The following is a 143,785-nucleotide window of genomic DNA, read 5'->3' on the forward strand; positions in this document are numbered from 1 at the left end:
ATTAAAGTCAGTTAAGAAGTAAAAAAAAGCGCCTCAAGTTCCCGTTTTTTCAGTAGCCCTTATCATCTTCCGTAGTTTCCGACTTTTGAGATTTTTAGTCGTAAAATTTCTTCAAGTTTTGCGAGGTTACGTTTTCTTTATGTTTGATTCAATGCCACCTCGGAAAAATTCACGTCTTTGCCATTTTTCACGTATTAATGTGAACGATGACACGAAATACGATGAGTTCAAAGATATTTGTTACATATAAAGTTTTAAACTATAATATTGCTTTTAATCTTTAAATCAGCCTACTGATATTTTCCCACAGTGTGTTATCTTTTACTCGAACTCAAAAAGTGTTGATATTTCAGACGGCCCCTGAATGCGCCATGTTGTGTGACGTTTATGGGGAAAACGAAACTTAATGCGGGTGAATGCTGAATTGAAAGTCTCAGATATGGCAGCAGGGTGGAGATAAACACCGGGAAGATGGATTACTGTTATATGTGATTTTTTAGGTTTTAATTCAGTAAATTTGAGCCGGCGCTTGGGCTGCAGAATTAAAAATGGAAGCTGGAAACTTCGTGGCTAAATTGAATGAGTATGTCCAGAAAACAGGCTCGAAGCTAAGCTATGAAGACGTTGGATCTGTGGGCCCAGATCACATTAAAACGTGAGTGGAAACAACTCAGCTTTCATATCTACGAACTGCAAAGATAGGACATTAATATGACCTTAACAGGACGGGTCGTTTTGTGTGTCAGTTTTTAGATACATGCATCTGCTTTAATTCAGCTGAGATGTTCTGGTTTTCTTCCCTCTATAATAGATAAATAACTACAGACTACATATGTGGAGTCTGTTTCTGATTTAAACACGTGTCACTTTGTAGTTTACATGTAATCAGATGATTGTCCTACAATGCTGATGTGGGTCCTAGGGGGTCAGTGTCCAGCTTACAGGCCCAGCTGTGGGGATGCTGAGGTGCTTTTAGACCAGACATTCAGGCCATGGTTAATCAAAGCTTGATCCAAACAGGGCAGCTGGAGATTGAAGACATTCTTTGTCTTCTGTCAGGCTGTTTCAGTCCCGAAACTGACAGAGCCCAGAGAGAAATATAGCTACAGCAAGTCTTTGTCAATGCTAATAACCTGAATAGTCACCTGAGCTGTTGACCCAGTCACCAATCAGAAACGTTCAGCTCTGCAGCCCCACCCCTTACTTCCTGGTACTGCTCAGCAGGGGCTTTCAAACAGGCAGACTTCTTCTTAACCCAAATGAAGACCCTGGTTCCTGGGCTCGAAAAGCACAGAGTTCCTCAAAAGGTTCCTAGCTTCTGTGGGAAGTTCCTGCTGTTGAAAAGCATTGTAAAGGTGTGTTTCCACCTCAAGTACCAGGAACTTTTTATCCCAGAAACGTTTCCATCAGGTAGCCTCGTTTGATTGAGTAGGGTTTGGTGTGATTTAGTATGCTGAACCCCAAAATAGTTTGCGTTTCCATACACCCATACCCTCACTTGGTGGGTGGACTGTAAAGCAGCCGCATGTGGCTCTTTTGTGAATATTTGTGGCTCTTTTAAGGCTTTATTTGAAATATTATTCCCCCAGAAAACCTTAAAAAGGGAAACTTTGACCTCAGAAAAAAAAACATTGCAAGTCACATTAATCAGTTTGTTTCCCATACTTAGTTGTAATTGTCAACCTTTTTTTGTGTGTATATTTCCATTGGCCTTATTTGCATTATTTCTCATTTCTTTTGGCCACTTTTTGCCCATTCTTGCCACCATTATCTAGTTTTTGCTCCATTTCCCCAGTTTTTCACTCCTGCTCTTTGATATTTTTGCTACTTTTCACCCGTTTTAGCTGCCTTTTGCCATTAAATGCCACTTTTTTCCCCAATTATTGCCACTTTTTGCCCATTCTCCCACCTTTAGCTGCCTTTTGCCCATTTTAGTCACTTTTCACTAATTTTTTGTCATGTTTTTGCCACTTTTTGACAATTTTTGCCACCTGCAACCCATTTCTGTGTCACTTTTCACCCAAATTTTGCAACTTTCTGCCCTTTTTGAAACCTTTTCTTCCCATTTTTTCACTTTTCACCCAGTTTTTGGCATTTTATGCCTACTTTACCCTTTTTCTCCCTTTTTAGATGCTTTTTGACCATTTTGCCTTGTTTGACTTATTTTTATTGCCACTCTAACCCATTCTTGCCACTTGTCACCACTTAGATTGTGGCTCTTGCAAAGGTGTTTTTCAATAATTTGGCTCTATGGTTGTCCAGGGTTGAGTAACGCTGGTTTGAGGTGTAAAATAGTGGGAGGCCTCGGATGTTGGCAATCCCTGAGCAGTTAGGTGGCTCAGGGGTGACTGCACATACACTTGCACTGTTTTTTAGATGCAAACAAAACTTTGGTCAGTCTACTAGGACTGAGAGCATCTGTATTTTTAAATGAATGGTTTTATAGTGTATTTTTAGGACTTGGCTACATGTGCTCTTATTTTAATGGGTTAATTTTGTACTTGTTTGCATTATGTGGCTCAGGAGTTGCTTTGCTGTTTCATTGTTTTAGTGACAGTGACAGTAAGGGATTTATTCAACGTTTGTTTTAAGGACAGAATAAATGGTGCAGACCTTCATCAGTCCATATTTGTTGACATCTTGCCTGTTAAACTGTGTCTTATATTTTTTACCAGGTTTACTGTCAGAGCCGTCCTGAATGGAAAGGCGTATCCTGATGGTGTAGGGAAGAACAAGAGAGAAGCCAAACATAACGCAGCTAAAAACACCTGGAGAGAACTGTTTGTGGATCAGTCTGAAGTTGTAAGATTGTTTTACTCTTTTATATACCACTGCACACATCACATGTCCTTTATTTATAGTTTTTTTTTATTGACAGACTGGAAATACAGTAGAAGCTCCTGCTACACCAGCGCACCAGCCGACTCCAAGAACCACCAACTATATAAGCTGGCTTTATGAATATAGTCAGAGTAAAAGACTGGATATAAAGGCTTTGGAGGCAATAAGACCTGGAGCACATAGTGCTTTTTAGTGAGTATTGTCAGTCTGTGCATCATTTCTAATGTTAATTTAGCATTTGATGTTTGTCCCTAACATTTTATTTATTCTGAAGCTTCGTTGTTGGTGGTAAGACGTATCCAGTGGCAACAGGGAAAACTAAAAAAGACGCTAAAGAGGAAGCAGCCAAGCTGGCATATCATAAAATATGTGGCAGTAAAACTACAGAGGTAAGTTAGCAGTCAGACATTAATAATGGCTACACTGGGAATCACCCACCCTTCTATGTGGGCTGCATTTTGTGTTTTCAGTTTGGCATTTCAGCCATCGCCATGTTAGTTTCCTGTAACAAGAGGTGACCATATTTGGACAGCAGGGTGGCGATATGAGTTTTTCTAATGCACTTAAATCATTTTATTATAATGCTTCTTTTTAAAGACAGGAGATGAGAAAAGCAGCGTTGCATCAAGCCAACAAGAAGAGGACTTGAATCAAAATCTGTCCACCACTGGGTGAGCAGAAACGCTTTAAATGTGTGATTTCTAGTGGTTCTTACCAGTTTTTCCTAGTGTACTCATATTTTTTATGCTGCAGTGACAAGACAAAGAGTTCCAGTGTGATCACAACAGGCAGTGATTTTACAGTAACTAACTTCATCGGGCTCCTCAACACCTACTGCCAGAAAGCAAAGCGCTCCCATGATATTGTCTTGGAGAACAGATCCGGTCCTCCCAATAATCCTCAGTGAGTATGTATGAGTATTTCACTCTCCGTATATATGAGAGAGAATTTTGAGCAGTTAAATGAGTATGTCCTCTGCAGGTTTTATTATAAAGTCGTGATTGACAAAAAGGAATATCCCATCGGTGAAGGAAAGAACGTCAAGGAAGCCAAACAGAATGCCGCTCAGCTGGCATGGTCTGCTCTTCAAGAACAGTCTGATTTTGACAGCAAGGTACTGAATATATTATTTTTTTCAATCTGATAATTCAAGGGTAAGTTGTATATTTACAAAGAAACAAACTCAGAATTTCATATTTTAAAAACCCAAATATTTGGGTTTTTTAGCATCATAAATTTACAGCAGTGTAAAGTCAAAAATCTGCAAAAATCGAAACTGAATAAAACTGAATAAAAAAAAACAACTTTTTTTCTGGTATATTAACTATTCTTCAAACTTTACAATTTAAATTATTTTCTTGAAAATCAACAGATCCTCTTTGTGAATTTGTCTAGGCTGTTTTTGTTCACATATCTTTTGTCAAAAACAAATGTATGGAGGCATATTATGATGGGATGTTCTCAATCCAAACAATTAAAATTGATGTTAATTTTTCCAAGTGGGTCCTTGGGGGCTTAGCTTGGTCAATACAGTAAGGGGGCCCTAAGTAAAAAGGGAAGCACTGTCTTTAAGTAAAGCTGAAAGAAGTGAAAGGACATGGTTAACGCCACACCAGTGTTAAGTGTATGTGTATAAGGATAGTCCTGTCCTTCAGCTGGTGTCATCTGATTATGACAGCTGAGTAATAAACAACCTCCTGTCTTTCCAGTTGTCTCTGGGGTCCGCTGTGTCCGATGATTCTGCACTGGCGAGGCCGTCCACACCCATAAGCGTAGAGTAAGACGCCGCCTGACGACTGTGGTACAAAGTAAAGTTTGACATTCTGTTAACATCTCTGTGTGTTTTCAAAGGGAGTCCTCTGACAATAAATCAAAAAGCGTGCCAACAGCCTCGAGTGATTCCTTCATCGTTTTTACTGATTCTCCGCCTCCTGCCAAAGATCAGGTTTGTTATTTTTCTAGTGTAAACTCTTAGATGTTGTAGCTCATCAGTTTTTAGCTCTGACTTTTCTGGAAGTTTTGGTTTTAGCTGATCTGCCATCTTAAAAACAGAATCACATGCAGAGAGGGGAATTTCTGGTCAGAAACGTCCAGTGGTTATTTCACTTTGTCCAAACCCCTCTTAATCAGATTATTCTGCCAAATTTATCTGAATTCCAGCTCATCTGATCTAAAGCTTGTCCCAGTAGACTTCAGTTATTCATTTGGCCACTTTTTTAAAAGTTTGCATTCTTTTATATTATTTTCTTTTTTTTTTTTATTTAACCTTTATTTAACCAGGAGAACAAAATTCATTGAGATTAAAAATCTCTTTTTCAAGAGTGTACTGGCCAAGATAGCAGCAGCACAGATAAAGTTACAGACAAACAACGAATTAACATTCAAGTAAAATGTCTAACAGCAGCACACTGAAAGAGAAAGCAGCAGCTAATTGTTAAAACCAGCTATGATCAATTACGTCATTAAAAACATCTGCAGACAGATCTGACTGCCTCCAGGTCAACCAACCTCCTCTTAAAATATTATTTTCTAAATTCCCTTTCTTCCTGTTTCAAAGATTCGAAGCCCTGTAGGGAAGTCTAAAATAAGGTAAGATGTTTTTTGATACTTATACTAAATCTACACATTTAATGTCTGTTTTAATTCTGCTGCTGATTTTACTCTTCTTGTGTTTTTAGAATTGCAGCAAATTTTCAGAATGTCTGCAGACGCAGCAAAGAGGTAAAGTAAGGATATATCAATAATACTAGTTATGCTGTAAACATTTCATGATTTATTCTTTTAATTTAGGATATGGTTAACTTCAACGGCAAGAATGAAGAAGATCGTCCGAGTGAGAAACCAGAAAACCAGTCAGTGACCTCCAGGTATGAAACAAAATATGGCTGTAAAATTTAGCACAGCTTTTTGCATTTGGGTTTAGATGTGAACTTTTTATCAGAGCACTTTTTATTATTTCATCTACCCTTATTGTTATTTAACAGCAACTTTCTAAATTTTTTTCACCTTTATTTTACCAGGGCGTCCCTTTCAAATGAAGGAGTTGTTAATATCGTGCATTTACATTTACTTTGGGAGTCAGATTCCAGATATACTGTATGTAGTACAGAGGTTCACACTATCCTCCTGAGACCTGAGCTTATTTTTTGTTATTTATTTATTTTTTTGTTTCTCCCACTTATTTAGGATCATTAGGACCTGATGCATTTAAAAGCTCAGCCTGGTCTTTGAAAAGAAATTAGTTTTGACCACAAGGATTTTCCTTTCAATAATCTCCCAATTCCCTAAAATTTCTGTGAAATTCATATTTTCAAAGTACGCCAGGAAATCTTCCCCCAAAACGTCCTCAGATGTTACCCAAATGTTTCCGTGGAACGTTATCATAAAGCCCAATAAAAAAAAACATCCCCCCAAAAATACATGACAATTCCTGAAATTTTGTAAAGCAAATCCTCCTCAAATTTTCCAGAAATTACAAATACATTCCCCCAAATCGCCATGAAAATGGTTAAAAGAAGTGTCCCAAATTTCATGGAAAACCCTGAAAATTTCAGAGCAAATTCCCCGTAAAATTTGGAGCAACTAATACACTAAAAATCACAAATACATCTTCCAAAACTCAATAAGATATTTTTTAAAAATCACCAAAATTTCCCCCCAAAATTCCATAGTCATCCCTGAAATTTTTAAAGCAAATTCCCCCTAAAATTTTGAATCAGATTGCTCAGAAATTACAAACACATCCTTCAAAACTCCATGTAAATATATATTTTTTAATTACCCAATTTCCCCCCAAAAATTCATGGATATCCCTGAAAATTTTAAAGCAAATTTCAGAGCTGATTTCCCCCTTAAATTTCATATTACATTTCCGCAAAATATACATGCATTCCCCAAAACTCCATGAAAATCAAGCTAATAAACAAAAGAAAACAAATGATCTGAAATTCCCATCAAAATTTCAAAGGACCCCCACCCAAATTACCAGTCAAATTCCATAAATATGATGGAAAAGTTCCAAACAAATTTCCCCCAAATTCCAAACATATGTTCCAATTCCAATTAATATACCAAAAAAATAGAAGCAAATTTTCCTCAAAACTTGTAATGAAACATATCCCCAAAATTTCCAAAGATGATTTCCAAACAAACTCCTAATTATTTTCCATGAAAATCTGAAACAAATTCTCTTTACATTTCATGAAAATTACTGACATTTTAATGAACATTCTGGACAACTATCTCTAAAATTCTTACAGCATAAATAATATCTTTGTTGTAGGAAAGCTAAAATGAATTGTCCTCATATGCACAGTCTATTGAGGCTCTACATCCTTCAGTCTTAAACCTAAAAAGGCCCTGTCTGTTGTTCCTCTTGCTGTTCTTTTTAAAACTTTTCATATAATATTTTGGTGTCACTTTAGTATAAGCCCACTTTTACTTAAAAAACAGCTTTTAAGCAGGTGTCTGAAGCCTTTGTTATCAGCCCTTCTGTTTGGCTCATGTCGTTACAAATAAAGCATAAAGTACTTATGGTCTCCTGATCAGATCAGTTGAGAGAAATTTTGACATCACAGTGTTATTCAGTGCTGGTCGGGGCGACATAGATTGGCCTGGTGACTCAAGCTGTTGCAGCTAACTGCTAATTAGCCTTATATTCTGTTTTGATGAAGATTGGTGTTGCTGCAGTGTTTTACCTTGTTAAGTGCACAACTTGTACAGTTCATGTCTTGCTTCTGACTTTCTGGTGCTGGACAAAACCCTAAATAATCCAGTATCTTTGCTTTTAGTCTTGATCCATGTTACCAGAGTGAGCACTACCTTTGTTTTAGCATCTACTGCAGTCTGTTGGCTTTTATGCTAACCTCACCATGGGGCATGTGTGTTATGAAACTGTCATCACACCATTTATGGTCATATCAATTCTGTAACATCTGTATTGATACACGTACAGTGCTTAACAAATTTACTAGACCACCCTAACCCTAGCCAAAGTAAGGTTAATGCCACAGCTGCCCTAAATTAACAGCATTGGTAATTACCAAAATCCTTTTTTATGTTTCTGCAATGTTAATACACCAATATGTAGAAGCTCTTTAACCCAAACAATATTTTTAAAGCTAAAATATAATTATTATTGTTATCCAGGAATTTTCAAATTTACTGACTTACGAAAAACTGAAAAAATAGTAAAGCACATGAATATTTCTTGATTAATATGTCAAATTATAGCTATTTATCCTGAACAGAAAAAAATGAGTTTAAGTGGTTGAATGTTTTGCTTGATTAATTTCTGACTTCTCAGAGAAGCCCAGTGAGCCGGCTCAGATTTGCTGACTTTAGAGCTGACAGAAAATGAAAGAGTCCGCATTAAAGCATTTCATGATGCTGGATGGTCTTTGAGACAAGTATGACAGGTGGTCTAATAAATTTGTTAAGCACTGTATTTGCAGGACGCATGTGATGTTATATTACTGTATTGATGTTTTGGGCACAGGCCCACCCTCAACGTTTATTTATCATGCCCTTTAAAATCATGTTTATAACAAAAAGAGGAAGAAAGCTGAGTGTATTTTAAAATCCAAGGTAATGAAAGCAATTAAAAAATACCTACTCTGTACTCTCTGTTCTTTTCAGCAAGTTTACATCAGAATTTGACTCCATCATTTGTCTCGGCAAAGGAGGCTTTGGCCACGTTTACAAGGCACGACAGAAACTTCTGGACAAGAACTATGCTGTGAAGATTGTTCGCTGCAAAAAGTAGGTGATAATTTGCAGAACATCAGATCCACAAGACATGCAGACTAAGTTTACTGTGTTTCTGAAATGAGTTGTTCTTGTCTTTGCATCAGAAAAGCTCTGAGAGAGGCGGGGGCGTTATCCGACCTTAATCACTGCAACATTGTGCGATACTACACGTGCTGGCTGGAGGATTCAGGGTACCAAGGGGAGAGTACAGCAGACAGTTGCAGCAGCTCCCAGTCAGTCCCATCCACCTGTTGAGTATTAAATGAATCAAAGACATTTGAGTTTACGGTTCCTCTTTTCTAGGTCGACTGGTAGCTCGGCGATCATGTACCTCTACATTCAGATGGAGCTGTGCGACTCTAAAACGCTGCGCGTGTGGATAGATGAGAAGAACATGCAGAATGCAAAGAAATCTTTGAAAGATTTGAAGAGGAGAGAGGAGAGTCTGACCATCGCTCAGCAGATCATCAATGGCGTCGTGTATTTTCACTCCATGAAGTTCATCCACAGAGACCTGAAGGTAAGAGGACATGAAAACAACAACCTGTCATATAAAATCAGAGCCAAAGCCACATGTTTGATGGTTTATTTCCTGCTTAACAGCCCGCTAATATCATGTTTGGAAAAGACGGGGAAGTAAAGATCGGAGACTTTGGTCTGGTCACTGATGAGAACGATGACGACGCTGAGAACCTGGTGGAGAGAACTGTGTACAAAGGAACGCCACCATACATGGCTCCTGAGCAGGTCAGTCAAGCTTAACTCATGTTAAATGCTGCGTTAGTTTTACTCCTGATGTAACAGGATGTTTTTGTTTGTTTTCCCTTCAGAAGGACAGGAAGACTTATGACAGAAAAGTTGACATCTTTGCTTTGGGGCTGATTTATTTTGAACTCCTTTGGCACCTCTCTACGGCACATGAAAGGAAGGAGGTGAGTTTTTTTAAACTAGAAAACATTTTTGATTTGGCTTGCATGTAAAGTGTCTTAAGCTAATTTCTGCTGTGAGTTTGAAGCTGAAGAGTCATAATTATTATTATCTTTATTTAATTTAACATTTACTAAACCAGGAAAACCTTTTTGAAATTAAGATTAGGTAGCACATAAAGTGTAAATAGAGGCCAAGCACCAGACATTGTCTTTAGTCAACTTAGCACATTGTAAACCTCTGTTTTTAAAGGTGCTATACAAATAAAGTTATTATTAACTCTTGCCTAAACCGAAGCTTTGCCATGACAACACTGGAGTGTTTCAGGACTGCGAAAAGACCAAGATTTTGAGTGGTTAAGTCAAAATCGGCTGCCATGTGAATACTCCGATTTACATGTTTTTGTATCTTTTTTTTTGTCTGTGAATTCCAGATTTGGGAAGATGTGAGAAACCAGAAATTTCCTGACGGATTTTTGAAAAATTTCCATCTTGAGGTACACTCACACTCTTTTACTGAACTAATGAAGTAGTATTTCTCCCAATGTGATGGTTATTTCGTATTGCAGACAGCAGAGCAGCAATAAGGATGTTTAAAGTTTGAAAAAAATGTTTTTATGTTTTTGTAATGTCAATCAAATAAATTGTGTTGTGCAAAATAAGTGACTGCCTAAATATTTACCCCACCTAAGTCAGTATTTAGTAGAGTCACCTTTGGCTGCAATCACACATGGATAGGTCAGTCAGGCTCAAACATCTGGACTCTGCATTGTCTTACTGGAAAAAAAAAAAAAATCATCTCCCAAGCCATAGTTCTCTGTTAGACTGAAAAAGATTGTCTTATATTTTGCTGCATTCATTTTACCCTCTACCTTTACAAGCCTTCTGGGGCCAGCTACTGAGAAGCATCCCCACAGCATGATGCTGCCACCACTGTGCTTCACAGTGGGGATGGTGCATTTGTGGTGATGTCAGTGTTTGGCACCTTGTCTGATGGCCAAAAAGCTCAATTTTGGTCTCATCGGACCAAAGAACTTTCTTCCTCTTGACCATGGAGTCTCCCACATGCCTTTTGGTGAACTCTAGTCCAGATTGAATCTGAGTTTTCTTCAACAGTGTCTTTCTCTTTGCCACTCTCCTATAAAGCTTTGACTGGTGAAGAACCCGGCCAACAGTTGTTGTCTGCAGAGTCTCTCCAATCTCAGCTGCTGAAGCTTTGAACTCCTTCTGAGTAGTCATAGGTGTCTTGGTGGCCTCTCTCACTAGTCTCCTTCTTACACGCCCACTCAGTTTGTGAGGACAGCCTGATCTAGATTCCTTCCATTTGTGGATGATGGATTTAACTGAACTCTGGGAGATGTTCAGAGCCTTGGAATGTTTTTTTTATCCATCCTCTGACATATACTGTTTAATAACCTTTGCTCTGAGTTGCTTGGAGTGTTCTTTTGTCTTTGTGGTGTAATGGTTGCCAGGAATACTGATTAACCAGTGACTGGACCTTCCAGAGACAGGTGTCTCTCTACTGCAATCACTGAGACACATTCACTGAACTCAGGTGATCCTCATGTCTCTAATGGTGAGACTACTAGCACCAGTGGCTGGACCTGAGAGACGGTGAATATTTATGCAGTCACTTATTTTACATTTCATATTTTTTAATTTATATTACTTTGAAGAAATCTGTTTTCACATTGACATTAAAAAGGTGGTGTTTTTTTTTTGTCAAAAAAAGCCAAATTATATTGACCATGATTTATAAAACCAGTTAAAGGGTAAAACATCCAAAGGAGTAAATAATTTATATAAGCACTGTATATGTATATAATAATAATATAATATGACTTAAAGTATATCAGTCATTATTTTACTATTTTGTCAATTTACTAGTTTAGTCTGATATAAGATTAATTTATTTTGTTTTTGTAAACTTGTGCATGGTTCAGAGATGATCTCTGAAGGAGTGTTTTTGCTCAGTATTTATTTTTACTTTTGTTGTAGACCCAGATAATCAAGTCTATGCTGTGTGTGAATCCAGAGGAACGGCTTGAAGCGAGCCAAGTGAAGACGGAGCTGCAGGAGTGCTCTCGTGTACTGACGGCACTTAAAGAATCCCGGCATGACAACAAGACTGTCTGATTACTTTCAAAAGTCCTCAGCAGTTGTCATCAGTGGGCCATCCCAGTTATTACAGGATCTCCAATTTATCAGCTGACTGCAAATATTTCCAACACTATATAGGTGAACATAAGTACTGCATTTTTATCATGTTGTAGCCACTTTAGGTTAATCTAGGGCTTCTTAATGTATCCTGTAATTTTGCACTTTCTTCTTTGTGAAGGCACCTTTAAAAGCTCTTTAAAATGGCAGGCTCATTTCTGCAGCTCATGCAAGTCCATTGGTCGTATTGAAAACTTGGTGTGAAGCATCTTGCCACGTAGAGCAGGTATCTTTTCTGTTTTCCACCTGACGCTGTTGTCAATTTTACGCCAAGTGATGAATGCTTGAGTGCAAACTTGGCGAGCTTTTATCTTACAAGGATGCAGAAAACAACTGCAGTTTAAACCATCTAAAACCTGTAGTAAAGTCTAAAGTATGTGGTGCAGCAATGTTTAGTTGATGCATTGCAAAGGTTTACAACATACGAGGGATACTGTTCTTCTTTAAAGGATTCATACCTCCACAGTTTAATATCTGATAACGGGTAAACAGATAAAGGGATGGAGAGTGGAAGCTTTAATTTCTGCATATCACACCGTGTCCTCACTGTGCCAGCAACAAAATCAGAATATCCTGACAGCATGCTAGCATGACGTGGTGCTATGTTTTGCCCTGCTACCCTGTTTCTCTCTCTCTGTCTCCCTCTTTTCTTGTTTGTTAACGGAGTGGATCCCAAACTTTGTAGCCTGCGAACTGGCAGCATGTCTGTCTCAATTTGCACACCACACCACTGCTCCAGTTGTCCTTGATACCTCCCAGAAGACTGCTTTGGTGTACTGGTTCAAAACTGGTGCCATGAAAAAAATCATGAATATATATATATTTCATTAGAAATCCCCAAAATGTTGGGCCAAGTCATCATCCAGGGACTTCTGCTGCAACCAGAAGTCGGATGTCAGAGCTGTCACACCCTAGCTGAATGTGTCCATTTGCTGTGAGTTTTTGAGAGTAAGTGACAGAGCCAGAAAACAACTAAATTTTGTAGAAACAAGCCCACGAGTAAACGTGTTTGGACATGATACACCTGCTCCACAATCCCCAATCAAAGTTAGCTAATTATTATTGCAGCCAACGGAGACGCTAAGCCATTATGCAGTTATTTGGGGAAAAAACACCCCTTTCCAAGCAAATTGGCCTTATTGCATTAAGCATCCAATGATGAGGACAGTGATAGCAAAGCATAAAGAGAGTACAGATTAGGTTACAGTCTGAGAGAGCTGATGGAAGTGCACTGCAATTTTTATGACAGTGCGGAGATCAGGAAAAATGTTCACCTCGGTGTTACTTTAAAATAATGATATGTGAATAAGGTTGCTAAATATTACTTTGACATTACTACTACTAAGCCATAACCAGGAGCTGCATCAGTCTGAGACTCCAAGCTGTCTTGTGTAGCACCGTTATGCATGATGGTTGCCCAGGGCAGCGTTAGTCGGTCTGCAGAACTCAGCCACTTTTTATACACAGCTACAGTTTTTTGTCTGTAGTAGGACTGGGCAATTCATCACAAATGAGATTAAATTGTAATATGGCCCACTGCAATTTTCTAATAGCAGAAGGTGCAATATTTCTTCAACCTGAAATTTGAGTCAAAATACCGATTTAGAACTTTTCTTGGAGCAGAGATGTTATGCATTACACATCATGCAATCATTCTAGTGTCATATTTTTAGAATAGCATACAAAAAAAGTCCTATTTTCTTCATTCTTGTGTGTTTTTCTTATTAAATATGAGAATTATGTAAAATTATCATTCCGTTTAATACAACAGTTAATAACAAATTTGCAAAATGAGTGAAAATGTCATCACAATTAGATCCATCCATCCATCCATCTTCTGCTATTTTAAAAATTGTTCTGCCCTAGTTTAATTTAATATTTTGGTGGTTATAGTATAGAATGAATTGTTGCTTTTTTGTTGTGAAATGCATAAGATGAGAACCTTAAGAAATAATCTCATATTAAATCACAATCGCAAATTTGGTAAAAAAAAATTGTAATTAGATTATTTTTCCAAATCGTTCAGCCCTAGTCTGTAGGTTGTGTGTAGGGATGAGTATCGAAATCTGGTACTGACATGGTACCAACACATTGGACACCTACCAAACCGAATTACAACACAGGTATTGATACTTGATTTCAATTCCCTGCCATCCTAAATGAAAGGCAAGAAATGCATCATGAAATGTGTGTGATTTATGTGTGAAGTTTAACTGGTTTCCTTTTCTTATCCCAGTATGGATTTAGCACCGGTATAAGAAAAAAAACCAAACAATACCCAGTCATAGTTGTGAGGGCTGATTTTTGATGTTGAGTAAATTAATACTAAGACTTAACGCCCCAAAAGCTAAAATCCAACTGAACCAGTAAGCAGGTAGAGATGGAATATGTCACACAACTAAATACACCTGTACATGCACAGTGCAAGGTGGTAAACAGTGTACCCCCTCCAGTCAGTCCTGTTGTCATTAAAACTCATGTAGGGAAGGAACATGCATAGGCATCCAAAACTAGTGTGAGCTAGCTGGCAAAGAAACATGCCAGTGACTAGACAAAATATTTTTAAAAAACTCAGAATAATGGGAAAGGGAATCAACATGGTAAGATGTTTTTCATTTGAGATTGGTTAATTAAATGAAAATAAGGAAAAACAGTGTATTTCAGCAGGAATCAGTTGAATAAATTATGAATTAACAATGAATCATCACTTGAATTAACACTTGTTTTCAAATGTAAATAGTTTGGAAGTATCAAAAACTTCAGTGATTAAATTATGGGATCATTTCAGTGGCATTGGTGGAAAAGAAAAGACACTCTCTATAATGGCTTTTGTTTTATGTGATTAAATCATCACCTGAAAGTGTTGTATGAGGTTGAAGGAGTTTCTAATGTCCTCAAAGCTTTTAACAGAGTTTTCATGAACTGTTATGACAACATAATGTATTAATAGGAAGGATCATGTGTTTATTTTATGACTTCAAGTAATCATGTCCTGGTTAATTGGATTGTTGACTGGTGATACTTGCACTGGGTTAATGTTTACAGGGATATCACTGCTGCTTTGTAATAAAAGAAGCTGAATTGCACCTCAAAAGTTGGCAGTATTTAGTGTGAAGGTTGCATTTTCATGCCTTGTGCTGGGGATCACCCTGGCTGAAGGCGCTGTGTTTTTCAGGTTGTTCATTTGTATGTACAATTCATTCAGAAACCCCTTCACTTTTTTCTAATTTTGTTGTTGCAGCCTGATGCTAGTCATTTAAATTCATTTTTCTCTCAGCCTGCACTCAGTATCCCAGAATGACAAAGTGAAAACAGAACTGTAGACATTTTTGCAAATTTATGAAAAATAAAAAACAAAAATATTACATTAACATAAAGTATTCAGACACTTTGAAACATTTGAAAATTAGCTCAGGTTCCTCCCATTTCTCTCAATCTTTGCTGATGTTTCTACACCTTGATTTGAGTCCACATGTGGTAAATAAAATTGACTGGACGTGATTTGGAAAGGTACACACCTCTCTGCCTCACAGCTAGCAATGCATATCAGAGCAAAACCAAGCCATGAGGTCAAAGGAACTGCCTGCAGAGCTCAGAGACAGCACTGTAGCAAGGCTCAGATCTGCAGAAGGCTATAAAAATGTCTGCTGCACTGATGGTTCCCAAGTGCACCGTAGCCTCCCTAATTCTCAAGTGGAGTAAGTTTGGCACAATCAGAGAGATGAAGTGACCAAGTCCTTATGGTCACTTTGAACTACAGAGATACTGTGTGGAGATAGGACAAAGTTCCAGAAGAACAAACATCGCTTCAGCCCTACTCAGTCGAAGAGTGTGTGACCATACCTTACATATATATATATATATATATTGCTATAGAAATTAATGTTATTATGTTTAAAGCAGTGATACTTACTGCGTGGCTCTGGATCCACATGTGGCTCTATTGTGATTATTTGTGGGTCTCTTATGTCTTAATTTGAAATATTATTCCCCAGGAAACCTTAAAAAAGGGAAACTTTGACCTCAGAAGTTAATCGTATTAATCAATTTGTTTCCCAGACTTATATAGAAGGCTTTAATTGTCACACATAATTGTCCTATTTTTGCCTCATTTATCCCATTTTTGCCCTTTTTCACCATTTTGTGCCACTTTTCACCCATTTAAGCTACCTTTTGCCATTAAGTACCCCTTTTTTCCATTTTGCCACTTCTTTTTGACATGTTTTTCCAATTTTTGCCACTTTTATCCTATTTTTGCCCTTTTTTCACTACTTTTTGCCCATTTAAGCTATCTTTCGCCATTAAATACCACTTTTTCTCTTTTTTTGCAACTTCTTTCTGCCACTTATATACCATTTTTGCCTCTTCACAATTTTCTGCCCATTTAAGCGACCTTTTGCCATTAAATACCATGTGTTTCCTATTTTTTGCCCTATTTTGCCACCTGTGACTAATTTTTGCCCATTTTAGTCACCTTTTCTCTCATTTTTTTTACCAAGTTTTTGCCACTTTTGGACCATTTTTGCCCACTTTAAGTAATTTTTTGTTGCTACTTTAAGCTGTTTTTGCCACTTTTCACCACTTAGATTGTGGCTGTTGCAAAGGTATTTTTTCAACACTTTGGCTCTTTGGTTGAGCAGGGTTGAGTAACACTGGTCTGAAGCAAAGCAAAAGCTTGTTGATTAATAAAATAAGAAAAACTTTGCTTGCTGCTGAATTGGCTAAGCTGGTTATGATTGGTTGGTTCACTAGTCAATCATTCTGACATGACAAATTTCTGCTGACCACCTCTACAAACTGGAAGTCTGCGACTGTCCTATAAGTCTTAAAGTATAAGTCTTCAGTGTATTATAAATCTGAAAGTATTAATAAAGGTGCTCTTCCTCCCACTTTTAACACAGTCTTACAACCCTCATCCCTAAACCGAAGAAAGACCGGTTACTTATTGATAACTGGCATCCAAATAGTCTCCCCAACAATGACCATAAAATTGTGGCTATAATCTTTGTAAAACATTAGAAACTTGTCCTGGATGATATTATAGATGAAACAGTCAGGATTTATGGGGCGGAGACATGTTTTAAATGATATTAAGCTTATGCTTGACATTTTAGACGACCCTGAGTTTATTAATGATGAAAGCTTTATCTTATTACTAGACTTCTATAAAACCTTTGACAAGAGAGAGCATGAATTCATTCATAAAACTCTTGACAAAGTTTTTGAATAATTCAAATGACAAAGCTCAGTGTCTGATCCTCATGTGTGCTCATATTGTGACCTTTAAGATTCAAATTTTTATTTTAAATCAAATATTGACCTTTTAAACTCCTAATGCTGACTCCTAATCCCATGTTTTCACTTTTTAAACACCTGATCGAGAATTTTATCTCATATTTTGACCTTTTAGAGCCACAATTTTAAATTTCATCTTCTATTTTGACTTTTTAAACTCTTGATTTTGTAATTTATCTCATATATTTACCATTTTAAAACCTTATTTGTGACTTTAAATTTTGTTTTTGGCATTTAGGACTTATAAAATTGTTTTTTTATTTCAGATTTTTAGCCTTTAAACTCATTTATGTATTTTTTTATTTAGCACTTATTTAACATAGACACAGTAACACTGATGCTGTGATATTTAATTATTTTGACTTCATTATTATGTCTTATTTGGCTTTACAGCATTTGATAAAAAAAACTGGAAAAATGAATTTTACACTGTAATCTCTTTATCTTGTTAGCTAGGTTGTATATCCATAAATGCAAGGTTTTGAAAAGCAAACCCTCTTTTGTGCCTTTAAAAAAGAGTCAAACTCTATATTCAGACATTAGCAAACTCCTGTAACAAAAAAGCTGCTAAAACTGTAACCTTGTGCTCCAAATTTAAAATATTAGTTTGAATTCATGTAAAGGTACTGTTTATTTATTTTTTCCCTTATGTTGTAATCTTTATTATTTCTATTATTGTAATTTATTTATTTAGGCTGCGTAGTTTAACTGTCCTTCTGTTTACTTTGCTTTTATCAAACCCCTGGCGCTCTGTCTGCTTCAATAATTGTTTCCTAATTGTTGTAAATGCTGAATTGTTAATAAAGCATTATTTGAAAAAAAAAAAAAAAACTAAAACTTGAGGGACAGCGTTGCATTCGGTAAAATACGGCTGTCACAGTCAAAGGGTAACTTAACTTAACTCAGTCTGGCCTTGACTTTCCGCCAGCTTCACTGAACGGGGCTGTTTCTTTGATTCTTCCGTGCACAAGTCTAAAGAATGCGGGTGTGCAACAGTTAGTAGGCGGGCTCTATACTTTCTCCACGCTTTTTATTGGTTGAATCCACAGACTGTAGGGCGGGCTCAGCCTCATCAGTGTCAGTCCGGCATGTTTTTGCTACTGACCTGACGTTTCCTGCTCAGGATGCAGAGCGCTAGGTGGAAGGAGAAAAATATCATTTCTTTACTTTTCATCATACTGATCATTTTGGTCACAACTACCTGCTATCCCTTCATCATGGCTTGTAATAACTATCTCGACAGGCTGAGCACGTATGCAAGAACTCACGACCTAACGCTTAAATATGAACCATTCATCTCTGAGGGTCCTGACCACGACAAAACGTGAGTTAAACTTGACATTTTTAATGTTGCAATATTGAGGGAGTATTCTTTTGTCGAATATCAGCACTGCTGTGATTTGTTATCGATATTAATATTCTATAATAAGCGCGATACCTTGCTCTCGAGCGCCATATTGCTTTCACGCCGTTATACGTGCAGCTCATGTCATGGTGACTGTGAACAGTAAAGAGAACAGAGTTATTACAGAAGGCGATTTGAGGGGGGACGGCGTCCCCCTTGTTAGCAACATGACCAAAATGCGTCCCCTTTGTTAACCTGCCATCCCCTCTCTGTCAGGGCAGAACAGGGGTGCTTGGTTGAGTGTGTTCTGCCTGACTCATTGATCCTTTACAGGGTTTCCCATTTATGTATTAAACTGCAGCGGATCGCCACTGTTTAATTAGCCCTCCTGTTTTCACGTCGGCATTCCCATCCAGCATAACTTGTACTGTCCCATGGATGCACAGCCTGCTCAGTGCGCTGATGCTGCGCCGTTACTCCGCCTCCCTCCCTCTCCTCCTGGGTGACGTGTACAGGGCAGCTCGGAGTTTGACATTGTAGGCCAGTGATAGCCTACTCAACCCGCGGCTCTCGAGCCGCATGTGGCTTTAGTAACCAATTGCGGCTCTCTTAAAAAATCCTCCCGAAATCCTCTATAAAGGTTAAAACTGTCAGCAGCAAAGACTCATTGCAATAAGTCATATCAATCATATTTTGAAATAATGTAAAGCTGAGTAAAACTTGTCCAAACGTGGGTGTTTTATTTGATCTTAAACGTACTAGTGATAAATACTGTCAAAAGAGCAGAAACAGAAAAATGAAAGCAACAGACTGACAGAACGATTTGTGAGGGGGAGCTGCAGGTGTGAGGCAGGGCCAGTTTTAGCCATTTGGAGGCCCAGGGCAAAGACCAATATGGGACCCTCCCCCTTTAGCTAAAAGCGATAATAATGAGAGGAAAAAAATAGAAAGCATCCCTTTAAGTTAAAGGTACAATGTGTAGAATTTGGCATTTTAGCAACATCTAGCATTCAGATTTTAGAATGAGCTGATTTGTTACCAAAACGTCACATCACTAAGCGACGAGAGCCTATGAAGACCAAAAAGGATCGTGAGCCGGACATCATTAACAGCAGTGACGCTGTGAGGGTTTAATCATTCATTTTTGTAACCATTATTTTTATAGGTTATAGGTCAGTCTTCTTCTCCACCTACCTTCCAGGTAGCTTTCAGGACCGGCGGGCAGGTTCGTATTTAAAAATCATGTTTCGCTCTTTCTGTCCCCAAAACGTTGCCGTAGACAACATGGCGGTTCTTTATGTCAGCCTCCGTGAGGGCGACCCACGGTAATGTAAATTGAAAAAGCTTTTTTCTAATTTTGTAAAAAGAAAACGAAAGTTTAAAGGGGATGATTGTGCACTTATTTTAACATACTTCACATAGATATATAAACATTATATCCCATGTACACCGTTTCTGTTCAGCGAAATGCAGCCAAATTTTACACATTGTGCCTTTAACAGAATCACTGAACTACCGTAAATGTCCAAATATGAAATATAAATACCCAAACAGACACCCATGATTCATCAGTTCTCTTCTCATAGCCCTAAGTCGGCACATTCTGATATTTAAAAAAAAAAAAATTTAGTTCAGGTGGAACTTACATAAATAAAAACTAGGGGTGCAACGATACACAAAATTCACGGTTTGGTTCGGTTCAATACGTTTTTGTCACGGTTCGATACTTTTTCGAAACCAAAATAGAGAAATTTCCATACCCTTTTTTACTTGTTTATTGAAAATTAAATGTATCTGGTGCAGCTACACCGCTACACCTGACACATGCTCTGCTGTGCATACTTAGCACCATATAAAACAAAAACAGCACCATTTAAAAACAAGAATAATATTAAAAAATAAATTTATCTGATGGAGAAATCACCCATCTTATGTGGTGCATTCTTAGCAGCAGAGTATATATTACAAATAAATTGCTCATGGCATGGCATGGGTCAAAGGTGACAGAGGAAAAATCAATCAACTTGGTGTAGGTCATCGAACTATGTCAGATATACTATGCAGTGAAAGAATGCCAAAATGGAGAAATTGGGGAGACAGCTAATTGGGAGCGCCAAACGGAAAATTTAAAAAGACAGGGGCATCAGGCATACCAAAAACTTATGGAATACACTAAAATAGGGAGTTTCTTCAATTTACTTACTAGTTGCCTGGCTCAGGGAGGAGATGACACAGAGGATGGCTCAGTTAGCAAGAGAGCGTCTTCCACCTGTTAGCAAGAGAGCCTTCAGTTATCGGTGAGACAGCTGCCGCTAACACTATTAGCAAATCTGGCAGAGTGAATTCCCAAGCCAAATGCAACAGACCGGCCCCAGCATCTACGGCGCCTGAGTCTCCGCGCCGCACCTCACTGCTAACATTGAGATCCAGACGTTAGCATTCATTCTCGTCCCAGAGCATGCAGGTACATAAAAATGAGCAAAACTGCACTTGAGAAACATGGACATTTACAGATGTTCATGTTACACTTAGAATTCCAAACTAGTCCTGTCTCAGATTGTGAGAATGACAGGCTGTTTATGTTGTGTAAGAAAAAGAGTTATAAATTAATTAAGACACAATTGGGATTTATTCTGATTTTATAATTCCATTTTTTAGTCTGTGAAGACCCATGCACTGAAATTTTTTAAGTAAAAAGTTTTGAGCTGTTTTCAGGATCAGTGCCCCTATTTTTAAGCTTCCTTTATACTGTAAGTTGAGCTGAAGTCAAGATGTATATATTTGAATAAGTATTTAAAGCATTCAGATTAGTTGTTTTATTTGAGTGAAAAAGTAGGTCTTTTTCTATGCAACCTTTACTTATAGGTTGTTTTCAACATTCCCATACGATAGAGTACTGAGGCTGACATGTTTTCATAGTTTGAAACACTGGGTTGCCTTGGCTTGACACAGTGGCGTGCAAGATCTCTTACATTCATCTAAAAAGCCAGATTGCACAGTTAAGCATGAGTTTTTAAATTGACCACTCTTGGATATTTCTAGGTATTTAGACTAGCCTACACCAGACTGTGAGCTACAGTTGTAATATTAATGCTAATTCTGTGGTTTTGGGGGGCAAAAAGTGCTTCAGGATTTAGTAGGCAGCAGAATTTTGGCGGGGGGAGGGGGGGACTTGAAAGACCTTGCCCAGGGGCACCTCGATGTCTTAATCTGGCCCTGCCGATATTGAACTTTTTCACAACATTCTAATTTTCTGAGATACTGAATTTTGGGTTTTTATTAGCTGTAAGCCATAATCATCAAAATGAAAAGAAATAAACACTTGAATTACACCAGTCTGTATGTAATGAATATATATACCTAATATATGAGTTTCACTTTTTGAACTGAATTACTGAAATGTATCAACTCTTTGATGATATTCTAATTAATTGAGATGCACCTGTATTGTATTGTCACGAGGGGGGCTGTTCCTGCACGCTATCTGCTTTTCAGACCCAAGTTGACCATGAGCAAAGGACTGTGTTGACGTGTTTGTCGCCTTGTTTTTGAACATTTGTATGGCTTTTTTTCCACAGATTCATCACTAGGGCAGTTGTTGGTGGTAAACATTTTCCCAAAGGGAATGGGAAGCGAAAGATTGATGCCAAGCGCAGCGCAGCTGCCATTGCCCTGGATCATCTGTTGAAGTCGTCTAATGAAATTCAAAGACCTGTCCGCTCGGTAAGTTGGCTCAAAGTATTACTGGTTCATTTTAAAATAAAAACAACTCTTTTAAGGCTCTTTTTCATAGTACTATTATCATCCATGGACTTTCCTTATCTTATTTTATCTTATTTAATTAGGGCTGTCAAATGGTGGGACATTTTAATCATGATTAATTTTTAAAAAGTCAGTGGTTAATTACTTTTAATCACATCCTTTTTTATCACCTTCCATTTTGTATTAATAACTGTTTTGTTTGATTTTTGATTTTTTTTCTCTTGTCTTAAACTAAGGGTAACTGACTTCCTGTTTGGATACAGACCTGCTTTTATAAGTAGACCTAAGATTTTAACATGAATTTAACCACAAAAACAAAAGGAACTTGTTTTCAATTGAAGAAGGAAACAAGGGCAAAGTAAGAAGGTAAATAGTTGGTATCAAATTTGCAGATGGCTTTTGACTAGTCCACTGTGCTGTCTGTGAATTTTTTCAAAGCGGAATGTGGACTGGATCCCTGTGGCTGCTGGGAAACACCGACGTGGCTTTACAGACCCTCTTTAGCACAGTAGAACACATGCGGCCCTCCTCTAGTTCCTGTGGCATTATCCCTCCAAAGTTTCTGAAATCTATCCCCCCTGTAGTTGGCCTGTCTCTGCTATCAATGATCAACCAGTCACTTGCATCAGGCTCTGTTCCCGATTATTTTAAAACTGCTACTGTTCATCCACTCATCAAAAAACCTTCCTTAAATCCATCACCGTTAGAAAACTACCGTCCTATCTCAAAACTTCTATTTCTTTCAAAAATCACCGAAAAATTGATATCTGAACAACTCCTCAATTTTTGATAAATTTCAGTCCGGTTTCCGAAAAAAACATAGCACAGAGACAGCTTTGCTACAAGTAACCAATAGTATTTTAATGCAGGCAGGCAGACAATGGCCAATATTAAATTTTAATCCTTTTAGATTTAACAGCAGCATTTGACACCATCAATCATGCTATCCTGTTGGACAGGTTAAACAAATGGGTTGGTATCTCTGGCATGGCCTTAAACTGGTTTCATTCCTATTTGAAGAATCGATATTTCAAAGTCTGTATAGATAATAATGTTTCTTCCCCAGCTCCTCTGTTATGTGGAGTTCCCCAGGGTTCGGTCCTTGGACTGATCCTATTCTCCCTCTAAATGTTGCCGTTGGGCGGTCTTTTGAGCCAGTTTGAGGATGTGTCTTATCATTGCTATGCTGATGATACTCAGATTTACCTTTCTGTTAATCCACATTCCCTCAGTCACCTCTCCTCTCTCCATAAGTGCTTGGCTGCTATCAAAAACTGGATGTCCTTAAACTTCCTCCATCTCAACCCCGACAAATAGGAAATACTTGTAATTGGACCCGATCACTTCACTGCATCAGTTGAACAGTCTATTGGCCCGTATCATTCTAACATTAAACCCACAGCAAAAAACCTTGGAATCAGCTTTGACCAACACCTATCATTTGAACACCATATTACGAAACTTGTACAGACCTGTTTTTTCACATTTACATAGACCATTTACATAACATTGCAAAAATCAGACAAATGCTCTCCCCCTCAGACTTGGAACTTCTCATACACACTTTCATTTTCTCCTGCCTTGACTAGGGCTGGACGATTATGGCAAAAATAATAATCACGATTATTTTGATTGATATTGAAATCACAATCAATAAATACGATTATTCATTGATTTCAAAACTTGAGTATTTATTGAACCACAACTTAAAAGAACAATGAAAAATGAATTAGTAACAAGTAAAATAACAATATATTAAATAATAGCAATAAAAAAATTAAATTAAATTAAATACCCAATCTACATGCACTACTGTAAAACTTGCAAAATCTGCAACATGCAAATTGTCCTGCCATGTCCTACCCCTCTTCTCAACCAAAGGCTGCCGTTCTGTCATGATTTTGATCGTTCGCTCCTCGTATTATTGATCCACATACATCACACGCTTGCTGCAGTTGTGCACGCAACACAGGTGCATTCATAGTGCTTTTACAGTGTAGAAACTTGCATACACACCGCCCAGTGCAGCACATTAATCGTTTTTCTTCGATTATAATGTTTTTATGATTGGGAGAAGCCAAAATTGAAATCACGATCAAATTTCAATTAACTGTCCAGCCCTAGCCTTGACTATTGTAATTCTCTATACTCATGCCTGACACAGTCTTCCATAAACCGCCTACAATCAGTTCAAAATGCTGCAGCCAGACTTTTAACCAGATCCAGCCACCGGTCCCACATCACACCCATTCTTGCATCTCTCCATTGGCTTCCAGTAAAATTCCGAATCAACTACAAAATCCTGTTACTCGCATATAAGCACTGCATGGCCTTTCTCCTAGTTAGATTTCTGACCTCCTTGTCCCATACATCCTCACTCACCCGCTCAGATCATCTAACCTCAGCCTTCTTTACATCCCTTCTTCTAATTTCAAAACTAAAGGTGATCGAGCCTCTCTGTGTTAGCTCCCACCCTGTGGAATAAAATCCTGCACTCTGTCAGATCAGCAGAGTCGCTGGAATGTTTCAAGAAACATTTAAAAACTCACCTGTTTAGACTGGCTTTCTTATGGTCTTGTAATTTGAAGCTCCTCCAAATTGTTGTGTTTAATTACTATGTCTTGTTTGATTATGTACGATATGATGTGATTTATTTTTCTCTTTGTGTGGATTATCGTTTTTATTTATTTATTTCCTTTTTGTGAAGCACTTTGTAACTGAATGTTTTAAAATTGCTATATAAATAAAGTTTTACTTACTTACTTACTTACTTACTTAACCAAAGTGTCTGAAAAGGAGCAATAAGAATGTAATTAATCACAATTTAAAAAAATAGTGCACTAATTGTGGATCTTAATCCATTGTGATTAATGTGATTTATCTTGACGGCCCTGATTTCATTTTAATGTCGCTTAGGTAAATGTTTTGAACCCTCATTGTTTACTTTTCAGTCTCTATTTTATCAGATTTATTATGTATCTATTTTTTTATAGGTTTCACTTCACACATTACTCAGTAATTATTAAACCCTGTCCATATTTTTCAACCCCAATTCCAGAAAAATTGGGGCACTGTGTAAAATGTAAATAAAAAACAAAATGCAATGATTTTTAATCCTCATAAAGCCATATTTTATTCTCAATAGAACATAAACAACATATCAGAGACATTTAACCATTTCATGGAAAATATAAGGGCTGCACAGCTGCACAAGGGTTAGCGTTGTTGTATCAAGAAGGTTCCTGGTTCGCTTCCTTGTCAGGGCCTTTCTTTGCAGAGTTTGCATGTTCTCCTCGTGCACACATGGGTTCTCTCCGGGTTCTCCAACTTCCTCCCACCACCAAAGACATGCTCATTAAGTTAATTGGTGACTCTAAATTGGCCATAGGTGTGAATGTGAGTGTGCCTGGTTGTCTGTCTCTGTTTGTCAGCCCTGCAATTGCAATTGCCCTACCTCTCGCCCAATTACAGCATGGATAGACCAGAACAGCACATCCGGGTACTTATCCCAAACGACGCCAGCCCCTCCCCTTTCTGGGGGAAAACATTCCTTAAAAATGAACTGTAGTCATTGGGAAAGATTGGGTCATTATAGATTTAAAAGCTTAAAATATGAAAACTGTACGGTTAAATGTTCATTGGGAACCACAGTCAAATGGCCAGTGAGATAAACATGTAATGTAGGCAAATATGATGAAATATCTGCATCGTAACAATATGAAATGAACAAAATTATAGATGTACATGAGGGTGTGTTCAGGCTCCCTCCATCAAACTGGACAACCAGTCCCATCTTGTGACTGGAGAAGTCATAAACCGACATCACATACCTTATGCGTGTTGGATCTAAACACTAAAATGTGGTTCATAAGTTAGTGAATGTGTGAAAATGCTGTCAACAGACAGGTGGACTACAGCTCCTGCTGTCACAGAGCCTGAAGTCATTAAGAACACAGCACCAGTCCAACATTTGCCCACTCTACTCTCTTTCGTCATTTGAGAACAACAAAACATGCCTTACATTATGACTTTTTAATCATTAAAGGCACAAAACACAACAAAAATAGCTTTCAATCACATTGTTTCAGATATTTTGGACAATGGATGGATGAAAAATATAAGCTCATTTTGAATTTGATGGCAGCAGCACATCCTTAAAAAGTAAGGACAGGGCCATGTTTACCATTATGTAGCATCCCCTCTTACACTGTGAATGTCTGGGAAGTGAGGGGACCAGCTGCTGGAGTTTTGGGAGAGGAATGTTGTCCCATTCTCGTCTGATGTAGGATTTTAGATGCGCAACTGTCCTGGGTCTTCTAGCTGCAATTTTCCTTTTGTGATGCTCAAAATGTTTTCTATTGATGAAAGCTGAAGCTGCTTTCAAAGAGACTTGAGAGCAGTAATTTGTGTAAATTAGTTACATTACACCCCTGTTTTTGTAATGCAGTGGCCCCTGAGGGCCCTGAGTTCACAAGCATCCAATGCTGATCTTCAGCCAAGATGTTCTTCATAAGTACCACCTACTTTCTCAGATTGTTGGTGCCCTGTCCCTAATATTTTGAGCTGTTTTGCTGCCGTCAAATTTAAAATGTGCTAATATTTTTCATAAAATGGTGAAATGTCTCAATTTCAACATCTGATGTGTTGTTTATGTCACAATTGATTTTGGATAGTACTTGTTCTGCCTTTCTGTTTCATTTTCATTGGAGAATTAGCATATTTCAGTGTTGCTTGTAGATATTAAAAAGTGAAATGCCAATTTTATCTCATTAAAGGTAGAAAATGCAGCAGGACCTTCAACTGCACCGCTTTATCAGGGAGGAGACCAAAACATGGAGGTGACTGTGCCGGCCTCACAGCCAACAGGAAATGAAACAAACACTACTCAGTAAGCCTTTCATCTATTTAGTTGTTTAGGCATGAGTTAATGTAGCTGTGTTTTAGTCCCACAAACTAGAATCTATAATTTTGCCCTCAGATAACTTTAAAGACCCTGTAAAGCAGGGGTGTCAAACTCAATCACAGCAGGGTTTGAGTTCTTAATGCGAGATGATGATTTTGAATCTGTTCATATTTTCACCTTTTAAACTCATGATTTCCACGTTTTATCTCATACATTTGCCTTTTAAAAACATTATTTTGACTTTAAATTTCGTGTTTTGATGTTTTGAACTAACAAGACTTTTTAATCTCAGATTTTGAGCCTATGAACTTATCATTTTGACTTTCAAAAAGAATCTCAATCATTTTACCATCCGTGCTAATTTGTTTTTCTTTCTTTTTTTTTTTTTTTAAATCATTACAGGTGAAAATGAAGTTGACAGTTTATAGTTGAATTTTGACCCTGTTAGGTGCTCGGGTTGGATCTAAATTCAGAAACCGACCCCTGCTGTGACTGAGTTTGAATCCCATGTTTTAGATGAACCACGTGTAGAATTTCTGCACTAAAACATGAGAATAAAAATGACTACATCTATGTTGATACTCTGTTTCCATTTAGTGCACCCTAGTAGTGGAATCTCTATACTCTGGTTTTGGTTGAACCTCTACAGTCAAACCCAAAAATGTGTTTTTTCTTTTTTTTTTTTTTTTTTTTTTTTTTTGTCCAGTCTAAACGCTGTATCTGGAGGTGGGCAGAGTTAATTTAACTTTAATTCTATCATTATCCTCTAACAAAGACAATAAAGAGTAACTACACCACAGAGTTTCAGCTGAGATGCAGATAGAGGTGAAACCGTTACCACTGTTAAAAATGACCATAAACCGTCCCCCATGGTTATCATACTGTTTCTATTTCAATTAAAACAGTTAATGAGAACCCTTCTTTAATACCATGGTAATAATGTCCAGACAGCAGCTAGGTGGGCTTGCTCACTGAGGCTGATAAGGAAAAAAATATCCACGGGTCGACAGGACATGAAAAGAAACATGCAGGCAGGAGCTTATGCTGTCTACATCAAATCCCAATATGGCCAGCTGCATCTGTCAACTTGTAAACAGTGCAATGTTGCTTTTACCTAAAATGTTTCAAAATACCAGTGAATTACACAGCAGCAGAGATTTTTTGTTCTACACAGCATGCAAACACTCAAGTGTCTTTTTCAGAATAAATCGCAAAAATCCTACTTTTCTTTGTTTGTATATGTTTTACTTAGTCAGTATAATTACATAAAAATGATAATCCTCTTCAATGTAGTGATTGATATGACATCTGCAATATGAGCCAAAATAATTGCATTAGATATCTTTTTAAAATAGTTAATCTCTAGGTTTATTAAGTTATTAAAGTTATTAAAATTAAGTATAATATTGTGCTGGTGCTGATATAGAGTGAATTATTGTGCATGTTTGTTGAATAATATATAAGATAAGGATCTAAAATATTTTTGCTATTAAATCACCATTGCAATATTGGGGAAGAAACATCGCAATTAGATGATTTTTGAAAAATAAGAGCACAAGCTGGTATCTCCAACTTGTCTAGTTTTAAGTAAAACCATTCTGGAGCCAAACAGATAAGTCCCCTTGGACATATTCGCCCAAAATCACCAAATTTTGACCAAACATGGCTATTATTTCAGTTCCTTTGCATTTAAGAGGATGGCCCCAAGAGGACTTTTTGTTCGTGTAGTCATGATACATATGTGTACCGATTTTCTGGCATGCCGCTCAGACCTATGGGCGGGGCTCCAGGATACTAAGTTTTGGGGCCCCCAGGGGGCCATTTTTGGGCAAGATGAATGGAACAACCAGAATACAATTTTTTTCACCAGGATCTTACAATCTGCCAAATTTTGTGAGTTTTGGAAAATGATAAGGCCACCAAAAAGGCAACAGTTGTGAGTAAAAACTAATAATGATAGTGAAGAATTCCTTCAGATACAATAGGGTCCTTGCCAACCCTAGGTTGTGCTCGGGCGCTAATAAAAGTATTTGAACAATAGTGTTGTACTCAAGACCACACTATCCGAGACCAGGAGACCAAAGCTGAGACTAAGACCATAAAAATCTAGTTAAACAATCATGACAAGGATGAACAGTTAAAGAGAATTCTCTCTTTAGTTTTAGTTTTCTTTTTAATAAATTTGACAGATAAGAACAAGGGGTCTGCAACTCTTTCAAAGCACAACATGCAAAAATCTCAAATCTTAACAGGTTGTTCAGCTAACTTCTTGTAAAAAATAAATCCTAGTATGCATTTAAAGCAACTGACAAGTCCATGATTGTTTTAAATATCTGAAAATGAGATGTTAATCTAGCTTTGTCAGCTGAATGAGGCCTAAAGTAAGTGTTCAGAGGTATTTCTATGATGGACTGATGTCTGAGTTTTTGTAGGTGTAGTTTTTTTGTTGTTTTAGCAAGTGCTTCTCCTTGTTATCACATCAATGAAGTTGATGAATCGCAGCTCAGTGTTGGTCTGGACTGGTCTTGATGGAAAATCCCGAGTCCGGCCAGTCTGAGTCTGAGACAAGACCAAGACATTCAAAATGTGGTCTCAATACCAAGATCGTTCTCTAATACTACAACGCTATTAAAGAATAATATTTTATTCCGACAGTTTTTTTATTTAGTCTATTTAAGGTTCAGCCTCCCCACAGTGTCTGCATAGACATAAGCTGGCCCTTGTAAAAATGTAGTTGATGATGGCCCCTGGTATACACCATCATTTCACACACTAGTTAGCCTGTGATGGTCTACCTTAGCTGGTAATTTGAGGCCTGAAAAAGCAGCATTGTCTAAAGATGGTAGGAAGAATGAGTTAGTGTCTTATCCCTCCTCTCTACCCTGTCCATGACTCTCTAAAGGCGTTTATCTAATTCCAGGGTAGATGCACCTCATCTGAAAGTCTGTGGTTTAGTTGCTCTTTAATAGTACCATTTTACAGTTTTAGAAATGTATTTGTGAGTTTGTCTTGTCTTCATCATATGTAGCCTAATACCTCCTCTTGTAGGTGTAGTAGTGTGTAGTTTACAGTCTTCCCTACTTCTTCTCTACATCCTCACTTACGTTGAACTATCGCCAACTTGCAGACATAGCTCCAACCTCATGCACCTGCTCAGATAATCAGAGGCTAAAATCATACTGTGGGTTGATATTTAGAATAGTATCAGCAATGTTTCTTAAATATTACTACAGCATTGTCAGTATGGGGATAGGGTCCTCTGTCAGTGCCTTTTTTCTTCTAAAGTTCTGACTTTGCTCAATTTGGTTGGTATCAGATCCTGGCAATTCGTGCCCCCAGCTTCCACCAAGAAGTTGAAGGGAAAAACCAAAGCAGCCAGGCTCGATGACGGCATGAAACGTGATGGGGAAGAAGATGAGGTGAGTGATACTCAACAGTTTTTCCTGCATTTGATAAAGGCCTGTGCCTTTGTGTAGTTTTAGCCTCATTCACAAACTTCATAATCAGACATTTTTCTTAAAAACTCTTAAATGCGGGTTTTCTATTTCCAAGAAGATGCTGACCTGTACAAAATTTTATCTGAGATATTTTCTCGGCAAAAAAGAAAACGTAGGACATTCGACAGCACTCTTTCATACTCTGTATGCGCTGTAATCTACACATAAGCTGTGTTTCCATCAGGGGGTCTGGTTTGACTGATTACGGCTCAGTGTTGATTTTGTCAACTAAAACTATGTCTAAAAATGTTTGTTGACAGCCTTTTTTTTCCCATGACAAAAGCTAGACTAAAACTAACAAAAATAGAACTGTGATGACTAAAACTGACAAAAATTAAGTTTAGTTTTTGTCAAAATGACTAAAACAAGACTAAAATGTAATTTTGTTCTTGTCAGACATTTAAAATCCATGATATTTCACCACTGTGGGTAAATCTGTCAAATTGCAATGCATCTATAGATACTCTGCCTCTCAGCTGTAGAAAGCAGGGACCCCAAGTTTGGCAGGGTGCAGAGAACACACTACCATGATTTGGTGCCAAATTTAGGCAAGAGAATAAATGCTTGGACTCAAAGTAAAGACTAAAATATGAGGACTTTTTATGGACTAAAACTAGACTAAAATGTTTTGAGTTTTCGTCGACTAAAACTAGACTAAAAATAAAAAGGGTTTGAGGCGTAATGGTATGTTAATATATGAATATATCTAGTCTATAAAAGTTAATATGACAAAATATAAAAGTTTAGAGCTGTACTGTGAGAATTTGGCACATTAAAATAAAGTAAAGGTTTAGCTGATGTTAAATCCGATTACATTCAGTGAATATCATGGGTGCATTGATCTCATTTTAAAATAGGCTGCAGGCCAAAGTTTTATAATCATGTTCAACAACTTCAGAGCAATGTTTTCAGAAGTTTCCTAAACTAAGAAAAGGAAACAGTTTGGATCTCTGTCAAGTCCAGGTATCCCTAATTTATGCAGATAATAGTCTGTTTTTCTCCCGTTTTCTCGCTCCTCAACCAAGCAGACTTCATGTTTTGCAGCCATAAGTTGAGCAGCTGAGTCGCGCGCTGACGTGACGTCAGTGCAACCCCCTATTGTTGTGTGTGTAGCTCCCCCTTTTTGGGACGGATAGGTAAGATTGGTACCCCTATGGAAGGGTGCTGAAAAGTGGGACGGTAGGGGTCGGTTTTTTGGGACCCTTTCCAACTTTTGCTCTATGGAAACGCAAAAATATGTGTGCTGTTCTGCACCGAACTGAGCCGGACCGCTTGGTGGAAACAACCTATAATATTGCTCCCTCTAGAGATGAGTAGCGAAATCTGGTACCAAAGCCAGATAGATGCTTTGATTGTATGACAGTTATTTATTAACCTTTTCTAACTGTCTCCTCCTCATTAGAGCCTTGTTCATGCTGAAACGATGTGCTTTCATTCTACAAGCCATGAAGATTTCTGCATACTTGTCGAATACAAGTTTCCAAAAGAGCAGAGGTCCTCAGACCAGCAGGTAGGGTCACAGAAGCTTTCCCCTTTTTTTGTATGCAGTTCATGGTGGACAAAAAGTACCATATCTCAGTGTAGTTGAATTTTTCTTATTCCACAGAATGGTTTAAAACTATCTTTTCTTTCCTTTATTTTTGAAGGACTATGCCAACCAAAACAAAACAAGGAGTCAGAATGGTTTTATGTCAAGGTATAGAAAAATCATTAATTTACATTACTGTGTGAATATTAAACCCATAAACCCTTAAATTTTAATTGTTTGTATGTTTCTGTCTTTTGACAGGAGTACCGCTATTATGAAGGTAAGACATTCTGCAGTACAGATCCTAGTTAATTTTGCTTATTGAACCATTATGCTGTAAACAGAACCCTCTAAGGTCAGTTTAGTGTAAAATAATACAATAACTTTATTTATCCCTGCAGGGAAATTCAATAGGAGTTAATAGAAATAGGAGTTAAAATAGGAAGCAGGAAGATGTTAAAATAGGAGTTAAATCCAACTTTTATCCTGATGCCTTCAAATGCATGGCTAAAACTATAAAATGTTTTTAGTAAGAAGAAATTTTATGATAGACAGTTCTAACTTTAATAATATCAAACCCATTTCTCTTTGTTTTAGACATCTTTTGAGTCTTCAGTCTCTAAAGATGGAGCATCATTTAAGATATCATCACAGATTTCTACGATGCCAACATGGTAAGGTACTTCCTGTGTCTAGGAAGACTGGAGTGTGTTAAACAGGGGTGCGATGTGTATGTATAAGTCAAGAGATTCAAAGATTTATGAAATTAATTACAGCCTTTGTGATTAATTAATCGCATAGAACAGGAACAAGAGGAGGAATGGTTTGAACATTACAGAGAGGACCTGCATTGCTTTGCTTTTGTGATGTTCAGTAGAGTAACAGAAATTTTTTCCACTTGTTATTTATTAAAACTAAAAATCGAGTTAAATCTTATCTTATCTCGTCTCGTCTTGTCTGGTGAGCCAGGTGGCTCATCACACCTCTTGTGTTGAGGTAAATACTGAGAGGACTGAACTTGTGTCTTTCCCTCTGTTACTTCAGGGAACATGACAAATCGTCACTCCAGAGCAATTCCCTCTGTCAACATGATTTTGCTGGTCCATCAGACTGTCCTGAGGTTCAGGTATGTTTTTCTCCACTGTGTAAAATCTGCTGTTCTCTGAAGTCCACTCTCGTGATATGTTATGTGATGAGAGATGCAGGGCTGGGGTACAGAGACGAACAACCAGGCACACTCACACCAACGGCCAGTATACAGTCACCAGCGAATCTGAGCATGTCTTTGGTGGTGGGAGTCAGAGTAAAGCAAAGTCCACACAGACAGGCCTGTTAGGGGTCGTATCAGCTGTTTCTAAGTTCAAACGCAGCTTAGTCTTTCACGACGGAGTTTATGCTCTCCTAACATTTAAGGTGTTGCACCAGCTGAGATAGTTTCAACGTAGGCTTAAGTAATAAATTAAATCTTCCACCTACCTCCTACTAGGTGTACAGTCCTCTGTAGAATATGGCTGACAGCTCTATTACTAAACATAGGTTTTGTTATTTTATACTGGATCTAAATTTTAGGCTGTATGCTTTAATAATCACCTATGCAAATGTCTCATCAGACTTTTCATCCACACTTGACGCTGCTTGAGGATTAACGGCAGTTCAATCAGAAGAGACTCATTATAAGTTAATGATTTATTTTACAAGTTTGGAAATGTTTGGCAATGTTTGAAACTGACGATCTTGGCGTATAGACTCTATCATGATGTGTTCATTAACTTGAAGGGGTAGTGAGGCAGACAGAGGATAGGATATTTTTGTGAGGTATAAGCCATAGCCATCATGATTATTACAGATTATTTAACTTTGTGTGCCTAGAATATATGTAAACTTAACCTCTACAGAAAAATATTCATGATATTCTGTTTTTTTTAGATGCACCTGCAGAAATGCTGGATGTGCCAAAATAGGATCAGCTAATTTTGCACCTTTCAATGCAAATAATTTTTTCCCAAACTGAACCAGACTGATTGGTGGAAACAGGTTTTTTTAACCCTCTTCTCATCACTTTAGACTTCACAAAATCCAAGAGATGATGGCAAAAATGCCAAACCCCAAGCCTCGAAACGGCGGTCCTCAGACAATCAGGTAACATCTCTGTGCCTACTTCCAAGCTTTGGTTTTGTAAAACTGGTATCTCATAAAAAATCTAATTAACTGTTCTTTCTTTCAGGATGCTGTTGGTCACAAGAAAAGGAAGAAAAACCGGAAGAAAAGCCCAAATGACATATCAGCCCCCGGACCAGAGTATGAAGAATACATCCACACTAACTGGTAAAATTGTCAATATTTGGACAGACATTCAAGACTTTTCTGTTTCTACCCTTTGACAGGTTTACAAGAAAGTTCTGTGACATTGAGGATATTGGGTGCGGAGGCTACGGTTGTGTTCACAAAGCAAAACTAAAAACTTCAGGAGAGTTCTTCGCTGTGAAGATTGTCCGCTGTGATGAGTGAGTATTCAAAAGTTAGTGTCTGCTTTGCAGTGCAGCATTTATGCAAGTACTGTCTCAACAGATTTGTTTCCTTTTCGTCAGGAAGTCTTTTCGAGAGGTGTCTATGTTATCAAAGGTTAAACACCCAAACATCGTCCGATACTACAGCTTTTGGACTGGCTCTGATGGATACAAGTGGAACGATAAATTTTTCAGTGCGAGCTCTTCCGGGTAAGACCTGAAACCAGGAGGACAATCATTTTACCCTCTACCTGTACAGTCCTTCCACAGCCGGCTGCTGAGAAGCATCCCCACAGCATGATGCTGCCACCACCGTGCTCCACAGTGGGGATGGTGTGTTTGTGGTGATGTGCAGTGTTTGGCATCTGATGGCTCCATTTTGGTCTAATCAGACCAAAGAACTTTCTTCCACTTGACCATGGAGTCTCCCACATGCCTTTTGGTGAACTCTAGTCCAGATTGAATCTGAGTTTTCTTCAACAGTGTCTTTCTCTTTGCCACTCTACCAAAAAGCTTTGACTGGTGAAGAACCCGGCCAACAGTTGTTGTCTGTAGAGTCTCTCCCATCTCAGCTGCTGAAGCTTGGAACTCCTTCAGAGTAGTCATAGGTGTCTTGGTGGACTCTCTCACTAGTCTCCTTCTTGCGTGCTCGCTCAGTTTGTGAGGACGGTCTGATCTAGGCAGATTTACACATGTGACATATTCCTTCATTTCTTCATGATGGATTTAACTGAACTTGGGGCGATGTTCAGAGCCTTAGATTTTTTTAATCCATCCTCTGACTTATACTTTTCAATAACCCTTTCTCTGAGTTGCTTGGAGAGTTCTTTTGTCTTCATGGTGTAATGGTAGCCAGGAATACTGATGAGCCAGTGACTGGACCTTTCACTAATTGTGAAATGAGATCACCTGATCTCTGTTGAATCAGGTCAGTCACTTTAAAAGCAGGGAATATTTATACAGTCACTTATTTTACCTTACATGTTTTTGTTTTGTTAGTATTACTTTGAAGAAATCTGTTTTTCTTAGATTAAAGAGCTCTTATTTTTTTTGTCAAAAACAAACAAATTCTGTTGACCATAAGTGATCTATAAAATCAATGAAAGGATAAAACATCCAAGGGGTAAAGCATATTTTAATTTACTAAAAAATTGCATTTCTTATCTGCCCCAACTCATTTTAACTGTATTTCAACACAATAGTATGAAATCATATGAGAAATCTTGTCTGCCTTTCATTCTTGACCGTTTTCTAAATGTGGTATTAACTTTGCTAAGCTTAGGTCTTCAAAAGTTCTTAAAAAGTCTCAAATTGATATATTTTTTAAAGTGCCAGAAGTTGAAACCCTGTTAAATCTTCATATTTTCATTCATGGTTAAAGGACTGTTATTATATATTCTTTACCTGTTTCCCATCTCATCTTGTGCAGGTCTGATGGTGATTCCCCCAAAAAGTTCCTCTACATTCAAATGGAGTTATGTAAAACCACAAGCCTTAAAGACTGGATTAAAAAGAAGAACACTCAGTCTCTGTCAAACATCAAGAGATGGAAACAAGCTTTTGGGATTGCTCTACAGATAGCCAAAGCACTTGAGTGCATTCATGCCAAAGGTTTCATTCACAGAGACATTAAGGTGAGTGCTCAACTGGTTCTACTCTATGGTTGCAATCAAAATGATTCAACCCCCTTTGTAAATAGGGTTTGTTGTGAAAATGTGTATTCTTTCAGCTTTTTGCAATGAAGAAATCAAGGAATGCAATTGAAAAAGCTCAACACAACTAATGCTTTAAGAAGCTTCCCCAAATTCAGCTGAAAATGCAATGTATGATTTATCATGACTTCTCCAGTCTCAAAATTATTCAACACCCTTCAAGGCAGCATCTTTAGGACTTAGTAAAGCAGCCTTTTGCTTCTTAGACCTGCTGAAAATGAGATGCATATCCAGACACCAGCTTCTGGCAGCTTTCCTGAGGAATCTTAGCCCATTTCTCATGTGCAATGTTCTCCACTTCAGTAATATTCTTGGGCCTACCTGCTGCAATCGCCTTCTACAAAACCCACCAGGGATTTTTTACGGGATTCAAATCAGGCGACTGTGATGGCCATTGTAAAATCTTCCAGGACTTCTTCTGCAATCAAGCCTTGGTGGAATTTGAGGTATGCTTGGGATCATTGTCCTTTTGGAAGGTCCAGTGACGCCCAAGCTTCAGTTCCCTCACTGACGGCGTGACGTTTCCTCCTAGGATTTCATCATACTTCAGTGAATCCATCTGTCCTTCCACACGCTGCAGGTTTCCAGTGCCAGAGGATGCAAAGCAGCTCCAGAGCCTCACTGAGCCACCACTATGCTTAACTGTAGCCACAGGGTTCTTTTCAGCGTATGCTTCATTCTTCCTCCTACAGACATACCGCTGATCCATGCTGGCGTTTGTGGATTGTGGGAGAAAGACAGAGAGGAAGCCTGATCAAACATCACAGCAGATTTTTACACTAGACAGAATCATGTGCTGGTTCTCATAGAAGTTGTCAATATTAACCACATTTATTGTTAATAATTAAGGTCCACAACTGGAAGTGCATCATTTTTATAAATTGTGATAAACTGCATGCTTTATGGTTCCTTTTAGCACACTCTGGTTAATTCACATCAGTGTCTCTCTGCAGCAGTGATGTTAAAGTCCACCACTGATCCTTAATGTCTCCTTTCACTTTAAAAACTCACAGAAAGCTCAGCAGACAAGTCAGAAGTCATCTGAACCTTGTGTTATCCCACACCGTCCTCCTTGACCGCCTGTCTCACCATCTTGGCATCACTGATACAGCTCTCTCCTGGTTTCACTCATATCTCTCACAAAGAAAACAGTTTGTTACCATCGGCACCTCTCACTCATCCCCCGCCCCAGTTAACCAGGGCGTGCCTCAAGGCTCTGTTCTTGGACCTCTCCTTTTCACCATCTACATGCTTCCCCTTGGACAGATTATTCACAAACACGGTCTCAGCTTTCACTCTTATGCAGATGACACCCAACTCTATCTCAGCACCAAACCATCCACTCAGCTCCCTCCCCACTCCCTGGTAAACTGCCTCCACGACATCAAAGCCTGGATGACCTCTAACCAACTCAAACTCAACAGCAATAAAACAGAGCTCATGGTGGTGGCCCCCAAAGCGCTGCTGCAGAAGGTTGGAGATCTCATGCTCGATGTGGACGGGACCTCCATCTGTCCATCCTCCGAGGTCCGAAACCTGGGCGTCATCCTGGACTCCACCCTCTCCTTCCAGTCCCACATAAAGTCTGTCACCAAATCTGCCTTCTATCATCTCAAGAACATCTCCAGACTCCGACCATCACTCCCTGATTCTGTGGCTGAAACACTCATTCATGCTTTCATAACCTCCCGCCTGGACTACTGTAATGGAGTCCTGTCTGGAGTTCCCAGCAAAACCCTGGACAGGCTTCAGTACGTCCAAAACTCTGCAGCTAGAGTTCTCACCCGCACTAGACCCTGGCAACAAATCACTCCGACCCTCATCCACCTCCACTGGCTCCCTATCAAGTCCCGTATCAACTACAAAGTCCTCCTCCTCACATACAAATCTCTCCATGCTCTGGCTCCCCAGTACCTTTCTGATCTCCTCCATCCATACACACCATCCCGCAACCTTCGATCTTCAGACACCGGCCTACTTTCCATGCCCAAAACCAAATTCCAAACCTATGGAGACAGAGCCTTCAGTGCTGCAGCTCCCACCCTCTGGAACACTCTTCCTGCAGACATTCGTAGCGCTCCATCTCTAGACATTTTCAAAAAACATCTCAAGCACCACCTGTTCACCACAGCCTACAGTCTTCACTAAACCACCCCTTACACTCATCCTACCCCTCACATAGTTTGTCCATGTCTATGTGTTCCTGTAAAGCGTCCTTGGGTTTCTTGAAAGGCGCTATATAAATTCAAGATATTATTATTATTATTGTGTTTTCAAACTTTCACCATTTTACTGCCCCCTTATTTCATTTTCAATCCATAACAAGTTCCTTTTTCCATGGTTAAATTCATGCCATAATTCCACCTTTAAACGCAGGTCTGTAGCCAAACAGAAATAAGAAAGTAGAAGAATCCAAAATGACACAAAAGCAGCTTAAATGCAAAATTAAGATTTTAAAATGTAATACTAAAGTTGTGATTAATTGTAGTTAAAAAGTTTAATCGTTTGATAGCCCTAGTTTTTATCAAGGTCCCTATTCACTCAGGTTTTCCGGACATGTTAGAACTTTAATTTTGATTTTTTGTTTTGTTTTGTTTTTTGTTTGTAATTGTCAGCCTGGAAACATCCTTTTTGGCTTGGATGATAAGGTGAAGATCGGGGACTTCGGTCTGGTCACCTTGGATGATACTTCAAAGGATAGGACAGCCTACCAAGGATCCCCTCGCTACATGGCACCTGAACAGGTGAGATGGCTTACCCTGGCACTACTTCTTCATTCCTCTGTATAGTTAAAACAAATGTGCTCTTTTCACTTCAGTCCTATTATTTTTTTCACCCACCACATTGAGGATGTCACCTGTTCTGTAAAATTTTGGAAGATAGGCATGTAGCTTACGACACGTTTGTGGTTGTAAGCTTAAAAAGTCGACTCAAAGCTGAGCTTAATTTACCAGCTAAATCCAGGTAAAACTAGTCAAAAACGCCTATCCAGGCATCCCCAAAATAACACAAACACTGGGTTTGAACCATTTGGAGTGGGTGTCTTTAGAAAGCTAACACTCTGAAGTTTCTTCCCAAACTGTCAGACTCACCCTAGCTGCTCCTGGTATTGAATAAAACAACAAAAACAAAGATTTTTTTTATTTCCCTGTCCCACATTATATTGTGAAACAAAAGCCTGTCGCAGGGAAGTACACACATTGTTGGTACCCTTCTGTTAAAGAAAGAAAACTGAAATAACTTCAGACTGAGAAAAGTAATAATAAATAACAAACTAGGTCTGCAAGCAGCACTGAACGGGCCCTCACACCTTGGTGCATGTTGGGTCCATGGACTGTAGAAAGAATTGGACAAAGCCTGTGTGACGTCAGCCATCAGCTTACAATAGGTGGACTCAAACAGCTCTTGAAGCCAATCTGCCGCGGCTTCCATATTGAAATTGCTGTCTCAGCTGAACTTTGGATCAATCTAACGGCCCGCCCACTAAGTGCGACTTCCTGTCAGTTAGCTAGCTAGCATTCTGGTTGACAGAAACGTAGCTTCTGCCTGTCAAGCTATCTGTCAATCAAATGAGACACGCCAGTCAGTGCACAGTGAGGTTTTCCTAACTATAATCTAAACCATTATGGTACAAAAAAATTCGTCCCCGTACAGTGAGAGCACATGAAGACATTAGCTAATAACACACGTTTCATTTTTTGAACCAGGCTGTAAATCAGTTTATTTTTAGTGTAAAAACTGGCTGTTTAACAGGTGTCCAGTCGAGACTTCCGATGTTTCTGCAGCCAGCCTCAAGTGGACATTCTGGGTATTGCAACTTTTTGCACTTCCACATTGGATTCATTTTTCAGCACTGGAGGTTGCTGCTTGCTTGAGTCATGGGGCATGTCGGGTCTTGGTGCACGTTGGGTCTTGGTGCATGTTTTCAGAAACAATAGCCATCTGAACTGAACTGTGAAACAGCCATCAATTCACATCTTTAGAGGACAGCATTGGATTGGATTAGGTGAATGCACTGAATTAAAATCTGATGTTGAGTGACTGAGGCAAATCATGCATGGAGTATTTTTGCTAACAGTTTTTGGCACCATAACAAATATGTATTCTTGGCATAGAGATTTAAAAGAGGAATTCTAATCAAATTTGTGAGAGTGTTATATTTGCCTGTTGCTAATGAGTCTGAGTGTCTTTTAAAGTTATGATTTAACCCTGAAACTCTTATGGTCAATCCCATTTCTACCCCTTAGCCCTTATCGTAGCCCTTCCCCTTGGTTGTGTGGTCACGTCAGGTGAATGGATGTCCCAATTAGGGCTGAACGATTTGGGAAAATAATCTAACTGCAATTTTTTCCCCCAATTTTGCAATTGCGATTTGATATGCAATTATTCCTTAAGTTCCTTATCTTATGTATTTTCCAACAAACACAAGCAATAAATCATTCTATATCACAACCAACACAATATTAGATAAAACTAGGGCTGAACAATTTTTTAAAAATATCTTACTGTGATGTTTTTGACTTGTACTGGAGCTTGGATATGAATTATTGTATTGAGGGGAGTGATCATTTTTATGTCATCCTCATATTTAATCAGAAAAAAGAAAGTAGGATTTTTTTGTAGACTATTGTAGAAAATGGGTCTTGAATTATTGCATGACATGTAATGTATACCATCTCTCCTGCAATAAAGTTGTAAAACTGTTTTTTTGACTCAAATTTCAGATTAAAGAAATATTGCACCTTCTGCGATTTGAAAATTGCAGCAGGCCATATTGCAATTAATCTAATTTTCGAGTAATTGCCCAGCCCTGATCCCAATTCTTTTTTGAATAGAGGGCTAGGGCCAAGGGCTACATAGCCCTTGAAATGAAGATTTTTCAGGACCACACTTGAAACCAAGGGGTATGATGAATTTCCCACCATGCACTGTGTTCACTTACGGAGCCCCAGACATGACATGGGCAAAAAAATTTAATTGTGGCCACAATACAGCTATACCGTGCACACAAAATATTAATACATGGCCACAAAATACTAAATTGTAGCCACGAAGTAGGTATAGAGTGCGCACAAAATACTAATTAATAATATTAATAATATTCCTGGACAGCTGGGTAAGCAAATTGAGCGCACCTTCCTATCCCGGCATCTAAGTCGTACCTCTGCCGGTAAAGCAACCTGGCTCTCAATATTCTGTTTAAATGCCTCTCGGTAATAATGGTTCCTTGCAATGCCAGGCTTTTCAGAATGTTTTTGTAGCTCATTCCCAGCCTAAAATAAGATTCAGTCATACTATCCCTGTCCATCGTGTAGCTTTGGCCCTCTCCTGCCTCTACCTTAGACCTTAGAGAAGGTGCGCTCGATTTGCTTACCCAGCTGTTGAGGAATGATATATTATTATTAATTAGTATGTTGTGCGCACATTATACTTATTTTGTGGCCACAAATTAGTATTTCGCACGCACATTATAGCTATATTGTAGCCACAATTTAATTTTTTTTTTTTTTTTACCATATCATGTCGGGAGCTCCGTATTCACTTGTGAAGGAGGCACATAAATGTAAATATTTTTGTCTTTTAGATATTCACTCCAGCACTCAAATGTGAAATTTCAGAAGATGTGGGGTTCATTTCTGAATGCATTCCAGATTTTATAGTGGCTTGTCCATTATAATTCATTTGAAACTCTAAATACCATTTATTCAGTTCATGTATTTCATGGATTATTTTATTATTATTTTATTTTTCTATATTTATTTCTGTGAGAGTCTAGTCTTTGTAGACTTATAGTCATTCTTACCCATGTTTGTTAAATGCATGTTTAGTTGAGGTAAAGGTGCCAGCTGCTCTAATGTAAATAAATGCCTGGTCAGTTATTTTTCTATTCATCATCCAGTTCTGCACTTTTCTTTGCCTGAGCTTTCTGTTGTGCCCTCTAGAGGTTTCCTCCAGTAATACATACAGGCTGATATATTCGCAAAAACACTCCTTGCACAGCTGGGTGAAACAGCCGGTACATCTCTGGCCTAAAGCTGATAATTTTGTGATCTATGATTCCACTATTACTGTAACGGCTAACAGGTCTTCTTTTTTCTTTCACAGTTCAATGACAAGGCATACGACAGAAAAGTGGACATATTCTCTCTGTGCCTGATTATCCTGGAACTCTTCTGTAAATCAATGAAAGATGAGAAGGTGAGTCTGCAAACAGTGGATCCATTTCAGAATCAGAATCACCTTTACTGGCTGAGTGTGCTCAAGCAACAAGGTATATGTCTCTGCTCAGGTGTGCTCTCAATGCAGAAGAAAAGTAAAATATAAAAATAGATAAAAGGTATAAAAAAAAATCAAGATTATAAGATTATATTAGGTATAAAAATCAAGATTTTAATGTTTGCAAGCTCTAATAAGGTGTTTGGTGTTTGCATTAATGGTAAGGTTGCAAGATGTGCAAAGGGGGCAGGAATTCAGAATAGACATGATCAGAAGTATAAATATGCAATGATGTTTGGAGATTGGGCGATATTTATTTTTCAAAAGTGCTTAGCACTTGACGTCACTGCACAGTGCATCATGGGACTGTTTGGCTTGATACTGCCATATTGAAAGGCCATCAGTTGTACTGGACTACCTAAATACCCAGCACTGAGAGTGTTATTTTGCCATTTCTTACAGGGTATCCGCGGAGTCTTGAAAAGTATTAAAAGGTGATAAATCAATTTTGGGAAAATTAAGACCCTTAAAAAGTATTAAAAAGTCTTATCACGACTTTATAAAGTCTTAAATTTTGAAAGTATTTTTTCTGAACTAGCTGTCCAAGAGTTCTAGTCCCAAAAACATCATAAAAGTGTGTGAATTTATTCATTTTTATTAAAAAACAAAGATGAACAGGTACATAAAAAACTAGGCTATTGTAGGTGCGTTCCTAAATTGTCTCTGAGAGTGCCAGAGCGAGCGAGTGGGCGGGCGGGTGGAAATTCAGAAACACAAAGATTTACTATCCCAGCCTATTTGAATTTTGTTGTATCATAGTGGTCTATAGTCTTTATCACAAACTAAAACCGTTAAGTTAAAAATATCACTGATGAAATGGTTACAGCTTGAAGTGGTGGTGAGGTATTAAAAAATATTGAGAAGGTCTTGATAAAGTCTTAAAAAGGTATTAAAATTAACTTCAAGATTTCTGCATATACCCTGTCTTATAATGCTAAAATGCAGTTTAAAAGAAAGTGGTTCGTACAGAGGCAAACTTATACCTGATGCAAAGAGACTGATATTATCGGAAATTTAGACCCAAAGGGAGTGCCAAAAGAAGACTCGCTTCAGGACCTGGACACCTTGCTTCCTCTTACGGTTCCAAGAATTTTTAGCTTCCTCATATCTGCTTTAAGTGCTGCCCAGTCAACTCTTGGAGCTCACAGCTATTTTTTTCGCCATCATGTCTCGTCTGGACTTTTTGTCTTAAAAAGCTTGTAAAACATCAACCCTGTGGTGCACAGTCAAGGTCTATACATCCTTTTTTCCCACGTCAACCTGGGCTTTAAGAATATATCTGCTACAGTAATGTCACTTAAGTTTTTAAAAGTTATAGGACTCTAAAGACAAAAGAAAAAAAAATGATTGGAATTTGAAACTCAGAGATTTTTATTTATAACACACAGAAAACATTTGTGATTAAGCCTTTTCTTTGCACATACTTGTTCCCCCATCTCTTGGGGATACAACAGTGAAAAAAATAAACATTTTGTGACTAACGGTTTTCAAAATATCTACATATATACAAAGAAAAGTCCATGCGCTTTTTTGCCATTCCTTAAATCAGTAGAGACTCAACTGGTTGACTACACCTCCCACAATTCATTGCGATAAACAACATGGCAGTGGCCTGGGCAAAAAGCCGAAGTAAGTGATTGAAAATGGATTAAACATGGACAAAAAGACGTTTATTATTGGATCTAATTCAATTATCGGATTCAATTTGTAAAGACCCTTAAAAATCACTGAAGTTCCAGGCTCGCTCGAACAGTGTCCTTCGGGGCTACGGAGGCATGAAGTAGCAAACGAACAATAAGAAAGTCAGCTTTCAGAGGAAAAAAAGAGTAAGTCTCTATGACTTATGGTTAGAAAGTAATAAAAAAAAGTTATAATCTTGTTATTTACGACAACAACGTCCTCAGAGACCCCCGAAAGTCAGCAAAGTTCTGGGCTCACTAGAAAATGTTCTGTAAGAGCTATGAATGAATGCAAGACATGATTAGAAAGGCACAATGGAGAGCTTTAAGAAAAAAAAACAAAAAAAAAACAGTGCCTATGGTTCAAACATTACCAAGTGATTTATAAAGGGATGAGCTCTAAGGGTTAACCAGATTTGGATCTCTGGAAGCCCATGTACAGTTTACCAATGGCTGGGTACATGACCTGAAAGTTTATAAAAGTCAGAAAATCATTTATAGGTTAGCCCTGTTGTGTATCTTCCCACAGACATTAACATTCAGGTTTACACTTCTTAAAACAACTCGTAACCTGAGCCTTTGTTGGCAAAATACCTGAATGTTTAAGGTCTACTCCAACTCTAGACTACTGGGAAATGAAACACTGTCAACACGTGATAATTAAAATAAACACTATTGAAATTGGCCACATTAAAATAGACCTGTAAATCTGTTTTCAAACATCAGGAACAATATGCAAGTGAAATTTGACCCACAACAACAATATAAGGAACATTAAATATTGGCACCTTCCTAAAATAATGACCTAAGTCATAAACTTTTCAGGAGACAGAAAAAACTGAATGAAATCTAGGGTATATGATATTTATCAACCATTCCATCCACACAAAAAGTTTTGAAAATAGATGACCTCTGACCTACAAATAATGCTGTCAGTTATTTAACATAAGAGGATTAGATGACCTAGGCTAAAATTACCTCTGGAAGAGGTGACTTTAACGAAACAGTGTACTTTCAGTTTCCCTCCTACTGTGACAGACTGTGAGAACGGTAAGACACAAACAGTCTCATTCTCAAAAAAAAAAACAAAAAAACATTTTAACCCATTGTTGATCTTCTATCTAATCAAAATGATCATAAATTACTAAAAGAAAATTCTGAATATCTCAATATGATAAATGATAAAAATGCCCTTAAGTGGATTATCAATTACCAAAAACACCTAATGTATCAAATGAGATTAAAAAAAAATGTTGAATTTTATGGAAATTTAGATTTTTTTTGTATTTCATTAGAAAGTGAGATAAACATTTCAGTTCCAAAAAGTTAGAATTTTCTGGCTATAATTTGTGTTTTCAGGCTTTAAAAGGTTAATATTATGAGGTTCCTCATCACATGTATTTTTCAACAAATTTAAGCAATAAATCATTCTATATTATAACCTACATTTAGTCAGGAACACACTCATCATTTAACCATTTTATTGCAAAATGCATTTACAGTTTTACTTGGCAGAGAAGGCTCTGCTCTAAAGATGCTCCCTGGGTTAGTCAAGCAGCATGCTTTGACTTCCAGGGAGCACATGGCTAGAAACCTCCATATGGACAGATACATTTATGACAACGCCCACTTAAAACAATGAAATTATTCTGAAGAAATTAATCAATAGTAGCATTAATCTAAATGTGATGGTGTAACAAGCTTTAAGCTATAAAGGAGGAGGCTGGGGTGGAGAAGGTGAAGCTTTGCGGTGTTGACGCTTAAATGTTTGCAGAATGTGCATAAAATCTCTGCTGCTGTAGAAATGAATATATCAAGCTGGTATTTTGACACATTTCAAGTTGAAGGAACTTTGCAACCTCTGTGAGTTGTAAATTGCAGCAGGTCATATTAGGAATCCCTAAGAGCTATGTCATTTACACATGAAATACTACCCAGGCACAGGGACAGGAGGTGGACCTTTCTCAGTTTGAAACTGCAACTCTACGTCTGTTTCTGGCATTTTCTGGCAGTTTTCGGGGCTTGCCATGAATTCCTGTGAAAAGTTGGAATGTTTGAAGTTCCCTGGAAAGTCACAGGGCCGAGAATTGTTGGGAACCTCTTTTTCATGCAGTGGAATTAATCTAATTTGTGATTAATTTCCCAGCCCTAGTACTATATGGTCAAAAAGTTTTACATTGTTGGAATAGTCAAGTCTTTTATTACTTCCCACTTCTTTGTCGTACCGCAGTGGAACCACAGTATGTCGGCTTAGCTCTTTTAAACAAAGGTGATATTCTGTAAATAACTTTATACTGGTAAAGGTTATTCTATATCAGTGATCATCAACTGGCAGCCCAGGGGCCACATCAGGCCCCCCATATCTACCAATCCGTCCCCCAGAACATTATCAAATTCAAAACTTGCAGAGATAAAAATATGCTGTGGTAATTCTGGTATCTTTTTTTTAATGACTCCCAAAATAAACATTCAGCTTCAGACATTTTGGGAGTGCATTTTTCCTGCTTAGGTTTCTCATATATCACTACACAGCATATTAGCTTGTTTGCAATATAGCAACTAATCTCACTTTAAGAGCCTAAAAATGGCATACATTCAAAAGAAAATGATCTGTTAAAAAAATTAATAAGACCATTTAAAAAATGGTTTTGATTTATTTAAAAGTTCAGCCCCCAAACTGCCCATTTAAGGTACAGCTGTAGTTGATGACACCTTTTTTAAACTAACTTCTATGTGTTTTTATTTATTTCCTTTCTTTATGAATTGCAGGTTTTCAAAGCTGCCAGAGGCGGGAAGCTTCCCAAAGATTTCCCCCAGGATTTTTTACCAATGGTAAGTCCTAACATTCTTATCTTACCTATAAATAGTTGTCGGAGAAATCCGTTAGATAACTGTGTTCCTGTGGGTACAAATTTCTCGTCAACAGATGCAAATCATCAAGCCGATGCTGGATGAGAAACCACAAAATCGACCTGAAGCGGAGGAAGTGGTGACTGCCCTGGAGGAGGTGTCTGCAAGACTGATGGATCAAAAACCACGATCCAACTGATTAGCAAAGATGGACGTTTGTTAAAAAGCACTGAAGAGAGAGGCCTTATCAGCCTGCTGGAGCTTGGGTACAGAGCAGTTTCTTAACTTGAAGGGAGTGTCAACAATCATTTCTATCAGCTGGAGTAATGGTTTGAATATTGACATTTAAGGAGCAAGCAGGTTACAGATACTTAAATGTGTGAACATTCCCTAACTGACACAGCCATGTATTTATTTTACTCCAGATTTTTATGACTTAACAAGGACATTTCAAATCATCAAGGTTAAATTTGACTTTTTATACTGGGAGAAATCTGCAGACCTCATACCTGTGGGCCAGTTATAATAAAAATATAATATGATCTTACGAACTGGGTATAACAGTACCATGGGCCAGATTTGGCCCCCAGGCCTCGAGTTTGACACCCCTGTGTTAGAGTATATTTAGATGTTGTACAGCTGTAATGAAACAGGGTTCCTGCAGAATCTTGAAAAGTCTGTAATTTCACATTTGAATTTTAAGGCCTTAAAAGGCTAGCTGGTCCATCCTCAGTTCTTTTTCTGCTGGATCTGTCTGCTGCCTTTGACACAGTCAACCACCAAATCCTCCTCTCCACACTCCCTGACTTGGTATCTCAGGGTCTGCCCACCAGTGGTCCAAGTCCTACCTCACAGGGAGGTCTTTTAGAGCAGTGATACTCACCATTTTTGCCACTTTTCGTCCAAATAAGCTACCTTTTGCTATTAAATAACACTTGTTTTCCTTTTTTCCCAAATTTTCTGCCTCCTCTGTTTGCCATTTTTTCCCCATTTTGGCCCTTTTTCACCATTTTTTACCACTTTTTGCCCATTTGAGCTACCTTTTGCCATTAAATACCACTTGTTTCCTATCTTTTGCCCATATTGACTGATTTTTGCCCATTTTAGCCACTTTTCACTCATTATTTTTGCCATGATTTTGCCACTTTTGGACCATTTTTTGCCACCTGTAACTCATTTTTGGTCACTTCTTACCCATTTTTTTGCTTATTTCTGACCATTTTTCCACTTTTTATTCCCATTTTCACCCCTTTTCACCCATTCTTGCTGCATTTTGACTGCCTTTAATGTATTTTTATTGCTACTTCAAGCTGTTTTTGCCACTTTTCACCACTTAGATTGTGGCTCTTGCAAAGCTTTTTTTCAAAATTTTGGCTCTTGGTCGAGCAGGGTTGAGTAACACTGTTTTAGAGTATCATTGAGTGGAGGAGTGTCCATGGCTTATCAACAGGGTCCATGCTTATCAAAGGTCAGTGCTTGGTCCCCTCCTTTTGTCAATATTCACCACCTTGCTTGGTGCAATCATCGACTCCCATAGCTTTTCTTATTACTGCTATGCAGAAGATACCCAGCTTTTCCTATCCTTCCCACCAAATAACAGAACTGTCTCAGCTCGGCTCTCACCCTGCCTTGCTGGTACTTTTAAAACACAAGGGAATGTCACCTTAAGCTCAACCTGTCCAAGACTGAGCTTATTAGCATTCCAGCCAATCAAAACTCATGCCCGTGAAGTCTGCCCAAAATCTGATTGATAACCAGCTAACCTTCAAGGTTCATGTGGCCTCTATATCCCGCACTGACTACTGAATGCACGTTTAAACCTGATGATGATCCAGAACGCAGCAGCACGTCTGGTCCTCAGCCAACTCAGGACAGCTCATGTCACCCCACTGTTCATCTCTCTTTTTATACATAAAATTCTGTTTTTGTTTTACTTCGATGGCTGGAAGATTAAAATTCTTATTTTATTGGGTTTCAGTGGGAAAGTTTACAAAGCTTGTCACTGACTTGTTGCAGGTTCTGTTACGCACGTACCCTCCAAAAAGGCATGTTGTTAGCATTAACACAGTCAAAACAATTTCAAAATAGAAAACAAATAATGACCAAAAAAGCTACAAAATGGCCCTCTAAGGGTGAAATATCTCTTCATGCCAGCCTTAAGAGTACATGGACCTTTTGCGTGGGTAACCTAAGCACAATTTTCCACACATTCCCAAAGATTTCTAGGCTTCCTTAACTTCTATGCAAAGGTAAAAATGCTGCAAACCTCAAACAAAAGCCAAATAGTAGAAAGTTATTTTTGCTACATACCTCTGACCGGGTCTCCATGTACTGCTCATTCTGAAAGTGTTCAGACCCCTTTGACTTTTTTTTAACTTCATGTTGGTGCTACAGCTAGTAAAAAGCCATAGTTAGAGAGTTGAACAAGATCCCAATGGTTGCTCATGAAACGCTTGAAAGTCTGCTTGGAGTTTGCAAAAAAAACTCCTTATGTTTCGAAGAGAGGCTTCCGTTAAATCCTTCTGAAACTTTCTGATCTCCATGCAGGATCTTCAGCGTTAAGCTGTAACATGGAAATGACTAAAGAGAAGGTGGTTTAAATGCACTATTTGTTAAATATAAACTGAAGTACCTGAAGCTGAGTCTCAGAATATATTATCACTACACTGGCTGCTACTGTAATAAAAAGTCAACCATAGGAACACATAAACTAGGTGCCACAGGAACAACCCTACTTGCACTGGCAGCATCACAGTCCTAATTACAGAAGAGGATTGGGGCCACTACTCTTTTTCATTTTTTGAAATCAAACCTTTTTCCACTGAAATCCCGTCCTCTGATTTCTGTTTTGTGGGGTCCCACTGTGCCTATTATCCTCACTGAGGAAAGACTGATGCTGTTGCCTTTGCTTGCAGACATTAATGCTACAGTGGAAAAGTCTGAACCGGTATCAAACACGTCCTGACTGTCTCATTTAGTGTCTTTTTTACCATTGGAAAAGACTAAACACTCCTTAGGAGGCTCAGTTGCTAGATTCTGTACATAAGAAATAAGTCTCATTGTGGTTATGTTATTTATTTACTTGCTCTTAAACACCTTAAAAAGGGAAAACATCTTCTGATATCTGTCTGAGTATTGTATTGAGTGCACTGAGGGCATTTTTGCACCCAGGAGATTAGATGCTAATTATAATAGCATTACTTTGGATTAAAATTGTTATTGATGGTCTCCTATGTTTTTGTGTCAAGCGCCAATATTGTATATATTTCTTTCTTGTTTATTTTTGTTTCCTGGCTAAGGAAAAGAAAACTCAGATGTTGATATGCTATGTTTAGTTTTGTCACACAAGTTTCCACTTTCATACCTTAAAGCTGGATAAAGTTATTTAAAAAAGGAAATGTCTCTTTTCTGATGTCTGATTTAGTTAAATGTTCATTTAGAGATACAGTATGCTGGATTTCTGCACTAAAATATCAAAACTTAGCACAAAAAATAAGAAAATGTGTGTTTGGGAGATTATTTCTTTGTCTTGGTAATGCTTCTTGTCACTAATTCTTGTACTGTTGGAAAGCCTGTTTATTTCCCTTTTACATGAAGCCACATTTGTAAGGAACATGCATTTGTGGGATGAGCAGCAGAGCTGAGTATGTGTCCATGAAGAATTTGCCAAATCTTCTCTTCAAAAACCAAACAGCTAATTCTGACAGTCTTCTGTAGAAGACGGCCTACAGTTCCGAAGTGCTGACAGGGTTAGGAAACAGTCTTCTTGGAGCGCCCACTTCTTGGCCTGCCTCTGACATCCCCTGTTCCATGGACTTGGCTAGGGCTTGCTCCAAATAATGCTGCAACTTTGTTTTGTGGAAAAACCAGCTTGAAGTTGCCCTGTCGTGCAGTCCCTATCCAGATCAGTCAAACTTGAAGAAGACACCTACTGACCGCTGTAGCAGGGCCCATTTTTACAAGTGCTGCCAGTCAGGTGCCAATCAGGCATCTGATTGGCAGCACCTGGGGGTACCAGAGGCTCAAAACAAGAGTCAGTAGCAATAGCAAAAAGGCTGTTTGGCACTGGCAAAGAAGATTTGGCAAATTTTTCATAGGTGCAACCCACATGCTCAACTCTGCTGCTCTTCCCACAAATGCATGATCCTTAGAAATTTGGCACCATTTAAAAGGGTAACAAACATGCTTTTCAATGTTATATGATTTATTGCCAAGAAGCATTGTTACAACAAAGAAATAACCTACCAAACACAAATTTCCTTACTTTCTGTGCTCAGTTTATATGCCATCTGGCCTGGAATCCCTCAGGAAGAACTGGAAAGTGTTGATGGGGAGAGGGACAGCTGGGTGGACTTGCTTTGTCTGCTGCCTGACCTCAGGTAAACTGAGGGAGATGGATGGATTTAAGTCCTCAAAGGTACGCACCGGAAACATGTCAAAATCATGTAAATACAACCACTGCTGGATTATGGAAACCAGTAAGCTTAGGGCACATTCACACCAAAGCCGTTTGGTCCACTTTAAACGAAATCTGGTCCGTTTTCCTGAATAGCCTGGTTTGTTTGGAGTGGTGTGAAATCTCACACGTACTCCGGTGTGGACCAAACAAGTGGATTCTGGTCCGCTTAAAAACAGGGGCCTCAGTCCGCTTTCAAACCAACCCTGGTGTGGTTCGATAGAGGTGTGAAAGCAAAGCGGACCAACTTGCGAACCAAAGGCAGGAAGTGGCATAAAGTGTAATGATATATGGATTTATATGTGATTTAATACACTCAAATACATGGTCAGTACCTCACACTAAAAAATCCAGATGTTGAACTTTAGTCCTGATCCAATCAAAATGATCCAATCACTGAAAAGAGCTGAAGTTCCCACCACTTGTGTATAGCCTATGTATCACTATTCAGATACAAATAATGAATAACTAATATGTAAATACTGAGTAATCTGAAACGGAAAACAGATGCAGAAGCATCATTAGATCCAGATGTGGTGCTTCATTAAGAGTCGTTTGGGAGCTAAAGGATCCGACTCTTTCTGCTGAGTCGCACCAAATGACCTGATCACTGATATGAGCTTAAATTCATCATCGGTAGAGGAGTTTCAGTTTCATTAATTTTGAAAACGTGAACAGACTTGAAATCGAAACTCAGGAGTCTATAAAGGGAGCTGGTGTGGAAACAGAGCTGGGACACAAGCGGGGGGAGCCGCAGAGGAGAAAATATTCCTCTATTTCGTCCGTTTTATTCCGTAAATTTCCATCATTGTCGTCACTCTCATGGATGCTGGAAACTTCGTCGCTAGACTGAATGAATACGCGCAGAAAAACAAAATTCTGCTCAGCTATGACTTCCTGGGCTCTGACGGTCCTGACCACAATAAAACGTGAGTTTAGATTGTTTTAACCTTTGGCAGTAATCTGGATTAATCTCTGAAGGTTTAATTTTTAATTTTGTCACTTCATATGTGTCATTTTGATTGTAGCTTTATTAGAAAACTCATTAATGAGAAAGAAATGTGTCTTATCCCAATATTTCATGTTCCTCTTCAGCTATCATTTCAAAATAAAGGCAAAAGACCCTAAATAATCTTTTAGAATTATACAAATAATAAAACCCTGTCTGCATTTAAACATGAGTATGTGAACATCAGGGACATCATGGATTTTTAGCACCTCCAAGAAGCTATTCATTGGAACTACACCTGCTCAGTAAAACTACCAGTATTACAGACATGACTGTTTTTCCACAGATTCTCCATGAGAGCTGTTGTAGACGGTAAACCTTGTCCTCAAGGAGAAGGGAAGACCAAGAAGGACGCAAAGCAGGATGCAGCTAAAAGTGCCCTGGCATGCTTGATGGAAGAGGACACTCAGATCACCAACAACGCAGTAAGATTCCTCTTTTTATCTTGTGAAAAATCACTAGATTAGTTTATAAAGGGGCTAAATGCATCTCTCCACCAAAGGGTTTAAAGGGAGACTTCAAGAAAATTGTGGCCAAAATGAGAATGTATTTTTTTTTAACCCTGCAAAATAGAAATGCTTTGTATATGTTTAAACACTTATTACCATAAATTTGGTTTTACAGAAAGTATTCTAGTCAGTCCGTATTCAGTAGAGTCACCTTTTGCTGCAGTCACAGCACTGAGTCTGTGTGGATAGGTCTAAACAGTGCTGGGAAGAGAATTTGGCATTACTTTAAAGAACTCCGTTTTCCCTTTGACTAAAGAGGTTTCTGCTTGTAGTAAAAAAAATGGCCAAATTATATTGCCCATGATTGATTTATAAAATTGATAAAAGGGTGAAAAGATGCAGACTTTGGCCATTTCCTTCCATTAAAAGTGGTGATTTTGAAGATAAGAGGTTATGACCCAACAACAGTGATCTCTATGGCACTCTACCGTCCATCCATTACCTACCGTAAATCACTTATCACACTCAGGGTCGTGGCAGGGCTGGGCTGGAACCCAGCAGTGATCGGATGAGGGGCGAAGAACACCCTTGGGTGGTTGCCAGTCAGTCACAAGGCTGGTACAACTGTATTTTATATTAGTGATGCATTTTGGGTAATAAATACTAAATGGCTGCACTTTAGTACATGCATCCAGTGGCCATTTTTGGGCCTGAGGCAAATTCCGGTACAGGACCCTCCATATCTGTTGTTCACCCATTGTTTATGTAAGAAAGTCCAGACAAAAACAGTGAAATCTTGTACAAATACTCGTTCATAAACAAAATGATCTCTGTGGAAAAGCTCTAACCACTCCTAATTACTGCTCCTCTGTGCAGCCGCTATAGCACTCCTCACTTCTTTAAATGTCTCACACTTTCATTTTTTTTTTTGACTTTTGCTTCTTTTCTCACAGACAGTAAATACAGCAAACACTTCTACTGCAGCAGTTCTCCAGAGTCCCAGAAACCTGAACTACATCTGCTGGCTGAACGAGTACGGTCAGAAGAACTGGCTGTCTGTTCGGGCTGTGGAGTCAATGGGAGTGGGAGCCAATTTTGCCACTCAGTAAGTCTCCTAATCGTGTCTTGAGCCATCATTTAAAGAACGTCCACTAACATTTGTGTGCTGTCAGATGCTGTTACTTCATGGTTGGTGATAAAGAGTATCCAGCCGCCAGCGGGGCCACAAAGAGGGAGGCTAAAGAGAAGGCAGCCAAGATCGTTCACGATGAGATATCTGGTATCAGAAACACAGAGGTGAGTTCTACAAACTGTGTCAGGGATGTATTATTGAACATCACAGTCAGACTTCCTAGAAATGTCAGAGTGTTCCTAGAATTGGTCTCTTCTTCTTTAGGTTTCTTTTTGGCTTTGGGTGTGTTCTTAGAGCGATCACTCACTTTATATTTGTTTTTTAGATGCTGACCACATCAACAGTACCTACAGATGGAGCCTCACCAAAGTTGTCGGCACGATCAGCTCCACGGTAAAACATGATGCATCACACAGGAAAGGACAGCATGTCATAAACATTAAAATATCTGTACTCATGTCTCTTCTTGTATCATTTCAGTGAAAAATCATCACAGAGCACGACAACAAGCTCGAGTGAGCGGGTGGTTTTCAAGGATTCAAACTCTTCCGGGGCTCAGGTGAGGTCTTTCAACATCATTGGAATTTTCCACACTTGCTGATATCCACACTTATGATTAAAGCCTGCAGCAGAATTGTTACACCAAGATAGGACATTTTGGGATCCATATTTGTGGATAAACATGACATTAAAAAAGTGGTGTAAATGTAACAAATCAAAGCTCCATTTATTCTGAAATAATGCTATCATTAGTGTTGTAGTATTCAAGAATGGTCTTGGTCTTGAGACCGGTCTCAAGACCACACTTTGAATGTCTTGGTCTTGTCTTGGACTCAAGACCTTTTTTACTCGGTCTTGTCTCAGTCTCAGCCTGGCCGGACTCTGGATTTTCCATGAAGACCAGTCCAGACCAGCACTGATCTGCTAGGAGAAGCACTTGCTAAAACAACAAACAGCTACACCAGCAAAAACTCGGTCCATCTTGTTTCTAGTCAGAAATCCCTCTGAACACTTACTTTAGGCCTCCTTTACCTGACAAATCTAGATAAACATCTCATTTTCAGATATTTAAAATAATTCTGGACTTGTCAGTGGCTTTTAAATACATACAAGGATTTATTTTTTACTAGAATTTTTAAAACAAATTTCTTACGATTTGAGATTTTTGCATGTTGTGCTTTGAAAGGGTTGCAGACACCTCTTTTTTATCTTTATTGTCAAATTTATCAAAAAGAAAACTTAAATTAGAGAGAGAATGTTCTTTAACTGTTCAACCTTGTCATGGTTTTTTAAATTGATTTTAATGGTCTTGGTCTTAACTCGGTCTCAACCCCCAGGTCTTGTCCTGGTCTTGGGCAAGTCTTGGTCTTGGATATTGTGGTGTTGAGTACAACACGGTTATTATACTTACCTTTAACAAAAAAAGACAACAAAATTGTAAATCATGGACACTAAAATAAAGACAAGGCTCCAAACCAGGAACCTTCTTATTGTGAGGCAACAGCGCTTGTCCAAAACCCATCTAACATTTTCTGAACTAATGCAAAGTGACATTTTTTGTTGCAGATGTCCTCCAGGTTGTCTGAATATGGAGCATCAAGCAGGTAAAAAAAATTCAGCTTCAGTCTAAACATTTTTTGATTTAAAAAGATTGTTGTTGTCAATAATAAAACGCTTTATTAATTGTTTCCTTCAGGGAGTGTTCTTCATCATCACCAAGTATGCAGCAATATAATTACAGCTCTGGAGTGTTCACTAATTCACCCAGCACTTCTATGGATGAGGTTTGTACTTCCAATCCCATCTTACAGGGGTATCAATAAATGAATCTATGTTTGAGAGATGTATAGAGAGTGAGGATCGAAATGTAGGAAGACATAGAAAGAGAGAAGAGGAAGATGCAGAGAAGCAGGAAAAGGAGATGCAAAAAGAGAAGGGGATTCAGGAAGAGATAGAGGTCAATGCAGAAAGAAAGATGAAGGAAGATGCAGGCCTGGAGTGGCTGATCTGGAGAACTGGGATAATTCCTGATGGATCAGGCTGCTTTTAGGGCCACTGGCAGGGATAGTAGATGGATCATACAAGTTGTAATCCAAGGGATGGACTCAAGCACCCATTGTTTAAGTAGCTTTTCTCTTCGGATTCAGGATGTTTGAGGCGCAGGGGCAAAAATATTCAAAAAACAAAGGACACCTACTGTGTGCAGTGGAGTGCCATCATTTAAATCATTGCTAAAGATTTACAGAGAAATAATTAGAAATCCTAGATAAGATCGAACATTTTTATTATGATTATAACCACCACACCTCCGTAAAAAAAAACAGACTAATTAAAGCTCATGGCACTGAAGTGCGTTATCTCCACTGTTGAACATGTGGTTCACCCACTGAGAGGACATCTTGTGGGGGATCCTCTGATTCTTGGGGGGAATTGTGGACCAGCCAGGGACACATATTTTTGTTAGAAAAGCCTGAAAAAGTGTATTTTGCATAATATGTGACCTTTGAAAGGCACCAATGAGGGCACTTTGTCAAATTTTGCCAATTTAGTGGGCACTTAAGAGGTAATTTGTCATATTTTATTGTACCCAAATTGAGCACTTTGGCAAATGTTGTCACTTTTTGTGTTTATTTACCAAAAGGGAATACAAGAGCATTCTTCTGTGTTGATTTGTTCAAACACTAGGGCACCCGAGGGGATCCAGGTAATAGATTTGCTTGTGTTATTCAATATAAATGTGCTAATTTAGCATTTGCTCATGATTTTATCTCTTCAGATTAACCATCGTCTTGAAAGGTGCACCCTTGACACTCCACAAAAAAAGACTCAGAATGGGACATCAACCACATCAAAGTAAGGGAAATATACAAATTTGCAGAATTTGACCTTTTTACACTCACATGATTGAAACATTCTGTGAAACAGTAAGACATTGCATTGCTTTACTTTCGTACAGGTTTACCACAGACTTTGACTCCATCGAGAATATTAGCAGTGGATTCTACGGTTGTGTTTTCAGAGTGAGAGATAAATTAGAAGACAAGAATTTTGCTGTGAAGATTGTCTGTTCTGGGGGGTAAGTGTGCAGAAAGAAGCCTGTAGTTTCCCGTGTAGCATTTGTGTTTGTTATTCTCAGTTTGTCTAATTTACTCCTGATCAGGAGATCTCTCCGAGAAGTGCGTACTTTATCTGACCTCCAACACCAGAACGTTGTGAGATACTACACATGTTGGGAGGAGGATGAAGGATATCACTGGGACACTTTAGTCGGCATATACCGCTCTCCCCAGTAAGTTCAAAGTACTAAACACCCTAAATAGTTTTCTTTTTTTTTTCAAGTTTAAAGACAGTTATGTGATGTTTATATTTGCAGGTCCATCAACACCTCGCCTCCAAAGTTCCTCTACATTAAGATGGAGCTATGTGACACCAAAACCCTTGAAAACTGGATTCGAGAGAAGAACGATCAGTCTCTGCCAGACTGTAAGAGAAGAGAAGAAAGCCTCAGCATTGCTCTACAGTTATTCAGTGGAGTCGAGTACATTCACTCCATGAACCACATCCACAGAGACCTGAAGGTACAATCAAAAACTTCACTGTTCAAAGCTGGTATTCCTGAATGAATGAATGAATGAATGAATGAATGAATGATTGAATGAATGAATGAAGGCTGGGTTTTATAGTCCATTTATCAGTTTGAAGGTCCAAGTACACTGCTACAAAGCTAAGACTACAGGATTTTCACCTTGTTTACTAGGGGTGTTACGGTACGGAAAAATTTTGGTTCGGTACATACCCCGGTTTTGAATTCACAGTTCGGTATGTTTTTGGTACGGTAATTAAAGTGAATAAATGATAGAATTTATTATTATTATTTGTTTTATTAAATTGTATAAAATAAATAGGCTGCATAAATTACATTTAAATGATTAATAATGCTGCAATCTCCTTCCAAAAGGTCTTCAATAAATAAAAATATTAGTAAACTATTACTAAACAAATACATTTTTGAATTACTAGGTTACTTTAACCCTTTATCTACTGAGCCGGCGCCGGCGCTGTGTTTTATATGTCCGGAGTATTATTACCGTAACTCTGTCAAAGTTTGTCCGATCAGAAAAATTCCAACAGCATTGGAAAGCTGAGAATTGTGGGCATGCGCACATATATGGTTCATTATAGTGCTTGCAGCCATACCAGAAGTATTGCGAGACCGCTGCATGGATTCTCAACACTGTAACTCCTCAAAAGTTTTCTCAATCTAAAAAAAATCCAATGCTGACAGAGAGCTGAGAATCTGTGCTTTCCGGCAATATATGATGTGTGGTATATATATATTACAGTAATGTCGAACAGCACCGCGAAAACGACAGCTTTGGCAGAAGACAAGTGAGAAAAGGAGAGTGAAGGAAGAGAGTAAAAGGAGAGCGAGCGAGAGTGGTGTTTTGTTTTTTAAAAAAATAGCGTTAGATAGTGGCATTTGTGCGTGTCTGTCATGTGCAACAACAATATGTTACTTGAGAATGTTGAGAATGCATTTTTCCATCTTTATTTGCACTAATTGTCACCTATGTATATAGTTATCTTTTGCACTGTGTTTTGCACACCCAGAGTCCTAGACTCAAAAAATGACTGGTGGTTGTTCTAAACATGTAAAGGTTCACATTTCAAATGTCAAATCAAAACTTCATGAGCAATAACACAATTTCTTCTCAAAAAAGCCATGAAAAACAAATCAGTTTTTGTGTTTTTCTTGTTTTAAACTGCTGACAATTCCATATAATGTGCAATAATCATTAACCAGATGTTGAAAAGTCAAGTTCAAGTACTCCTGCGAAAAGGGACCAAAGCTCTCAGACTTAGGGCATTTCCTGACTATTTTACAGCCATAATAACAAAAGATGTCCAAATCGCCATTTTTAGTCTCAGTAGGTAAAGGGTTAATTGATATATTGACATATTTATATCCGTTCTTTAAACACTAAAATTTCCTGGCCAACTTGAACGCATGATCTTATTACCGTAAGTTAGCGTATTAAGTATGTTACTTAGCATCTATGCTGCCAATTTCAACACGGACTTCAGAACTAATATCTGGGAATATTCCAGAATATTCCAGATTCCTGAACTGGACACTGTTATCTGGGAATATTCAGGCTGTTGCTGTCGTTTGCTGTGGTTGTGTGGTTGCCAGGACAGTTTGACAGTGAGTTGTTCTCTGGTTTTCTGTCTGTGTATGAGCTTCATTCCACATGTATCCATATCCATACATGTCTGTACCGTAGCAAGAGGCCCATACACCACGAATACATGTATCTTTACACCCCTATTGTTTGCATTTGCTCTGGTTCCACTTATCTTTCATGTGCAGTATTTTGCAAACGGCAAGTGTTTTGTAGCTTTGCTCAAGCTCTGTCAGGTTGCCCAAAGATCCAGTGTGAACAGCCCTTTTCAAGTCCATCCACTAATCCTCTCTTGGATTGAGGTCTGGGCTTTGATTCGGCCACTCCAGAACATTCCCCTTGTAGTCTTTAAACCATTCCTGTGTTGCTTTCTCTGTATGTTTCGAGTCATCGCCCTACTGGAAAGTAAATCTTCTCCCAAGCAGTAGTTCTCTTGCGGAACAAGATTGTCCTCTAGGATTTTCCCATATTTACCCTCTACCTTTACAAGCCTTCCAGGGCCGGCTGCTGAGAAGCATCCCCACAGCATGATGCTGCCACCACCATGCTCCACAGCGGGGATGGTGTGTTTGTGGTGATTTTCAGTGTTTACCGTCTTGTTTGATGGCCAAAAAGCTCCAGTTTGGTCACATCAGACCAAAGAACTTTCTTTCACTTGACCATGGAGTCTTCCACAGTCTTTCTGCTGAACTCTAGTCCAGATTGAATCTGAGTTTTCTTCAACAATGTCTTTCTCTTTACCACTCTCCTGTAAAGCTTTGACTGGTGAAGATCCCGGCCAACAGTTGTTGTCTGCAGAGTGTCTCCCATCTCAGCTGTTGAAGCTTGGAACTCCTTCAGAGTAGTCATAGGTGTCTTGGTGGCCTCTCTCACTAGTCTCCTTCTTACACGCTCACTCAGTTTGTGAGGACGGTCTGATCTAGGCAGATTTACACATGTGACATATTCCTTCATTTCTTCATGATGGATTTAACTGAACTCTGGGGGATGAACTCTTGGAAATGTTTTTGTACCCATCCCCTGACTTATATTTTTTAGAAACATTTTCTCTGTGTTGCTTGGAGTGTTCTTTTGCCTTCATAGTGTAATTGTAACCAGGAATACTGAATAATTTTCCAGACACAGGTGTCTTTATACTACAGTCACTTGAGACAGATTCACTGCACTCAGGTGATCGCCATTTCACTAATTGTGAGACTGCTAGCACCAGCTAGCTGGACTTTAGTTGTGGTCTCATTTTAGTCGACAAAAATCATAAATGTTCTTCCTTATTTTCAGTCAAAACATTTAATTCATCTGAACTTTTTTGCTATATTGTAACATTACAATACATGTTGAAAACTCATATTAATGCTCTACTTTACATAAAATATACTGTTGGAGATGCTTGCATTCCTTGAATGCTCTTTTCCCAATCTCTCCTTGTGTTGTGGCCGTCATACTCACCGTAGAGAAATATCACGGAGTTTGAACGTCCAATGATCCAGAGGTTACATTTTAATCTTGTTTATTCTCCTTGACAAAAAAAAAAAGAAAAAAAAAAAATTAACAGTCAGAGTTTTATCATCAAAGATCTATTTTAGCTACTCTTAGTCTAGTCTGAAAAATGGTAGTTAAACATTTTTAGTCATCGTTTTATCAGCAAAATTAAAACTGAATTATATGTTATGTTTTTTTCCTCCGGTAAGCCTGCAAACATCTTGTTTGGTATTGACCGAAGAAGGAGAAAGTTGAAGATCGGGGACTTTGGTCTGGTCACCAGAGATGATGCTTCGATGGACAGAACAGTGGGACAGGGAACCCCAAATTACATGGCACCTGAACAGGTGAGCTAGTTTTGGTTACAACTCGTAGTCACTGGTAAAGAAAACCGCTGAAGCTTCATTTACCCATAGAGCTTGGTAGTTTATCTTCCATGATATTTAATGAGAAGACAGCATTAGATGGCCAAAGTTCTGATTTTTTTTTGTGTGTGTTAATGTTTTCTTTCTTTTACAGAAAACTGGGAGGAATTATGACCGAAAAGTGGACATTTTTTCTCTGGGCTTGATTTATTTGGAACTCCTCTGGAAACTCTCAACTGGCATGGAAAGAGCAAAAGTGAGTCTATCATCATGTCATATCGTTTTTTGGAAGTATATGTATAAAAGTATATAAATGAATTATATAAATACACTTTGAACTTGACGCCTGCGACAGAAAAGCTGGGACAGGAGCCCTTACAAAGCAGATGGATTTGCCAGACTTCATCTCTGTCGTCAGGCAAACCAATCTTGACAAGCTTTAATCTATGACGTTTGTGCCAAACCGAATACTGTTCGGGCCAATCAACGTCATTAACAGAGAACGAGGCGGTAGCCATGTTGGGGGTTTAGTTGTACTGAAACCCGTTTGATGGCTGCTGCCAGTGCAGTGATTAGCGCAGATGTATTGTCGCGCAGGTTTTATCAGAATTGGACTACGTTTCTGTATGAGATAAAGAAAAAAACTTTACATGATGGGAAGCATTTCTTTGCTCTTCTGCCGACCTGCATGAGTTTGTGAGAGTTACGGGGAAAGGGTTAGCTGTAGCATGTGTGAGTATAAACAACGGCTGCTAGTGGAGTGATTAGCTCAGACTTAGCCACAGCTATAGTTTTGTCGGTCCTTGACAACATTTCTTTATAAAAACAAGAGTGACTCTGAAAGCTTTTCATGCCGAAAAGATGGTTTCGCTCTTCTTTATGTTTGCTTCAGCACAGGTGTGCGATTTTTACGGGTGGGTGGGGTTTGCCGGTGTATCCACTAGCTGTTAGCTCAGCTGTAGCAGTAAGAAAGCATCAGTTTGATCTGGACTGGACCACATTTCTTTGTTAAAACAAGAGCATTGAGCCACACTAAAAGCTTGTCTATGCAGAGAAGATGTTTTAGCATGTCTCCTAACTGGCCTTGGCATGAATTTTATTGAATGCAGCAGTGGTAAACTGTCAGCTCAGGAGAATTGCATGCGTGCTACCTCATTTTGTCTTGTTGCTCCGATTGGCCCGTCATGAATGTGACAGACAGAACATTTGTCCAATCACCTTATGAGAATTCTTTGTAAAGTCGTGCCCTTCCAAACTGCTTTCTATGGGAGCTTTCCTAGATTAATGTGAAATATATCCATGCAGTCGTTATATGAAACAGTCCATGTGGCGTGTCAGGTTAATTCATGCTTGATGTACATCTAAAGTTGCTCAGCATTGTGGGGTTTTAACTATTGTTTTTTTGTGCCACATATGGATACATTTTGGTAGACAGGTCTGGACTTCATACACGCCAGTCTAGGCCCCGTCCTCTTTTACTGTGAAGTCATGCTGTTTTAGCTCGTAAAGATTGTAGTTTGGCATTGTCTCGCTGAAATAAGCAGGGAATATCCTTATAAAGGTGTCTAGATGGAAGCATATTTTACTCTAAAACCTGTATGTGCTTCTCAGTTTTAATGCTGCCTTCACAGATGTGTAAGTGACCCATACCATGGGCACCTCAACACCATCACAGACGCTGGTGTTTGACCTCTGTGTTGTTAACAATCCTCTTTAACCAACATCTGAAATGTGGACTCATCAGACCACAGCACACTTTTCTGTTTTAGGTCAGTCCATCTCTAAAAAGCTTGGACCCAGAGAAGTGGGCAGAGCCTCTGGATGTTGTTGTTATACTGCTTTGACTTGCACAATTGACTCTTAATTTCCTGAGCCCACATTGCAATATCAACACAGGATGATGGCCATTGTTAATGTAACACCTCCTGGCGGGGTCAAAGGTCGTGGCCATCTAATATTGGTTTTAAGCCTTGCCGTCTACATGCAGAGATTTCTCCAGATTCTTTGAATCTGTCAATGATATTATGGACTGTAGGTGGTCAGATCTCTAAATTCCTTGCAGTTGCATGCTAAGGAACGTTGTTACTATTTCCTCCTTTTACAACAATCATGATTCTATCACCTGTTACCAATAAATCTACTCACCTGTGGAATGCTCCAGGTGTGTTTTTGGTCATTCTGAAACTTACCCAGTCTTTTCTTTTCTTGGGTGTAAACAATGGCTGCTAGTGGAGTGATTAGCTCGGACTTAGCCACGGCTACAGTTTTGTCAGTCCTTGAAAACATTTCTTTCTGTCTCTGCATAGATAAGCTTTGAATGTGGCTCTATGCTCTTGTTTCAAAAAGAAATGTGGTCCAGTTCAGATTAAACTGCTGCTTTCCAACAGCTACATCCAAGCTAACAGCTATGGCAGCAAACCCCATCAAAAATATTGTAAAAATATCATCATTATCACAACCCCATGCTGAAGCAGACCCAGAGAAGAGTGAAACCATCTTATCCGTCATGAAAAGCTTTCAGTGTGGCTCTTTGCCATTGTTTTTATAAAGAAATGTTGTCAAGGACTGACAAAACTGTAGCTGTGGCTAAGTCTGAGCTTATCACTCCAGTAGCAGCCATGGTTTACACCCAAGAAAAGCAAGAACGTGTTGCAACTTTAGAAAGTTTGTGTGTGTTTTCATAACAGTGAAAATGATAATTTGAACAATAAATAAGTCGTCTAGTGCTGTATTTTTGTATTCTGTTTTATTTTTTAGATTTGGGGTTTGTACTTCAGCAACATTCAATTCAGAATAAATGAACTGCAGGAGTATTTGACACTGACTGATATGTTCTTTCTTCTAATCTCTGCATGAACACCAGGTTTTTGAAGATGCCAGACAGCAGAAGTTCCCCTCGGAGTTTCCTCAGAGATTCTTTGAAGAGGTCAATTACAGCGTTCTTACTAGAAATAACATGTCCAACCTTTAATGCATGCCTGAAAACATGTAAGGGTTTGTTGTTTCTCTGCTGTCAACAAGGAAAGATTCTCATTGTGGGTCTGGTAAAGGTTCTGTTTTTTAAGCACACTTGAACTGCATTGGCTGGGCCCTAACAAACCCAGAGAATGGACTCAGCTCTGACTTATTGTTAGCCACAAATTCTCTATTGGATCAAGGTGTGGGCTTTGACTCAACCTCTTCTAGAACATGTACAGATTTCTCTTGTCAAGCTTTTATCTATTAATTGTTGTTTTGGTTTGTTTTTTTGGCAGATGGAAATCATCAAGTCCATGCTGTGTGAGAGGCCAGAGGGTCGACCTGAAGCGAGCTCAGTGAGAGCCCAGCTGGAGACGATGGCTCAAGCAATCAAGGCACAAAGAACTGTCTGATCACCAGAGAGGGATGGTTGTAAATGCTCTCCTCTCATTTACTCTTAGGTTTAGTACTGTGGTGGACGGATCAATACAAATGATTTGATAGGATCTTAAATCAGAAATGTGACCAAAGCTGGTAAAAAGTCCTGCAAGTCGTCCGAGGTCATTTTTGAGTTTTTACACATTATGAAAGCGTAGATTCCAAGCTTTCAAATGGTGTATCATACACCTTAATCTGATCATATTATACAAAGATATGCTCATATGAATGTTAACTTCTAGTTCCTGTCTGTTCTGAGAAAAACAGGCTCAAAGTTTCAGGACGTCTCCTACCTTCAGGCAGGCCGGGAGATGGGCGTGAACAATAGAGCCACAATTACATAAAGTCCACCCAAACCAAGCTTCTGAATCGGACTGGTGACGCTCATCAAAATATTCCCACAGGAAATCCGCCGTCATCAAACTTTCACTGTCGAGCGATCCTGAAGTTGTCCGAAGTCTGTTGATAATTCTTGCTGCTTCTTCATATTCTCTTCTACTTTTCTCCGCTGCAGGGTGCATCTTGAGGCTTGTTGATAAAGGTGATAACCAGAAAGAGCTGTATACGTGCCGAGGGGGGTGGCGTTTGAGCCATGCGGTGTTTGTTATTGTCCATCTCAATGGGTGAAACTGGGAACAATGGCAGACTGAGCGGCCAATTATCACCCCGCAGTTTCGCTTTCCCCTCCCCTCAATATCCTTGCAGCAACTGCGAGAATAGGGCATTTTAAAACACAAAATTAACGCTTTTAAATGTCACATTTGTGTTACTTTTTTCATCGGATGAGTAGTTTAAATGTCAGACTTGCATAAAATGAGAAAAAACGAAAAATGATCATTTTGAAGAAAACGACTTTGTATCAATTTTTCTCAACCACAGGAATGCCGACTTGCCGGAACTTTATCTGGCTTTGGTCACAAATGTGAGAATTTGAGACTTGCTCTGCTGAATTTGCTGGTGCCTCTACTTGATTTTGACTTGGCTTTCATACCTCAACATTTAACTCTGACGTTCACACCAGAAAACAGATTTTTTTTTTTTTTAACTTTATTTGTTTGTATTTTTAATGAAATTTGATCAGGTTATTGTCTGTGGGTTTCTTTCTTTGCTGATTATTTCATTAAGTTTAAACTTTGTTGATCAGCTTTATCTTTATGTTGTTTTGCTGCTGTTGCTTTAATCAGCTCTCTCTTGATTATAGGAACCAGTTTCTGAATGAGATTAGAAATCATGCAGGTTACATTCAATAAATAGTAATTGTGTCATAAAAGAATTTTGTATTAATCATGGAATGAAATAAAGAGTTTAATAAAAGATCTTGCCTTAATCCACACTGTATCTGACTATCCACCTTATTCTTAACTACCATGATGCCTAACGTGAATTCTGGGTGGAACCTCCAGTTTCTTTTATCAGTGCATTAGGAAACTGTAATTCCACCGTCAGGTCAGGTTTGAGAGCCACATCAACCTTGGTCCCGTACAGCTCTGGCCTCCTGATGGTCATCCTCCAGTCCCAAGCTCCATCTCTCCAGGTGTCCCCAGCACAACACACCCAGCCCACCTGGTCCTGGGTATCCAGAATGCTGTGAGCTGGATCAGGCCTGGGAAAGCCCACTAGGTGCCCGTAGAAGTGCAGCTGCCCTTCATCAGAGCTCTCTCGAGTACGTCAGCATTAGACACACGGCCCAACAATGATACCCAAAAATGTGCCAAACTTCCATGGCACCTGTCAGCTGCTTCCAGAGAACCCTGGGCAAGGCCTTCTTTTTCAGCCTGATGGCTTCCTTCCCTGCCGGTGTCCACCAGCGGGTTCTCGGGTTGCCGGCACGACAGTCACTGACGGTCTTTGAGCTGCAACTCCTAACGGCTGCTTCCACATTGGAGGCTTTGAACACGGACCACTCAGATTCCATGTCCCCAGTCTCCCCCGGGATGCACAAGAAGTTCCTCTGGAGGTGAAAGTTGAAGACCTCAGCAGTCTAACTTTTCTCTAAAACATCTTTCATCTTAGATTTTGTTGAATTACTTTCTTTAAATGGGCTTTAGATGTACAACCTTAAAGGCTTAACAAACCCATCCAGCTCCTAAAGAAAGCTCCTGTTGACTGAAAACTGTGAATGTTATTTCAGACTTTCAGACATTTGGGAGAAAAATCTAATCACGATTTTTGTTTCTCTCAATATTGCGATTTAATACATAATTATTTAAAGGTGCAGTGTGTAGAAATTGGAATTTTAGCGACGTCTAGTGTTTAGATTTTAGAATGAGCTGATCTGTTACCAAAATATCACACCACTAAGCGACGAGAGCCTGTGAAGACCAAAAAGGATTGTGAGCCAGACATCATTTACAGCAGTGACGAGGTGAGGGTTTAATCATTAGTTTTTGTAACCATTATTTTTATAGAGAGAGATTTCAGGACCGGCGGGCAGGTTCATATTTAAAAGTCTCGTTTCACTCTTTCCGTCCCCAAAATGTTGCCGTAGACAACATGGTGGTTCGTTATGTCAGCCTCTGTGAGCGTGACCCACGGTAATATAAATTTAAAAAGCTTTTTTCAAATTGTTCAGCCCTCGTTTAATGTGTTGGTTATAGTTTAGAATTAAATATTGTTTGCTTTTGTTGGAAAAAAACATGAGATAAGGAACTAAGGAAATAGTACTTGGGTTTTAACCTAGATCCGGAGCTTTTGTTTAAAGCACATTTAAATAATCTTGTCACTAAACTTCGGGTGAAGCGTGGGTTCTTTTTCAGAAATAGAACCTGCTTCTCTCTCAAGGTCACAGGGAAATTAGTGACAGTGACCTTCTTGCCCATTCTTGACTATGGGGATGTGCTTTATTTGAGTGCATCATCCAAATGTCTCCAGTCCTTGGACACTGTTTTTCATTCGGCACTGAGATTTGTCACTGGCTGCAGTCGTCTCACTCACCACTGTGATTTGTATATGAAATCAAACTTGCCTTCTCTGAGTGCTCGCAGATATACACATTGGGACACATTGGCTAACCCTCATATATAAGACTCTTTTAGGCCTGATTCCCCCCTATTTGTGCACTTTATTGCAGAAAACAAGCATTTGCTGTGCCTTGCGTTCTTGCACTTCACTAGTTTTATCTGTTCCTAGGGTAAGGACATAATTTGGAAAAAGGGCCTTCAGCTTTGCTGCCCCCTCTGCGTGGAATACTCTACGGACCGAACTGAAACTCTCTGAACTTATTCCACTTGGAGCCTTCCGCTCTGTCCTGAGGGACAGACAGCGTGAGACCACTGAACAGTGCCTGTGTTTTAAATCTTAAATTGTTGTTTGTTGTTGTGTCCTGCACTTTAAAACACTGCTGCACCTTTATAAGTGTATATTTTCATCTATACTGTCACTTCTTTGTAACTGTTCTTATGACATGTGCTGCTGACCTCTTGGCCAGGTCTGTGAAAGAGATCCTGATCTCAGTGGGTTTTTATCTGGTCAAATAAAGGTTAAATAAAGTAGATAAAAAAATAATTGTGTATTAAATCGCAATTGCAGTAATGGGTATAAAAAAATCGCAATTAGATTATTTTCCAAAACCGTTCAGCCATATTCTAAACTTTATGTTGTCCAAGGGATAATATAGATTATTATCCCGGGTTACATTATATATAAATATAGCCCTCTAGTGGTCCCATACATTACTGCAGACAAATACAGAACTCTACTTTCCATCCATCCATTTTCTATATTGCTTATCCCAGCTGCTGGAGCCTATCCCAGCTGTCATAAGGTGAGAGGCAGGGTACACCCTGGACTGGTCAACAGTCAATTGCAGGGCTAACATGTGACAGACAACCAGGCAAGCTCACACTCACACCTGCAGCCAATTTAGAGTCACCAATTAACCTAACAAGCATGTTTTTGGTGGTAGAAGGAAGCTTGATTACCTGGAGATAGCCCTGACCAGGAATCAAACCAGCATCCTTCTTGCTGTGAGGCAACAGCGCTAACCCCTGCACTGCTTTGCAACCCCTAGAATGCAACTAGTCACAGAAAAATACAGCCCTCTAGTGATACCATTACTGCAGGCTAATACTGCCCTCTAGAGGTGACAAATTTACTGCAGACTTAGACTGCCCTCTAGAGGTGACAAATTTACTGCAGACTTAGACTGCCCTCTAGTGGTCACATAACATTACTGCAGGCTAATACTGCCCTCTAGTGGTGACAAATTTACTGCAGACTTAGCCTGCCCTCTAGTGGTCACAGACATTACTGCAGACTAATACTTCTCTCTAGTGGTCACAGACATTAATGCAGACTAATACTGCCCTCTAGTGTTCACAGACATTACTGCAGACTAATACTGCCCTCTAGTGGTCACAGACATTACTGCAGACCAATACTGCCCTCTAATGGTCACATACCATTACTGCATATAAATACTGTGCTCCGGTAAGTCCATACCCTACTTTACAAATACCACCACCTAATTGTCACAAACCATAACACATGCACATTAAACCACATTTTTGTGGCTTTTTTAACATTTTGATGTTTAATCATTTAAAATGTAACCACTTCTAAACATTATGATGTTATTTGACCTTAAATATCATGTGATATCATACATTTATCTAAACTGAGCACAAAAACTAAGGAAATTTGTGTTTGGTGGATTATTTCTTTGTTGTAACAAGGCTTCCTGGTAATAAATCTTATACCGCTGGAAAGCACTCTTATTACCCTTGTAAATGGTCCCACATTTGTAAGGAACATGCATTTGTGGGATGAGCAGCAGAGATGAGTATGTGGGTTGTGCCTATGAAAAATTTGCCAGATCTTCTCTGCCAATGCCAAACAGCCTAATTTGCTGTTGCTATTGACTCTTGTTTCTAGCTTCCGGTACCCCCAGGTTCAGCCAGTCAGATGCCTGATTGGCAGCACTTGTGAGCATGGGCCCTGCTACAGTGGTCAGTAGGTGTCTGCTTCAAGTTTGACTGATCTGGATAGGGACTGCGTGACAGGGCAACTTCAAGCTGGTGTTCCACAAAACCAAGTTGCAGCATTATTTGGAGTGAGCCCTGGTACCATCTCCAAACTTAAGGCCAAGTCCATAGAACGAAGGATGTCAGAGGCTGGCCAAGAAGTGGGTGCTCCAAGAAGACCGTTTCCTAAACCTGTCAGCACTTAGGAACTCCAGCCCGTCTTCTACAGATTTGCAGTGAAGGTTTGTAGGATGATATAGCCGACAGCTCTCCACTCTTCAAGGTCCCAGAGTCTGGAGGAAGAGTGGAGAGGCACAGAATCCACGTTGCTTGAAGTCCAGTGTGAAGTTTCCACAGTCAGTGATGATTTGGGCTGTCATGGCATCTGCTGGTGTTGGTCCACTGTGTTTTCTGAAGTCTGCAGTCAACGCAGCCATCTACCAGGACATTTTAGAGACCTTCATGCTTCCTTTTGCTGACAAGCTTTATGGAGATGCTGATTTCATTTTCCAGCAGGACTCGGCACCTGCCCACACTGCCAAAGGTACCAAAAGGTGGTTCAATGACCATGGTGTTACTGCGATTGATTGGCCAACAAACTGGCCTGACCTGAACCCCATAGAAAATCTATGGGGATTGTCAAGAGGAAGATGAGAGACACCAGACCCAACAATGCAGATGACCTGAAGGCCGCTACCAAAGAAACCTGGGCTTCCATTACACCTGAGCAGTGCCACAGGCTGATTGCCTCCATGCCATGCCATATTGATGCAGTAATTCATGCAAAAGGAGGCCCAACCAAGTATTGAAGGCATTGAAATGAACATACTTTTCAGAAACCTGACATTTCTGTTGAAAATAATCTTTTTTTATTGATCTTATGTTATCTAATTTTTTAAGACACTGAATTTTGGGTTTTCTTATCTGTAAGCCATAATCATAAACATTTCAAGAAATAAAGGCTTGAAATATTTTACTCTATGTGTAATGAGTCTATATAATATATTGTTCTCACTTTAAGAAAAGAGTGACAAAAAATATTGGACTTTTTCATGATATTCTAATTTTTTGAGATGCACCTGTATATACCCACACACAGAGTAAGGCTTAGCTACACTTTAGACAGAGGATTTATTTCCAAGTAATCTAAACAGGTCAGTCATAAATATTCTGTCCTTGTATCAGGTGGTAATTTTTTCGCATTTTTAACGTTAAGACCCACTGATGCTACATTTACAAGACTGGAATATTCATTATAGTGAGAGAAGGATCCTGCTGAGATGTTTCCCTGACTGCTGCTCTATTACTGCTCAAAGAGCTATAAATCCTCACCTACTGAGTTAAAACGACTTAAAAGTTCATGTCTGAGCCACAACAGTCATTCTTATGCATGTCTGTTCTCTCTGAGTCCCCCTGACTACCCTGTCATGAAGTGGCGCATCTCCATGCGTAATTATGTCTATGAGCGCTGCACCAAGACCAAAAATGCCAATCTCTCATGTCATAGGACAGCTTAGGAATACATTTTCAGTTATAAAAAAGTAGTTTTATCGTTAGGAGAGTGATTTTTACCATTTTTTGACGAGACCTGGAGTCAAATACATGTAGGATTTATAAACAATGTCCCATTTAAACGTTAACAATCAAGGCCATAATTGCACGTCTTGTTGACATAAAATTAAATTGTATGTAAAAAATGTAGTTGAGATTAGTTTGGCATTACAGATTCTTTAAAATGAGGGATTAAATCAGGCTGACATTGAACTGAATCACCAAAGTGAGATATACATGTCTGCGTTTGTGGCTGATGGACTGTTAGGCAGGGAGAGTGTTTGCTATCCTGAGAGCAGCTGTTTCAATCCCCCACAGGGAGAGAACTTTGGTTTTACAAGACAGAAACGTTGTTAAGGCCTGAGATGCAGAAAACTAGTCAGAGGTGCGGGAAGGGCTGGACTCAGAGTCTGTGCAGCTGGTTAAATTCTTCATCTTGAACAAAATAATCAGTATTAGATAAGACAATAAATACTTCTCCTTCAGTCTTAAAAATCATGCAGACTGTATCAGACTCTTTTTGGCTAGCATGTGTGCAGAGTTGAGGTGATGAAGCAGTCTGCCGTGCGTCTTTTTACGATGCTCCTCCCTGCTCTAAAGAGAGTTCAACGTACCATCTAACTCATTTATTGCATAGTATTATGACCTTTCCTTGCTATGATTATAGGAAGATCATGATAAATGAATGAAAATTTGTATTATAAACACCTTGGAGGATAAAAATCAAAAATTTATATATTTTTAAAAATTTACATCTTTTTTCCCAAATGTCTCGTGGGCCAGATGACACCTGCTGGAGGGCAGGAAGTGGCCCACGTGCCGCCATTTGTGGATTGCTGGTCTAGTCTGTATAGCACCAATTCATAGCTGAAGTGATCTTAAGACATCTTACAAATAGGGGTGGAAGAAAAAAACAGGTAGAGTCTCCTCATCTTTCACACTAGTTCACCTTTAACCTCCCTCTCTCAGTCCTCAGAGTCAAAGGGGAGCAGCTCAGCGGTGGAGGAGGAGTTCACTGTAGCCCGGCTCTACATCAGTTAGATGAAGTCTGAGGTGAAGTCTCTGGTAAACCCCAGCAAACAGCTGGAGAGCACACAGGCCGATGCCCACTGCATGATCCGGGCCAATGAGAGGGAGCTGGCCTCATGCCAGCTGCTCATCTCTCAGGTAATTATCACTACAGCCATTTTTACACAAAAACTATCCTCTATGAACAGAATCCCTTTTCTTCTTTGTTCTTTTTTTAAGGTTTGGTGTTTCAATGTCAATCAGATCCACTAAAGTGCCTGAAACTGCTGTAGTATGCATGCCAGGCCAGTAGTTGGCAGTGTGACTGACAATGAAACCCATGCATGCACACCTTTCCTTCCTCCTGGTGGAGGAAGGAAAGGTGGACAAACATGGCAAATGTTTGTGTGGATAGATGAAGTCGGGTTGCTTCCTAGTGACAGTCACCACAAAATAAATAGATATTTAAAAAATGGGAACATATAAACGTTGGCAGGAAATGAGCAGCACAAACAAACAGCACATTTTTGTGTGGTCTGTGCAGCACCAGGCCAAGATCAAGTTTCTGACAGACTACATGCAGAACGTGGGGCAGAAGAATAGATAGCTGGAGGAGAGCCAGGATGCTCTGACCGAGGAGCTCACTAAGCTGCAGGCTCACAGTTCGCACATTTATATTAACCATTAAAATGCCTTAGCTCAAGTAAAAACAGGCTACATGATGGAATTTTCATCTTTATTTTTCATCAGAGAAAAGACAAGAGATATCAGGAGAGGAGAAGGAGAAGGAGGACATCGGCAGACACGATGGGGACGGGGACATAAAGGTGAGGAGGAAACAGGTCACTGAAAATCTCTGTTCCAGAAATGTGAAATAGCTGATTTTTTGTATCTGTGTGGCACAGAAAACTCTGGAGGAGCAGCTGGAGAACCACAGAGAGGCTCACCACAAACAGCTGAGCCCACTGAGAGACCAGATCGAAGACGAAGAGAGGATGCTGGACGAGCTCACAGAGTAAGTCTGACTGTTTTAAATCAAACTACATTTTTAAAGGCGTTCCAGACCACAGACGTAAGAAGAAACACATGGCATGAGATATTTGAATCAAAGTCTGCAGTAAAATAAGTATACTAATTATTTAGACCAGTGTTACTGAAAACTGCTCAACCAAAGAGCCAAATTGTTGAAAAATACCTTTGCAATAGCCTAATTTTAAGTGGTGAAAAATGGCCAAAATGGATAAAAAGAGGCATAAATGGTCAAAAAGCAGAAAAAATGGTGAAAAGGTTCAAAATTGGAATGAAATGGCTAAAACTGGGTGAAAAGTGGCAAAAAAGGAGTTACAGATAACAAAAATGGTCAGAAAGCAGCAAAGAAATGTGTTAAAAATAGTGAAAAGTGACTAAAATGGACAAAAAGACTACGGCCAAAAGCAGCAAAGAAATTGGTGAATCGGTGAAAAATAGGCATTAAATGGCAAAAACTATGTGAACAGTAGCTAAAATGGGTGAGAAGCTACATAAAAAAGGAGTTTCAGATGATAAAAACAGTCAGAAAGCTGCAAAAATGTGGTAAAATGGTGAAAAGTGACTGAAATGGGCAAAAAGTGGCAAAATGGGCAATAAAATTACTTGAAAAGTGACTTAAATTGTAAAAAGTGGCAAAAACTAGGTAAAAAAATGGGAAAATTGAGTTAAATAGTCAAAAAGTGGCAAAAATGTGGTAAGTTATTGGTGAAAAGTGACTAAATGGGCGAAATGGGCAAAATGCTGCAAAAAAATTTTAACAAGTGTCATTTAATGTCAAAAAGCAGCTTAAATTGGGTGAAAAGTGGCCAAAAAAATTGCAAAAAAAGGGGAAAGAATTGCAAATAGCAAAAAGCAGGATGAGAGTGGCAAAAACTACAAAATTGGCAAGAAGAAGTGGCACTAATCGGCTAAAAGAAGCAAAAATTGATTAAAATTGGCAAAAAAAAAAAAGGAAAATGGGGAAGAATTACAAATAAGGGTAATGAAATAAACTAAGACAAAAAAAATAAAGGTTGATAATTAAAGCTTCCTGAATAAGAGTGGGAACAAACTGATTAATGTGACTTGATGTGGATCATTCCTGAGGTGAAAGTTTTTGAAGGTTTTCTGGGAAAAATACCTGAAATGAAGACATAAAAGAGCCACAAACCATCCCAATGAAGCCACACGCTGAGTATTACTAATTTAGACTAATAACTGTTTGTGACAAGACTTGAACTGGATCAGGAATTTAGTCTGAAACTGTCTAAACCGGGCCTAAAATTTTTACTTCAAGTCCAGATATTTATCAAGAACTAGTTTATGTAGGCCTTTTATGCTGGGATTTAGTCAGTAAAACAATTAAAAATGATGTTTAATTTTTCAGAGATTGTCCTAAGGGGCTTTAGAGTGTTTAGAGTAGAGGGACCCCAAAGAAGAAAGGTTGGGACCCACTGATGTAAAGGGATATAATTTCAGAAATGTTCTGCCTTGTACCATTTTTTAAGCCAAATAACTGGAGAAATTTCCAGAAACCAGATGAACGAAATGAATATATGTGGATGTGGTTTGTTGACATTTCTCCAGACTGTTACTCTGCCGTTAAAAAGCACCCAATCAGAGCTTAGTGAGCGTCTCCTCTCAGTCTGAACCAGGGTCTGCTGCTGGAGCAGGAGAGGCTGATGTCAGACTACGACAAACTGAAGACTGAAGAGCAGGAGAAGGACGCCAAGCTGCAGAAACTCATGCGAGTAAAGGACTCATCTGTACGTTTATTTATGTGGAATGTGAGTTCATGTGGTTTTTGTTTGCAGGCTGCTGAATGAGCAGAGGGAGCAGGCCAGAGAGGACCTGAAGGGCCTGGAGGGTCAGGGTACCAGAGTATCATTTATTTTGAAAGGGCATTTGAATGTATGGAAATCAAGAAAACGGACAACTTCACTTGTTTTTCAGTTCTTTTTCAATGAGTGAAGTTGTCCGTTTTCTTGATTTCCGTACGTTAAAATGCCCTTTCAAAATAAATGATACTTTGGTACCCTGACCCTGGAGGAGAGCGTGGTATTTCCTGTTTCTACAGTGGAGGAGATGAAGGGACCATGAGAGGCTCAGTGGTCATGCATGCAAATAAAGACTCCATCCTGTAAAATTCCAGCTGTGTCTGCGTTTTTCTTGCATAACCCCCTGCTTACATCTCTGACAGCTCCCCAGGGGGGCGCCGCACCGCGTCCTCCCCTCTCCATCAGGCATGCCTTGATCCAGGTACCGGCCACAGTGGGGTTTGAACCCCAGCATCCCTTGCAGAACTGGTCTAGTCCAGTCCTCTGTGCCACTGCCGCCATACCTTTCACACTACCATCTCTTCTCCTGGCGCATTTATCCTCTTTGTTCAGGATGTGGCTTTAAAATTCACTGAGACTAAGATGGGAGTTGAACCTGGAACCTCCAGACTCTGAGTCAGTCCACTATCTCTTTAGGCTACAGAGCCAGACCTGCAGCAGAGCCTCAGAGGGGCTTTTCCTTCTTTATTTGGACTGAAATCTTGAAAACTTAAAGACATCGGTTAGATTTGAAAGGCCAACTCCTGTCCAGGTCTCCTGAAGTCTAGATTTGGACTCAGACTTTTAAAATAGATTAACCCATGGTAAGATCTGAACCCATGAACTCCTGATTCACAGTCAGTTGGCTTTTCCACTAATTCACTGAGACACACACCTGTTCATGTTACTCAGAGGATCTGATCTCTGCTTTTGGGAACTGGACTTAAAAATGCACCAAGAACCAAACCCACAACCTTCCAACTCTATGGCAGTCCTCTTTACTCCTGAGTCAGCGATTTACACCAGCAGCTTCAAAAATCCACAGAAGATTTGAACCAACAACCTCATGATTCAAGGGCACTTACCTGCCCAACTGAGCTAACACACAGGCTAAAGCTAGCTGCAGATTCTCTGAGAGTTCACATCTGGAGTAGAACATCTCTACAATCCACAGTCTTTGTTGCTGGAAACCATTTTCAAATCTTAAACTGCACATATTTATAAGTGTTAATCTTTGCAGTGACTGAAGATCAGTTTACACCTTGAGTTACACATCTCCATGAGTGATGATTTTTGCTGCTGAAGACCATTTTCATACTTGAGAAGCACATCTCCATAAGTGATAATCTTTGCTGCTGAAGACCATTTTCACATCTTGAGTTGCACATCTCAGTGAGTGATAATCTTTGCTGCTGAAGACCATTTTCACATCTTGAGTTGCACATCTCCATGAGTGATAATCTTTGCTGCTGAAGACCATTTTCACATCTTGAGTTGCACATCTCCATGAGTGATGACTGAAATGGCTGAAATTGCTTTCTGATGCACCCTCGCTAAATAAAAGAGCAAGAAATATTCCTTTCTCGCGGAGCTGCAGCTGACACAGAGATGATGCTGTTGTGTGTGTGAGACAGAGAGAGATAGCGGGAGACAGAGAGCGAGAGAGAGAGGGAGCAACCGGTAATAGTCTGCAGTAATGTCTGTGACCACAAGAGGGAAGTATTAGTCTGCAGTAATGTCTGTGACCACAAGAGGGAAGTATTAGTCTGCAGTAATGTCTGTGACCTCTAGAGGGAAGTATTAGTCTGCAGTAATGTCTGTGACCACTAGAGGGAAGTATTAGCCTGCGGTAATGTCTGTGACCACTAGAGGGAAGTATTAGCCTGCGGTAATGTCTGTGACCTCTAGAGGGTAGTATTAGTCTGCGGTAATGTCTGTGACCACTAGAGGGTAGTATTAGTCTGCGGTAATGTCTGTGACCACTAGAGGGTAGTATTAGTCTGCGGTAATGTCTGTGACCACTAGAGGGAAGTATTAGTCTGCGGTAATGTCTGTGACCACTAGAGGGTAGTATTAGTCTGCGGTAATGTCTGTGACCACTAGAGGGTAGTATTAGTCTGCGGTAATGTCTGTGACCACTAGAGGGTAGTATTAGTCTGCGGTAATGTCTGTGACCACTTGGGTCTTTGGTGTGACTCTTTCCTTGAGTCTTAGTCCCGCCCACCAGAGACTCATGGAGAGACTGGGGGAATCGTGGGACCATTAACGGTCAATGGGAAGTCCTTCCCTCTGCAGCAACACGTGAAGCGACATCAGTTTGTGATGACGGTGCCCTGATCATCAATCAGCTGATCATCAATCATCTGTCAGGTGGAATAAACAGCTGATTGTGTCTCCATAAATTTGTTCTCATTTATTCTAATAAAATATCTACATTGACAGTGTTTAGGTCTCACTGTGGGATCAGAAAACACCTGCATGAAGAGAAACCTGCAGTAAACATCAGAAGTTTTAAAAGGCTCGATAACTGATGGGCTGGGATTTTAAAAAGTGTTTGAAATAAGCATTTACAGTGAAATACTGAGAATACATTTAATAAAATCAATAATAAAGAGTGAATCAGTATGGAGTTTGTTTTCTGATTCACCTTCAAACGTCAAACATGTTAAAAGCTCATAAAATCAACAGAATCGGATATAAATCTTCCCTGTCCCACCGAACACCAACATCATTTAGAGGTTTATTTTCTTCATTTGCACATCATAACCCTGAATTTGGACAAAAGATAGTTGTAGTAAATTGAGCTATGTTTTGTCCGTCTGATTTAGTCCAAATTTAGCCCAATAATAATCGTTAAAAATATGACCATATCACAGCGATGTCTTTATAGAGACTATATTCTATATTCTATATTTCTATATAATACAACCCCAGATAATAATCCATATTATCCCTGATTGAGTGAACAACGCTGACGCCAAGTTTAGAATAGGGCTGAACGATTTGGGAAAATAATGTAATTGCGACTTTTTTACCCAATACTGCAATTGGGATCCAATACGTGGTTATTTCTTAAGTTCCTCACTGCATGTATTTTCCAACAAAAACAAACTAATTAATTCTAAACTATAACTGACACAATATTTGATAAGATGAGGGTTGAACAATTTTGAAAAAAAATATCTTAATGCGATGATTTTGACTCATTTTGCAAATTGGATATGAACTGTTGTATTAAAGGGAATGATGATTTTATATAATTCTCATATTTCACAAGAAAAACATACAAAAAATGAAAAGAACAGGTCTCTGCTGCAAAAAACAATTTAATCTGGTATTTTGACACAAATTTCAGGAAAAAACAAATATTGCACTCCGTGATTTGAAAATTGCAGTAGGCCATACCACGATTTAATCTAATTTGCGATTAAATGTCCAGCCCTTGTTTAGAATGAATTATTGAATGTTTTTGTTGGAAAATATATGAGAAAAGGAACTTAAGAAACAATCGTGTATTAAATCACAATAACAATTTTGGGTAAAAAAATCACAATAAGATTATTTTCTCATATTGTTCAGCCCTAGTCTGTACGTCTGAAATAACATTCACAGTTTTCAGTCAATAGGAGCTTTCTTTAGGAGCTGGATGAGTTTGTTAAGCCTTTAAAAGCTTGTACATCCAGAGCCCATTTAAAGAAGGTGATTCAACAAAATCTAACAAAAAGTTTCAGCTGCTGAGGTCTTCAACTTTCACCTCCAGAGGAACTTCTTGTGCATCCCAGGGGAGACTGGGGACATGGAATCTGAGTGGTCCGTGTTCAAAGCCTCCAATGTGAAGCAGCTGTTAGGAGTTGCAGCTTGAAGACCGTCGGTGACTGTTGTGCCGGCAACCTGAGAACCTGCTGGTGGACAGCAGCAGGGAAGGAAGCCACCAGGCTGAAAAAGGTGGTCTTTCGGTTCTGGCTTACCCAGGATCCCAGGTACTTTGTAAGTTTGGCACATCTTTGGGTATCATTGCTGGGCCGTGTGTCTGATGCTGATGGGCTCAGGAGAGCCTGGATGAAGGGCAGCTGCACTTCTACGGGCACCTAGTGGGCTTTCCCAGGCCTGATCCAGCTCACAGCTTTCTGGGTACCCAAGACCAGGTGGGCTGGGTGTGTTGTGCTGGGGACACCTGGAGAGATGGAGCTTGGGACTGGGGGATGACCATCAGGAGGCCAGAGCAGTACGGGACCAAGGTTGATGTGGGTCTCAAACCTGACCTGACGGTGGAATTACAGTTTCCTAATGCACTGATAAAAGAAACTGGAGGTTCCACCCAGAATTCACGTTAGGCATCATGGCAGTCAAGAATAAGGTGGATAGTCAGATACAGTGTGGATTAAGGCAAGATCTTTTATTAAACTCTTTATTTCATTCCATGATTAATACAAAATTCTACTATTTAATGGATGTAACCTGCATGAAGATTTCTAATTTCATTGAGAAACTGGTTCCTATAATCAAGAGAGAGCTGATTAAAGCAACAGCAGCAAAAAAACATAAAGATAAAGCTGATCAACAAAGTTTAAACGTAATTAATGAAACTTAAACTGATCTGATCAGTTATTAAGCGTTTTTTATGCACACAAAAACAACAAAAAATATTACAAAATAAACTTTTTATGAAAAAAATGTTTGAGTCCTCCTCTTTAACCCTGAGTCCTAATGCATTTAGCTCGAGTCTGAGTCATCAGTCACGAGTCCTCTAAATCAGGACTCGAATCGCATGTCAAGGCGTGAAAGCCAAGTCAAAATCAAGTGAGGTCCACCAGCAAATTCAGCAGAGCAAGTCTCAAATCCTCACATTTCTGATTTAATATCCTATCAAGTCATTTGTGTTGATCCGTCCACCACAGTACCAAACCTAAGAGTAAACCTGAGAGTCATATCTCCCAGTGGACATGACAGGAGAGCATTTACAACCATCCCTGTCGGGTGATCAGACAGTTCTTTGTGCCTTGATTGCTTGAGCCATCGTCTCCAGCTGGGCTTTCACTGCGCTCGCTTCAGGTCGACCCTCTGGCCTCTCACACAGCATGGACTTGATGATTTCCTTCTGCCAAAAAAAAAAAGAAAAAAACTCAGAAAAACAAAATACAACAATTAATAGATAAAAGCTTGACAAGAGAAATCTGTACATGTTCTAGAAGAGGTTGAGTCAAAGCCCACACCTTGATCCAATAGAGAATTTGTGTCTAACAATAAGTCAGAGCTGAGTCCATTCTCTGGGTTTGTTAGGGCCCAGCCAATGCAGTTCAAGTGTGCTTAAAAATCAGAACCTTTATCAGACCCACAATGAGAATCTTTCCTTGTTGACAGCAGAGAAACAACAAAACCTTACATGCAATAAAAAGGTTGGGCCCGCTATTTCTAGTAAAAATGCTGTAATTTACCTCTTCAAAGAATCTCTGAGGAAACTCCGAGGGGAACTTCTGCTGTCTGGCATCTTCAAAAACCTGGTGTTCATGCAGAGATTAGAAGAAAGAAGATATCAGTCAGTGTCAAATACTCCTGCAGTTCATTTATTCTGAATTGAATGTTGCTGAAGTACAAACCCCAAATCTAAAAAATAAAACAGAATACAAAAATACAGCACTAGACGACTTATTTATGCTCAAATGATAATTTTTAATGTTATGAAAACGTTCACAAACTTTCTAAAGTTGTAACATGTTACAAAAAAGTTGGGACATTTCTTTAAAATATTCCAGGTGTGTTTTTAGTCATTGTGAAACTTACCCAGTCTCTTCTTGTCTTTCTTTTCTTTTCTTGCTTTTCTTGGGTGTAAACAATGGCTGCTACTGGAGTGATTAGCTCAGACTTAGCCACAGCTACAGTTTTGTCAGTCCCTGACACGATTTCTTTAGAAAAACAAGTGCATAGAGCCACACTGAAAGCTTTTCATGAAGGAAAAGATGGTTTCGCTCTTCTGCGGGTCTGGTTCAGCACAGTTTTGCGATTATTACGGTATTATTACAGTATTATGGGTGGAGTTTGCCACCATAGCTATTAGCTTGGACATTAAAAGCTTATCTATGCAGAGAACTAAAGAAATGTTGTCAAGGACTGACAAAACTGTAGCTGTGGCTAAGTCTGAGCTAATCACTCCACTAGCAGCCATTGTTTAAACCCAAGAAAGCAAGAAAAGAAAAGACTGGGTAAGAAAAGTAAGAAAACACTGCATAAGTTTCAGAATGACCAAAAACACACCTGGAGCATTCCACAGGTGAGTAGATTTATTGGTAACAGGTGATACGATCATAATTGTGGGTAAAAGGAGCAAATAGTAACAACGTTCCTTAGCATTTAACTGCAAGGAATTTAGAGATCTGACCACCTACAGTCCATAATATCATTGACAGCATTAAAACTGAGAGGTGCATACAGGTTTTGGAGTAAAATACGCTTCCATCTAGATGCCTTTATAAAGGATGATCCCTGCTTATTTCAGCGAGACAATGCCAAACCACAATCTGTACGAGCTACAACAGCATGGCTTCACAGTAAAAGAGGGCGGGGCCTAGACTGGCATGTATGAAGTCCAGACCTGTCTACCAATATGTACCCATATGAGGCACAAAAAACAGCAGTCAAAACCCCACAATGCTGAGCAACTTTAGATGTACACCAAGCACGAATTAACCTGACACGCCACATGGACTGTTTCATACAATGACTGCATGGATGTATTTCACATTAATCTAGGAAAGCTCCCATAGAAAGCAGTTTGGAAGGGCACGACTTTACAAAGAATTCTCATAAGGTGATTGGACAAATGTTCTGACAGTTTACCACTGCTGTAGTTTGTGAATAGCACAGCTTTTTGTTGGATAAAATTCATGCCAAGGCCGGTTAGGAGACATGCTAAAACATCTTCTCTGCATAGACAAGCTTTTAGTGTGGCTCAATGCTCTTGTTTTTAAAAAGAAATGTGGTCCAGTCCAGATCAAACTGATGCTTTCTTACTGCTACAGCTGAGCTAACAGCTAGTGAATACACCGGCAAACCCCACCCACCCGTAAAAATCGCACACCTGTGCTGAAGCAAACATAAAGAAGAGCGAAACCATCTTTTCGGCATGAAAAGCTTTCAGAGTCACTCTTGTTTTTATAAAGAAATGTTGTCAAGGACCGACAAAACTATAGCTGTGGCTAAGTCTGAGCTAATCACTCCACTAGCAGCCGTTGTTTATACCCACACATGCTACAGCTAACCCTTTCCCCGTAACTCTCACAAACTCATGCAGGTCGGCAGAAGAGCAAAGAAATGCTTCCCATCATGTAAAGTTTTTTTCTTTATCTCATACAGAAACGTAGTCCAATTCTGATAAAACCTGCGCGACAATACATCTGCGCTAATCACTGCACTGGCAGCAGCCATCAAACGGGTTTCAGTACAACTAAACCCCCAACATGGCTACCGCCTCGTTCTCTGTTAATGACGTTGATTGGCCCAAACAGTATTCGGTTTGGCACAAACGTCATAGATTAAAGCTTGTCAAGATTGGTTTGCCTGACGACAGAGATGAAGTCTGGCAAATCCATCTGCTTTGTAAGGGCTCCTGTCCCAGCTTTTCTGTCGCAGGCGTCAAGTTTAAAGTGTATTTATATAATTCATTTATATACTTTTATACATATACTTCCAAAAAACGATATGACATGATGATAGACTCACTTTTGCTCTTTCCATGCCAGTTGAGAGTTTCCAGAGGAGTTCCAAATAAATCAAGCCCAGAGAAAAAATGTCCACTTTTCGGTCATAATTCCTCCCAGTTTTCTGTAAAAGAAAGAAAACATTAACACACACAAAAAAAATCAGAACTTTGGCCATCTAATGCTGTCTTCTCATTAAATATCATGGAAGATAAACTAACAAGCTCTGTTAGGAAATGAAGCTTCGGAGATTTTCTTTACCAGTAACTACAAGTTGTTACTGAGACTAGCTCACTTGTTCAGGTGCCATGTAACTTGGGGTTCCCTGTCCCACTGTTCTGTCCATCAAAGGATCGTCTCTGGTGACCAGACCAAAGTCCCCGATCTTCAACTTTCTCCCCCTTCGGTCCACACCAAACAAGATGTTTGCAGGCTTACCGGAGGAAAAACAAAACATAAAATTCAGTTTAATTTTGCTGACTAAAAATGTTCAACTACCATTTTTCAGACTAGATTAAGAGTAGCTAAAATAGATCTTTGATGATAAAACTCTGTTAATTTGGTTTTAGTCAAGGAGATTAAAACAAGATTAAAATTTAAGGTCTGGATCACTGGACGTTTAAACTCCATGATATTTCTCTACAGTGAGTATGATGGCCACAACACAGGAGAGATTGGGATAAGAGCACTCAAGGAATGGCTGCATTTCCTTCAGTGTATTTTAAGTAAAGAAGTGCATTAATATGAGTTTTCAACATTTATTGTAAAATATAATATAGTATGGCAAAAAAGTTCAGAGAAATTAAATGTTTAGACTTAAAATAAAGAACAACATTTAAGAGTTTTGTTGACTACACTCCGTTCCAAATTGTTATGCAAATTAGATTTTAGCATCATAAACACTCAGTTTTTTGTTTTTCAATGAAACTCATGGATGGGATTGTGTCTCAGGGCTCTTTGGATCACTGAAATCAATCCCAGAAACCTGTGATCATTAGTTTACCAGGTGAGCCCAACTAAAGGAAAAGTACTTAAGAAGGATGTTCCACATTATTAAGCAGGCCACAGGTTTCAGCAATATGGGAAAGAAAAAGGACATTTGTGGCTGATTCAGAGCACAGACAGGTTCATGCAGATAAAGGCATAATGAGGAAGGTTTCTGCCAGAAAAATTCATCGGATTAAAAGAGCAGCTACTAAAATGTCATTACAAAGCAGCAAACAGGTATTTGAAGCTGCTGGTGCCTCTGGAGTCCCACCAACCTCCAGGTGTAGGATCCTCCAGAGGCTTGCAGTCATGTATAAACCTACTATTCAGCCCCCCCTAACCAATGCTCACAAGCAGAAACGGTTGCAGTGGGCCCAGAAATACATGAAGACTCATTTTCAAACAGTCTTGTTTACTGATGAGTGCCGTGCAACCCTGGATGGTCCAGATGGAGGAGTAGTGGATGGTTGGTGGATGGCCACCATGTCCCAACAAGGCTGTGATGTCAGCAAGGAGGGGGCGGAGTCATGTTCTGGGCCAGAATCAGGAGAGAGAGCTGGTAGGCCCCTTTGGGGTCCCTGAAGGTGTGAAAATGACCTCAGCAAAGTATATAAAGTTTCTGACTGACCACTTTCTGCCATGGTACAAAAAGAAGAACTGTGACTTCCGTAGCAAAATGATCTTCATGCATGACAGTGCACCATCTCATGCTGCAAAGAATCCCTCTGTGTCATTGGCTGCTATGGGCAGAAAAGGAGAGAAACTCATGGTGTGGTCCCCATCCTCCCCTGACCTCAACCCTACTGAGAACCTTTGGAGCATCCTCAAGCTAAAGATCTATGAGGGTGGGAGGCAGTTCACATCAAAACAGCAGCTCTGGGAGGATATTCTGACATCCTGCAAAGAAATTCAAGCAGAAACTCTCCAAAAACTCACAAGTTCAATGGATGCATGAATTGTGAAGGCGATATCAAAGAAGGGCTCCTATGTTAACATGGAACTTGGCCTGTTAAGATGTTTTTGATTGAAATAGCTTTGATTTCAGTAAATATGACCTCCTAATGCTGCAAATTCATCAAACCACCTTTAACATGTTTTGAAACGCTGCTGTGCATAATAATGTGGAACAGTGCATTTTGACAGTGCAACAGTTGATGACTTAAAGATTACACTGACTGTCATTTGAATTGACTATTTAGGAAAATCAGAGAAAAGTATCTGTATAAAAACACCTACAGTATGTCAGGAAGGTTATTCAGTATTCCTGGCTACCATAACACAATGAAGACAAAAGAACACTCCAAGCAACTTAGAGGAAAGGTTTTAAAAAGTCTAAGTCAGGGGATGGGTAACTAACTAACTAACTAACATTCACTGAGGAATACCAGCTTTGAACAGTGAAGTTTTTGATTGTACCTTCAGGTCTCTGTGGATGTGGTTCATGGAGTGAATGTACTCGACTCCACTGAATAACTGTAGAGCAATGCTGAGGCTTTTTTCTCTTCTCTTACAGTCTGGCAGAGACTGATCGTTTTTCTCTTGAATCCAGTTTTCAAGGGTTTTGGTGTCACATAGCTCCATCTTAATGTAGAGGAACTTTGGAGGCGAGGTGTTGATGAACCTGCAAATATAAATAGAACATTATTGTCTTTAAACTTGGAAAAAAAAAAAAGTATTAAGTTTTTATTTCTAACTTACTGGGGAGAGTGGGAACTGCGGCCTAAAGTGTCCCAGTGGTATCCTTCATCTTCCTCCCAACATGTGTAGTATCTAACAATGTTCTGGTGTTGGAGGTCAGATAAAGTACGTACTTCTCGGAGAGATTTCCTGATCAGGAGTAAATTAGACAAACTGAGAATCACAAACACAAATGCTACACGGGAAACTACAGGCTTCTTTCTGCACACTTACCCCCCTGAACAGACAATCTTCACAGCAAAATACTTGTCTTCTAATTTATCTCTCACTCTGAAAACACAACCGAAGGCTCCACTGCTAATATTCTTGATGGAGTCAAAGTCTGTGGTAAACCTGTATGAAAGTAAAGCGATGCAATGTCTTACTGTTTCACAGAATGTTTCAATCATGTGAGTGTAAAAAGGTCAAATTCTGCAGATTAGTATATTTCCCTTACTTTGATGTGGTTGATGTCCCATTCTGAGTCGTTTCTGTTCTCTTGTTGTTGAAAGCAGTCATAGATAATAAATGAAGAAGACATGAGCTGCACTGCTCTGACTGGATTCAGTTATTGTTCACTTCATAAAACCAGACTGTGTATAAGAAGAGGACGTAGCTTTACCTGATGCTGTGATGGCAGCGGTTTAAGAGCCTGAAGTCTGGCTTTTTGGCTGCCATCTTTTTGTTTTTGTGGAGTGTCAAGTCTCCACATTTCAATAAGATGGTTAATCTGAAGAGATAAAATGATGAGCAAATACTAAATTATCACATTCATATTGAATAACACATGCAAATCTATTACCTGGATCCCCTCGGGTGCCCTAATGTTTGAAAAATCAACACAAAAAGTGACAAAATTTGCCAAAGTGCCCAATTTGGGTACAATAAAATATGACAAATTACCTCTTAAGTGCCCTCTAAATTGGCAAAATTTGACAAAGTGCCCTCATTGGTGCCTTTTAAAGGTCACATATTATGCAAAATACACTTTTTCAGGCTTTTCTAACAAAAATATGTGCCCCTGGCCTGTCCACAATCCCCCCAAGAATCAGAATATCCCCCAACAAGATGCCCTCTCAGTGGGTGAACCACATGTTCAACAGTGGAGATAAGGCATTTTAGTGCCATGACCTTTAATTCATCTGTTTTTTAGAGGTGTGGTGGCTAAAGTCATAATAAAAATGATCAATCTTTTGTAGGATTTCTAACTATTTCTCTAAAAATCCTTAGAAATGTTTAAAATGATGGCGCCCCACTGCACACAGTAGACGCCCTTTTTTTTTTTAACATTTTCACCCCTGCGCCTCAAACATCCTGAGTCTGAAAGGAAATGCTACTCAAATGATAGGTGCTCGAGTCCATCCCTTCGATTACAACTTGTATGATCTACACTATATATTGCCAAAAGAATTCGCTCACCTGCCTTGACTCGCATATGAACCTAAGTGACATCCCATTTTTAATCCATAGGGTTTAATATGACGTCGGTCCACCATTTGCAGCTATAACAGCTTCATCTCTTCTGGGAAGGCTTTCCATAAGGTTTAGGAGTGTGTTTATGGGAATTTTTGACCATTCTTCCATAAAGTGCATTTGTGAGGTCCCACACTGATGTTGGACGAGAAGGCCTGGCTCTCGGTCTCCGCCCTAATTCATCCTAAAGGTGTTCTATCGGTTGAGGTCAGGACTCTGTGCAGGCCAGTCAAGTTGATCCACACCAAACTCTCTCATCCATGTCTTTATGGACCTTCCTTTGTGCACTGGTGCACAGTCATGTTGGAACAGGAAGGGGCCATCCCCAAACTGTTCCCACAAAGTTGGGAGCATGGAATTGTCCAAAATCTCTTGGTATGCTGAAGCATTCAGAGTTCCTTTGACTGAAACTAAGGGGCCAAGCCCAGCTCCTGAAAAACAAGCCCACACCATAATCCCCCCTCCACCAAACTTTACACTTGGCACAATGCAGTCAGACAAGTACCGTTCTTCTGGCAACCGCCAAACCCAGACTTCTCCATCAGACTACCAGATGGAGAAGCGTGACTGGTCACTCCAGAGACTGCTCTAGAGTCTAGTGGCGGCGTGCTTTACACCACTGCATCCGACGCTTTGCATTGCACTTGGTGATGTATGGCTTGGATGCAGCTGCTCCGCCATGGAAACCCATTCCATGAAGCTCTCTACCACTGTTCTTGAGCTAATCTGAAGGCCACATGAAGTTTGGAGGTCTGTAGCGATAGACTCTGCAGAAAGTTGGCGACCTCTGTGCACTATGCACCTCAGCATCCGCTGACCCCGCTCTGTCATTTTACGTAGCCTACCACTTGGTGGCTGAGTTGCTGTCGTTCCCAATGGCTTCCACTTTTTTATAATACCACTGACAGTTGAAGGTGGAATTCCGTCAGGAATTATCCCAGTTCTCCAGATCAGCCACTCCAGGCCTGCATCTTCCTTCATCTTTCTTTCTGCATTGACCTCTATCTCTTCCTGCATCCCCTTCTTCTCTTTTTGCATCTCCTTTTCCTGTTTCTGCATCTCTCTCTTCTCTCTTTCTATGTCTTCTACAGTTCGATCCTCACTCTCTATACATCTCTCAAACATAGATTAATTTATTGATACCCCTGTAAGATGGGATTGGAAGTACAAACCTCATCCATAGAAGTGCTGGGTGAATTGGTGAACACTCCAGAGCTGTAATTATATTGCTGCATACTTGGTGATGATGAAGAACACTCCCTGAAGGAAACGATTAATAAAGCTTTTTATTATCGACAACAACAATCTTTTTAAATCAATAAATGTTTACACTGAAGCTGGATTTTTTTACCTGCTTGATGCTCCATATTCAGACAACCTGGAGGACATCTACAACAAAAAATGTCACTTTGCATTAGTTCAGAAAAATGCTAGATGGGTTTTTGACAAGCGCTGTTGCCTCACAATAAGAAGGCTCCTGGTTTGGAGCCTTGTCTTTATTTTAGTGTCCATGATTTACAATTTTTTTGTCTTTTTTTGTTAAAGGTAAGTATAATAACCGTGTTGTACTCAAGACCACAATAACCGAGACCAAGACTTGCCCAAGACCAAGACAAGACCATGACTTTAGGGAGTTGAGACTGAATTAAGACCAAGACCATTAAAATCAATTTAAAAAACCATGACAAGGTTGAACAGTTAAAGAGTATTCTTTCTCTAACTTTAATTTTCTTTTTGATAAATTTGACAGATAAAAACAAGGTGTCTGCAACCCTTTCAAAGCACAACATGCAAAAATCTCAAATCTTAAGAAATTTGTTCAAATAAATTCTTGTAAAAATAAATCCTTGTATGTATTTAAAAGCCACTGACAAGTCCAGAATTATTTTAAATATCTAAAAATGAGATGTTTATCTAGATTTGTCAGGTGAAGGAGGCCTAAAGTAAGTGTTCAGAGCGATTTCTGAAGGACTCAGTCCAAGTTTTTGCAGGTGTAGCTATTTGTTGTTTTAGCAAGTGCTTCTCCTAGCAGATCAGTGCTGGACTGGTCTTCATGGAAAATCCAGAGTCCGGCCAGGCTGAGACTGAGACAAGACCGAGTAAAATTGGTCTCGAGTCCAAGAAAAGACCAAGACATTCAAAATGTGACCGCTCTTGAATACTACAACACTAATAATAACATTGTTTCGGAATAAATGGAGCTTTGATTTGTATTTTTGGAAAAAAATATACATTTACACCATTTTTTTAACGTCATGTTTATCCACAAATATGGATCCCAAAATGCCCTATCTTGGTGTAACAATTCTGCTGCAGGCTTTAATCATAAGTGTGGATATCAGCAAGTGTGGAAAATTCCAATGATGTTGAAAGACCTCACCTGAGCCCTAGAGGAGTTTGAATCAGTGAAAACCACCCACTCACTCGAGCTTGTTGTCGTGCTCTGTGGTGATGATTCACTGAAATGATACAAGAAGAGACATGAGTACAGATATTTTAATGTTTATGACATGCTGTCCTTTCCTGTGTGATGCATCATGTTTTACCGTGGAGCTGATCGTGCCGACAACTTTGGCGAGGCTCCACCTGTAGGTACTGTTGATGTGGTCAGCATCTAAATAAACAAGCATAAAGTGAGTGATCGCTCTAAGAACACACCCAAAGCCAAAAGGAAACCTAAGGAAGAAGAGACCAATTCTAGGAACACTCTGACATTTCTAGGAAGTCTGACTGTGATGTTCAATAATACATCCCTGACACAGTTTGTAGAACTCACCTCTGTGTTTCTGATACCAGATATCTCATCGTGAACGATCTTGGCTGCCTTCTCTTTAGCCTCCCTCTTTGTAGCCCCGCTGGCGGCTGGATACTCTTTATCACCAACCACGAAGTAACAGCATCTGACAGCACACAAATGTTAGTGGACGTTCTTTAAATGATGGCTCAAGACACGATTAGGAGACTTACTGAGTGGCAAAATTGGCTCCCACTCCCGTTGACTCCACAGCCCGAACAGACAGCCTGTTCTTCTGACCGTACTCGTTCAGCCAGCAGATGTAGTTCAGGTTTCTGGGACTCTGAAGAGCTGCTGCAGTAGAAGTGTTTGCTGTATTTACTGTCTGTGAGAAAAGAAGCAAAAGTCAAAAAATCTAAAAGTGTTTAAAGACATTACATTACATTTAAGTGAAGAGTGCTATAGGGGCTGCACAGAGGGGCAGGGGTTAGAGGTTTTCCACAGAGATTATTTTGTTTATAAATGATAATTTATACAAGATTTCACTGATTTTGTCTGGACTTTCTTACAGAAACAACGGGTGAACAACAGATGGAGGACCCCGTATCCGAATTTGCCCTAGGCCCAAAAATGCTTAAGTCTGCCACTGGATGCATGTACTGAAGTGTAGCCATTTAGTATTCATTACCCAAAATGTATCACTGATGTAAAATGCAAACAGTTGTACCAGCCTTGGTGACCGCCCCAGAGTGTTTTCCTTCGCCCCTCATCCGATCACTGCTGGGTTCCAGACCAGCCCCAGCCCTGCCATAACCCTAAATGTGATAAGTGATATAGATCAGTGGTTTCCAAACTTTTTTTTGCCCAAGGCACACCAGAAGAGACGTTTTAAATAATGTTACAGTGAAGGCGGCCTATTATGGGAAATAAAGGGAAGAGCTTTCTAGGGCCAAGCCAAATAGGGGACCATGGAGATGGCAAAATTGGACAAAAAGTGGCAAAACAAAGTCAGAAATGGGCAAAAATTGGTAAAAAAAGTGGCCAAACAATGGGTTAAAGTTGGAAAGAACTTGTTGAAAGTGTCAAAATACTTTCAAAAATTGGTTACAAGTGGCCTAAAAGGCTTAAATGTTGTAAAAGGGTGGTAAAAATAGGTTCAAAGTGATGAAAAATGGCAAAATTGGGCAAAAAGTGGTCAAAAATGTGGCATAAATGGGTTTAAAGTGTCAAAAAGCTGGAAAAATAGATCACAAGTGGCTGAAAAGTGGCAAAAAAGGGTTAAATGTTCAATAAAATGGTAAAAAAGGGGTTAAAAGGGATTAAGAAGGAGTATAAACGGCCAAACAACAGCAAAATTTGCCAAAAAGTGGCTAAAAGGTTGCAAAAATGGGTTAAAAGTGGCAAAATGTTCCAAAGAGTTGTCAAAAGAGGTAAAAAGAAGTGGCAAAAAAGCAGCAAAATTGTTTCAGCTGCCAAAAGAACCAATCCAATCAACCTAAAAATAGCTTGCCATGCTTTTCAGCTCTAAATGAGGTGACTGTTAGCCAGGATGCTAGCACCAATGCTACTGATACAACTCACATACACTGATATCATCAATAAATCACAACTGGGGTGGGCCTATTCTCTGGGTTTTTTTCCAGCCAGATCTGTGGGCAGGCCTGGTTACAGTTGGCTACTTACCATAAAGTCATTACCATAATGTATGGTCGTACAAGTTCCCATGGCACACCAAGACTTGCCTCAAGGCACACTTGTGTGCCCTGCAACACCATTTGAGAACTACTGATATAGATACTGGATGGATGGTGCCATAAAGATGGTACACATCACTGCTGTTGGGTCATAACCTCTTATCTTCAACATCACCACTTTTAGGGAAGGAAATGGTCAAAGTCAGCATCTTTTCACCCTTTTATCGATTTTATAAATCAGTCATTGTCAATATAATTTGGACATTTTTACTACAAATAGAAACCTCTTTAGTCAAAGGGAAAACAGAGTTCTTTAAAGTAATGCCAACAAAACAAAAAGAATATCCATCGACTTTGAAGGGACATGATTCAACAGAGGTCCAGCTTATTTGTGCCAGTAGTCTCATAGTTAGTGAAATATGGATCACCTGATTGCGGCAAATGTGTCTCAGTGATTGTAGTATAAAGACTCCTGTGTCTGGAAGGTCCAGTCACTGGTTCATCAGTATTCCTGGCTACCATTACACCATGAAGACAAAAGAACACTCCAAACAACTCAGAGAAAAGGTTTTTGAACAGTATAAGGCATCATGCTGTGGGGATGCTTCTCAGCAGCAAAATATAAAAAAAATCCTGGAGGACAATCTCATTCAGTCTGACAGAGAACTTGGGAGAAGATTTATTTTCCAGTAAGAGTGTATTAAATCGCAATCACATTATTCTGTAAAAAAAAATTTCAATTAGATTATTTTCCCAAATCGTTCAGCCTTAGTCGAGATGTGCAAGTCTGGTTGAGACCCATTCATGACTGGTAATCTGGCATTCAGGGTATTGATGCAATTTGGGGCCAATATAGTTTGGTCTTATATTATTGATTTATTTTTTACATTTGACCTCTGACAACAAGAGAGCCAACAAAAGAGACAATATATATAATTTTATGTCTTTATCCTTTACTACTAAGTTTTCAAGTAGTTTGGGGTGCTGATCTGCTAGACCTGTTAAAGGACAGTGTAGGTATGTCACGTTTGATCAGGGTAAAGGGCTAGTTCACATCAAAACATGCCACAGCTAAATTCTCTTCCCAGCACTGTTTAGACCTATCCACACAGACTCAGTGCTGTTATTCCAGCCAAAGGTGACTCTACTGAATACGGACTGACTAAAACACTTTCTGAAAAAAACAAATTTATAATAATAGCTGTTAAAACATATACAAAACATTTCTATTTTTCAGAGTTAAAAAAAGACATTCTCATTTTGGCCATAACTTTCTTGAAGTCTCCTTTTTTTTTTTACCTTTGGTGAAGAGATGCATTTTACCCCCCTTTATAAACTAATCTAGTGATTTTTCACAAGATAAAAAGAGGAATCTTACTGAGTTGTTGGTGTTCTGATTCTTCTTTTCCATCAAGCATGCCAGGGCATTTTTAGCTGCATCCTGCTTTGCGTCCTTCTTGGTCTTCCCTTCTCCTTGAGGACAAGGTTCACCGTCTACAACAGCTCTCATGGAGAATCTGTGGAAAAACAGTCACGTCTGTTATACTGGTAGCTTTATTGAGCAGGTGTAGTTCCCTTAAAAAGCCTCTTGGGGGTGCTATACATCTATGATGCCCCTGATGTTCACTCACTCACATTGTGTTTCAATGTAGACAGGGTTTTATTATTTGTGTCATTTTACATTATTTAGGGGCTTCTGCCTTTATTTTGAAAGGATAGCTGAAGAGGAACAGGAAATATTGGGATAAGACAAATTTATTTTTCTGATCAGTGAATCTTCTAATAAAGCTACAATCAAAATGACACATATGAAGTGACAAAATTAAAAATTAAACCTTCAGAGAAAAATCCAGATTACTGCCAAAGGTTAAAAACGATCTAAACTCACGTTTTATTGTGGTCAGGACCGTCAGAGCCCAGGAAGTCATAGCTGAGCTGAATTCGGTTCTTCTGCGCGTATTCATTCAGTCTGGCGACGAAGTTTCCAGCATCCATGAGTGTCGACAATGATGGAAATTTATGGAATAAAACGGACGAAATAGAGGAATGTATTCTCCTCTGCGGCTCCTCCCGCTTGTGTCCCAGCTCTGTTTCCACAACAGCTCACTTTATAGACTCCTGAGTTTCGATTTCCACTAAGTATTAGACTTTTATTTTAATTCACGTTATCAAAAGAAATGAAACTGAAACTCCACTACCGATGATGGAGAATTTAAGCTCATATCAGTGATCAGTTCATTTGGTGCGACTCAGCAGAAAGAGTCGGATCTTTCAGCTCCCAAACGAATCTTAATGAAGCACCACATCTGAATCTTATGATGCTTCTGCATCTTTCTGATTTCTATTTCAGTTTAGTCATTATTTACATTTTAGTGATTTGTCTTAATTGTATCTGAATAGTGATACATACCGTAGTCTGTACACAAGTGGTGGGAATTTAAACTCTTTTCAGGGATATGATTGTCTTGATTGGTCAGGACTGAAGTTCAACATTTAGTTGGATTTTGTAGTTGCCTGGAGTCGTGAAGTCCAGGAAGGTGGTTATTTTTTTTTTTGCCTTTTTGGTAGTGTTTCTAAGTTTACTGGTATCCATAATCCAGCAGTGGTTGTATTTACATGAGCAGGGGTTATCACTAGATTTGACACGTTCCCAGTGCGTACTACTACTAATAATAATTATTGTTATTATTTTTATAATCGTCATAATGTCAACAGGTCTCAAGCAGGATCTCTATCTTATCCATCATAGAAGAGTTCTTTGAACCGGCTCGTTCACGAACGGCACTTCACTGGAGCGAGGTTACAGCAGGAGAGAAGAGGAAGAAGACGGAATAAGAGTGTTTCTTTCTTTTCGGACACATCAGAGTCTAAATTGATTCACTATGGACGGTAGAAACTCCGCTGCCTGTTTGGAGGAATTTGCGAAGCAGATAAATTTAGAGCTTCAGTTTGAGAATCTCCCTTCTGATGCTTCTGACAACAAAACAGAGTGAGTAATTTTTGGAACGGTTTATTATTTCCGGTAAAACAGTACCGTTAACTTTCAGCTGAATATGCCTGTGGTTGTAGTTGTCACAGCAGATATTTAAACCCGCGTCGACCGTCTCTTTACATCAGTTTTTAATAATAATGTCAAAAATATCCACCTAATTCACCGAACAGTTAAAATAACGAGACATTAGCTGGAACAAGCCCTCACAAACAAGCTAGAAACTTATACAAATGAATGCGCATGCGCTGAGTAAAAACTTGTAACTGCAACAAGACCCTTGATTGTGATGACGTTGTATTAGGACACCAAATCTTGGTGAAATAGTTTAACCCTGCATGATTATGGAGAAGTTTTCCTCTTTATCTGCTCATCATTCCGGCTGTGTTAGTGCATATGGTCCTATCTTTTTTTTAACAAAATCTCTTTCTATGCAAGTTTTGGAAATTTCTCTAATAGGTCAGTAGAATACTGGGAAACAAATTTACTCAAGTCATCCAGGGCGGAAATGTCCACAGCTGCAACAAAAACAGTACAAATTAGTATTTTTTCTGCTTTTGCGGGACATACTATCTTATGATTAACGTCAGTTATGATCAAAACAATCAAACACTGAATAATTATCAGGATGACCCTTTAAATGCCAGCTTGATTGCAAGATGGCAATATTTATTTTTCTAAAAAACATACAAAAAAAGAGCTATTTTCCAGATAATAAATGTTGGGTGGCTGGGGGATTTAAAAAAACCAGCTAGGATATATCAACGATTAGCCAAAACAGTGATTTTGATGCATTAGTAGTGTTTAGCATCAGATTTAAAATTTACCATCCTCTTGAGTCACTTTAGAACAAAAATGCCCCATTAACTCCCATTCAAACCACATTTTTTAATCTCATAGACATTACATGATATTATAATGCATTCTGTAATGTTATGGTTTCATTTTTGAAAAAAATAGTAAAATTTGTCATTTTTTTGTGTTCATCACTAAAATCAGGAATTTCCCCAATATAGGCCTATGCATGAAATGCTTGTCATTTTCTTTACTTTTGTGCTTGTGTTATTGAGCTTGTCAAATAAGACTGCTGGCTGATACAGCTTATTTGTACTTGAAACAAGTCATTTATTAACTCTTAATAACAGCGTAACATCAGCGTGTTACACAGAGCTTTCTCTAACAAAACATCCTGCCTGCGTAGAGGACATCATGACATCATCAAGTCTCCCTGCTCTCTGATTGGTCATGTAACTTGTCAGTCTTGTTTGTACATTCCAATACCTTGACAGAGCTTAGGCTATTTTAAGATAGTGTGTGTCTGTGTGTGCTGTTTCGTATGTCATGAATTAAACAGACTGACAGATTGACCTCAACCTTACCCGAGTCAAACATGTATGGCGTCATATTTATGTCAGAAAAGGGCAAGTAAGATCAAATATGTTGACAAGCATGTTTACTTTTTCACACTCACAGGTTTTAAGTCCCTGCATGTTTAAGTCCTTTTTTAAGATTTATTTTTGAGCTTTTTATGCCTTTATTGTTAGAGGAGGACAGTGGACAGAATCTATAACAGGGATGAGAGAGCTGGGCAGAGACATGCAGAGAAGTGCCACTGGCCGGATTCGTTTGTGTCTGAACACACTAGAAATGTTGGAATACAGTTGCTGTAAACGTGTGATAACACTGAGATCTCAGTCCAGTCTGTTGTTAGCTGATGTCAGAACCAAGGTCACAGTCAGTTAAATGCTGTTTTTTGTTCATTGTGAGGTAAATCTGCCAAATCTGTCAGACACAGTGGTCTAAGGATCATTTAAAGCAATTGTTCCCAACCTGGGGTCAGGTTGCCAAAGATCTTAAGGGGGGTTGAGGTTTTTTCTGCTCTAAGGCTGCTAAAATTAGATTTGCAAATATTGACTAAAACCGCGATAAAGCAGTTTTTAATATTATTAATAAATTAAAGCAATTTATACTAAGATATTTTGTTAAGAAAAGCATGCATAGTCATTTTTTTGGGGGGGGGGCTCCAAGGAAAAGTGGTTGGGAAGCACTGATTAAAAGTATCAAAAGAGCAGAGTATCATATGAGCTAGAACAGCGGTTCTCAAATAATGTGACAAGGTACACTAGTGTGTGTTGAGGCAGGTCTAGGTATGCCATGGGAACCTCAGAGAATGGGACCTCCCCAGTTAGGGTTTATTGATGAGATCAGTGCATGAGTGTTGGATCAGTAGCATTGGTGCTAGCATCCTGGCTAACAGTTATTCATTAGGAACCGAAAAGCATGGCAAGCTATTATTGGGTTGAAATTAGTGTTGGTGTTAATGCTATTTTTAACCAAGTTAACCAATTTTTCTACCCATTTTTTCCACTTCTTTTGACAGCTTTAACCATTTTGCTGCTTTTTTAGCATTTTTACCACTTCTTATTACCACTTTTGACCAATTTTTACCACTTTTGTGGAACTTTTTGTCACATTTAACCCATTTTTGCTACCTTTTTGCCACTTTTTGCTATTGTTTGGCCATTTTTTGGCCATTCCATCTCTTTTGACTCTATTTTACTAGCTCTTAGCAATTTTAACCATTTTTTGCCACTTTTTCTGCCACTTGTGATCTAATTTTGCCATCTTTTGGACACTTTCAACACATTTATGCCACCTTCTTGCCAATTTATGCCCAATTTTGCCCCTTTTTTAAATCACTTTTAACCCATTTTTACCACCTTTTTACAACATCTAACCCTTTTAGGCCACTTGTAACCCATTTTTGCTTTTCTAGTCCTTCTCATGTGTTTTGAAACTTTTGTCACCTGCTTTGAGTTTCTTGGACTTTTGTTGATTAAATTTGGTTTGGTTATTTCTGCACTTGGGCCCTTTTTGATTTTTTTTTTTTTTTGCCACTTTATGACAGTAGTAAGAAAAAAGAATTTCTTGACAAATAGCCACATAAAAATACACCAGAACAAAGAATTTAAATTGTTAAACCTAAAAAAATGCTGTGTGGACCCCTAGACCCCTCTCCCTGTTCAAAATCATTTCTTTGTGTTCCCACTGAAAGCTGAATTCAAACTTTGTGACTGTTTAATAGTTATGTGACTATTTCTTTACAGATTTGCTGTGCGGGTAGTATTAAAAGGTTCTGCAAGTGTGGGAGAAACGGAGGATGAAGCCAAGGAAAATGCCGCTAGAATCGTCCTGGAATCCTTGTTGAAGGATGAAAGTCAGAGCATAAGTGACATGGTGAGTAGGTCCCCAGTTAAAAATGGCAAAGGTTAATGGGTTTCACATCTGTTTCCTGTATTTTGTTGTCACCACTAGATGGCAGCCTTATTTGGTTCCATGAATGAAAAAAGGAGCTTTGGAGCTTTCAACAGAACAAATAAAATATTGGACTTACTGTTTGTTTTACATAATCGGTCCAGGAAGTTTAAGATGAAACTGCTTGTTTTTTTATGTTAACACCAATTATATCAGTCAGAATATCAGAATTGGTTATACATAACTTCATTCGCTATGTATTAACTAATCCCCCCCCCCCCCCCCCCCAGGTGTGCATGAATAAATAAAATAAACTTCTTTTAAAAATCAACAGTTTAAATAATTGGTTGACCATCTTATTGGTAACAACAATCTGGAGTAGGTAGTTACTGCTAACTGCTCAAAAAAAAAAAAAAAAAAAAAAAAATTGTGTCACTTCTTTTTGGTGCCTTCACATGGGGTTTCAAATATTTACATGAAGACAATATAATTGTCCCCTGTTCTTGTATTCAGTACGTTTTGGTTATATTTGTATTAAGTAGAACTTGAAAGGTTAGATCAGTTATGGGAGCTTATGCTGGTTTGGTTCACTATGTCAACCTTGGTCCTGTACTGCTCAGGCCTCATGATGGCCATCATCCACACCTGGATGGTGGGGGGGTGCTTGAGCCTATCCCAGCTGTCTTTGGGCAAGAGGCGGGGTACACTCTGGACTGGGCGCCAGTCATTCACAGGGCTTAAAGAAGTAACTTTACTTTCAAATAAGGAAAAAACTTTAATTTTTTTGGAAAATAGCAGCACTGTAAAAACTCAACAGCTTAAATGTAGCAACTTGAGCAAGTCAATCCAGACATCCTTCTCCCTAGAGACACTTTCCAACTCCTTCTGGGGGATCCCAAGGCATTCCCAGACCAGACAGGATATCTAATCCTTCCAGCGCATTCTGGGCCTTCCCTAAATTCTCTTCCCAGCTAGATGCCCGACCCACCTCAACTGGCTCCTTTTGATGCGAAGGAGCAGCAGCTCTACTCCTTGTTCCCTCCAGATATCTGAACTCCTTACCCTTATATTTTTTATGCTACTTGATATTGGTGTGTTTTAAGCTGAGAAATATTTACTTCAAAACAATATATTCTCCCAGCATTTTCCTCGGTAACCAAGCAAGCTGACTCATGATGCCATTTATAGGTTGTCGTCACAATATCGTCAAGTATAATAAATCACAATAAAACATTATCACTAAATCATGCAACACTAATCCACATACAGCTTTCCACGAGGAGTAGACGCCCTCTTAGCGTCCATATTGCTGTTACCTAGCAACGGTGTTCCCCTGTGGTTACTATTATCACCTAGCTTTTCATGAGCATGACTTCACAGCCCGAGTTTGAGTCCCATTTTAAGGCAACATTTACAACATCATATCTTAAACCAAGCTAATTTTGAAAGAAGTAGCGCCACCAGTGGGGGAATTCTACTTTTAATGATTGTTATATTATGGCTCATACTTTTTCTCTCTGCTATAGGAAATGGATGGCTCATCTGATTCTTGGTATGTATCACCTGTGTGTGTAGCACCTGAAACGACAGCACTTAATGCGTGAGTAAGAATTTAGAGCTGTGGTTCTCAACTGGTAGGTCGGGACCCAAACGTGGGTCACGGAGCAGTTTTCAGTGGGTTGCGACAAGGTGTCTGAAAACAAAAAATGGCAGCAAAAGGCCTGAAGTCCGTATTGGACATAACCTTGCAAAGCAGATGGATACGCCTGTTTCATTGTTTTTCATTGGTGAATCCATCTTGCACAGCTCCCATCTGAACCGTTTGAGCCCGGTTAGAAAGTGACGGGACCAATAGGTGCAGCAGAGTCATGACGTAAACAAGCAGAAGCAGGAGCTGGTGCAGTTATGCAGGAAGAGATTAGCGTGGATGCTGCTAAAGCGCCAGTTTTATCAGAACTTGACAACAATTCTTCGTTAAAACAAGAACAAAAAACAGCAGTGAGTTGTTTTCTTTTCAAAAACGACAAAAGTCGAGTACTTACATGTCTATAGTCACCATGTTTCGTTATTCCTCAGTAGCTGCGCACATGCAGCTCGATAGCGGCTACGTCACATGTTGCTCTGATTGGCCCGTAGAGATGTGACAGACAGAACATTCACCCAATCACACTCCATGTTTTTTTTCAAAGTCTCTGCCTTTTCTCAAACATTTCCTATTGAAGCTTTCCCAGATGGATGTGTGAAACAAATACATCTGGCGTGTCAGGTTATATTGGGCAACATTGATGCATCAATACCTATTTTTTTTGTTTTTTTTACCCTGTTTTACGGTGAAATTTGGTCAATTTAAATGTTTGGTCAATATTTCAACTGATTTACCTCCTTTTCCTACAATAAAAAGCTACTTTTCCCACGATAATGAAGTAATTTCACAGATTCTCTTGAAAACTGGCAAAGATTGACTCTCAAAAACGATGGGGAAAGCGGGTATAAAATTAGTCATTTTTGTTCTTTTCTTTTTTATATCAGGTGTTTTGACTTATCATGCTCCAAACTGCAACATATTCAATTAACTTAAAATGTGTTGTTGAAAATTTTTTGCAAACTAGGGTTGCGATCTTTTGTAAGACAGACTGGTGGGTCCTGAGGCCAGACCAGTTGAGAACCACTGATTTAGAGCATTACCTTTAATATTAATGTCGTTGTACTCACATGTTTACTTGTATTTCATTAGGGGGTTCAGTAAATTTCTACAGGGACCAATCATTGACAAGGTTTGTACTTCTTTCTAATCGTTAAATCTTGTCAGATAAAACCAGATCAACATTTTTATTTTCAGTTTGCTCTGTGTCAGCTTGAATACAAGTTATTGATCTCTTTGACTATAGAAAATAATTTTAGATTTGTGAAAGCAACAACATAAGGATTTTCAATTTTTAGAATTATGTTATTGTAAATTTTTCATTTAACAAGAAAAACCTCTGAGATTTATCATCTCATTTACAAGAGTGGCCTGACCAACACAGGCAGGACATAGACAAACACAGATCAACCAATCCTGAGTCACAGAGCAGAAATTCATCTGTTAAAACATTTAAAACCTGATGAATCTTCTGCTAACACCTTTAATCTACTTTAGAAAGATTTAGATAGACTAGCTCCTGCAGACATAAAGTCTCCTGTAGCAGATTCCAGTCTGATACATACCTGAAACTACTTTACTCATTTCAAGATGGACTCTAGACACAGATAGCAAACGTAAATATTGTGACTGAGTCAGAGAGGGAAGACTGGAGCTTCCAGCACTTTTAATACGGTAAAATTACAATGGAATCAGATTGAGTATGCCACTGTTTTAGCCAACAAGTGACTAATAAAGGCCAATCTACTCTATCATGCAGAATACAAACATCAACATGATCAATCAGAGGCATGAAAATGGCTGCAACAAGCCTTTTCTCTGCAACAAAACTAGATCTAAAAAGAAAAAACAAAACTTCACAAGTTCGTCAGTATGAAGAGACTCAATCCAGCATATTTATAAGATGATGACAGACAGACTCAATCACGTCACCCAGAGACGTAGTGAAGGAAGGCCTGCTCAGAGTCTTCTTCTGTTAGTTTGAAAACACAAGTTTGTTTTTGTCAGGATATAGGATCAGTTTTAACTCACAAAGTGCCCTGTACAATATCAAAGGCCTATCAAAAGGCAAGTGACAGAGAGCAAATTATGTAATTGCATTTTTTTCAAAATTGTGATTGGGATTTTTTTATGCAATTATTTTTAAGCCCCTCATCTGATGTATTTGTTTAACAAACACAAGAAACAAATCATTCTATAATAACCAACACACTATGAGATTGGTTAAACTAGAGCTGATTGCAATTATTTTGGCTTGTATTGCAAATTCAGTATTCTTGTATTGAAGGGAATACTCTTTTTTGTCATTCTCATTTTGATTAAGAAAAACAATAAGTTCTCTTTGCAAACCATTTAAAAAGTGAAATTTGAATGTTGAAGATGTTCAGTACACAACATCTTTGCTGCAAGAAAAAAATTATTTAACTGGTATTTTGACACACATGGAATAAAGAAATATTGCACCTTCTGCTACTCAAAAGTTTTAGTAGGACATTACAAGTCAAACTAAATTTTGTGACAATTGCTCCACTGTAATGCGTACAAAACAAGAACACTCCTACACACAGGTAGTGTTCCAGCAGCTCTACCTCTTTGCTTTTTGTGACACAGTGCAATCAGATCAGGCTTCAGAACTTTCAATATACTTTCTTTTCCTGTCCAAGCACTCTGAAAAGAAAGGGGAAATGAAGAGGCTGGCAAAGAAGTCAACGTATGTAAAGAACAATTATTTATTTTGCAGTATGTCAACTAGGGCTGCAACTAACAATTATCTTGGTAGATTACGGTTTTGATTTATCAGTGAATCAGATAAAGAAAATTTTATTCCCATCCCTATTAAAAAAAAAGCTGGACCTGTAGTTTTAAACTGACTGCATGCAACAATCAAACTGTAGATTGTTGCGTGCACTGTTCCTGACTTCTTAAAATTAAATTGCATGATAAACAGTCATTTAAAAAATGAACTAAAAAACTTAAAACTGGCAGACTTTGGTGTATCAAATAGCTTTATGCTGCATAAGCTTTGTAAAAAGAACTGGGGGGGGGGTCTTCAACCATTGACAGAGGCGTCCTCTTGGTAGCGTGGACGCTCAGCACGCTATCTTTTATAAATGGGTGGCAATAGATATCCCAGGGTGTAGCTGCAGCACCAGGGCCCTACACAGGGTTTTAGAAATACCAACATCTGATCATGAACCACTCCAGTCTGTAGTCTGCTTACACATAAACAGAAACATAGTAAAGTGTCTAAGTCATGTAGAAGTTTAACGCTTATGCCCTGTTCAAAAAAAAAGTTACGTTCAGTTTGTTCACTACAAAGTTTGTAGTTTGACCTTTAAAGTGGAATAACTTTATGACAGATCAATATTTTTCCAAACTTTTTTCCCCCAGTTTCTTCATAAAGGGGTTCTTGATTAATTTATATCATGATTTAATGAATTGCATTAAAAATTAACCCTTCAGATGCCATTTTTTATCATATACCACCAACTGCTTTTTAAAAAAAAATACACTTTAAGTCAATATTCACATTTTTTTTTACTTTGTTTGTAATCGTATCACCAGCTTAACTATCATGATAATATGTGAGAAGATTGATTTTGGTGCATTATTATTTTTTGCATAATGTCAGTTTGTCCAAAACTTACGTCCGGTTTGTTCACTACAAAGTTTGTACCATAGACTTCCATTATAAACACATTTTTTGACTTCCCATTTAAAACAAAGTTTTTCTGCAGCGAACTTCATGAAATTATGTAAAAAAAAAAAAAGAAGATGATTACAAAGTTGACTCATTCTATCACCTCAAACAACACTCACCAAATCTTGCAAAATAACAGCATGTATTACAACAGTTATCAAACAACATAACAAATAATTGAAGTGACATTGTGTTTACAACAGAACAAATAATTGCATTGACTTGAAAAGGGACAGTGTGTGTGTGTGAGTGGGTGGGTGTGTGCGTGTGTGCATGCATAGGTGTGTATGTGTGTGCGTGTACGAGAATAAAGAAATGGAGGGGATACAGATTTTACCTATACTAGTTTTCATTTCACCTTTCTTTTATGGTGTTATAAAAGCAAATATTCAGTTGGCTATTCTCAACCTAGATGTTAATAAATAATGTCGTGTTAAGAGAACTGTTGAGAACCTTAGCTGTTTAAAATACTAAAAAAAAACAACAACTGATGTCTTAGTACTTTAAATGTACAGGGCTCCTGAGTGAAAGAAAGGGGGTGTTGTGATACGGCTGTGATGACGTAGGCGGGGGGCTGCAGCGCGGAGTAATACAAGACCTGTTTGTAAATTGTGAGCCTGTCCAAGCATGAGGATTAAAACTTCAGCTACCTCTACAAAACAGTGTGTTTATTGCCTCACCCAGTAACACTTCAGAGTGCGGCACTCAATGGCGTAATCTGACGCCCTGCGTTTACATTGCCTTAGACTGACGAGAGTGTGCGCTGCCTCACAGCCAGGGGCTGTGTGCTGGAAAACTTGCTCCATAGTCTTGACGAAGGCAGCCAAGGAGTAACAGGTCGCCGAGTTGCGGTTCCATTCAGCAGTGGCCCAAGCTTCTGCGCAGCCCGTCAGGTGTGAGATGATGAAAGCAACCTTCGCTCGCTCCGTGGGACAGGCTGCTGCCTGAAGTTCAAAATGCAGCTCACACTGAGTGTTAAAAGGCCTGATGTCACCTGAGTCTCTGGAAAACCTTTGCGGACGGGAAAGCTGTGGGAAGGGTGCCAGAGCTGCGTCCAGGGGCTGCGTGGAGGCTTGCACACCCGGAAGCGGCACTGTGGCTGTATCAGCGGCAGCGGCTGAAGACTCCCCTCTCTACAGCGCCTGCATGAGCACATTTAACTGTAAGCCCAAATTCATCATCATTGAGTCCTGACGCTCGGTCAGTTCTCTCAGACTCAGAGCACTGAGCTGCTCATCCTGCTGGGCGAGCTGCTGTCCCTGCGCCTGGAGGGCTTTACGCACGGGGTCGGAGTCAGCTGGGTCCATCAACGGCCACTTCGTTCTGTCATGAACTACACCAGAGGCAGGACCCAAATGCATGACTCAAGACAAAGGCAGTTCCAAAAAAACATAGTTTAATCACAGTCAGGTTCAGTACACAGGAGAGCAGTCCATCACGCAGAGGTATCCAAATCATGAGGCAAAAGGCAAGGTCGAAGACAAACAGGGTCAGAACTATGAGACGATGAAACCAAGTAGGAGTGCTGAAACGTGACAATAAGGTTCAACGAACTGGCGACGAGACAAATACAGGTAAAATACATGAGGTAATGGGGAGTGATTGGACTCAGGTGAGGGAAGGCACAAACAGGAGCAGGTGCGCGGGGGGAAGGGATGGGACGCAAACCTGAAACAGAGACAGGGGTAAGTGATCTTCAAAATAAAACAGGAAATGCAAGACATGAAACATGAGAAATAAATGACCAAACAGATACTTAACAGACACGACATGTTGTCTGTCAAAAAATTAGAATATCATGAAAAAGTTCAGTATTTTTTGTCACTCATTTCAGAAAGTGAAACCTGTTTATTATATAGATTCATTACACCTAGAGTACAATATTTCAAGCCTTTATTTCTTGAAATGCTGATGATTATGGCTTACAGTTTCCTGAGCCTTTTAAATGGTCTCTCAGTCTGGATCAGTAGGCTATACAATCATGGAGAAGACTGCAGACTTGACAGATGTCCAGAAGACAGTCACTGACGCCCTCCACAAGGAGGGTAAGCCACAAAAGGTCATTGCTACAGAAGCTGGTTGTTCACAGAGTGCTGTATCCAAGCATATTTGTAGAAAGTTGAGTGGAAAGAAAAAGTGTGGTAGGAAAAGGTGCCTTGAGAGGATTGTCAAGTAAAATCCATTCAAGAATTTGGGGGAGCTTCACAAGGAGTGGACTGAGGCTGGAGTCAGTGCGTCAAGAGCCTCTACGCACTGACCAATCCTAGACAAATGCAGTCTGTTCCCAACCATGCTGTCATTCAGAATGTATGAGTCATGCGTTGAACCAGGCCACTTCGCCACAATGTTGGTTAATTGGTTTTGTGCATCACATATGATCTGTACATTGATTGAATTAAATTTTTTTCCTGTTGACATATACTAATTCATCATGTGATGGCGCTTTTATAGCAAAGTGTGTGCAGTAGATAGCTCTGATTACATTAGGAAAACCGGCTCTCGCTGCAAATTGCGCTTTAATGTTGACCTGTTCAGCTGCATTGTATGGGAATTTCATATAGGCTACCTGGTGGACGTGCGGATAATTCCGTCTCACGCACCTGCCCACTCTGCCAAAGGTACCAAAAGCTGGTTCAGTGACCATGGTGTTACTGTGCTTGATTGGCCAGCAAACTGGCCTGACCTGAACACGATAGAGAATCTATGGGGGATTGTCAAGAGCAGGGGTTCCCAACCTTTTCAGCTTGCGACCCCCAAATAAAGGTGCCATAGACTGGGGACCCCCACTGTACCTGAAGGTGGTTGAATACAGACATGCACATCCTAGAATAATCATCTATAGGCAAGGCCGCCCATTAGGGGGTAAAAATGGGACCACTTTCTGGGGCCCAGCCAAACTGGGGGCCAGCAAATTATGGTCCACTGTAAAGTTAAGCTGTGGTATTTTATATTTAACCTGAATAATAACCACTCTTATCAAAGAAACACATTATAATTCAAAAATGTAAATCCTTTCGTTGAAAACAGAATTAAAATACATTAAAAATAGCTAAAATGAGTTAATAAAGGCAAGAAATGGTGGGAAAGGTGGTGAAATTGGATTTTAAAAGTAGTAGAAATGGGTTAGAAATGCCAAAAATTAGATAAAAGGGGCATATTTAGTGATGAAATGGCATTCAAAAGTGGCTAAAATGGCGAAAGTGGCAAAAATAGGTAAAAATTTGGTGAAATAAGATGAAAATTAATATAAACTGACAAAAAAGGGTTAGCTGAGGCAGAAATAGTCAAACTTGCAAAAATGGGCATATCAAATTGTGTAATGTGGTTTAAAAAGCGGTAAAAGGGGTTAATAGTGGCAATAATGTGTCAACAGAGCCAACAATAGGCAGAGAATTGCAAGATTTGGTTTAGAAGTGGCAAAAACAGGCAGAAAAATAGTGATAAAAAGGGTTTAAAATGGACAAAAAAAATGGGTTTAAATTGCAAAAATGTGTTAAAATTGGCAAAACTGGTGGGAAAAGGTGATCAAAATGGGTTAGGATTAGGAAAAATTGGTGTAAAGTGGCAACAGTGTAATTTAAAAAATGTTCTCAGTTTTTATAAGGCGTCTGGAGACCCCCTCTCAGTGTCTCGTGACCCCCAGTGGGGTCCCGACCCCAGTGCTGAGAACCCGTGGTCAAGAGGAAGATGAGAGACACCAGACCCAACAATGCAGACGACCTGAAGGCTGCTATCAAAGCAACCTGGGCTTCCATTACACCTGAGCAGTGCCACAGGCTGATCGCCTCCATGCCACACCGCATTGATGCAACAATTCATGCAAAAGGAGGCCCAACCGAGTACTGAAGGCATAGAAATGAACATACTTTTCATTGTTGCCAAGTCCGCTTATTTAAAGCGACTTTGGGCTTGTTTTTCTGGAAAGTTGCTTAAAAATATTGGTAGTTGCGGATTGCGTTTTTTTTGTGTTTCTAAAGTGTAGTTGCTTATTTGGGCTTGTTCCCAGCTCCATAATAAGTTGTCAAGCTGATATTTTCGATGTGTTATTTAAATGAAGGATAGTTTGTCTTGACTGTTCCCTCTGTCCCTCCCCTTTCCCCATACACACACACACACACACACACACACACACACACACACAGGAGACAGCAGAGTTTTTTCCCACCCGCATCCTGCTTCTATTGGGGCTTTTCCATTACATGGCGCGGCTCGGCTCGACTTGGTTTGACTCAGCAGCCCAGCGCAGCAGGGGGTTTGCTTTTCCTCCACAGTTGAGCTGCCCGTTTGAGGTCGCGTCTAAAGCTGATAACGCAGCGTTTTAAGCCCCCCTCGATCTCTCTTCACTGTCTGATCTGAATGACTTTACATCGTTTTAAAGCAAAAATCAAACTGTAGACCGACATCCCTGCAAGCTGCTCTTTTAACTTTCTCTCCCTCTCACTCTCTCCCCACCTCTCTTTTCCTCTCTGTCTCTATCCACGTTTAGTAAATAAACAATAATTCACACCCATCGTCAACAGGAGAGAATTCCCCTGCTTACAAGTTAAAGAACAGTCTCCTAATTATTGATTTGTAGGTCTCTAAAGAGCAGAAAATGAACACAATCATATTTTTGGATTGGGCAGTAATGCTTTAATAGCGCCAGTTAATGAATTAAAGACGGACTCCGTCATGGGCGAAATGTTTCAAACATCTCCAGCATTTTATTTTTTAAAAGTCTAAAATTGTCCATAAGAAGGGGACAGGGTCAGACTTTGGTTATTAGTAGGTGCAGACAAAGGTGTATTCCTGGTCCTTCCTGATTTCACTCATCAGAGTGAGAATCCGTGCGCAACCATCTGACCGTACTACGAGCATAAAAATCTCAAGTTTTGGTCTTGTGTCATAAATATATAATTCATACAGTGAATGCTTACACTGCTGTAACAGAGTTATGCACAGCTAGAGCAGAGGTAGGAATAAAACGTTTCTTTCTCTCTAATTGACCCTGAAGGCAACGAGCACTAGCCAATCAGAGGCAGAGCAGGGCAATCTGTTGTTTTTATGTTAAGGAAAACGTCAGTGATGTTTAAATGAAAAGCACCACTGATGGTGGACTGTTGGAGGGTTTTTTTGAGCAACAATGCCCGGGACAAAGTGCAAAGTCCTGTAACTAAAACACAAAAGGAAGATGAGTGCATTCAAGCAATAATAAAGAATTTGTGAGTTCAGGATGATATGTATTTGTGTGTGCAAATTTTAATTATCAGAGATTTACTGTGTATAATGTACTTGGTACGCCAGTCTATATTTGACATCCCATCTGTTTTCTATTGTTAAATAATGTGAAAAGGTGGTTTAACTACATCTTGTGGTCATTGTCCTGAAGCTCAGGGGGAGAAAAATAAACTGTACCGTGGGTACAGTTTTGCAAAATTGTGCATGGTTTACCAATATGCCTCACAGTTTACAATCCATCCCCATGGAGTTTTCTCTCCACGGACCCTAGGGGGGCTCCGTAGCAAAAGTCGCTTGTTTTGGGCTTGTTTTCACAGGCCTGGTTGCTTATTTGTCTCACGAGATCTGGCAACACTGATACTTTTCAGAAGCCTGACATTTCTGTTTAGAATATGCTTTTCTATTGATCTTATGTGATGTTATAATTTTCTGAGACACTGAATTTTAGTTTTTTTTTTCAATCTGTAATCCATAATCATCAAAATGTCAAGAAATAAAGTCTTAACGTATTTCACTCTATGTGTAATGAGTCTATACAATATACGAGTTTCACTTTCAGAAAAGAGTGACAAAAAAAATTCAACTTTTTCATGATATTCTAATTTTTTGAGATATACCTGTAGCTTTTTATCAGAGTGGTGAGTCCGTGACTAAAAACGAGACAGACACAGGAAGACCACACTATGTGAACGAGCTGTGGGCTCGTACTGAATCAACACAGCTTATCCAAACATCCTTGTTTTATTTTGGATTTTGGAAAAAACTCCAGGGGTTTAAATGATAAGCCCTCTTTACAACTGACATTTTTGTTGAGCCATAGCACAATTCGCTGTTGTTCAATGACGAGCTTTAAACTTTGTAAAGCTCAAAGCTTGTAAAATCAAGTTAAACTGAGGTTGATCTTCACATTTACACAGTCTAAAAACTTAAGTAAAGGTTTGAGCTGTCACTGGAGAAAACATGAGGGTAAAAACTAAAATCCGTTTAGACTGGAGAAAAACAATTGTTGATGCTCACAAAGCAGGGAGAGGATCTACACAGTTATCACAGTGTTTCCAAGAGTCAAGATCTAGAGTGAGAATGATCAAGAAATTCAAAGAGAGCCTCACAGTCCAGAACAAGCCTGACAGAGGTAGGAAGAGAAATATTTCCCTGGAAGGGAAACTAGTGAGAGATGCATGGATTAAAGTTCTCCGTCGCCATGGTGGATTTCTGTCATTTGGAAAATGAGAGGGGGAAAGAAACGTGTTTTTTTGTTGTGGTCCCATTAAGGCTATCCAATCTAATCATGATATTAACCTGACGCTGCTTTTAACAAATAGACTAGCCAGAAAAATAGTTTTAGCCAATCAGAGGCAGAGCAGGGCGGGTCGTGTTTGCCAATGCGCAGTGGGCCCCGTTGCAAGAATGCTTGTTTTGCAAGATCATCAGAAACTGGCAAAATTTAACATGGATGGAATGGTCTAGCTCATTCAGAAAGACCCCAGGGTGTCACTTGAGACATTTGGTTTCACTGCCAAAAAGCAGAAGAAATGAAAAGCAGGATAGCCAATGGCACAACTGCACTTAATTGTTCTTAATTGTTGGTGCTGCTGGGAGTTTTGTTTTTCTGTAAAGTGATATGGCTGTTCAAAGTAAAATAAATAACTTGCACTGAAAAGTTATGGAAATGGTTGTATATTTGTATGACTACATTATATCCGAGTTGAGCCTTGCAAAAAGTGTTTAATTGAGTAGATTGAAAAAACTAAAATTACATAAAAGCAAACTAACAGAAAAGCTGTTCAAAATTGCCCTCTTCCTTTAAAATGCTATTGGTCTTGAGAATCTTAATTTTGTAGGTGAAAGTCTTTGTACAACTCGAATGCTTTAGAGAACAGTATACTGCGTACATGCCCTTGGGCACTTAATTTCAGTCAAAGGATTTGTTTTTGCTTTAATCCCTGGAGATGTGTCTAAAAACCCCAGAACAACTGCCAAGACTCTAGTGAAGGACTTAGCCAAGTCAGAAATCGTAGTCCCAAAATAGACCACCAATAGAGCCCCGAACAGGAATAGACCAAGAAAAAGTCCACTTCCAAAGACCGTCCCCACAGTGAAACATAGTGGAGTATTATCTCAGATTATATTACTAAACTACAACATTATCTGCCTGTCAAACTCAGGTTACTCCTGGAGCTGTGCATGTCTACTACCTCATTTTGTCTCGTCATTCAGATTGGCCTGTAATGAATGTGATGGATAGAACATTCACCCAGTCACCTTCAGAGAATATTTTTATGTCCTGCCCTTCCCAAACCCATTGGATGGGAAGTTTCCCTGATGAATCTGAAATATATCCCTGCAATGAGAAAAAAATGTCAACATACATGATGTGAAATCCTCCTAAACTATATTTTTGTTATCAAAATCGCTAGCTTCGCTCCAGCATCGTGCTTCGCTCAACTGTGTACAGCTCTGCAGCACAATAAATGATGTCATGACTGTGAAAACAAAACCTGTACTGATAATATACTTAATTGATATATTTGTTATTGCAGCCCTAATTGCATTTTGCTTTATACTCATATGGCCTGAAATTTTTCTCACAATAAGTGATATAAAGAGAGATGTTTCAGCATTTCTGTCTTTTCCCAGGTTTTATTCAGATTTTGACTGCATGCAAACTATTGGCAGAGGAGCCTTTGGTGTTGTTGTCAAAGCAAGACACAAACTAGAGGACAAGTGTTTTGCTGTGAAGATTGTCCCCAGTTTTGAGTAAGTATGTAAGGTTGAGGTTCAGTGCAGCATTTGGGCACATTGTTTTCAAACAGATTTGTTTTGTTTTTTCTTGCCTCACTAATTAACAGGAAGTCTCTTCGGGAGGTGCGTACTTTGTCTGATCTCATACACATCAACATTGTGAGATACTACAGAGTTTGGATGGACAATACAGGATGCCAATGGCACGATAGAATCCGCGGGTAAGATGATGCAAGATTCATTATGATGTATATTAATCTGCCTGAAGCAGATTCATTACATGCATTCAACAATGCCATGGAAAAGAATAGTAACATTTATTTTTATAAAGCTGAGATATCAACATAATTCTAATTGAATGACATGTTCTTTTCCCATTGTCAATTGTCTTCAACTGTAGGTTTCCAAATAAGTTCCTTTATATTCAGATGGAGCTGTGTGACACAGAAACTCTCAGAAACTGGATTACTGAGAAAAACACTCAGTCTCTGGCACACATCGAGAGAAGAGAAGAAAGTCTAAAGATTGCTCAACAAATATTCAGTGGAGTTGAGTACATTCACTCCAAGAATTTCATCCACAGGGACCTGAAGGTAAGACTGTCTCTCAATTTATATAAATTCTCCAACAAGTGTTTGATATATGCTCTGGTTGATCCCATGTGGCAACCTCAGACTGAGAAATCACCCCTGTGCAGAAGTGGCTAACACTGCAGTTGCTCTAATGGCCGCCTAAGACAATCTGTCTTTTCTGTGGCTTATTGTTTATGCTAATAAACTTATCAAGAGGCCACCATGTTTTGGTCCGCACTGGTACTGTGATGTCACTTGGCCAGAGCGCTCACCAACGTTCCTATGCAGAAAATGGCCGTTTTATGCCCTGTTTACATGACAACGTTTTCAGGTGAAAACGCAAAAGTTTTGTAGTGTTTTGGCTGTCCGTTTACACGAGAACGCCGTTTTTGTGCCAGAAAACGGAACAATTTGGAAACGGGCTCCAGGGTGGACGTTTTTCAAAACGCCCCCGTCTCCGTGTAAACAGGGAAGACGACACTTTCTGAAAACTCACATGCGCACTACGGCTGCAATCAGCTATCAAGCACGAGTGTCACAGCACTCTGAACCCAGCCGTGGCAGCTCGAGCCGAGCCATCTGATGTAGTTTACTGCTTGTCATGTCACAGACAGCTGGATTTAGAAAAGGGGACACATTATTCTCGTTTAGAGGGCTATCAGTGCCAGTTTCTTTAGATAAAGTCATGCTATTAATTTTGGAAATGATTACTTTTACCTTTTTTATCGATCATCATGATAATCGCCGTCATTATCATCGTAGCGAGGCAGAGAGATTTCACGGCTCATATTAACACAAAAAATGCTTTGCTAGATAAATCTTGTTATAACGTAAATATCTGCTGAGAATAATTAATTCCCCACGGACAAATTCAGCTCCTACAGCCTTTAATTTCTCATGAATTTTCTCATAAAGTGCAGCGCTGCACATAAGCGGAGCTGGAGCCTTTTTTCAGTATGATATTTCTATTTTCCTATATATCTGCTTCTCAGAGATGTTTTAATGTTGTTAAATGTTTTAATAACTAACTTCAGCCCGTAGACTCCTCAGTCTCCTCCTCCACCGGCTGTATATATCAGCACGCAGCTGATGGAGGAGACAGGATTAAAGCTCCATGTTGAGGTAAAAAAAGATAGTTAATCACTTCCAAGAAGCAGATAAAATTGAAAAAGGGGAAGTAGAAATATTGTTCTGAAAAGGCTATCATTCTTTTGCTGCGCTAAAAGCAGGAAGTGCTGCACTGGTCTTGCAATGCATTTTTGAGTTTATATGTGCCGTAAAATTTTGCTGCCGCGCTACGATGGTGATGAGGAGGAGGATTTAGTGATAAATTAGTCTCATGCACACGCGTATGATAAAAATGTTACATATTATCAAAAACACATGAAAACACTGTCCTTGTTGTAGAGACAGTTTTATTGTGCAGTAGATCCCCTAACTACTGTTTCCTGCGTTCTCGTGTAGATGGAGATTGTTTTCAAAACGTTGCTGTGTAAACGTGAAACTTTTTGGGAACGAAAACGGAAAACGAAGCAAAACGTTGTCATAAAAGCAAGGCCTTAGACTGGCAGTGTGTTTTGCTACTTGAATCTGCTGCATGTGCTGCTACGATGATAACAGCTTTCATACCAGGCACGAGTTTTCTGCATGCTAGCTGTATGTCCCTGTTTTCAAAGCCCTGTCATTTTCCTAAATTTAAGCTTAATAAACCTCCCTTCAAATGACCTGGTTCAGTGTATAGTGGAATCATCCTGGGAGCTTTTCAAAACAAAAGCATTATGTAAAAACGAACAGAGTTTCTCCAAAGAAATGCTTAAGTGGGCTGTTACTTTGAAAAGCACCAACCGGAAGAGTTTTCAGTCTGTTTACCCTTAAATTAAACATTTGTGCGATGTGGAAATGGGAAGATTCATAAATGGTAGAAGTTTGGAGAACAGCTTTATTAACTCATTGAATGTTATAATTTTGCCTTCAATGACATAAAAGACATCTGAAAATTGTATTACAAATGTTATTTTACTGTAAAATAAATAACAATACTTCCAGTCAGTCATGCCATTCACACTCTGGAACTGGACGGCCTCCACGGATCTACCGTCACTACTGACTGTAGTGTTCCGACTACATATCCCAGAAGCCCAAAAATTACTCACAGGGAGCGTGAGAGCGCCCCCTTGTGCCAGCCGCCAAAAAAACACTTTGACGTATATATACAGTTGAAACCAGAAGTTTACATACACTATATAAAAAGGCACATAAACTTTTTTTTCACCATCTAACATTAAATCAGATTAAACTTTTCCTGTTTTTGGTCAATTAGGATTACCAAAATTATTTCTATTTGCTAAATGCCAGAATAATGAGAAGAGGATTTTTTTAAACAATTTTTATTACTTTTCTTCAAAGTCAGAAGTTTACATACACTAAGATTGCCTTTAAACAATTTGTGAAAGCCCAGATGATGATGTCATGTCTTTGGAAGCCTCTGATAGGTTTATTGACAACATTTGAGTTAATTAGAGGCACACCTGTGGATGTATTTTAAGGCACACCGGAAACACACTGCTTCTTTGTGTAACATCATGGGAAAGTCAAAAGAAAACAGCCAAGATATCAGGAAGAGAATTATGGACTTGCACAAGTCTGGTTCATCCTTGGGTGCAATTTCCAGATGCCTGAAGGTGCCACGTTCATCTGTTCAAACAATTATACACAAGTATAAACACCATGGCAATGTCCAGCCATCATACCGCTCAGGAAGGAGACGGGTTCTGTGTCCCAGAGATGAACGCGCTTTGGTCCAAAAAGTGCATCTCAACCCAAGAACAAAAGCAAAAGACCTTGTGAAGATGCTGGCTGAAGCTGGTAAGAGTGTGCTATTATCAACAGTCAAACGAGTCCTGTACCGACATGGGCTGAAAGGCCACTCTCCCAAGAAGAAGCTATTACTCCAAAAGAAACATAAAAAAGCCAGATTACAGTTTGCAAATGCACACAGGGACAAAGACCTTAATTTCTGGAGACATATTCTGTGGTCTGACAAAACTAAAATTGAACTTTTTGGCCATAATGACCATCGTTACATTTGGAGAAAAAAGGGGGAAGCTTGCAAGCCTGAGAACACCATCCCAACTGTGAAACATGGGGGTGGCAGCATCATGTTGTGGGGTTGTTTTGCTGCAGGAGGGACTGGTGCACTTCACAAAATAGATGGCATCATGAGGAAAGAACATTATGTGGAAATACTGAAGCAGCATCTCAAGACATCAGCCAGGAAGTTAAAGCTTGGGCGCAAATGGGTTTTCCAAATGGACTATGACCCTAAGCATACTGCCAAACTGGTTACAAAGTGGCTTAAGGATAACAAAGTCAATGTTTTGGAGTGGCCATCACAAAGCCCTGATCTCAATCCCATTGAAAATTTATGGGCAGAGCTGAAAAGGCATGTGTGAGCAAGGCGGCCTACAAACTTGGCTCAGTTACACCAGTTCTGCCAGGAGGAATGGGCCAAAATTCCTGCAAACTATTGTGAGAAGCTTGTGGAAGCATATCCAAAACGTTTGACCCAAGTCATACAGTTTAAAGACAATGCCACCAAATACTAATGAAATGTATGTATACTTCTGACTCTCGAGAAAATAATAAAAAAATTTCTAAAAAATTATCTCTCTCATTATTCTGGCATTTAGCAAATAGAAATAATTTTGGTAATCCTAATTGACCAAAAACAGGAAAAGTTTAATCTGATTTGATGTTAGATGGTGAGAAAAAAAAGTTTATGTGCCTTTTTATATACTGTATGTAAACTTCTGGTTTCAACTGTATGTCAATGGCACTCAATGAGTTAAACAGGCGCATTTTAGCTTGTTGCCTTCATCGGGGCCGTAAAGAAACAGATTTTAACATAAAGTGCCATGGAAAAGTATTTGCCCCCTTTCTGATTCCTGATGTTTTTGCATATTTATCACACTTAAATGTTTCGGATCATCAAACCAATTTAAATATCTCACAAAGACAACCCAAGTAAATACAAAATGCAGTTTCTAAATGATGATTTTATTTATTAAGGGGAAATAAATCCAAACCTGTCTGGCCCTATAATTACCCCCCCTTGTTAAATCATGGGTTAACTGTGATTAACCACAGTTCTTGGAAAGCTGAGTTCAGTTTCACTGTCCACACCCAGGCTGTAGACTGATGAGACAAAAGTTTAAATTTCTTGAAGGTGTGCAGCCCGTTACATCTGGAGTAAAAATAACACAGCATTTGATAAAAAGAGCATCATGCCAACAGTCAAACATGGTGGTGGCAGTGTGATGGTCGGGGGCTGCTTTGTTGCTTGGGGACCTGGACCACTTGCTGTGATTGATGGAACCATGAATTCTGCTGTCTACCAGAAAATCCTGAAGGCCAACGTCCGGCCATCATGATATGCCCTCAAGCTCAAGCGCTCTTGGGTTATGAAGCAGGACAATAACCAGGAACATACCAGCAAATCCACCTCTGAATGGATCCAGAAAAACAATATTAAGGTTTTGGAGTGGCCAAGTCAAAGTCCGGACTTAAATCCAGCTGATATGCTGTGGTGTGACCTTAAACGGGCTGTACATGCTCGAAAACCCTCCAATATGACTGAGTTAAAACAATTCTGTGAAGAAGAGTGGGTCAAAACCTGTTATTAGACTCAGGGGGGCAATTACTTTTTCACACATGGCCAGATAGGTTTGGATTTTTATTTCCCTTAATAAATAAAAACATTATTTAGAAACTGCATTTTCTATTTATTTGGGTTGTCTTTGTGAAATATAACAAGACTAGGTTAAAACCTAGTATATGGCTGACCACAACTATCAGGGATGCCTGTTGAAATGCCTGACTAAAATGTGTGTTCTGGCAGAGTGAATTTGTCATGATTACTAGTAGTTTATTATTTTAAGCCAAAGGTATAGTAAGTGGCTACTGAAATGTAAAAAAACATGTTGTCCTCTCTCTGTCTGTCTCCTTCTGTGTGTGAGGAGATGAACCCTGAGCAGCGTCATCCCCCCTCCCCTCCTGCTTTTCTTCTACCGCATCTGATTGGTTAAACAGACATAGACTCAGCTGACGCTCTCTGTATTCTTTGCCAAACCTCTCCTCTGCACAAGACAAGCTGTCGGTGTGGCTCTGTGCTCTTGATTTAACAAGAACAGAGGTCCAGGTCGGAGTAAACAGCAGACTAAACGGGACAAGCCTACTGCCATGATCAGAAAGCCAAAATGCAGTCTCCAAAGGCCCAAATCTGAAGCTTAGTGTAGACATTCAGAACTATTTGTCATTTGAATAATCAATGTAATAGGACACACCTGGGCAACAAAACACACCTCTCAGTCACATGTTCCAGTACTTTTGTTCACATGAAAAATGGGGGGGTTCAAACAAAGAGCGCTACCCTCTAAGTTTTGTTTCAGATCCAGATGTAAATACCTGGAAATAGAAGCTGAAATGTTGATCTCTCGTCTCATACTCATCTATTGATGTCAAACCCAAATGTTTTTAGTCTACAGCGAAAATAAAAAACACTTTTGGAGGGGACTGTATGTAGTGGGGACCTTTATAGACACTTTTAAAATGTTATATTTAATTCTATATGAGTTTAATGAACACTGGGATTTTTTTGTGTATTTGTCTTTATTGTAGAGGTGTGACTTCACCTGAACAACCTGGTTAGAGATCTGTTCTCTTGTTGTTCTTGCCGATAATAAAAGATCAAATTTTACCGTAAAACTCTTCAGTAGCGACTCAGTACTAAGAAGTTAAATTAAACTTTGAATCAAATACTTTTTACTTTTACTTGAGTAGATTTAAAGAACTGTACTGTACCTTTACTTAAGTACAACAGTCATGTACTTTTTCCACCTCTGGCACCACCATCAGGTGTTATATGCGGCACATTCAAGCACATTAAATTGTGTATTGTTTCTTTTAACTCCTTATTGTTTGTAATCTGTCTCTAGATTGGGTGCTCATCTGGTTAGATAAAGGTTAGATAAATTAATAAAAAATCATGTCTGTTTTCATGAACATGTTTAAAAAATAGCCTAAAACATTCAAACAGCAAAAAATATTAAATGCAAACTGTAACTCTGAGGGTTCACGCTCAGATTCCTTCTCCATTTCACCACTACTAGCTTTTTGTTATGTGAAGACCTAGATGTTGATTCTTTCACTGTTATTATTTTATTTATTTGTTTTTGTTTATCACTGACAGCCTGAGAACATCCTGTTTGGCCTGGATGGAGAGATGAAGATCGGGGACTTTGGACTGGTCACTGTAGATCAATCTTTTACAACCAGGTCACCAAATATGGGGACCCTATCATACATGGCTCCTGAGCAAGTGAGATACGCAGAAAATTACTTTAATTCTTTTCTATTGTTTGACCAAATATGCTCTTTTGAGTTAGACACTCTTCTCTTTAGGCCTATCACTCTGATAAATGTTTCTTTAACCTCTTAACTTATTACAACTTCAGGTTAATATTCAAAAGTAATTTAACTTGATTTTTTTTGCACCAACAAGTGAGGTTTAAACCAAGCTTCATTTACCAGTTATTTTTTCATGATGATCATCATAAGAAAACCATGATTATCTAAGGTTTATAAATAATATTACTGTTTTATACGTTTTTTGTTTGTGTGTGTGTTTTTTTTTTTTTTTTAACGGCAGCAATCAAAGTCCTATGACCGAAAGGTGGACATATTTGCTCTGGGGTTGGTTCACTTTGAACTTCTTTGGGATCTCTCGCCCGACAGTTGCAGAGTGAGTCTTTCATACAAGAATAACACGGAGTGTTTATTAGATAAGGACAATGTGCACTCATAAGTAAAGGTACAGGTTGTAATAATAAAGAAAAAAATTCAGTAAAAAATAAAAAAAAATAGGAGGGTGATGTATCTTTTTAGGTTTTATTTGCCTGTTTTGTAATTACTTTTTTGTCTTTATGAACACAAGGACTTTAAAGGTGCCAGACAGCAGATCTTCCACCCAGGTTTCTCTAAAACGTTCCCAGATGAGGTAAATAATACTCTTTCACTCAGTCCTGTTTTAACTTTAACCTGCACCACTTGCTTTTGAGTGCCTCCTTAACCCTTGAAAAAGAGTTGCTAATAGTGGGGTAGTAGGGAAATCTTCCTCTTTAAGTGCTTTATATGTCATCAGTAATCATCAAGGACACATGATAAGAATATTTAAAAATCTGAAAATGTATAAACATACTATAAAAAGGGACATCAGAGAAATAGACACACAATATAGGAGTCGTATGCAACAGTAAACAATCGTGTCTCCTCAATCCTGTTTTGCTTTGAGTACATCAATAGAAAATGCCCGCCTAATGCCTACAGGTAGACTGTTCCCCAGTGTATACAAGTCACTATTTTATAAGTCAGAAGCAGCACCTTCAGGCTCAGTGTATATTCTGGCAGTTCCATTTCCTGTTTAAACCAGCCTCAGAAATCCAGACAAACTCTTGTTATTCCATTTTTCTGTTTTTACAGAAAATTGAATAACAATAGCCCTTCTTCCAGTTTTTTTTTCAGTCACAAAAATGGAAAATAAATTTAAAAAAGAGATGCAATTTTAGTTTTTCCCCCCAATTGTGCTATTTGTTCTCTTGTTTTCATGACATACATAAAGGAAAAGAAACTCATGTGACCCAATGGAAAAGGTGAACATTTCAAAATAAAAGCCCTTAGCCATCCACTGTGTTTTATAATATAACAAGCTTATTTTCTCTATACAATGAGTTCGAAAATAATGGCAAAGTACTGGTGAATTAATGGACTATATTAATATCAGGAGGAAAATGAATTAATTTAAATAAATAAGACTGGGCTGCTTGTGGTATGTGTACAGCACGAATCAAGTTATAAATTCATGATTGTATTATTCGGTAGAGAGGTTTATTTATTAAATAAGTAAATGAACAATCAGAGAGAAAAGCAAGAAAGAACAGTCGATCTAATAGAGGGATTGCATTGACTTCACTTTCAGCGCACAACACAACTGCTCAGCCAGGCTGAGTGGCAAAACAGCTGCACTATGGGGAACAGATGAAAATAGGAGAAAAACGGACTAATATCTGCTGAAATTAGTTAGTTTTATCCCTTTTGTTTTTTATGGCATGAATTTTGTCCAATTATGCTCACAACTGCAACATACTCAATTAACTAAGCATGTGCTGTTGACCATTTTTTGCTAAACTTTGGTCATAAGAGAGACTGGTGGGTCCTGAGGCTCGACCAGGTGAGAGCCACTGCTCTATAGGTTGGATTATAAGACACAAGCAATATAAACACACTCATACTGCATCTACTGGTGGCTTCATCAGCCTGGCCTACCCTTTTGTCAACAGCCATTTGCCTGAACACCACCTAAATAGCCTTCTACCTTTTTTTCAGAGATTTATTTTGGGGCTTTTTTACATTTATTGGAGAGATAGGACAGTGGATAGATCTGAAACCAGGGATGAGAGAGTGGGGAATGACATGCAGTGAAAGAGGCACAGTCTGAACCTGGGCTGTCCAAAACTTTTCGGATGAGGGTCATTAAAAAAAATGGGGCGGGGCAATTAATCAAAAAATTTGATTAAACCACTATCTAGTCTAAGTATATAGTATAAGTTGCAATATTTCTTTAACCTGAAATTTGAGTCAAAATACCAGTTTAAAACAGAGACATCATGCATTACATATCATGCAATCTTTCAAGACCCATTTTTTAGAATAGTCAACAAAAATTCCTACTTTTTAAATTTTTGTACATTTTTTCTGATTAAATATGAGGATGACATAAAAATTGTCATTCCCTTCAATACAACAATTCAATTGTAATACGAGTCAAAATCATCACAATGTGATATTTTTTCAAAATTGTTCAGCCCTAGTGGTATCTTATATTGTGTTATAATATAGAATGAGTTATTGCCTTTGTTTGTTGGAAAATACATAAGATGAGGAACTTAAGAAATAATTGCATATCAAATCGCAATCACAATATTTGGAAAAAAATCGCAATTTGATTATTTTTCCAAATTGTTCAGCCCTATACAGAAAAAAATAAAGATGTAGGGGACAATTTATCCACAAGGTGAGGTTTACGACAGTTTGTAAAACCAATGTGATGTAGGTTAAGATGTGCTCTGTGATTGAGCATGGCTAGTTCAGTCAGGACCACTTCGTCAAGAAACAAACATGATTTGCAGCTATAAATATTTCTTTATCCGCAGTTATTAATTAGTATTTTTTGCTGTTATCTATGTTTGGGGGTGTGGCTGTTCTAGGTTCCCCCTGCCCTTCGATGAGCACACATGGAAAGTACACAACAGCACACAGTCCTGGTGTTCCTATGCCGATAAGAAAAGTCTCAGGCAGGGAGAGAAGCAGCGAAATCCCCAGAGCAGAACAGGCATCAATGACAGCTGAATGACACTGATTAAGTCAGAGGCAGAATGAAGGAGGAGCTGGGGTGGAGGAGGGTTGCAAGAGCAGCTTGTGGGGTGGGTGGCAGAGTGTGGCCAGAAAAGAGCAGTTTAAATAAGGCAGCATGAGATCAGTTAGCCAGTAGAATCCTTAGAGCAAATCAGCTAGCTGTCAGCTGATGAGGGCTTGTGTGTCAATTATGGCAGCACCTGAACTAACACTATATGCTCGATTTAATGGCTGACGAGGAAAACGGATCATTATTCCCAGGTTTTTGTGGATGCCAGTCAGATTTCAGGGGGCTTCGTTTGGCCCTAGCTACCACTGGCTCATACCCTGGGATGTTGGTGTTGCTGTTTGCTGCCGTAATCATCAGGAAGTTAGAAAACAAGATATTGTTATTATTTTGGTTGCCAATATGTTCACCATGTATATTAATTTAGTCACAAAAAAACACATCAATAAATTCTTCTTTTAAAGATGTTTGTTAGACCTTGTGACAAAACTATGAGGTAGAATACTGTCTGACACAAGCTTCATGTTCAATTGTGGGCCTACATTTGGCCCCTGGGCCATAGTTTGGACAACCCTGCACTGGGCCATCTGCACCCCAAATACTTACTTTTTATCTTGGAACTAAATTCGCTACTTAAACCATCCATGCTGTCTTGTAGCACAGTAGTAAACGTAGGGACGTGTACATTCCTCTACCCTTTTTGTTTGTTTGTTTTCCCTGTATTATTTATTAATTCACTTATTTATGTTGTACACAAAATAATAAATAAACTCCACCGAATAATAGAATCATAATTAAGAATGTGACTCCTGCTGTATAGATGTTTAAATACCTCAAGCTTATTTATTCATATTTATTTATTTTCCTCCTATGAATAATATAGTGAATTAATTCACCAGTACTTTAAGCACCGACATTATTTTTAATACACTGTATATCGCAAATAGGCTTGTTATTATACAGTGCACCATAGTGGATGGCACTGTAGGCTTTCAATTTGATATGGGGGCTTTTATTTTAAAATGTTCACCTTTCACATTGGTTCACATGATTTTCTTGGTGCATTCCAAGTCATTTATTTCATCGGTCCTCAGTTGAAGCAAAAGTAGTGTCTGACCCGCCATCTTAAAGACCGTCCCAAAGGTCCTAAGCTTGTCTGAGGACTAAGGATTGAGGACCAAGGACTAAGAGTTCAAGACTGATGAGCGGAGACACATGAGAGCAGGTATCCCAGAACACTTTTTGCTGAAAGACACACCCCCTTATTGGATATCACTCTCTGATTGGACGCTGCTACACAGTGGACATCAATGAAACTTCACAACACTAGCAGAGATAAATAATGGAGGAGAATGGAGACACAATGGAGTCTATAAACAGAATATAAACAACAGCAGTTTTAAAAGAGTCAATAACTGATGGGATGGGAATCAAAAATATGTTTGAAATAAGTATTAACACTGAAATCTTGAGCACAAACTAAATAAAATCAATTTTAAAAAAGTGAATCACTACAGTTTTATATTTAATTTGTTTTCTGATTCACTATCAAACATAAAACATGTTTAAAGATGTAAAATCAAGAGAATCAGATATTATTTCAATAGTCAGTTATTTTGTGTTCATTAGGTTATGAAGAGAATTAAAGTTGGACAGAGCGATCTGTCACATTTTACATTCATTGTGGTTTTTAAAGTTTATATCTGAAATTTGTTTTTCGATATTTCTTGTAGCATCTATGCTGGAGGATCTAATGAGCATTTTCTCTCTTTTTTTTTTTTTTTTTAAAGAAGCGAATCATCTCAATGATGCTGAGCAATGATCCTAAGGATCGACCTGAAGCGAGTGAAGTGAAAGCAGTGCTGGAGAACTGGGCTAAGAAGCTCAACCAACAGAAAAGAAAAAAACCACAAGCAGATAATGATGGAGTGGATCTGAAGTGAGAGGGACGTGTGGAACTATTTCTGTTTTATGTCAGATTGAATGAAAAAGTTTGATGAAGTGGCACACTCCTGTAGGGCTCTACAATGATGACTTAAAAGAGATCAGTCCCAGATTTAAGCACTTGAAACACTTGTTGATATGAAATCATGACTAAAACATGAGCTAGATGCTTTACACAAGATTGTAAGAGCTATTCTAGTATATAGTCACCTATTTTTAATTTATATTCATCCCTTGCTTGTGAGAGCAACATCTTTAGAATGCTTTAAGGGATCTTCAATCAATTTTTGACAAATTTTGCACAAACGTACTCTTGAATTTGTGGGTTAATGGATGAGACTTTGGAGGTCAAATATCACTGTGATCTTTCTTGTAGATATTGTGAGGTGGCAGTGACCTTGGTCCACATTGTGGCTTTGTAGAAGCCTCTTACCCAACCACTGAACCTTTATTTACACTATATTGCCAAAAGTATTTGCTCACATACCTTGACTCGCATACAAACTTAAGTGGCATCCCATTCTTAATCCAAAGGGTTTAATATGACGTGGGTCCACCCTTTGCAGCTGTAACAGCTTCAACTCTTCTGGGAAGGCTTTCTGCAAGGTTTAGGAGTGTGTTTATGGGAATTTTTGACAATTCTTCCAGAAGCGCATTTGTGAGGTCACACACTGATGTTGGACGAGAAGGCCTGGCTCTCAGTCTCCACTCTAATTCATCCCAAAGGTGTTCTATCAGGCTGAGGTCAGGACTCTGTGCAGGCCAGTCAAGTTCATCCACACCAAACTCTCTCATCCATGTCTTTATGGACCTTGCGTTGTGCACTGGTGCACAGTCATGTTGGAACAGGAATGGGCCATCCCCAAACTGTTCCCACAAAGTTGGGAGCATGGAATTGTCCAAAATCTCTTGGTATGCTGAAGCATTCAGAGTTCCTTTCACTGGAACTAAGGGGCCAAGCCCAGCTCCTGAAAAACAAGCCCACACCATAAGCCCCCCTCCACCAAACTTTACACTTGGCACAATGCAGTCAGACAAGCACCGTTCTCTTGGCAACCACAAAACCCAGACTCTTCCATCAGATTGCCAGATGGAGAAGCGTGATTGGTCACTCCAGAGAACGCATCTCCACTGCTCTAGAGTCCAGTGGCGGTGTGCTTTACACCACTGCATCCGACGCTTTGCATTGCACCTGGTGATGTATAGCTTGGGTGCAGCTGCTCGGCCATGGAAACCCATTCCATGAAGCTCTCTACCACTGTTCTTGAGCTAATCTGAAAGCCACATGAAGTCTGGAGGTCTGTAGCGATAGACTCTGCAGAAAGCTGGCGACCTCTGCACACTATGATCTCAGCATCCGCTGACCCCGCTCCGTCATTTTACGTGGCCTACCACTTTGTATCTGAGCTGTTGTCGTTCCCAATCGCTTCCACTTTGTTATAATACCACTGACAGTTGACTGTGGAATATTTAGGAGCCAGGAAATTTCACCACTGGACTTGTTGCACAGGTAGCATCCTATCACAGTACCACGCTGGAATTCACTGAGCTCCTGAGAGTGAGCCATTCTGTCACAAATGTTTGTAGAAACAGTCTGCATGCCTAGGTGGTTGATTTGATACACCTGTGGCCATGGAAGTGATTGGAACACCTGATTTCAATTATTTGGATGGGTGAGTGAATACTTTTGGAAATGAAGTGTACCTCATGGAGGCACATTACCACCAGACAGTAGTTCTACTTCTAGCTGTATTATTTGGAGCTTCGCTTTCTGGATAAAAAGTTAAAATGTCACAGATCCCTGACTCTTCCTAAAAGTGCCCGTATTTTAATTTAAAATGCTATTTTCTAAGAATGGCATGAAATGCAAAGAAAAAGCCATGGGCAGTTATGACTGCTTAGATTTTGCTGCACTTAAATTGATGCATTTTTCTATGATGAATTTGGTTCCTGTGTTTCCTGGACTGGTCTAGGTTATTCTGAGTTTTTATCCTTGGTCTTCATTTTTATTACAGAATCTTACATATCTGGGTTTTGTAATGTCTTCTAATTTGACATCATTTTTGTGTCTAGAATGTTCTGCTAGTTTTTTATGATGTTTGAGTTACATTGCTGGCTGAGTTTTTCATGGGTTCTTCTGTTGTTGGGGTTTTATCTTGTGACATTTTGCTGTTTGTGTTTGATGCTTTGTAACTGTGATTCTGCTTATTGTCAAACACTTTGTAAACCTCTGTTTTTAAAGGGGCTATATAAATAAAGTTTATTATATTATTATTTTGAGGGCAGCTGCATCTTTTTTGCTTGACAACACTAGTTTTCGCACAAAAAGTAAGCTCCCTATTATACTCATTTTAGATTTTTGATTGTTTAAATAAAGCACACATGGATAAAAAGACAGCTGGAAGTCTCAGACTGATTTAACTCCTGGTTATGGCTTAGAAATAGCAATGTCAAAGTAATATTTATCAACCTTACCGACCAATCATTTATCGACATTTACTTTATGGATTTTTTTTCTGATCTCTAGAAAGTTTTCACATCATAAAAACTGCAGCACACTTCAATCAGCTCTTACAGACAGTAGACTGATCTTTACTCTGTATATGCTGTGCTGTTACCGTTGTCATCATTAGATGCATTATGCAGTAAGGTCAATTTGTATAGAAAGGGGTGCATTTTCCCCAAATAACTGCATAATGGCTTATCATCCCTGCAAACCAGTGCATGTGTGCAGTGACTGGCCTATAACACTGAAAAGGGAGCGTTAAAGTTAATGATGGTGAGATGAAGCATTGCAGCGTTCCATGCAGTTGGTTCACTCATTGGCTGAAGTATTATTTGGAAGAGTGATTATAATGACACCATGGCTTTGGTGTGTAAAGTTTTGAATTGAGTAAATGAATGGATGATGATGTAATGACGTAGACCAAACATCTGATTGGACGACAGCCTGAAAGTGGGCAGTGCTCAACGCTCAACTATGGGTGATGTCAAACGCTCGTTGGTCACCGCCCACTATTGCACATTGCATTGAGGGCAACTAATCTGGTGGTCACATACATTACTGCAGACAAATACAAAACTCTACTAGTCACATACCATTACTGCAGTCTAATACTGCCCTCTAGTGGTCATATACCATTACTGCAGACAAATACAGAACTCTACTAGTTACATACCATTACTGCAGTCTAATACTGCCCTCTAGTGGTCATATACCATTACTGCAGACAAATACAGACCCATTAAGTCCATGAGGGCTCAGGGCTGTCCCACTGTCAAATCATAAAGTGTGTTAGGGATCTCTCGCTGACTGTTTGAGCCCTTCATGCACCCTTTCCGGGAGTGGGCATCTCTGCAGACTTAGCGTGAGGGAATTACCCATAGTTCATTGCATTGTCACATATGACAGGGATTCTCGGGGGATGCCCGCTGGTAAACGCTACAAAAGTGAAGTGAAAAAGAGTGAAATTCTAAACAAAAAACATGGAAGATGCATAAAGGGGTGGATGTTGCAAAAAAGAAGTATTTTTCCTGTAAGTATATTTATATAAAACAGCCTTCATCTACTGAGAAAACAGGTGTATAGGTGAGGCACGCTTGTGTTTAATCTTTGTTTTAAGCTCTGCAAGATGCCAACTGTAAACAAAAAAAAAACAAAGGGCTGTTCCATTCCTGTTTCTACCATTTCGAGCCCTTGCAGCCTCACTCGCTCAAACACTTTCCAGGTGCAGTCAGTTAAGTCAATGAGGGCTCAGGGTTTAGGGAGAAGTTTGAGATTCAGCTAATGAGAGTACCACAACTCTTATTAAACAGCCCTGGGCAGACCAATACAGCCCTTTAGTGGTCATATACCATAACTGCATATAAATACAGGGCTCGAGTGACCACATACCATACTATACAGACAAATACCGACACCTAATTGTCACACACCATACCACGTGCACATTAAAAATGGTTTTATTACTAACCACATTTCACATTTTGTGGCTTTTTTAACTTCATGATGTTTAATTATTTAAAATTTAACCACTACTAAACATTATGATGTTATTTGACCTTAAATATCAGATGACATACATTTATCTATTATAAAAACTAAAACATATTTGTTCCTTCTTGGATTAGAAATTCTTGAATTCTTCAATTAGAAAATTGAAAAAAAAAAAAAAAACTTCAACAGTACTGAAATACAAATTGTTTCTTCACATGCAGACCAGTTATAATAAAAAAATGTGTATTATATTTGAAATAAAAATCTTTTTTTCTTTCTTTATTTTTTAAGGCTTACAGTGGAGAAGATCAAACTTACAAAAGAACTCATGTGAAATAAATGTCAAATGAAGATGAATTTCAAAAGTGAAAATGATGAAAACATGAAATCGAGTGAAACGAAGAAGTTGTAAAACTTGGTCTATGGTTAAGTGATATTTCTCTCACTGGCCTTTTTAATCAGTTTTAACTCTTTCTGATGAAGAATTTAAATTTAAATGTTTTTTAATCATGACACAGATCAGACAGAAAGCTCTTATTGTGACATGAACAGAATATCAAATGTAGTAAAGATGTATGTAACCATGGTAACGCATGTTTATGTTGCTGTTTTCATTCAAACTTTAATGAAGAAAATCAGGTCACAACAGTCATCAATAAGTTTGAAATACTGCCTCGCCTTCAGAACAGTTTGAAAATCAATCAGACACTTCCTCTTAAACCCGCCGTTATTAGCATGGGGTCTTCGCTTTGTTTGCCTCCTCTCACCTCACTGTCTTCCTCTTCATCCTGTCCTCTCCTCATCTTTGATTCTCACACCAAACCTTTGGAGTGTTGTGGCTTCAAACATTTACATTTTCAGGCCAGATTGAAGCCCTGGTTGTGGTCGATTGCCTGTAAAAGTTTTGTTCTCAGTGTTTCGGCGCTTGTGTACTTTGGCAGGTCAAGCAGGTTGAAGCAGGTGTGAGCCACAGGTAAGTAATGTTCTCCTCCTCCAGTGGGCTGGATCACCAGCTTCAGACTCTTCATGCCCAGGATGGGAATCCGGTCACTTCCTGTGAGGAACACTGGCACACCACAAACAGAGTCATTATTCTTAATATAATAAATAATCAATCCAACACATCCATCACACCTTTACTAACATCATTTCTTACAGCACTTACACAGAAACTGTTTCTTCTGCTCTACAGGAAGTTGATGAAAAACCTCCCAGAAGATTTTGATGGTGGGGTGGTCGGTCCAGTACTCTCCTTTGTATTCGGTGCTCTGAGGAGACACAGTGACTTTTAGTCATAAAAGATAAAAACTGACAGGTACTTTATTGATTTAACCCTATAGAATATGAGTAAAACATATCTAATGCAATCTTGGTTTCAGACTGACCTTCTGCAGCTCTGTCCAGTCGTAGTTCGTGTTTCCGATCACCATTGCCTGAAGCTCATTAGGCTGGAAAAGCTCCAGAACTTTCCCTCCACACACTTTATGAAAGCCGGCGTAGAAACATTCAAAGAGTGGAGCCACTGACGTGTTGAACACGTAGTCGACATATGCATTCACAAAGTCCTGCCTGCAGGACGACAAGATTTAGGACAGATTTACATCCCTGTCACAACAGCATGGCTTCACAATAAAAGAGGGTGGGATCTAGACCATCTTCCATTGAAAATGTACAGAAACAAAAAATATGACAGCACAGCATGGTTGAGGAACTTAAGCTGGACATGAGGTAAAAATGGAAAATAATTCCATTTAAAATCCTTGAACAGTCCCAGATGCTGACGGAGTGTTGTCAGAAGAAAAGGGCTCCTGTCCCAGCTTTTTTGGAAACAGGTTTGGTTTTAGGATTTTTTTGGTAGCTACCCCCGGAGCCAGACCTCGGAGGAACTGAACAGCGAGTGTCTGGTGGTCGGGCTTCTCTCCATGGGGCCCGGTTAGTCTCAGCCCGGTCAGCCTGTGGGTGCACCACCCTTTACTCTCACAAGGCTTCTTGAAGGATCATGGGAGTTTGCTCATCCAGTCTAAATGTTTTGTGGACTTGGAGAAGGCTTATGAGTGTGTTTTCAATCAGTGCAGAGACTCAACCACAAAAGCCACTCAAAAACTGCTGAGGATGAACTAGTTTTGAGGATTTCTAGCAAAGCCACAAACCAACATCTAACACAGATCATACATTTGTGATCAATAATCAATAAAAGGATTCATAAATCCATACAAGCCCATCCATCCATTCAAACCCTCACCTGGTGCCTCAGATATAAGATGAGGCTCCACCCACTGGGAAGTGGTGTAATTAATTCATTTGATTGGTAGAGTCTCTACCCTTTGGTCCAAGCCTGCCCTACAAACAATGCTGAGCTAAACTAAATGATGTCATGCTAAGCTTAACTAAGCAATGCTAAACTTAATGATGCCATGCTAAGCTTAACTAAGCTATGCTAATCTTAATTATGCTAAGCTAAACTAAACTAAACTATTCTAAGCCAAACTAAGCTATGCAAAGCCAAGCTAAATTATGTTAAATTAAGCTCAACCATGCTAAGCTGCGCTAATTTTCAGGTTGTTGAAAGAAAACCAAAGGCTCCGTTCGAATAGTCCATTTTTCTTAGGAGGGTTCCTAATTGAGTGAAACGACCCGGAAGCATTTTAGTGTCGGCCATGATAAAGGTTGTTCAAATTCTCCAACTGAAAAGGAAAGGAGCTTCATTATTTCCTTTATTATCTCCTTTAGCCTAGGAAACACTGGACCATCTGTTACCAAAGGAGAGATGAAAAGATGACCCACAATGCTTTGCGTAAACTTCATTTAAAGTGACGCACCTGTTAACCGCTCATCAGGAGTGTATAACTTGACTGTAGCTTTACTAGCCCCGATTTAAACCGTAAAATTCAGTCAAACTTAAAATCCATGTGATAAACGGAAGGCAGCAGGGATGAACAGAGGAATATTACAGACATGAAAACTTTATCATTCAACTTATCATAACGTTTAATTTCTTATTTCCATTTTATTCAAATAGTAAACCAATCAGTCAGTATTTTAAACTATATATGTTTTGCTAATTTTAAGTATTATAGTAAATGTGATAAGTTTGTAAATCACAACCAAAAAAGCGATAAAGTCGGCATGTTGCCATATTGTGAATATTATAGCCTATCATCATAATTACGCAGGGAAGATTTATAGCTTTTCACATGAAACACAGACACACACACACACACACACACACACAAAAAAAGTTTCTGCTGTTCTGGACGTTCACAATCACAGTTCCTCTTCCTGAAGAGACTTAAGGATATGAGAATTTTAATGAGCTCATATCTCTGATGTTTTAGCGTTTCATTCACAGCACATAACAACACAGAGAACGCGCCGAGTGGTAGATGCGAATTTTGTAGTCCATCAACGTTAAATTGTAGTTTTTACACAAATAACACGTCACGTCCGTAACATCCGCCTAGTGAAAGTGCAGTCGGATTCCTTAATCACCACAGTTCTCCTTTCTTATCCTCTTACTCCCACCTTTCCTTGACCCCGTGACGTTTTTCGTCGGGGTTAAGGAAATGTGAATAGGAAAGGACTTAGGAGGTAATTTTTTGGCCTTTTTGAACAGACCCCAATATTTTTTACACTCTTTATAGACATCGGGTTGTACCTGTTGGATTTATTCACGTTGATGTTTTCACCGTTTGGAACGAGTTCACACACCTCCGTCGCTCCGTAGTTTTCCTCTGTGACCTGAAAATAAAAAAGTCATGTTTTATTCATGTGACATAGATGCAGAGGTGTGGTGGTAAACTACTGACATCTTCAGTGACCCATCCAGCAGAGATTAAAACACCCTGTGTTTTAGACTTATTAAGGGTCTTTAGTACTTCTGCAGGGCTGCTTCAGGTTTTTAGGATCATCCCCACATCCTGAAGGAGAACAGCTGATAGAAATTAGACCCTCCAGCTCTTCTGCGTCTCTAGACGTCCAAGAGCACAGAAGACATAAGACTAGCAGGCCAGGATTTTTCTGACATCTCCTAGTTTGACACTAACAACGCAGACCAAAAGGAGAGCTCCATATCTTTCTGTCATCATTAAATAAGTCTTCTCTTTTCTTCCTCCAGAGGTTCATGTGAACAGATGGTGATTTCCTGGCGTTTCTATCTTAAGGAGAGTCGATCCATATTATCCTTCACATCAGGAAGAGTCCATCATTGGTTCTTGTTTGTTATTTTCCTCTTGTCAGAGTTAAAGACCACTCCAATCAAACAGAACCCTTCTGTTGTAGCTCTGACTGACTCTCTTTGACCCATCCCACCAACAACCTTTGAACTCTCACAGTCTTAGAGACCGTGGTGACATCAGCATAGATGAACGGTCAGGATCACTCTGTGTGGTTAGTGTGCTGGGTAAGACTGGACTAGATTTAAGTTTCATATTCTGATAAAGAGCTGTCGTCAGGTAGTCTTAATAAAGATTCAGCATCAGAGGGTATAAAAATGAAGGAGGTAAACTCTGTGAATTCTGCACTATACCACAGGACACAGGAATTTATGATAGAGTATTACTATTAGAATAATTACTGTTAAATTAACAGTAAAATAAAAATATATAATCAACAGTGTTAATTATCTACTATTACTTAATTATGATACCCATGTAAGCCTGTTTAAAGATGTTCTTAGTAGAAATATACCAGTATCATTACTATAATTATAAATAATAATGATTATGACAATAATTATTATTATAATTATCATCATTAATTGTATCATTATTTCTTATTATTAACAAAAACAATAAAATAATAATACTGTTATAATTATTACTAATAATAACATTATCATGAATTGTATTATATTGTTTTTCATTTTATTTTATAATAATAATTATTATAATCATTAACAATAATTATGATAATAACAACAAAAATTTTAGTGTTATTATTATCATTTGTATTAATGTTAACATCTTTTACTAGTTGTATTATGATTATCATTATTAACAACAAAAACAACCACATTAACAACAATAAAAACAGTACAACATTAACAACAATCATAATAAAATAATAATAACAATAACTATAATATCATTTTATTATTATTATATGTTGAAGATGCTCTTACTGTGAAGTTAAGGCAGAAAGTTTCCTCCATGTCATCTTCAGTGTAATCCAGTAACTGCTGCAGACTCCTGTTTGAAGAAAATACACTCTTTATTATTTAATACAATACTACATTTATTATATAAAATGTATAGTAACATTTATAGTTGTTTGTTCTGTAGTATATCTTTGATCATTTCTCTTCTATTTACTATCACAGAGGACCTGACATAAAACAATCATGATGTGACTGAGCCTCCTCCATATTTGAGCAATGATGTGGGTTCTGTTCCTTTCCTTCACCATCATTTTCTCTTCTAGGCTTCAGGTACAAGTTAATCTTGGTTGATCTGTCCAGAGAATCTGATTCTAGGCATGAGGAATGTGCCAATTCATTTTTAAAAATTAAATCATTGATGTGAACAGTCCCAAAGTTAATGGTGCCTCCCTCATAGATTTTTATTCTTATTTTTATTTTCATTTTCCAGTTTAATTGTGAATTCCTGCACTTTCACTGATTCCTCCTTGGACTTCACAGTCAAATAACTTCAACATGTTCTTTCCACCCTTGAAATCATCTCCAGACTAATGTTCAGCATGATTTTTCTGAAAGTTAGGAGGGGACAGACTAAACCTGGTCATGAAACAGCTCTTCAGTGAAGAAAAATATAACGGATGTGACTCCTAACTGGTTAAAGCCATTGCTTTGTTTAAGTCCTTAAATAAAAACTAAATGTCTGCACCTTAGTCACATTTTAATTGTTTTGTTTTAAAAGCATCCTGATGACAAACGGAAGCAAAATCAACTAAAAAATGTCCTTCTCATTATACAGACCCGACTGTGTATTTATATTTAAACGTCGGACCGTGTTCTGACTCTGAATAATGACTGGTGAAAAGGGAGACGTTGTGTGACCTCTGACCTCCCCACATCAGGCATTAGCTCCTTCAGGTCATCCAGCGTGGCGTTCCTCTTCAGCAGCTTCTTATAGAGAGCCAAAGGAAAGTTCAGCTCCACGATGGTGAGGTTATAGATGGCCAGACCACAGATGACCCCGATCAGATGGAACAGGTCGATGTCCTCGAAGGTCTGCAAGCCAACGTCAGAGTTCAGAAGACTAAATCTGTTTATTAATTAGCCATCATCAATCAATCACTAATATAAACACATTGACATAGATCAACATACTCATTAAGAGTTAATCAGAGCAGCTCTTCAAGTTACAGATTAAATCAGAACCACAGACAAGGCATGTTTTAATCCAGATCAAGCAGTTCAGTACAAACACAAACCCTAACCCAAAAATCAGTGTATTTCCACCGAAATATCCTGTTTGGCTTAGGAACAGCTGGCCCAGATTGGTTCAGATGTTTGGTCCAGTTAAGTACAGTAAACCTTGATGCTGCTTACATCCTCTTCCAGTTTAGAGGTTTAAGCCTTATGGCTACTTTCTCAGGAGGCTGGGTTTAAGCCTGACAACCACTTCCTCAATAGGTGGGGTTTAAGCCTGATGGCTACTTCCTCAATAGGTGGGGTTTAAGCCTGATGGCTACTTCCTCAATAGGTGGGGTTTAAGCCTGATGGCTACTTCCTCAATAGGTGGGGTTTAAGCCTGATGGCTACTTCCTCAATAGGTGGGGTTTAAGCCTGATGCCTACTTTCTCAGGAGGTGGGGTTGAAGCCCGATGGCTACTTCACATTAACTACATAATATGTGACATCATTAACAGGAAATGGTGTCCTACTGATAATTCCAGTAAATAATAATAAGGAGAAGACAGTAAGTAAAGGGCAACAATAGAGGATTATGATTTTGTTCATCCGTTCTTCTTGATGTTTAGGAGTTTAGCACAGGAAGATGTTTGAGGAGGCTGAAAATGTTGAAATTTACATGTAAAAATTGAGTATTTGGTGTTTGACCTGCATTCCTATGGACTGATGAAACTCTTTTGACCAATCTGTTTAGCTCCGCTCTTTGGGGGTCAGATAGGTACCCTTAGTACCTGAACAGAAGAGTAAGGTTAGTCGGATGGTTTAGATCGGTACAGATCTGAACTGAACTGGACCTCTGTGTAAACATGGCTGTAGACTAAGCTGTAGAGATTATACCCTTGACAACAGAGGGTACATCAGCAGCAGCAGTAGAAATAATATAGATATTTATAACATATATTTAAGATGTTTACAGCACCTTGTTTGAGAACCAGATGAGCCTAGAGTCGTCATAGTAACGGAACATTCCATATTTAGGATCCAAGAGCTCCTTCATAATCAGCAGAAAAAACTCCTTCCTAACGCCACCAGCATCCACCGCCTCCTCTCCCACGAAGATCACCTGATGATTATTACATAATAATTGATAAATCATCAGAGTAAATTCAATCTCTCCCATTAAAATAAATATATGTATGAAATAAAAAATGAAGAATGAGCTGTCAGATTAAAATGAGATTAAAAGTTTAATTTTCCCTCTCTGAACCTTAAAGGACTACACACCATCACTAATCATCATAATGAGACCTGACCTTTAGTGGTTTTTTGTAGTCCACGTTTTTAGACTTCCGGAGGACCTCCATGGTGTCTCCAACGATGTTTTCCCTGCGGACGATCAGGATCAGACACGGATTCACCGACTCCACGGCTGGCAGGAACATTGAGCTGAAGTTCTGCATCTGAGCCTGATCCACCGCCATCTTTTATGCCATAATCATCACAGAACAATAAATAATGGTTATTCCTTTTTTAATGACAAATTAAAATGTAAAAAGGACCAGCTGCCCTCTTTAAATGCTTTACATTGTGGACAATATAAATATAAAGATTATGTTATTAAAAGATAAATGATGTTTTATTTTACAATAAATATGATTGAATAGTGTATTTGGTAATGATAAAGTCATGTTTCATACATTTCTATAACCATGATTATTAGAATAATTTACACTTTATTATCAATATTATTTATAACAGAAGGAAGTTTCCTCCTCACCTGCATCTGAATGACGGCGTCCGTCTGGAGCAGCGTTGTCTTTGCAGGAGCATCAAACACAAACGGAAACCTGCAGAGGGTCACCATGGTGTCCTGACCCTGAGAGAAAGACAGAAGCAACCGATCCAGAGCATGTGATCAGACAATAATGTCTTAAGGAAACACAACAAAGGCAGAATTAACCGATCCAGAGCATGTGATCATTCACTACTGTCTTAATGAAACACTATTAAGGCAAAAGCAACCAATCCAGAGCATGTGATCTTTCACTAACATCTTAATGAAACACTATAAATGCAGAAGTAACTGTTCCAGAGCATGTGATCATTCAGTAATGTCTTAATTTATCACTATAAAGGGTTAGGGCAAGGGTTTTGGGTTAAGGTTTAGCCCTAACCCTAACGAGAATGAGAGCAAGAACAGGTGTACCATGGGATACATCTGCCTCTGAACCCAGGTGACGTAGTCGTTTCTGATGTCGATCAGCTCGTCCAGCTCGTGGATGTAAAACTTGTCGTACTGGATGATGTGACTGGCTCGCTCGTTCACCTGAAGCCACAGGAAACAGCCGATGCATGAACAAGTCATGTAACAAGTATAAATTCACTATTGTGACTGATTTTCATCATTTTTTACAGTATGCAGAATCTCTAGGAGACGTAGCGACGTGTCGAGGAAACAGCTGAAGATTCTCTGCTCAGCTGAAGGAATCCCCACTTTGTGCATCTGAAGCAGAAAAACCACGACCTCTTTATAAAGTTCGACCAACCGCTGGAAGACGGGGGGATCGAGCGTGGACCACCAGTGACCTACGAGGAGAGAGAAGCATGAAGGGGAGGTAAAGGGTGTTAAAAGGATAAAGAGGCAATAAACCAAACTCTTGATATGAAGTCGTACCAAGCACTTTTAGCGGCGCCTCCTTGAGGCTCAGCAGGGATTTGGCAAAGGGGATGGTGATGGTGACGTAGTTGTTTCGGTTACTGAACAGAGGACACTCAGGCAGTGTGAGGAAGAGTCTCAAAGCTTCGATGTCAGGAGGAGAACAGCTCAATCTGGGAATCAGGTTTTTCTCCAAACTGGCAGCGATCTGACAGACAGAAAACAAACAAACACAAACATCTCTTATTATTTACATCATTGATATCATTAATTTACACCAAGGCGGATAAAAGTCTGTAAAGTCCATGTGTTTCTATCAGCTACTTTGACTTTTTACGTGTTTTTTAACACTTTTAAATGAATTTCTCATTAAATACTTTGTTTAAAGGTTTATGTTTTTCAGATTCTTGGTGTTTTTCTAAAATTAAACATCATTTTTTTCAGAATTTCTAGGGAATCAATCACAGACATTGCTATCCACACTAATGTTTTCCAGCTCTTCATGATTGACCCAAAGGAAGTCCCAGGCCAGTTGGGATATATAAACCTTCCAGTTAGTCCTGGGTCTACTCCCAGTTGGACAAGGAGGCAACAAGGAGGCGTCCGGATCAAATGCTCAAACTGACTCTTTTTGATACAGAGGAACAGCAGCTCTCCTCCTGGTTCCCTCTGGATGTCCCAGTTCCACCCCTATCTCTAGGACTGAGCCCAGACTCCTGAAGAATCTTGTTTGAGCCAAAATACTGCTGATGCTGCACCAATGCATCTGTTAGTCTAACACTCCATTTACCCTTAGAGACAATGCTACCGCCCTGTGGGCCCACGACCCACAGGGATGAGCACAGGCTCTCTCCAAGGTGTCCCAGGTGAGCTTCACATAAAAATGAGCCAGTAAGGGAGTTCTGGGCGTCTGATCCTCCTGACCATCTGCCTGTGGAGGTCGTCTGGGCACATCCAAGTAGAAGGGAACCTCTTGGTAGATCAAGAATTTGCCAGAGGGATTCTTTAACCCATCTGGTCTGGGAGCACCTTGGAATACCTCAAGAAGAGCTGGAAAACTTTACCAAAGAGAGGTCTGGAATTATTCTACTGCCACTGAGAACAGACCCCAAACATGTGGAGGAAGAAGGATGGATGGATAAAAAGTAAAAGCAGCCTTACAGTCAGTTATATTTGAACCCTTAGTATTTCATTACGATTGTGAGTATTTTTAAACATATCTTAATCTAAAATAGTAACATTTCATAGACACTGACATTTATATACTTAGTATAAATGAGCTTTCCACTTTGAGATTTAAAAAAATTCTAAACGAATTTTCAAAACTGAAATCAGAATAGTGACCTGAATCTTTTATTCTTTTTGAAACAACAGAAGCTACTAGTTTTTTAAATTTAACTTTATGACTAAATAAAAAAACAAAGAAAGGATAAAAATTCTGATTGACATTTAAAGAATTACCTGCTGATTGATCTCGGGGTGATCATCTGTGATCAATCTGTGAAAGAGGAGTCGAGCGGCGTTCATGTCCACACCTGGACATTTACTGCTCGTACTGAAGTGATCGGGATGACTTTGAATAAAGCATAAGAAAGATTTAACAGATTTAATAAAAGTCCTATTTAGTTTAAGGTCAGATGATTCAGATGTCAGAGAATCACATGAAATGTAAAAATATACTTCAACATATATCAGTATTTCATGATGATCACCTCATTGATAGAAAAGATCCATTCAGGCAGCTCGCTGATGAGAACACGAGGTCAATCTCACTAAAAATAAATAAATAAATAAATGACCCTTTAAAGAAACTAACAGAAATTCAGCAGTTTAAAAATATTAAATTATGCATTGAATAAAGTGAAGTTCACTAAGTGATATCATGTAGGAATGATAAATAAGTGATCAATAATGTGATTGGTTACTTGGACACTTCTGCAGGCAGTCTTCCTGATGAACAGTTTAACCATCTATGAATGATTTCTTCGTTTAGACAGCAGATCGTCCTGTTCGGGTCGCTCATCGTAACACTATTAAAGTTCTAAAAGAAACAAAGCTTATGTTAGGAATGAATCAAGAACTTTACTAATGATGCCTTCAAAGATGTGCTAGTTACCCATGCCATGAGCACTAATACACCCAAAAACCATCACAGATGTGTACGTGACCCATGCCATGAGCACTAATACACCAAAAACCATCACAGATGTGTACGTGACCCATGCCATGAGCACTAATACACCCAAAAACCATCACAGATGTGTAAGTGACCCATGCCATGAGCACTAATACACCCAAAAACCATCACAGATGTGTACGTGACCCATGCCATGAGCACTAATACACCAAAAACCATCACAGATGTGTACGTGACCCATGCCATGAGCACTAATACACCCAAAAACCATCACAGATGTGTACGTGACCCATGCCATGAGCACTAATACACCAAAAACCATCACAGATGTGTACGTGACCCATGCCATGAGCACTAATACACCCAAAAACCATCACAGTTGTGTACGTGACCCACGGCATGAGCACTAATACACCCAAAAACCATCACAGATGTGTACGTGACCCACGGCATGAGCACTAATACACCCAAAAACCATCACAGATGTGTACGTGACCCACGGCATGAGCACTAATACACCCAAAAACCATCACAGATGTGTACGTGACCCATGCCATGAGCACTAATACAACCCTCCAACCTCACAGACGCTGTTTTTTTAATTGTGATAACAGTTTGGGTGGTCCTTTTTTGCTATCTCAGAGGACTCGGCTGTCATTACTTCGCAAACCAATCTGAATGTGGACCTGACAGTTTACTGCACACATTTCCACTTTAGGTCAGTCCATCTTCGATGAGCTGGGGTCCATTTAAGTGTGCAGGGCTTCTGGTTGTCGTTGATAAACTGGTTTGTCTTTCCATGGTTAAGTCTAGTGGATGCAGTGATGTTCTGTATCAAGTGGCAATGGTTTCTTAAGTGTTCTTGAAACTATGCTTTAATATCCATCATAAAAAGATGACGGTTTTATCTCAGAGCCGCTTTAAGGGACAAAGCCACAGGTATCCCGTGTTAGTTGTCAGTCTTCCCCCTTGTGTGCAGAAATTTCTCTGAATCATTTGATGATATTATGGACTCCAGATGGTGAACCCTCTAAATTCATTGTGTTTGCTTGTTGAGGAGTGTTGTTCATTAACTGTTTTTCCCAGACTTTTCTAAACCTGGTCCGAAATTTGTTGGGACATGTTTATGGAACAGAGGTTTGTGAAATATCTATAATAATGGAAACAAAACAAAGATCTTACATTGGTGGTGCGATAGTGAGCAAAGCTTTGGTCTCCTCCAGCATAAATGGTTTTCACATAGCAGCCTGCCTCGGAGTCTGCAGCGTAAGAGATAAAAAAAAGTCTAAATGTCAGAGTGAAACAAAAGTAATTCACAAAAAACCCATCAGTCTGACTTCCAATTCGATCAAATTAAGAAAAAAATATATTCAATTTAATTTTCTCTCAATTTTTTGTTTTAAACATGAGCTTACTGAGGTTATAGCTCATTAACGTTGCTATTTATGGCGTTTTTCATGCTCCTGCAGCAAACATTGATATCCTATTGTTTTAATAATCAATGCAGCCTAGTTGTCTGACTCACCTGGGTTTATGACAGTAGGCGAGGAGGCCCACAGCCCTTTGACAGGGGCAGGGCTCTTCCTGTTGCAGGTGGAGCGAGTGCCGAGCTGCCCGTTCCCCCCGAGTCCAAATGAGTCCATTTTTCCCAAGGACGGCGTGAAACACAACGTGTGCTGCCTGTAACGCCAAAACACAAAGATAATGTTGAACGTGACGTGTGCTGTCTGTAACGCCTGTGATTGACTTTATTAATGATAAATTCAAATTAAACAGAAATATTGATTACTGGTGAGTTTTAATTTGTTAAAAATAATATGATTTTTTACCTTCCACATGCCACCTGTGTGACTACATTCCCCATGAGCTCGAACACCTTCCTGGGGTTGATCTCATGGTTGGTGGCGTTGTGTCCAAGCTGTCCATATCCTCCTGCTCCAAATGTGAACACGCCTCCTTCCTGTGAACGTGTATCACACGCACGCCATCATTACCTGAACTTAATGAAGTATACATGATATACATCAAAGATGAGGAACTACTGACGTAATTCTTCAGTTTATAAGAAATTAACATGTCCATTCACCAGAGTCAGCATTATTCAAAATCATCAGATAAGAAGATACAATTCAATATTTTATCATTAAAAGTCAGAAAATTGTTCATTTCTTCATAGAGTTTGCTAAAAAGCAAGAGACACATGTCCATTTATAAAAAAGGCTCAGGGTTGTTGTTGAATAGAAATAAATCAGAAATAGTCAAAGAAAAGCTCCAAAAATATGATCCTTTCCATTATAATGAAGATTTAAAGCTTAACTTAGTGAGCGCCGCGGTGTGATCCTCGCCACATGAGATGAAAATCACTTTCTGAGACCGCAACGACTTTAGCAACGTAGGAAAACAGCGATCTGAAGAAAAGGAAGGACACTTGGTCTTTCACTGTGATAGATGTGCATATAAACATTTATATATTAATGAATATTGATCAAAAATGAATGAAAACAGTGATAGAAACATTTCAGATTTAATCCCTGTAAAACAGGGATGTCAAACTCAATCACAGCAGGGTCTGAATTCTGAATTTGGGTCCAACCTGAGGGCGTAACAGGGTCAACATTAACCATGAACTGTCAACATGATTTTACCAGCAATGAATTATGGGGGGAATAAACTTAGCACTGACAATATATGAATTTGATATTGACAAAAGTCAAAATGAAAAATTTTAAGGCTCAAAATCTGAGAAAAAAAATTCAAACTTATTAGCTCAAAACGTCAAAACATGGCATTTAAAGTCAAAATAATGTTTATAAAAGGTAAATATATGAGATAAAAGTTGAAATTGGGATACTGAACAGTCAAAATATGAGATAAAATTCAAAATCATCAGTTTCAAAACATCAAAGTATGAGAATAATGTTTAAATTTTTTAGGTTTAAAGGTCAAAACATTACTTAAAATTCAAAATTATGGACCTTAAAGGTCAAATTATGAGATAAAAGTGAAAGCTTAAAAGGTCAAAACATGAGAAAAAAATTCAAAATCATGAGCTTAAAAGGTCAAAATATAACTTAAAAATTTAAAATTGAGGATCTAAAAGGTCAAAAAAATAAGACCAAAAGTCATAACTGTGAATTGAAAAGGTCAGCATATAAAATAAAAAGTCAAAAGCATAACTTTGCATCATAACTGTGAGATGCAAAATCAAGAATATGAAATGAAACTAAAATGTATTTTCCCACAATCCTGACTTTTTATATAAGTATTTTATGTTTTTTTATTTTTCTAATTTTTATGACTTAATAAGGATTTTTTAAATCAGCAAGGTTAAGTTTACATTTTTAAACTGGAGGAAATCTGCAAACCCCAAACCAATGGGCCAGTTATAATAAAAATATGGTATGATCTGGTGGGCTGAGTTTGACACCCCTACTCTAAAACAATCCTTTTTTTTTTTTTTCAGAAATGTGTGTAAATCTGAAAAAGTAATGATAAACTATCAATAATTACGTTTAATCACTAATCAATAACTACTCACCGTTAGTGTCATTGAGGCCCAGCTGACCAAACTTATTTCGCCCCCACCCAAACACGGCGCCCGACAGCGTGAGAGCGAAGCTGTGAGCGCCCCCTGCTGCTATCTGAGAAAAGGGAATGCCATGCAGAGACTGAATGATCTGAGGAGTAAAAATATTCTGTCCACTGATTCCTAAACCGAGCTGTCCAAATCGATTCTGTCCCCATGAGAAGAGCTGACCACCTACGCAGAGAAATCACACAGAACACAATTATCAAATGGGCGTTCAAATAAAAAATCAGCTATGTCAATGTAAAAAATACTAATAACAAGACAAACATGAAATAAGTTTAAATCAGGTCAATAATTGAATTATTTCAATAACTGAATTTGATTCAATAATGTAAAAATCTGTTTACCTCTTGACAGAGCGAGAGAATGCCAGAACCCACAGGCTACCTGAGCAATCGGAACGTCAGACAGACTTTTAATATTCCTAAGAATAAAAAAGCAAAAACAGGATTATAACCTTTGTTTTAAAAGTGAACATATATAATGAAATTTTTAGTTAGAGAAACAAATATATAACTGATTTAATATTCCTAAGAATGAAACACAACAGACGGGATTAATTTCATTGTAAATTATACAAATTACTTCAATATAATAAACGTAAAAAGAGCTGGACTCACCGAGGCACACGAACACATTCATCAAAGTTATTAAGGCCCAGCTGTCCATCTGACCCTTGACCCCACGAAAACATCTGACCTTTATCATTCACAGCCAGCGTGTGCGACTGCCCACACGCCACCGCCACAATGATCTGAGCGTCGAGAGCCACCACCTGTTCTGATGAAGACAAAGGTAAAGGTGATGAAGATAAATGTGAAGGTGTTGAAGACAAAGGTAAAGGTGATGAAGACAAAGGTAAAGGTGATGAAGACAAAGGTAAAGGTGATGAAGACAAATGTAAAGATTATGGAAAGGACAAAAGTAAATGTAATGAAGCATTATCTTTAAAAGTATATTTCAGTGTTTTTAGCTTGTATCAGTGAATTCGTAACAGTAATTAGAAAGAGTACCACTTTTATGGAGGAATAAAACAGGATTCACAACATTTCTGTAAAGTCAACAGTTGAGCCATCATTAATTTTAGGCAGTTTTGACCTAAATTCCCATAATCCAGCAGCTGTATCTGTCCATAGTGTTATATATCCTAGTTTCCTGTTTCCTTAAAGGGCAAACACAAACTGAAATCTCTTGTGTCCAATATGAGCTCTGTAAATGGGAACTTTATATATCTCTACCTGAAAACTACTGAAATACTCCTTTAAAGATGGAGGATCTGTCTAGAGCTTATCACAGGGCTCACCTGGTTTCTTCCTGGTCTTGTCATGTCCTAGCTGTCCAAGGTCATTACAGCCACACGTGTAAACGGTCCCATCCTCCAGCAGGAAAGCCGTGTGCCTGTGGCCACATCCAACATTACGTACACACTTTCCGTGGAAGAATTCACACCTTCGAGGCTCAACGACGATCTCCTCATCGATGCCACCCAAACCGAGCTGACCATACGAGGTGTTTCCCCAACACAGCATGTCAGCCTCCGCTACCCACCTACGGAGACAAGACAAATCTCTAATCACCAATCAATAGTTATCCATCCATTTTCTATACCCCTTATTCTGTTCCGGGTCGGGGGTGGGTTGGAGCCTATCCCAGCTGTCGTTGGGCGAGAGGCGGGGTACACCCTGGACTGGTCGCCAGTCAATCGCAGGGCTGACATATAGAGACAGACAACACATAGAGACAGACAACCAGGCATGCTCACATTAACACCTAGGGCCAATTTAGAGTGATCAATTAACCTAATGAGCATGTTTTTGGTGGTGGGAGGAAGCCGAAGTACCCGGAGAGAACCCACGCGTGCACGGGGAGAACATGTAAACTCCGCACAGAAAGGCCCTGTCCTGGAAGAGAACCAGCAACCTTGTTGCTGTGAGGCAACAGCGCTAACCACTGCGGCGCCGTGCCGCCCTCAATAGTTATCAAATTCAATAATTATCATCAATAATAATAACAATTCACTCATTCATTAAACACAGCATGTCAGCCTCCACTACCCACCTACAGAGAGAAAACATCTCTAATCAACAAGCAATAGTTATCATAGTCAATTATCATCATCAATAATAATAACATTCAATTAATTAATTAAACACAGCATGTCAGCCTCCACTACCCACCTACAGAGAGAACACATCTCTAATCAACAAGCAATAGTTATCATAGTCAATTATCATCATCAATAATAATAACATTCAATTAATTAATTAAACACAGCATGTCAGCCTCCACTACCCACCTACAGAGAGAACACATCTCTAATCAACAAGCAATAGTTATCATAGTCAATTATCATCATCAATAATAATAACATTCAATTAATTAATTAAACACAGCATGTCAG

General features: G+C 39.0%; 6 protein-coding genes across 9 annotated transcripts in view; 4 read left to right on the forward strand and 2 right to left on the reverse strand.

Moving 5' to 3' along the window:
* The first annotated feature begins 404 nt into the window (after positions 1-404).
* Positions 405-12,837, forward strand: eif2ak2 (eukaryotic translation initiation factor 2-alpha kinase 2). 3 transcript variants are annotated; one of them, XM_041790065.1, is made up of 19 exons: positions 405-655; positions 2,676-2,802; positions 2,879-3,033; positions 3,116-3,230; positions 3,439-3,512; positions 3,595-3,744; positions 3,823-3,955; positions 4,551-4,618; positions 4,693-4,786; positions 5,399-5,430; positions 5,520-5,562; positions 5,632-5,708; positions 8,479-8,601; positions 8,694-8,822; positions 8,893-9,109; positions 9,193-9,336; positions 9,420-9,521; positions 9,950-10,012; positions 11,514-12,837. In XM_041790065.1, exons 1-19 carry the CDS (start codon positions 549-551, stop codon positions 11,649-11,651), a joined length of 2,091 nt encoding a protein of 696 aa, XP_041645999.1. In that variant the 5' UTR covers positions 405-548; the 3' UTR covers positions 11,652-12,837. The 3 variants fall into 3 exon arrangements, with proteins under 3 accessions (XP_041645999.1, XP_041646000.1, XP_041646001.1); XM_041790066.1 differs by having other exon boundaries at positions 9,423-9,521; XM_041790067.1 differs by lacking the exons at positions 5,399-5,430; positions 5,520-5,562.
* Positions 12,838-18,123: 5,286 nt separating this feature from the next.
* LOC121511321 (interferon-induced, double-stranded RNA-activated protein kinase-like) lies at positions 18,124-48,032 on the forward strand. The gene is made up of 18 exons (XM_041789957.1): positions 18,124-18,351; positions 21,951-22,095; positions 26,910-27,022; positions 30,354-30,456; positions 31,937-32,044; positions 32,181-32,230; positions 32,324-32,342; positions 32,660-32,736; positions 33,107-33,188; positions 34,127-34,201; positions 34,287-34,360; positions 34,447-34,566; positions 34,651-34,779; positions 35,999-36,203; positions 38,897-39,025; positions 42,387-42,479; positions 47,006-47,068; positions 47,163-48,032. The coding sequence occupies exons 1-18, from the start codon at positions 18,152-18,154 to the stop codon at positions 47,283-47,285; spliced, it is 1,908 nt and encodes a 635-aa protein (XP_041645891.1). The 5' UTR covers positions 18,124-18,151; the 3' UTR covers positions 47,286-48,032.
* A 4,210-nt stretch (positions 48,033-52,242) lies between these two features.
* LOC121510797 (interferon-induced, double-stranded RNA-activated protein kinase-like) lies at positions 52,243-64,756 on the forward strand. The gene is made up of 16 exons (XM_041789017.1): positions 52,243-52,471; positions 52,838-52,976; positions 53,954-54,105; positions 54,173-54,296; positions 54,458-54,525; positions 54,613-54,691; positions 55,699-55,736; positions 55,829-55,916; positions 56,909-56,985; positions 57,089-57,208; positions 57,293-57,421; positions 57,506-57,710; positions 61,004-61,141; positions 61,314-61,415; positions 64,023-64,085; positions 64,414-64,756. Exons 1-16 carry the CDS (start codon positions 52,365-52,367, stop codon positions 64,528-64,530), a joined length of 1,746 nt encoding a protein of 581 aa, XP_041644951.1. The 5' UTR covers positions 52,243-52,364; the 3' UTR covers positions 64,531-64,756.
* A 14,536-nt stretch (positions 64,757-79,292) lies between these two features.
* LOC121510796 (interferon-induced, double-stranded RNA-activated protein kinase-like) lies at positions 79,293-93,304 on the reverse strand. Its single transcript, XM_041789016.1, has 17 exons — positions 93,048-93,304; positions 92,538-92,676; positions 89,699-89,850; positions 89,508-89,631; positions 89,278-89,345; positions 89,112-89,190; positions 88,083-88,120; positions 87,904-87,991; positions 85,881-85,988; positions 85,716-85,756; positions 85,493-85,612; positions 85,280-85,408; positions 84,998-85,202; positions 82,890-83,027; positions 82,617-82,718; positions 80,336-80,398; positions 79,293-79,998 (listed from the first exon to the last, which is right to left on the reverse strand). The coding sequence occupies exons 1-17, from the start codon at positions 93,152-93,154 to the stop codon at positions 79,882-79,884; spliced, it is 1,818 nt and encodes a 605-aa protein (XP_041644950.1). The 5' UTR covers positions 93,155-93,304; the 3' UTR covers positions 79,293-79,881.
* Positions 93,305-93,949: 645 nt separating this feature from the next.
* LOC121510798 (eukaryotic translation initiation factor 2-alpha kinase-like) lies at positions 93,950-123,331 on the forward strand. The gene is made up of 12 exons (XM_041789018.1): positions 93,950-94,148; positions 97,256-97,385; positions 98,930-99,003; positions 100,138-100,177; positions 101,709-101,755; positions 110,600-110,719; positions 110,812-110,925; positions 111,105-111,297; positions 117,524-117,652; positions 117,983-118,075; positions 118,268-118,330; positions 122,542-123,331. The coding sequence occupies exons 1-12, from the start codon at positions 94,042-94,044 to the stop codon at positions 122,692-122,694; spliced, it is 1,263 nt and encodes a 420-aa protein (XP_041644952.1). The 5' UTR covers positions 93,950-94,041; the 3' UTR covers positions 122,695-123,331.
* Positions 123,332-126,955: 3,624 nt separating this feature from the next.
* Positions 126,956-143,785, reverse strand: part of herc4 (HECT and RLD domain containing E3 ubiquitin protein ligase 4) — a 20,764-nt gene continuing 3,934 nt past the window's right edge. The window contains exons 2-24 of one of the 2 annotated variants that reach the window (XM_041789880.1): positions 142,688-142,932; positions 142,005-142,164; positions 141,732-141,808; positions 141,334-141,555; positions 140,112-140,203; positions 139,625-139,755; positions 139,321-139,475; positions 138,978-139,054; positions 137,584-137,699; positions 137,371-137,430; positions 137,120-137,231; positions 135,677-135,866; positions 135,416-135,588; positions 135,209-135,328; positions 134,780-134,878; positions 134,316-134,483; positions 133,982-134,125; positions 132,713-132,879; positions 131,812-131,878; positions 130,348-130,430; positions 128,078-128,261; positions 127,858-127,960; positions 126,956-127,758 (exon numbers count right to left, since the gene is read on the reverse strand). In XM_041789880.1, coding sequence (XP_041645814.1) covers positions 127,550-127,758; positions 127,858-127,960; positions 128,078-128,261; positions 130,348-130,430; positions 131,812-131,878; positions 132,713-132,879; positions 133,982-134,125; positions 134,316-134,483; positions 134,780-134,878; positions 135,209-135,328; positions 135,416-135,588; positions 135,677-135,866; positions 137,120-137,231; positions 137,371-137,430; positions 137,584-137,699; positions 138,978-139,054; positions 139,321-139,475; positions 139,625-139,755; positions 140,112-140,203; positions 141,334-141,555; positions 141,732-141,808; positions 142,005-142,164; positions 142,688-142,913 — 3,135 coding nt within the window. In that variant the 5' untranslated portion in view covers positions 142,914-142,932 and the 3' untranslated portion in view covers positions 126,956-127,549. Of the gene's footprint in view, positions 127,759-127,857; positions 127,961-128,077; positions 128,262-130,347; positions 130,431-131,811; positions 131,879-132,712; positions 132,880-133,981; positions 134,126-134,315; positions 134,484-134,779; positions 134,879-135,208; positions 135,329-135,415; positions 135,589-135,676; positions 135,867-137,119; positions 137,232-137,370; positions 137,431-137,583; positions 137,700-138,977; positions 139,055-139,320; positions 139,476-139,624; positions 139,756-140,111; positions 140,204-141,333; positions 141,556-141,731; positions 141,809-142,004; positions 142,165-142,687; positions 142,933-143,785 lie in introns of those variants that run through there. The other variant, XM_041789881.1, reaches the window with a different exon arrangement.

Source organism: Cheilinus undulatus, linkage group 6 (genome assembly GCF_018320785.1).
Source record: "Cheilinus undulatus linkage group 6, ASM1832078v1, whole genome shotgun sequence".
NCBI classification, from domain to species: domain Eukaryota; kingdom Metazoa; phylum Chordata; class Actinopteri; order Labriformes; family Labridae; genus Cheilinus; species Cheilinus undulatus.

Excerpts from the sequence above, each read along its gene's own strand:
- LOC121510797 (XM_041789017.1), top strand. The coding sequence starts at position 52,365 with ATGGATGCTGGAAACTTCGTCGCTAGACTGAATGAATACGCGCAGAAA. Across the intron at positions 57,711-61,003 it reads ACATCCACAGAGACCTGAAG|CCTGCAAACATCTTGTTTGG; the intron begins GTACAATCAAAA and ends TCCTCCGGTAAG. Across the intron at positions 64,086-64,413 it reads CTCAGAGATTCTTTGAAGAG|ATGGAAATCATCAAGTCCAT; the intron begins GTCAATTACAGC and ends TTTTTTTGGCAG.
- LOC121510798 (XM_041789018.1), top strand. The coding sequence starts at position 94,042 with ATGGACGGTAGAAACTCCGCTGCCTGTTTGGAGGAATTTGCGAAGCAG. Across the intron at positions 101,756-110,599 it reads AGGCTGGCAAAGAAGTCAAC|GTTTTATTCAGATTTTGACT; the intron begins GTATGTAAAGAA and ends GTCTTTTCCCAG. Across the intron at positions 118,076-118,267 it reads TCTCGCCCGACAGTTGCAGA|GACTTTAAAGGTGCCAGACA; the intron begins GTGAGTCTTTCA and ends TATGAACACAAG.
- LOC121510796 (XM_041789016.1), bottom strand. The coding sequence starts at position 93,154 with ATGGATGCTGGAAACTTCGTCGCCAGACTGAATGAATACGCGCAGAAG. Across the intron at positions 89,632-89,698 it reads GGAGCCAATTTTGCCACTCA|ATGCTGTTACTTCGTGGTTG; the intron begins GTAAGTCTCCTA and ends GTGTGCTGTCAG. Across the intron at positions 89,191-89,277 it reads TCGGCACGATCAGCTCCACG|TGAATCATCACCACAGAGCA; the intron begins GTAAAACATGAT and ends GTATCATTTCAG.
- LOC121511321 (XM_041789957.1), top strand. The coding sequence starts at position 18,152 with ATGCAGAGCGCTAGGTGGAAGGAGAAAAATATCATTTCTTTACTTTTC. Across the intron at positions 34,202-34,286 it reads GGCGGTCCTCAGACAATCAG|GATGCTGTTGGTCACAAGAA; the intron begins GTAACATCTCTG and ends TCTTTCTTTCAG. Across the intron at positions 34,361-34,446 it reads ATATCAGCCCCCGGACCAGA|GTTTACAAGAAAGTTCTGTG; the intron begins GTATGAAGAATA and ends ACCCTTTGACAG.
- eif2ak2 (XM_041790065.1), top strand. The coding sequence starts at position 549 with ATGGAAGCTGGAAACTTCGTGGCTAAATTGAATGAGTATGTCCAGAAA. Across the intron at positions 2,803-2,878 it reads TTGTGGATCAGTCTGAAGTT|ACTGGAAATACAGTAGAAGC; the intron begins GTAAGATTGTTT and ends TTTTATTGACAG. Across the intron at positions 8,823-8,892 it reads GACAGTTGCAGCAGCTCCCA|GTCGACTGGTAGCTCGGCGA; the intron begins GTCAGTCCCATC and ends CCTCTTTTCTAG.